The 121,057-nt window shown below is 42.3% G+C and overlaps 2 protein-coding genes across 9 annotated transcripts; both read right to left on the bottom strand.

Moving 5' to 3' along the window:
- Positions 1-24,757: 24,757 nt before the first annotated feature.
- On the bottom strand, positions 24,758-108,932 carry SPIN1 (spindlin 1). Of its 8 annotated transcripts, none has more exons than XM_077966701.1 (8): positions 108,326-108,449; positions 94,882-95,015; positions 82,938-94,473; positions 75,428-75,637; positions 54,949-54,997; positions 41,180-41,433; positions 35,017-35,250; positions 24,758-28,399 (listed from the first exon to the last, which is right to left on the bottom strand). In XM_077966701.1, the coding sequence occupies exons 4-8, from the start codon at positions 75,477-75,479 to the stop codon at positions 28,200-28,202; spliced, it is 789 nt and encodes a 262-aa protein (XP_077822827.1). In that variant the 5' UTR covers positions 75,480-75,637; positions 82,938-94,473; positions 94,882-95,015; positions 108,326-108,449; the 3' UTR covers positions 24,758-28,199. The 8 variants fall into 8 exon arrangements, with proteins under 8 accessions (XP_077822827.1, XP_077822829.1, XP_077822828.1 ...); XM_077966703.1 differs by lacking the exon at positions 82,938-94,473 and adding an exon at positions 68,762-68,823; XM_077966702.1 differs by lacking the exons at positions 82,938-94,473; positions 94,882-95,015; positions 108,326-108,449 and adding exons at positions 68,762-68,823; positions 108,598-108,932.
- Positions 97,555-114,604, bottom strand: LOC144334790 (uncharacterized). The gene is made up of 4 exons (XM_077966427.1): positions 114,536-114,604; positions 109,337-109,469; positions 107,443-108,589; positions 97,555-106,231 (listed from the first exon to the last, which is right to left on the bottom strand). Exons 1-3 carry the CDS (start codon positions 114,602-114,604, stop codon positions 107,661-107,663), a joined length of 1,131 nt encoding a protein of 376 aa, XP_077822553.1. The 3' UTR covers positions 97,555-106,231; positions 107,443-107,660.
- Between the last annotated feature and the right edge of the window lie 6,453 nt (positions 114,605-121,057).

Raw genomic sequence — 121,057 nt, 5'->3', positions numbered from 1 at the left:
TGCCACACACACCACACATACACCACACACAATATATACACAACACACCCACCACACACACACCACACACACACCACACATACCACACACCACGTATACACTACACGCACAACACACCAGACACACCACACACACACACACCACGCACACTGCACACATACACTGGACTCACACCACATACACTGTACGTAACACAAACACACAGCACACATCACACAGGCACACCACACACCACCCAAACACACACACACCACACATCAGGAGCAGGGCCCAGGGCCTGTCCTGGCGTCCCAGTGGCCGCACTCTCGCGCTAGTGCTTTGCCTGGACAGAGTGTGGATTCTTCAGCTGCCCTGCGGCTCACAGGGTCCAGCTTTCGAGTGTCCCACTGCGATGACTTTGTCAGCTGGGGTGGTGACTTTCCGAACAAGAGAATGGGTGGCCCAGTCCCCCGCATTTGTGATGGCAAGTTCACATCCCTGTGAGGCCCTTGAATGAGGTGGCAGAGCGCATAAAGGGTCCTCTCTGGCAGACACAACTGCACGGTGTGACATAGCGGGGACACCTACATGAGAAGACCTCACAGAGAAGTCTGTTGGTGACAGAATGAAGACAAACAGCAACCAGTGCGTGTGCATGCATGCTGCGTGCATGTGCCTGTGTTTGACAAAGAGGAGAGGACACAAGGACACGAGCACATATACATGACACACACAGCCACGCATGACTCTCGCCTCCAGCGCTGGGCGAGGCCAGGCTCCCTGGGCTGGCCCTGCCCTTCTCCTGGCCCTCTGTCCCTCTAACCGAAGCAGCTGCAGCTACCTGGCCCAGGGCCTCTGCCCCTTCCCTAACCCACTCCTCCCACTCCCTGGGCCTCGCTGCAGTGTCCTCTCCACAGGTGGATCTTTCTCCCCAGCGTCTGTCAGGCCAGTTTAGCTCAAACGGTGCCCTATACTATTGGCACTCAGCATGTTTTGCACGTGGAGCAAAGCAGCCAAATCTGTTACATGTATTTGTCTAAGGGTTCCCACGTGCGCAGCATAATGAGGAGTGTGACATTCATCTCCCCATGGCTCTGAGCATCACAAAGGGGCTGGTGGCTGTCACTCAGTGCTGGCCAGGTGGGCTGCTGTAGAGCCTGCGGTGAAAGTGGACGGGCCCCGCCCCTCCTTCCTCTGCCTGAGGACATCCAGGTAAGACCAGCTACAGAGCTCAAATGTTTGAAATGACCGCAGTGGGGATGAAGCAGCCCACTGTCACCCAGGGCCTGACTCAGGAAGAGGTAAGAGCCTCAGACAGTGGCTTGGACATTCGTGTCTCTCTCAACTTTGCTGTTTCCAGAGAAACCGGCCTCAGTCACTCTGCAGTCCAGTCCTGCTGTGGCCCCATCCACACAGGCCTGCTTTGCTTCAAGCCTATCAACACATTGCTGCACTTAACTTTACCCCAGCTCCATCCTTCTCCCCAATCCTGGAAGGGCTGTCTCTTCCTGTTTCCTAAAGATGCCAGAGGTTCTCTTAGTGAGCAGTCTCCCTCAGTCTCACTGTAATGGGTCAATCAATCAGAGGATAGCCTTGTCCCAGAGCAAGCCTCTGGGGCTCCCAGTAAGAGTCTCAGCTCAGATGTCACCTCCCCAGGATGTTTGAGAACGCACATCCCAAAGTACTGTCCCCACCCTGGGCCCACTGCCCTCCTGTCCATCTTGCTTGTGACTTGCTGACTTACTGTCTTCTTGCCAGACCATGAGCCTCAAGGGCCAGCCCACATCCCACTCACCGTGTAGGCAGGACTAGAGCAGAGCCCAGCACACTGGAAGGCCCCAGTAAACTCGGAACTGTTGGGCACATATGAGGGTAAATGGAGCTGCAGAGTGAGGAACAAGGGGAGGAGGCGCGGCCTGGGGGACACAAGGAGTATGGCAGCCACCTGTGTGCTGACTCGGCTATCCAGGCCACAGTGTGAATCTGTTCAGGTCCCCAGGACACAGGCAGCACCAGGTCAGGATGCTGGCATGACAAAGGGGCTGCAGCCTTTGTCCTCCAGGCTAGATCATGGAGATCTTAAAAACGGAGAGATAATTGACACACTGTAAAATTCACCCCCTGAGAGCATTATTCAGTGAGTTTCAGTAGATTCACAAAGTCAGACTGCCATCACCACCAATGATCTCCAGAATATTTTCATAGTCCCCAGGAGAAACCCCAGACCCATTGAACAGTTACTCTCCCTTCTCACCTGCCCCTCCCAGGCCCCGGAAACCACTAATCTACTTTCTGCCTCTACAGATTTGCCAATTCGGGACATTTAACATCAGTGAAGTTATATGAAATGTGGCCTTTTGTTACTTCTTTCACTCAGTACTTTTTTTTTTTTTTTTGAGACAAGGCCTTGCTCTGTTGCCCAGGCTGGAGTATAGTGTCATGATCTCGGTTCACTGCAACCTCCACCTCCCGGGTTCAAGAGATTCTCCCGCCTCAGCCTCCTGAGTAGCTGGGGATTACAGGTGCACACCACCACGCCTGGCTAATTTTTGTATTTTTAGTAGAGACAGGGTTTCGCCATGTTGGCCAGGCTGGTCTCCAACTACTGTCCTTAGGTGATCTGCCTGCCTCGGCCTCCCAAAGTGCTGGGATTATAGGCGTGAATCACAATGCCTGGCTACACTTAGTCCATTTTTAAAATGCATTTATTTTGTAGGATGTATCAGAATGTCATTCCTTTTTATGGCCCAAATAAAATTCCATGCTACAGATAAACCATATATCCATTCGTCAGCCAATGGACAGTTAGCTTGTTTCTGCTTTTTGGCTATTGTGGATAATGCTGCTGTGAACATTTGTGTGGATATGTCTTTTCATTTCCACTGAGAAGAATTGCTGGGTCACATGGTAATCCTGTGCTTCACTTTTTGAAGAACCTCCTGTTTTCCATGGCAGCTGCACCACTTTATTTTTATTTTTTGAATCTTTATTTTATTTTTATTTTTTGAGACAGAGTCTCTCTCTTTCACCCAGGCTGGAGTGCAATGGAGCGATCATGGCTCTCTTGCAGCCTCGACCTCCAAGGCTCAAATGATTCTCCCACCTCAGCCTCCCTGGGACTACACGCACGCGCCACCACACCCAGCTAAGTTTTGTATTTTTTATAGAGATGAGGTTTTGCCATGTGGCCTAGGCTGGTTTCCAATCCCTGGGCTCAAGTCATCCACCCACCTTGGTCTCCCAAATTGTTGAGACTACAGGCATGAGCCACTGCACCTGGCACAGCTGCGCCCCTTTGCGTTGCTTCCCACCAGCAGGGCAGAAGGGTGTCAGTTTCTCTACCTCCTTGCCAGTGCCTGTTATTGTCTTTTTTACTAGAGTCATTCTAGAGGGTATGAAGCAAGTATGAATACATATCTTTTGAGAGCAAATATCTCTCTCCTATCATCTCCAAATTTTAAAACTCTTTCAGTGACACATAATAATAAACAGATTCCAGCCGGGCGCAGTGGTTCACACCTGTAATCCCAGCACTCTGGGAGGCCGAGGCGGGCAGATCACCTAAGGTCGGGAGTTCGAGACCAGCCTGACCAACATGGAGAAACTCCGTCTCTACCAAAAATGCAAAATTAGCTGGATGTGGTGGCACATGCCTGTAATCCCAGCTACTTGGGAGGCTGAGGTGGAAGAATCCCTTGAACCTGGGAGGCAGAGGTTGCAATGAGCCGATATCGCGCCATTGCACTCCAGCCTGGGTGACAAGAGCGAAACTCCATCTCTAAATAAATAAATTAAATTAAATTAAATTAACAGATTCGAATGCCCCACAAGTGCTGTGGCTCAAGAGGTGTGGACACATGGATGAGGCAGACCAATTCCTACTAAAGTGACTGTGCTAGTTATTTACCATCCCTCTGCCTCAATTTCTACATCTATAAAAAGGAGACAGTAATATCGTTAAATGAGGAATTAATGAGATGACATACGTAAATCATCCTGAAAAGTGCCTGAAAACAGTAAACTGTCGTTTCTTCTTATTACTTTGAAATGAGCTCCTATTAGCGACAGAGATACTTTTTTTTTCTTTTTTTTTGAGAAAGAGTCTCACTCTTATCATCCACAATGCATTCAGTGGTGCAGTCATAGCTCACTGCAGCCTCAACTTCCTAGGCTCAAGTGATTCTCCCACTTCAGCCTCCCAAGTAGCTGGGATGACAGGCACACAGCATCATGCCTGGCTAATTTTGCTCTGTTTTGTTTTTTGTAGAGACAGAGTCTTGCTGTGTTGTCCAGGCTGGTCTTGAACTCCTGGCCTCAAGTGATCCCCCTGCCTTAGCCTCCCGAGTAGTTGGGATTACGGGCATGAGCCACTGTACCCGGCAGAGCAACTTCATTTGTTGCAGCAAATTAGAAACAGCGATCCACTGGCTATCGTGTGATCTTATCAAGGGATAAATACAACAGTGACAATCTCAAAGACAGCTGGTGGGGTACAGGGCCCCAGTCAGAGACCCTCTTATATATGTGACTGACTTCAAATTGTCGCATTGCTGAGCAAGAAGAGCAAGATGGCCTGGAGTGATCTGAACAGAAGCCACCGGAAAAGTCATACTCAGAGACTAAAGGGAGAGGCTGGAGGAGGCAGACCACAACCTTTCAAAGTGTGGGATTTACCATGCATACTAACGAGTATTAACACTTAGCTAAACAGCTTAAAGAACAGCAATAAACAGACGACCCCTAGGTTAAGACGCAGAGTACTGCTGGCACCTCGCCTGCACTGACACAAGAGCTACTGGCCACACATGGCTATTTAAATTAAATGAAATAAATCTTGTGTTTTTTTTTTTTTTTTTTTTTTTTGAGACAAAGTCCCGCTGTTTCACCCAGCCTGGAGTGCAATAGCGCGATCTCGGCTCACTGCAACCTCCGCCTCTCTGGTTCAAGCGATTCTCCAGCCTCAGCCAACTGAGTAGCTGGGACTATAGGCACATGCCACCACACCCGGCTAATTTTTCTATTTTTAGTAGAGATGGGGTTTCACCGTGTTAGCCAGGATGGTCTCAATTTCCTGACTTCGTGATCTACCTGCCTCAGCCTCCCAAAGTGCTGGGATTACAGGCATGAACCACCACAGGGGAAATATAGAGGGGATCCCCAGTCACACCACTAAAGCAAGAATATCCCTTGAATGACAGCAGTGGAACCTGACACGGAGAAACCTTGTGACCAAAAGCACACACGGAAGGCATTAGAACAGCAAAAATAAGGTGCTCCCTCCAGCGAGGGATTCCAGTAGGAGAGAGTCTTGAAACCCATACAAATTGTTATCCCAAACAGCCTCCACAACATCTCGCCTGCAGACTATCCCCGCCAGCATCTGCTCCTGGATGGCATTCTGCTTCTCAAATGACTTTCCCTTTCCCCGCCCCAAAGGCCTCTGACATGTTTGATCTGTTTCTCCCTCAAAGTCCAGGGACTTTGGCAGGAAAAGATTAAACATACGTTTTGCTCCCTCCTCTCATCCATGTCCATTTTGCACACAGGAAGGAGGCAGCACAAGGGAACGTGAAGAGCCAGGCCTGACTCTCAGGCGAGCCCCATGCGTGATCTGGTGTCGGTGGATGTGCTAGGGAGTGCACCCAGTCCGGTGCAGGACCTTGATGGGATATTTTTCCATATACATTGACCCTGGTGCTGGGCTGACTTGTAAGATGGCCTCCATAGCTAATTTTTCTCAAAAAAACTTTCAAAAAACCCCACAGAACCACAGATGTCAGACGACCACCACTGTTTCTGGCCCTCCACACTGTCATCTATGTGCTCTCACATTTGCTCCAGCCAGCACATTTCAAATCCACACAAACATGGTGCGGGGCATATATGCACGGAGCAAGGACAGACGAGTTTCTTTCCATCCCCAAAGTGGACTCTGGAAGGTTCTTTGGCAGAGCTGGTTCCTCACAGCAGTAGCCTGAATTTTTTTTTTTTTTTTTTTTTTTTAGACGGAGTCTTGCTCTGTTGCCCAGGCTGGAGTGCAATGGCATGATCTCAGTTCACTGCAACCTCTGCCTCCTGGGTTCAGGTGATTCTCCTGCCTCAGCCTCCTGAGTAGCTGGGATTACAGGTACCCACCACCACACCCAGCTTATTTTTGTATTTTCACCATGTCGGCCAGGCTAATCTCGAACTTCTTTTTCTTTCGAGAGAGAATTTCACTCTTGTTGCCCAGGCTGGAGTGCAATGGCATGAGCTCAGCTCACTGCAACCTCTGCCTCCCAGGTTCAACCAATTCTCCTGCCTCAGCATCCCAAATTGCTGGGATTACAGGCATGCACCACCACGCCTGGCTAATTTTGTATTTTTTAGTAGAGAGGGGGTTTCACCATGTTGGTCAGTCTGGTCCCGAACTCCTGACCTCTAGTGATCCTCCTGCCTCAGCCTCCCAATTACAAAGTTGGGATCACTTTGTAGTCCCAAAGTGCTGGGATCACAGGCGGGAGCCGCCACGTCTGGCCCAAATTTTGATGGAGGGAAATCCTGGTGAGACTTCTCAATAGTAGCAAAAAGGGCGCTCTTGGCCACAGCCCGATGAGCCTAGTCCACCTCCTCAGAGTTCCCACCCTGAGGGCCGTGCCCTCCCTGGCACAACCAACTTAATTCCCAGCCAAACTCACCTAAAGTAGATTTCAGATAAAGAACTACAGGGAGTGAAAATAAACCACACGAGGGTCTCATACTCGGTCAGCCTAGCTATTTTGCTTGTTATTCTTGGGTTTTGGTTTCGGCCTTTTGCACTCTCTGGTCTGTGGGCCGCCTCCTGGGGATCTGCCTTTCTCACAGGCTGACCTTCCTTGAGACTGAGCCCTTCCTAGTCTCTGGGCAGGATCAGACTTCCAGCATCAAGAGGGCCTGCCCGGGACCGAGGTACTTCGTTGAGCGCTTGGTCACTTGTGGGCCTTGCCGCACGGTCTCGCTCACTCAGCCCTGTCCCCTGCAGTGCCCACAGGCCGAGTGACAAGCTGCCTCCTGGAGCGCATCTCTGTGGTTGTGCCCGGACGCCCAGCTCAGTTAGCACTTGTAGCTTCCTTTCTTGTGTTCCTGCTCTTGATCTCAGCCACTCCTCCTGCGCTTTTCAACAAGAGCTTCGTAGCTCATGACAACCTCCTCCTCAGGATCTTTTGGTTTTCACCATTTTCTTTCCTAAAAGGGAAACCTTTAGCTTTTCAGGACTTCAGCCCTGTCACTGGTCACCAGATTTTACCCAGCGCACCATGGAGATCAGGGCCCCCCAACCGCCGCCGCCTCAGGCATTCACCTCATTCAGACACCAGTGGATATCCTACCACACAGGCGCCGGGTCTAGCCCCAGGGCTTTGAATGGAAGCAACACGCCACCTGGGAGCTTGTTAGCAATACAAGTGCTAAGGCCTGGCGCGGTGGCTCACATCTGTAACCCCAGCACTTTGGGAGACTGAGACGGGCGGATCACCTGAGGTTGACCAGCCTGGCCAACATGGTGAAACGCCATCTCTACTAAAAATACAAAACTCAGCCAGGCACGGTGGTATGCGCCTGTAATCCCAGCTACTTGGGAGGCTGAGGTAGGAGAATCACTTTAACCCGGGAGGCAGAGGCTGTAGTGAGCTGAGACTGAGCCACTGCACTCTAGCCTGGATGACAGAGCAAGACCCTGTCTCAAACAAACAAAAACAAAAAACAAATTCTAAGGCACCAGCCCACAACCACAATCATAATCTTCTTCCCACACTTTCCTTTTAGAATTCATGTCTCATCTCAGGAGCCTTGAACAGCTTTATTGAGGTGGAATTTACATAAAGGTCATAAAATCACCTATTTTCGTAAATTTTAACCAATCTTAAACATTCCCCTCATCCCAAAAGCGCTCCTTGTGCCCATTCGCAGCTACTGTCCACAGTCAGCCCAAGTCCCAGCCCCCTGCTAATCCACTTCCTGTCCCTACAGTTTTCCCTCTTCAGGACATTTCACACAAATGGAACCATACAATACATGGTATTTTCCCCTTGGCTTCTTTCATTTTATCAGTTTTTGAGGTTCATCCATGTTGTAGCATGTACTTTGTCCCTTTTCATATCTGAGTAAGATTTCTTTTTTTTTTTTTTTTTTTTTGAGACGGAGTCTCACGCTGTTGCCCAGGCTGGAGTGCAGTGGCGCGATCTCGGCTCACTGCAAGCTCCGCCTCCTGGGTTCACGCCATTCTCCTGCCTCAGCCTCCTGAGTAGCTAGGACTACAGGCGCCCGCCACCGCGCCCGGCTAATTTTTTGTATTTTTAGTAGAGACGGGATTTCACTGTGGTCTCGATCTCCTGACCTTGTGATCCGCCCGCCTCGGCCTCCCAAAGTGCTGGGATTACAGGCTTGAGCCACCGCGCCCGGCCGTGAGTAAGATTTCATGTGTGGATATAACCTACTGTGTTTATCAATTCACTAGCTTATGGAAATTTGGGTTATGTCCAGTTTGGCACCAAGAATAGAGATACAAAGATCTACATGAACTACATGATGCAGCTACAAGTATTAGTTTACAAGTTTCCTATAGACATATTTTTTTAAATTCACATGGCTCTATTCCTAGGAATATGGTAAATTTGTATTTACCATAGGAAATTGCCAAACTGCTATCCGAAGGGGCTGCAACTAGTTTCTCCACACCCTGACCAACACTTCTTACTGCGTATCTCTTTTATTATAGCCATCCTAGTGTGAGAGAAGTGGTATTTCATAGTTTTAATTAGCATTTCTCTAATGGCCAAAGATGCTGAGCATCTTTTCAGTATTTATTGGCCATCTTATATCTTCTTTTAGAGAAATGTCTGTCTATTCAAATCCTTTGCCCATCTTTTACATGCATTACTTCTTATTGAAGATTTCTTTATATATTCTAGATATAAATCCTTTATCAATATGATTTGCAAACATTTTCTCCATCTGTGATTTTTTTCATGTCCATAATGGTGGCTTACGATACACAAGTTTTTAACTTTTAATGAAGTCCAATTCATCTTTTTTTTTTTTTTTGAGATGAAGTCTCGCTCGATCACCCAGGTTGGAGTGCAGTGGTGCAATCTTGGCTCACCTCAACCTCTGCCTCTTGGGTTCAAGTGATTCTCCTGCCTCAGCCTCCTGAGTAGCTGGGATTATGGGTACCCACCACCACATCTGGCTAATTTTCTAGTATTTTTAGTAGAGACAGGGTTTTTCCATGTTTGCCAGGCTAGTCTTGAACTCCTGACCTTATGATCCACCTGCCTCAGCCTCCCAAAGTGCTGGGATTACAGGCATGAGCCACCGCGCCCGGCCCAATTCATCCATTTTACCTTTGAAAGATTGTGCTTTTGGTGTCACACGAGGTATTTTTGCCCAACCCAGAGTCATGAAGATGCTTGCCTATGTTTTCTTCTAAGTTTTAGAGTTTTAGCTCTTACATTTGGGTGTGTGGTCCATTTTGAGTTAACTTTTGTGGAAAATATAAGGATCTAAATCCATCATTTTACATGCGAATATCCAATTCTTCAAGCCTCATTTGTCGAAAGGGCAAATCTTCTCCACATTGAAATGCCTTGGCACCGTGAGCAAAATTGATTAAGAATGAATCTAAGGGCTAATTTCAGGACCCTCAAACCTTCAGTTTATATATATATATATATGTCTATCCTTATACCACATGGTCTTAATTACTATACCTTCATAGTAAATTTTACTTGGAAATGCTCCAAATTTATTCTTATTTTTCAAGATTTTTTTGACTATTCTGAGTCCTTTGCATTCCCATAAAAATTTTAGGATCAGCTTGTTAATTACTGAAAAAAAGTCAGGTGGGATTTTGATAGGGACTGCCATCTTCAGTCTTCCAACCTATGAACATGGAATGTCTCTCCATTTATTTAGTCATTAATTCCTCTTAGCAATATTTTGCAGTTTTCAGTGTACAAAGCTTGCACTTTAGTCAAATTTATTCTGAAGTATTTTGACTTTTTTTTTTTTTTTTTTTGAGATGGAGTCTTGCTCTGGGGCCCAGGCAGGAGTGCAGTGTCACGATCTCTGCTCACTGCAACCTCCACCTCCCAGGTTCAAGCGATTTTCCTGCCTCAGCTCTCCAAGTAGCTGGGACTACAGGTATACACCACCACACCCAGCTCATTTTTGTAGTTTTATTAGAGATGGGGTTTCACCATGTTGGCCAGGCTGGTCTCGAACTCCTGACTTCGTGATCAGCCCACCTCGGCCTCCCAAAATGCGGGGATTACAGGCTTGAGCCAACATGCCCAGCCCTATTTTGACCTTCTTGATGCTACTGTGGATGGTATTGTTTAGTTTTGTTTTCACAATTTATTCCTATATTGCATATAGACATATACAACTGATTTTTGCATATCTTGTATCTTGCAACCTTGCTGAACTCATTAGCTCCGTTGCGTGCACAAGAGTGTGAGTATATGTACCCTTTAGGATTTTCTACATACAGAATTATGTCATCTTCAAACAAAGACAATTTTATTTCTTCCTTGCCAATCTGGATGTTTTCCCTTGCTTTATTGCACTGGTTAGAAACTGCAGTACGATGTCAATGAGTGGTGTGTATAGACACCCTTGACTTACTACTGACCTTAGGGGTATATTCTCTCATCCTAAGTAGAATTTTATTTGTAACATTTTTTTATGGATGTCTTTTTTCTGAGACGGAATCTTGTTCTGTCGCCCAGGCTGGAGTGCAATGGCACCATCTCAGCTTGTTGCAACCTTTGCCTCCTGGGTTCAAACAATTCTCCTGTCTCAGCCTCCCAAGTAGCTGGGACTACAGGCGCCCACCACCACGCCTGGCTAATTTTTGTATTTTTAGTAGAGACGGTGTTTCACCATATTGGCCAGGCTGGTCTCAAAGTCCTGACCTCAAGTGATCCGCCCACCTCGGTCTCCCAAAGTGCTGGGATTAAAGGCATGAGCCACTGCGCCCAGCCTATGGATGTCTTTTATCAGGCTGAAAAAAATTCTCTTCTATTCCAAATTTTTCCGTTTTTATCATGAATATGTGTTAGATTTTGTCGAATGCTCTTTCCCCATCATTTGAGATGACTCCTGCCTTCTGCCCTTTAATCTATTAATATGGTAAAATGCATTAATTGCTTTTCTGATATTAAACATGTCTCACTTGGTCATGTATCTAAATCTATATGTTATTTAACTTGTTCATGGGTTTTTACAACTATTAATATTTTCATGAGGGATTTTCTATCAGGGTAATACTGGTTTCACAGAATAAGTTAAGTATTCCTTACTCTTCTGCTTCCTGAGTCTGTGAAAAATGGTATTTCTTCTTTAAATGTCTGGCAGCATTCTTCTTGTTTTGAATGCTTTCAGGAATAAACAGGAGGTCATCTGAAAGTGACTGAGCTTCATTGCTGATGAAACTACCAACATCACTGGTACTGAAGCCTGAAGGTTCTTCCCCATCTAGAATAGTCCCTTCTTAATAGCCAAAGGCAGATAAGGGTCACCTGGCTGGGGCTATAGGTAAAACTAAGCCTGGCTCATGAATGGGCAAGTCACAGTACAGCTGGTCTTCCACATCTGTGGATTCAACCAATCATGGATCAGAAATACTTGGGGAAAAAAAACAAAAATAATATTCATTAAGAAGTACAGAACAGGCCGGGTGCGGTGGCTCAAGCCTGTAATCCCAGCACTTTGGGAGGCCGAGACGGGTGGATCACAAGGTCAGGAGATCGAGACCATCCTGGCTAACATGGTGAAACCCCGTCTCTACTAAAAAAATACAAAAAACTAGCCGGACGAGGTGGCGGGCGCCTGTAGTCCCAGCTACTCGGGAGGCTGAGGCAGGAGAATGGCATAAACCCGGGAGGCAGAGCTTGCAGTGAGCTGAGATCCGGCCACTGCACTCCAGCCTGGGCGACAGAGCGAGACTCCGTCTCAAAAAAAAAAAAAAAAAAAAAAAAAAAGAAGAAGTACAGAACAGCTATTTATATAGCATTTACATTGTATTAGGCATTATAAGTAATCTAGAGATGATTTAAAGTATACGGGAAGATGTGGGCAGGTTATATGCAAATACTACACCATGTTACATAAGGAACTTAAGTCTATGTGGTTTTCGGCATCTGTAGGGGTCCTGGAAACTGAGGGACTATAACACTATGTGCTGATAATCTCAGCAATCTGGAAGGCACATGCACAACTCCAAACTCAACAATTTTAATCGATCCCACAGTTTCAAAATCTTTTAAGATTCATATATTGATATAAAACTTAATCAGCAGGTTTAAAACAGGAAGATTCAGGTCATTAGGAACATAAAACCATTTTCTCCTCATCCCTAAGATATAGCCTTGCAAGTATTCGAAAATAAAAAACTCCATGACTTTTAACTATCTCTAAAATCTAAAATGGTAGTTCTCAAACCTGAGTGATGGTAGGTCTGTGCCTCTAACATTACTTAAGGGTAATGGGGAACTTAAGGGTAAAGGGGAACGTGCTTCTTAAACTGCAGTTTCCTGGGCCGTAATTTCAGTCTGGGTGAAACCCAGGAATCTGCACTTTCAATACCCCTCAAACAGCTGCTGTAGCCGGCACTCACACTGCACTCAGCACAGTCCTGAGGCGGGTTAAAAGTATTTGGCCTGAGGACGCCTCAGTACCTAAGTCCTTAGGGTAATGAACTGCAACCTAACTTAGTATGTAACTAACTAAAAGACCAATTCAGGAGTACAGTCATGCATGGCATAATGACATTTTCATCAATAGCAGACAGCACATAGACAGTGGTCCCATAAGATTATAATACTAGGCCAGGCACAGTGGCTCACGCCTGTAATCCAAGCACTTTGGGAGGCTGAGGCGGGCAAATCACGAGGTCAGGAGTTCGAGACCAGCATTGACCAACATGGTAAAACCCCGTCTCTACTAAAAATACAAAAATCAGCTGGGCATGGTGGTGCATGCTTGTAATCCCAGGAGGCTGAAGCAGGAGAATCGCTTGAACCCGGGAGATGGAGATTGCAGTGGGCTGAGATTGCATCACAGTGACTCCAATCTGAGCGACAGAGCGAGACTCCGTCTTTAAAAAAAAAAAAAAAAAATTACACCACTGTATTTTTACTGCACCTTTTCTGTTTGGTATGTTTACATACAAATACCATTGTATTCCAACTGCCTACAGCATACAGTACAGTGACATGCTATACAGGTTGGTAGCCTAGGAACAACAGGCTATCCCAGGCAGCCTAGGTGTATAGTAGGCTGTATCTTCTAGGATTGTGTAAGTACACTCTAAGATGTTCCCACAACAATGAAATACAAAATTTTGCAAAAAGTATCCCCACCAAAAGCGATGAATAACAGTACAATGCATAACGGTATATGTTTTCATGCTTTTGTGTCAAACAGTCTCAGACAATCATAGCAGCCAAGCTTCAGTCAACACGGGCACTAAACTGTTTAAATTATATAAAAAGGTAAACATCACGTTGTACTCAATCAAGCTGTCTCCATATATCAGTTGTTTTTCTCTACCTCATTTCTATTTTCTGTTCAAAAACGCTGTCTGGCCATGTGACAGACAGTTCTTTGAACCTATCCTGGTTTGGAGGGCTATCCAATTCTAGAATCTTGAATAAATGCCAGTTAAGATCTAAGCTAAGTTTGTAATTTTGTCTTTAATGGCAATAACAATCTCTCATTCTTACTGATCACTCTTAAAGACCATCCATCTCCGATGAGTAACAAACTTAATGTGCAATAAACTCCTGTCTCTTGGACCTTTAATTCCTTTCTGCCCCAGAGGAGTAACTTAATGGTGACTTAGAAGCACTTTGGCAGATACTGATGAACAAAAAGCACACAAAACACCACTTTTTAAGGATCTAAGGTAGCAACTGAATTTTCTGGAAGGGGTGATTTGGGCTCAAGACCTTTTAAAAAGTGTTAACTGTTGATAAGGCAAGGGAAATAAAGGCATGAAAAGACTGGGAGGCCGGGCGCGGTGGCTCACAACTGTAATCCCAGCACTTTGGGAGGCCGTGGGTAGATGACAAGGTCAGGAGTTCGAGACTAGCCTGGCCAATATGGTGAAACCCTGTCTCTACTAAAAATATAAAAATTAGCCAGGCTTGGTGGCACATGCCTGTAGTCCCAGCTACTTGGGAGGCCGAGGCAGAAGAATTGCTTGAACCCGGGAGGCAGAGCTTGCAGTGAGCCGAGATCATGCCACTGCACTCCAGCCTGGGTGACAGAGCGAGACTCCATCTCAAAAAAAAAAAAAAAAAAAGACTGGGGAATAATTTGTAATAATTTGTATAAGAGAAAATGGTCATACCAGCCAGCAGCTAATTAAGTTACATGATACCTAGCTAGTTGCTGACTCCCAACAAGCAACCTGAGGCTGGCTGACAGCTCTTTGCCCTGCAATCCTGTCTCCAACAGGTGGTTGAAGTAGAAGCAACCAATTAGACTCTGACTGGCCTTCCCTTCTACCACTCATTCTGCTACAACATTAAACTGGAACACCACCACCGAGGCTATAAATCCAGCCTGGTCCTGTAGGATTCAGATTAGGCTTTTCTGTCTGTAAACCTGTGAGGACCTTTTCCACAGTCCTCCTGACCATCTACAACAGGAGCATAACCATGGAAAGGTCCAGCCTTCCGTTTATGACTCAATGAGCACCATTTCTCCCACGAGACAGTAGCTCATTGAGGGGTGGCCGGGCAGCACGGGCTCCAGGACAAGCAGATACCTTGACTTTCTGAGGTTTAAGAGTCATCCTTGCATCCAGCTGATGGGATGATTATCAATTAAGAACTGCATTTCCTCACCAGGGACTACAACCCTCGCCGGGCACCAGGTCTGGACTACTTCTTGGATCTTACAGAGGCCTCTGTAGGTGACACCAGCAACACTTAAGCGGCCTATAACACCAATCATCACATCATAGGAAATGCTATACTTAACCAACTCCACGCTCAGCCAGAGAACCATGATGGAGGGGACCTGGGGTGCCTTGATAGCACAGCTGGAGGTGCCCCTTAACCACAACCTGGGTCTCAGCACCTGAAAGCCTGACATGGAGACCGATCTAAAGACTGACTGTTGAACTTGAGAGGAACTTGCTCGGAGCATTTCTTCCATTGCTTAAAGGCACCTCAGGCACTGTATCAATTAACTTGCTCGTTTTTTCCATTATGTGCTGTCATACGTTTCTTTTGGGGGGATTTTCTTCTCAAACTCACTCAAACCCAGAATGTTTTCACTAGATAGTACTTCCCAAACACTGATGACCTAGAACATAATCTGAAAAAAATTCTTCATGACATGAGAGTCTTAAAATTGTTCCTTTAAAAACTAAAAAAAAAAAATACAGCACAAAATTATATCCTCCCAAGAATCCTCAATAAAAGTACGACAAATTTACTTTAAGACATTCCGGTTTTTACAAAGTGCAAAGGCAGTTGATATTATGGTTAGTTATAAAAGGAACTTTAAAGTCCCATTTTAATAGTTTCCCAAAATTCTATGAACCTTTTTTGAAATCCATTAAATCCCACAATATGCCCATCGGAAAGATAAAGCTGGTATTTTTTCCATGGAAGTAGAGCTCAGAACACGAGACTTTAAGTCGGTGATTCACCCAGTTCCTTCAAGACTGTGTCCAACCAGAATCACATCAGCACCTTGTTCCCCTGTTCTAATTTGACACTGTTAACTACAGCTATTTTTAAACGGTAGGGGGAAAAAAAAAACATAAAAATGATCTTAGGAAATTTTTTAGTATAAAGACATAGAAACTAGGAAAGTTTTTGGATATTTTTCTGTGGAATGCGGAAAGAACCTGAAACTTCATCTTTCAATTCATGATAAAACTACAGAATAGTGTGCGCATAAAACATAAGTAGTAGTAGATACAGTGCCTGACAAGCCAAAGGTCTTGACCGTAGCTAAAGGAATCCTGCTGGAACACAAATCCTGTGCATTTGTGTGGTTCTGGGGCACATGCAGAAACGGCGATTCCAAAGTGTTAACATTCTGTCCGCTAATGCTCAGCTAGGAGAATTATGACTGTAAACTGAGAATATGCTTCAATTGGTATTTTACTTTTTATTTTCTCTTCCTGAAAACTACACCAAAATGGCCATCTTTAGACCTAAGCTCCTCAATGTATCATCACAGACCACCACAAGAACTAATGCCTTCATCAGCTTGACGTTTCTAGTCCAAAGTCCAGACGTCATTACTAGTTTTAAGACACCAACAGTGGAAAGTGCTTAAACTAAGTGAGCAGCTGGGTGCAATGGCTCACGCCTGTAATCCCAGTTTTCGGGGGCTGAGGCAGGTGTATCACTTGAGGTCAGTAGTTCGAGGCCAGCCTGACCAAAACAGTGAAACCCTGTCTCTACTAAAAATACAAAATTCGCCAGGCATGGGGACGCATGCCTGTAATCCCAGCTACTCAGGGGGCTGAGAGTGAGGAGAATTACTTGAACCTGGGAGGCGGAGAGCTGAGATTGCGCTACTGCACTCCAGCCTGGGCAACAAGAGCGAAACTCTGTCTCAAAAAAAAAAACACCTCATAAAAACTGAACAATGGAAAGCTTATCACTAGTCATACTTAGAATAGACACAAATGATTTACAGATAACATGTTAGTGGCTGGGTGCAGTGGCTCACACCTATAATCCCAGCACTTTGGGAGGCTGAGGCAGGCGGATCACCTGAGGTCGGGAGTTCAAGACCAGCCTGACCAGCATGGAGAAACCCTGTCTCTACTAAAAATATAAAATTAGCTGGGCATAGTGGTGCATGTCTGTAATCCCAGCTACTCGGGAGGCTGAGGCAGGAGAATCGCTTTAACCTGGGAGGCAGAGGTTGCGGTGAGCTGAGATCATGCTATTGCACTCCAGCCTGGGCAACTAGAGTGAAACTCTGTCTCAACAAACAAACAAACAAATGTGATTCGAATTATGTTGCTAGTTTTATGGGCAACGTACTGTCACTGAATGTGACAAACTTTGCAAAACCAAATTAATCTTTCCAAAGTGTTTTTAAAAAAATAGGAAATCATACTATTATTCTAGATAAAGAAATCAGAAGGTCAAACATGTTACGAAAATCATGCAAGGAAAGAAACTAAGGCACAGAGACATTTTAAAATAGAGAACAGAACGGACTCCAAAATCCCTGCCTAAGGCTAATTCTGATCGGAATCTCAGTCCAACTGCCACCTGGGACGGTACTCCCTAAATACCCCCAAATCATAACCATCATATAACTTCAGGCGTTTTTTGTTTTGAGACAGTGTCTCACTCCGTTGCTCACTCCGTTGCAATGGCACCATCACGGCTCACTGCAACTTCAGCCTCCTGGGTTCAAGCGATTCTCCTGCCTCAGCCTCCTGAGTAGCTGGGATTACAGGCACCAGCCACCATGCCTGGCTAATGACTTTTTGTATTTGTAGTAGAGACAGGGTTTCACCATGTTACTCAGGTTGGTCTCCAACTCCTGACTTCAATTGATCCACCCACCTTGGCCTCCCAAAGTTCTGGGATTAAAGGCGTGAGCCGCCATGCCCAGCCTGGCACATTTTTATAATGTAACAGTGACCACAAATTTTAGGAGCCATCTCTGCTAACTGCATCTCTGAAGATAGGTGGTGGAACACCACATCAATTTACATTTATCTAGGAAGAAAGAATTATTCAACCTGACAGTTTAAAAATTTGTAATTATTCCTTTTGGCCCCAACCACCATCTTCCAGTAATTTGCCAAAATTATGAACACAAAAGGGAAGAGGAGAGGCACCTGATATACTTCCTCTAAACCTTTTAGAAAACATGGAGTTGTTCCTTTGCCCACATATACGCATACCTGTAAAGAAAGGTGATACAGTAGACATTAAGGGAATGGGTACTGTTCAAGGAGGAATGCCCACGTTACCATGGCAAAACTGGAGCAGTCTACAGCGTTACCCAGCATGCTGTTGGTATTGTTTGTAAACAAGGTAAGCACAAGATTCTTAAGACAATTAATGTGTGTATGTATAGAGTATACTGAGCACTCTTAAGAGCCAGGATAGCTTCCTGAAACTCGTGAAGGAAAATGATTGGAAAAAAGGAGGAAGCCAGAGAAAGGTGCCTGGGTTCCACTAAACACCAACCTGCTCTACCCAGAGGAGCGCACTTTGCGAGAACCAATGGAAAGGAGCCTGGGCTGCTGGAACCCAGTCCCTATGAATTTATGGCGTAATAGATGTTAAAAAATCATAATTACATGGCAAAGAACTTTCTAAGGACAAAATTATTTATATCCACTTTGTTCCATAAAATATTTTAGGTGGGTTATGAAGTTATTTATATATATCCACATTTTAAAAATATACTAGAAGAAAACATACACTTTTGCTACTATGTAAGTAGCACTGAAGCCAATTTAAGTTGGAACTGATTTGCTTATAAGTTACAATAAAAACTTGAATACCGAGTGTGGGTGCCTCACGCCTCAAATCCCAGCACTTTGGGAGGCCGAGGTGGGAGGATCTCTTGAGGCCAGGAGTTGAAGACCAGCATGGGCAACATAGAGAGATCCTGTCTCTGAAAAATCAGCTGGCTGTGGTGGCACCTGTCTGTAGTTTAGCTACTTGGGAGGATCACTTGAGTCCAGGAGTTCAAGGTTACAGTAAGGTATAACTGTACCACTGCACCCCAGCCTGGGACAAAAAGCAAGATCCTCCCTCCAAACAAAACAAAACAATGCTTGGAAGATAAAACGTGAAATTCCAGTTTAAAGAAGTTTAATTAAACCTTCACCTGCAGTTACACTTTCTTGTTTTTTGTATTTTTGAGACAGGGTCTCCCTCTGTTGCCCAGGCTGGAGTGCAGTGGCGTGATCTCGGCTCACTGCAACCTCTGCCTCCCGGGTTCAAGCAATTCTTGTGCCTCAGCCTCCTGAGTAGCTGGGATTACAGGTATGTGCCACCACACCCAGATAATTTTTGTATTTTTAGTAGAGACAGGGTTTCACCATGTTGGCCAGGCTGGTTTTGAACTCTTGACCTCAGGTGATCTGCCCACCTTGGCCTCGCAAAGTGTGGGATTACAGGCATCAGCCATGGTACCCAGCCAACAGTTACATTTTCTAGACTAGAGGTCTAGAATGTCCCTTAAATTGCTAACCCTTTAGGAAGGCAGCCTACTACCTTCACTTTCTCGGGACCAAAATACGCAAGTGTTCTTGCCATACTATTGACACCATTCACACCCTCTGCCACGTCACAAAGCTCCACATGGTAGAACATACAATGACCCACTTGCCTTTAGAAATCACTCCCGCAATCTTGGTAGTTATTTTTTTGAGCACACATTAAGAGAATGGGATTCTGTTGGAAGTGATAAAGCAGCTAGCTTTACTTAGAATGTGAGGACCAATGTTATAACTCCATACCAGAAACTGAATTAGTGATGCAATGTAAAAAAAAAAATTTTTTTTTTTTTTTTTTGGAGACCGAGTCTTGCTCTGTTGGCCAGGCTGGAGTGCGATGGTGCAATCTCACCTCACTGCAACCTCCATCTCTCGGGCTCAAGCAATTCTCCTGCATCAGCCTCCCGAGTAGCTGGGATTACAGGTGTGTGCCACCACGTCCGGCTAATTTTTTTTGTATATTTAGTAGAGATGGGGTTTCACCATGTTGGCCAGGCTGGTCTCAAACTCCTGACCTCAGTAATCTGCCCACCTTAGACTCCCAAGTGCTGGGAGTACAGGCGTGAGCCACCACGCCCGGCTGGGATGTCCAAAAATTCAAGGTGAATTTTAACATCTGCAAACTTCTCCCCCTAGAAATATAACCAACTTTTAACACTTTTCCAAAGATCAACTATTTCAGGTTATATTTGAAAGAAAAAGACTAATTAAATACATCCTGCATCTAAGGCTTAAAGGTAGAAACAAAGATAATGATGGTTACTTTTCTGTAGTATTCAACAGATAAACTTTATTGGGCACAACTGTCTGTTTTAAAAGAATGTAGCTTCCCTCTCTGTAGGAATACATTCTGAAAGCAGACCTGCTATTTAAGTCACTACTTATCTAGTCATGAGCTTAGACTGCAACCTCCAGCCCCATGTTTTACAAATGAACTAAGAAGACAATTTAGTGTTCATGAACGCTAAGACAATGCAAAAGCAAACGTAAAACACAGATATATCTCTTTGGACTGGGCGCAGTGGCTCATGCCCACTGCACTTTGGGAAGCCAAGGCGGGTGGATCAGCTGAGGTCAGGAATTTGAGACCAGCCAGGCCAACATGGTGAAACCGTTTTTATTAAAAATAAAAAAATTAGCCGGGTGTGGTGGCAGGCACCTGTAATCCCAGCTACTCGAGAGGCTGAAGCAGGAGAATAGCTTGAACCCAGGAGGTGGAGGTTGCAGTGAGCTGAGATCATGAAACTGCACTCCAGCATGGGCGACAGAGTGAGACTCCGTCTCAAGAAAAAAACAAACATAGATGTGTCACTTTATTCATAAAAATTAGATGTACAGTCTTCTCAATCACAATGAAGTAGAAAACGTGAAACATCCTACTAAACTTTTAACACTGCTTATTACAATTTTTATGTATGCTAGAAGATGCTAGTGTTCTAAAAAAGATGTAACAACTAAAATATTCCTAAAACCAAACATTATATGACAAGCAAAATCGACTGCATGGAACTGAAAGTGTAATCTCAAACATCAAAAATAAAGCCAGCCGGGCGTGATGACTCGCACCTGTAATCCCAGCACTTTGGGAGGCTGAGGTGGGAGGAACACTTGAGTCCAGAAGTTTAGGACCAGCCTGAGCAACACAGTGGAGAACCCATCTATGAAAGAAAGAAAGAAAGAAAAAACAAAGCAAAACATGGTAAGGCCTTAAGTGATGCCCGATGATGACAGGCCAGCTGAACGGCGGCATGCCCTGTGCCAGGCATAGGCCTGCACTGTGCTCACTTGTCTTTGACACGCTGCTCTCTCCTAAAGGACTGCTCTGAAAATGACCACAGTTTTGTCCTTAGTAGCATCCATCAGATTTAGATTAAATTAAGAATCTAGTAGCTACTTTAATCTAGTGCTTAAAGCTACTTTACCACAGTATTACAGAAAAACTAGAAGTAACATTTTGTTAAAACCAGGTCCCCAGTACATAAAACAGAGAGTAAACACAGTGCAGGATAAAGACTGACTTTAGGAAAAAGAGTTACTGCTGATGTCATTTCTCTAACAGTCGTCAGACTTTTCTATGAGAAGGCCAGAGGCTCACACTTGTATACACAACGTGCAGGTGCAGGGAAGACCAAGGAAAGCAGCTATCCAATTTTTTACAAAGCCATACAGAGACAAGTTCAAGGAAAAAGCTTTAAGAGTTATTTTCACAATCTGTACGTGAAGACAATTCACAATGCTGCCACTCAACCCTGGGTTGTTAACAACTGTTAACCTATGTTAACATCAAGGTTGGTTTTGTTTTCTATTTTTTTAAACAGAGTCTTGCACAGACTCTGTCGCCCAGGCTGGAGTGCAGTGGCACGATCTCAGCTCAATGCAACCTCCGCCTCCAGGGTTCAAGCTATTCTTCTGCCTCAGCCTCCCGAGTAGCTGGGATTACAGGCGTGCACCACAAAACCCGGCTAGCTTTTTTGTATTTTTAGTAGAGACGGGGTTTCACCATACTGGCCAGGCTGGTCTTGAACTCCTGACATTGTGATCCATCCACCTTGGCCTCCCAAAGTCCTGGGATTACAATAGGCATGAGTCACTGCGCCCAGCCCAACATAAAGTTTTTAAAAGACTTTCTGTCCTTTCACATTATAATGTGCTTCAGTAATTCCAACATAGAAACAGATAATTTTAAATGTATATATAATCTTCTTACCCTATTAAGGATTTTAGGTAGTTTGTGTGGTACATAAAGCTCTTAACTTTCCCCCCAGAAAGCATAAATTGAAAATGAGAAAGAGGATGGTAAAAGCAGAGCCAGGAGTAAGCCTACTCACTCACTGAACAGTCAATGTAAAAAAAACAAATGCACAGCAAGGCCCCGTACTTCTGTGTCACCTCAGAGCTGGGGAGGGGCCGACGCACCACTTGGACCAGTGCCCTCACTAAAAAATTAAGTAGCAGCCGGGCGTGGTGGCTCACGCCTGTTAATCTCAGCACTTTGGGAGGCAGAAGCAGGTGGATCACCTGAGGTCAGGAGTTTGAGACCAGCCTCAACATGGAGAAACCCCGTCTCTACTGAAAATACAAAATTGGCTGGGTGTGGTGGTGCATGCCTGTAAACCCAGCTACTCGGGAGGCTGAGGCAGGAGAATTGCTTGAACCTGTGATGCGGAGGTTGCGGTGAGCCGAGATCGCGCCATTGCACTCCAGACTGGGCAACAAGAGTGAAACGCTGTCTCAAAAAAAAAAAAAAATAATAATAATAATAAATAAATAAATACATACATAAGCAGAAAGAATGCCAATGTCATGTTTAGGCAAACTTATGTGCCATGACATTTTTCAAAAACCGTCTGCTACTTGGTTTACCAATATCAATCATAAGGGAAGACAGAGACTCTAGGAATGGCTAGAGAAGTAACTTAGACTCAATGAAGTCTCTCAACTCCACATGCTGCCTAAAAACTTAGTACATGACACAGAACAAACCAATTACTATAAAAATTAAGTATAAGATTGCAGATTATGAGCAAAAGAAATCTAGGCTTTTTAAGTCTCCTGTATGGTTAAAAAAAACAGGTTTATGAAGATATTACTTTCATGATATATTGAAGTGTCTTTAAAATATAAAGTTATCTGGCTAGGTGCCATGACTCACGCCTATAATCTCAGCACTTTGGGAGGCTGAGGAGGGTGGAATGCTTGAGCCCAGCAGTTCGAGACCAGCCTTGGCAACATGGCTGAAACCCTGTCTCTACCAAAAATACAAAGATTAGCCAGTCCCATAACCCAGTCTCAAAATAAATAAGCAAATGAATATATTTAAAAATTAAAGTATCTATATTCTTGTGATGAAAAATTTTTTAAATTTCTTCAGCATACTTTCTCTCCAAAAAGACATCGTTTATTTACTTTTTTTAGTTATGGAAAATTTTTTTTTTTTAAGTTCCGGGATACATGCACAGAACGTGCAGGTTACATAGGTATATGTGTGCTATAGTGGAGGCATTTATTTTTTAAGCACAAAAACAATTTTGGGTTATAATTCCTAGTATACAGAGACACAGATGCCTACATTCTAATGACTAATATAAAACCTTTTATTTGGCAATTTGGAAATAAACACTTTTTAGATATTAACTTATGAAATATGGTTACAGAAAATTATTCACAGAAAATATAACACTATAGATGGATTACTCAAATCACTCCAATGAAGTAATTTACTTGAGGTGTTCATAAAGCAGCTCAGAGTCTGGGCACAAAATAGAGATCTGAGTCTTCATTCCTCTGTAATCCTGCGTGAGATACTCAATCTCTGCCCCTTCCTCAAAAGACTGTTAAGAACAAAATAAAATAGCGTGGAAAGTGCTTGGCAAGGTACTTATTAAGCATTTATGAATGCTTTATTAGTATCAAATGCTTTTGTCATCACAGAGTTTAATTGTACCAGAAACAAAAATTCTCCAACAGAGTGATGACTGCTTTAAATAGGGGAGTTGATTCATTCGTTTACAAATACTAGTCATCAACTTTCAAACTTCAGACTAAACTCTGTTATATTTTTGGAGCGATATTTACAGAGCTGTACCCGCGATAGATACCACAGACAGACAATGAATAATCTACCTTCAGCAAGGAAGGTCAGAAAATCCAGACTCAAGACGGGCACCTGTGCTTCCCAATGGCTCATTTCCTCCCTAAACTACAGACTTCTTCCACCAAAGCCGGAGTAGACCCTGTCTTCAGTTCACCTCAGTAACCTCCACGGTCTTGGGGCATAGACACTGCACTGACACAAACCTAGAAGCCCGGTGTCCCGAAGCCCCAGTTTGCACTCATCCCTCACCAAGTATCAACCATTCTCCCAAAAGCAGGTCAATATCCTGGACTTAAGCACGAGATCCTTTGGCCAAAATGAATTGGGAAACATTTTTTTAAAAAAACACTAATTAAAACATGCCATAAATTCCACTTTTTACCTCGTTGATTAAAATAATCAAGAAAGATAAAACATACATAGGTGTTAATATTAGGATGGTGCAAAAGTAACTGCATTTTTTGCCATACAAGCAATGGTAAAACTGCTATTACTTTGGCACGAGCTTGTATTACTTTCATTTTTTTATATCTTAGCATTGAGAAAGTGATTTTTCACTATAGAATCCCATTGTTTATTATTTAAATATGAGTAAAAGCATTATAAGAAATATTCAAAGCAAGAATAGATATGAAAGTATAAAATACACATTATTTAACTCTATTTAAAAGAATTTTTTTTAAGATCTTGTAAAGTTGAATTTTATCAATGTCAAACTGCAAACTTCAATATTTAATATATGTGTGGTATCGATGATTGCCTCCTCTTCTTTCAGGTATTATTGAATATTATCAATCAAATAAAAATTCTATTTCTTTCCGTTTCTATGCATATCTGACATTTACATGTGGTGAAAAGGTTACTTGGCCCAAAAACTTCTCAGGATCAAGTTTAACACATCACAATTTGCTCATGAGCACAAACTTTACAGTCAGGAGTTGCACATAAAGGGTTTATTTTAAATGTTTTAAGGATAAGATAGAGTTACATCATAATTATAAAAATTACTTACAGAATTAACAGATTTATATTGTGTATACTTCTAAATGCAGAGAACAGGGAACTGTCTACACATTGTATAAAATAAAATTAAAATTAAAAATGAATTCAAGCTTGAAAGATGAGGTCATTTACCTAATTTTAAAATGTGAACACGAAGACCTCTGACCTGTACACATTCATTCCAACTGCACTAATGATGGAAAACACAAAGAGCGCAGCATTTCCAAGGAACCACAGACATTTCAACCATAATTATTTTGTTATAATAATTGTTCCTGTTTTGTCTTTGGAGAACTTTCATTTTTTTAAGACAATCAGCTTAAGAGTGTTTTCAGGCACTACAATTTGTGACAATCGGAACAGTCTTCTAATGGGTCTACAGTGTTCAGAGATTCAAGCCCAATGCACTTCGTGGTTTGGCACATAAAACGATAAAAGAAACGAAATCTGATTTAGAAGTAACTGTGATTTTTTTTAAAGAAAACACAGTCCCTTCAAATGCTGCATGACATTTACAACTGGAAAATCACCTTCTGTTGGCACTACATTTGCTTCACCAGTGCATTTTTATCCTAAAACCACTAAAACGGCACAGTAAGCAAATATACAGGAAACTGAAAACAAATAAAAATAAAGAAAACAAAAAAACCTAAATATCTTTAACATGCAATTTTAGTCAGTTACATTGAACATTCTACTTAGAATAGAGCATGCAAAAAAGGATGGTCTGCTTTTAAGATTTTTCTCTGAAGTTTTACGTGGCAGCCTGACATCACACACGCACGCACACACAATACAATAATACTAGAGCAGGTAAATGAGAAAGGCCGATAAATTTTATACATAGATTCATGTCTTGTGTTGTCACAAGTCCCATGATACTTTTGGAAATTAATGTTGAATTCCTGGAACAAGGAACCAACATTCAGATACCAGAAAAATGCAAGCAATGCATGCAGATCTGACACGTGAGCCTAAAACGAAGCCCAAGATACAAGGGCTTGGGAGCAGAATTAGTCATAGCGTCATTAAGTGTGGTGTAAGCCACCAAAAGAAAGACAGAACGGGGGAAAATGGGGAGAGAAAAAAAAAATCTTCCCTTTCCCTCAGCCCTAAAGGCAATAAATGGAACAATGATTAAACTCATCGTCATCATCACCATCATCATGTTGCATTCACCTAGAAACTGGGAGACCATGTGGTATAAAAAAAGTCATTAAAGTTGCTTGCAGAAAAACCACAATGCAAGTCATTAAGTAATGCTAGAAATGTCTCAATTGACCCAACCCTCAAGATACTTCAAAATGAACTTTATTTTTCCACCCAAAGTGACCGAGCCAAGTTCTGCACAGTCCGTGCATGCTGGACACACTTGCAAACTCCTGCACTGTAATGTCAGTCTGGCCTCCAGGAGCCAGGCTCAGCTTCGAGATTTACATGCAGGGACTCTTAAAGAGTCAACAGGAAAACACATAGCAGATCTGCAGAATAACACCTGTTCACACACGAGAAGCACCTATGACTTGGGTATCACACTGCTTTCAGAAGCTTGTCCCTGGCTGCCCACAGTGAAGCACCAGGGACAGAGCGACTGCAGCTGTGGACAGAAAACTGAGGTACTGTGTTTACATGGTGAGTGGTCGTTACCATCCAACAGCACAAGGCACAAAAAATGGGCATCAAGCAAACCATGCATAACGAGGCCTGGAAACCATCAAGAACAGCCACAAAAGAGGTCACTCGGACCTCTGATTCAAACTTTTGGTGTTTGAGTGATAAGCATGCACGTTTAGGCTCTGCCCAAATATCAGGGAGGATTTCCAATCTCCACAAGAGACTGGTTTCACATATGGCCTTTCTCCTGGTTATCAAACCACCAGGGTTCCTCCAAAACAAAGTGAGAGCAGCTGTTTTGCTGATCAACCAATCACACTAGCAGTTCTATTTCAGTTTAAAACAACCTTGCAGGAATTAACCACATAAAGACTCCGTGGCTAAGGGCTGCTATTACTTACACCCACCAAGCGAACACAAACGGCTGGCTTTCTTCTATGGTAACGCATCACTGACATGCAAACCCCAAGGGGCCACTGAATGGAATGAATCCACATTAACAGCACACCTGGAGCAGGAACATGCACCCCACAAGGTGTCAGGAGACTAAGCTGCTATTTGTCTAGACATTCTTTGTGAGGAAAAGCCAGGGGGTAGGGGAAAGGGGTGGGTTGAAAGTTTCTGACCATAATTATACATTAGCAATAATAGTAATAAAAATTTAAAAGTCCCAGAGAGCTTGTTAGAAGGCAACAATGCCACTCAAAACTTACACTTCCAATATAAAAGCACAGTATTCTTCCAGAAACTTACCAAAAACACGCAAACCAGTCATGTATTGTTGCCTTTTAAATTCATGTACTGAAATCCAGATTACCGATTTGTACACAATGTACCACATGTGCTGTCCAAAATACACCTACATTACACTGTGTGGAACAAGGACCTGGGCTTTGCTAAAAAGAATTTATGATTAAAATGTAACAACAACAACAAAAAAAATTCAAAGCTTAGAATTAAAGGTAGCCTTTTACCCAGATTCTTCACCAGATTGTAAAATTCTAATGAGTCATTAACTGTTCACAAGTAATTCATATTTGGACTTATGGTTTAAGGGCTCCAGATTGAAAAGGTGCTCTGAACTTCTGATTTTTTGAAACAAGCTGAAATGTTCCCATATGCTTCCTGTGCCCAAAGTTTAATTTGAAATAAAGAGCAGTAATATCATAACCATGACTGACTTGGGTAAAGCACTCCTGTTAAACTCAAGAAAATTATGTCACCCCCATACTAATAATCCACAAAGAAAAGACTGCCAGTGGGGTGTGTGGGGAGTATGGGGTGTGTGTGGGGTGTGTGTGTGTGTGTGTGTGTACACATGTATCTGTGTGTATATATTATATATGTATACACACATATAGATATAGGTAGATACAGATACATATATCTCAAAAAAGGCAATAACGAAAACATCAAACTATGCTTGCATTGTGGCGGCAGAATAAGAGGGTTAAGGTGAGGGGGAAAATGGTTAAGATCTATTACAATTTTAAATGACTATGATACTAGCTTAACTTTTACCAAACTTGCCTGTAACTCCCCTCCAAATAGACAGACTTCTTTTAAAAGAAAGGGGTTCTCCTTACACAAAATGCTTTGTGTTCACATCAATCTGTACTATTCAGAACAAAACCAGTTCTGCTGGCAGAGATTGTGGGTTCGCAGGGACATTTAAGCTTTCATTAAACTGGAAAGCAATCAAGTCTTTATGTCTACAAATAATACATTTCATAGTTCCACAAATTTGGCAGTTTGTGATGACATCTAGGATGTTTTCACCAAATCGTAGACATAAATATGGAAATCATCATCAAACTTGATGAAATAGACGGAGGGCTTGGCTTCTACTTGATGAATGACCATGCCAGTCCTTTTGGAGCCATCTTCTTTGGCATATTCCACTTGTTTGCCTACCAGGCTGTCCACAACTTCTCCTGGTTCCCTTTCTGCTGGAGGTGAATCATCTATATTTAAAAAAAAAAAAGAGAGAGAGAGAGAGAAAATTTCTAAAACAATTTTTAGATATAAATCAACTCATATTTATTTTCATAACTTAAAAAAAATTTTTTTTTAATACCCTGAATTCATGATTATCTAGACCAGGAGTCAGCAAACATTTTCGTAAAAGACAAGGCAGTAAATATTTCAGGCTTACGGGCATATGGTCTCTGTCCCAACTGCTGAACTCTGCCACTGCAGCACGAAAGCAGCCACTGATGATATGCATATAAACAGATGTGGCTGTGTTCCAATAAAACCTTTTATCATAGTTTGCCGACCCCCATCTAGATATATGAACAATTTTAAAAATCATAACCAAAAATTCATTTGGTCCATATTTAATCTGTAGCTGTAATTAAATGAAAATAAGTTTGAGTGGCTTTGAAATATAATTTGAAAGCAGACAATTCCTACAGGGATTACTGAGAATATGGCACATATTTAAAATGCCTAAGTACCATTGGTTTACTCTGAATCCTTAAAGCCTCTTCTCCCTCAACTTCACTGCATTTCACATCATCTTCCTAACTCAGTTCCAAAATTTAAGTTTTCTATGCTTTAAAAATTGGTACTGAATGAACTTCACCCCAGGACAAGTACAGGGGAATCTCTGAGGATGGCCCAGGCATCTGTACTGCCTAAAAGGTCCCCAAGATTAATGTACTGCTTCTGGCCTCTAAGAAAACCCACAGCAACAGCAAACCATCACCACCAACCAAAAAAAACAAAGTAAAAGAAAAAAAGAAAGGGGGCTTGCTAAGCAGTTACAATTCTATTTTAAGAAACTGCATGGGTTCTGAAAAACTCAAAGCTCTTTTCCTCACAGTGGCAGGTGGCCTTCAGGTAGGTTTGGAAACCAGAGGTTCCAGCTACATAAGACAGTCCACGTTATCCTGGCACAACTGGTAGCAATGCCATTTTACTCTCACAGGTATCCTGGTGTGGACCATATAACGTACATCTATTAACAGTAGTCTGCCTCTTTGGTTACAATAAATTCTCTCACTGAATGACAATCCAAAAACTGCTACTGTGATCTCTGGTACTAAGAGTCACAAGCAATAAAAATAAAACATCTGAGCATAATCAGTTCTTTTAAAAGAATAAAGAAATATAAGCTGAACTCTTTTCTTTAAAAATGATCTTCCCTTAAGCAGTATCATCATACTGTCATATTTTTATGGCACTTTCATGTTTACAAAGGAATTACAAATACACGATCGCACATAAATTTTATAGTAACTGAGCTAATCAAGGGAGTCATGTAGAGGCCTGTTTTAGCATCAGAGCTAGTATTCGAACAGGACCCTTTCAGAACTCATTAGATCAGAGCACCACCACTGTTTCTAAAGGTAAATACGCTTCCACAGCGTGTACATGCACGCACACACACGTGCACACACACACAAATGTAAGTTTGGAGAATTAACGGAGAGGGAAGATCAAAAAATGGTTAGGAAAAGTGATGGAGAATTGCAGACACCCTTGCATTTCCTATGATTAGGTTAACAGTACTTACTCTATCCATAAAAAATGTTCAAGTTACCTCATAAAGGATGGAGAAATGCTTTTTAAAGAAATGATCTCATGACAAATTCCCGAGTACATAATTTGAATTACCCCTTTATAACAAATGTACACAATTTTTTTTTCTTTTTGAGACAGAGTCTTGCTCTTGTTGCCCAGGCTGGAGTGAAGCAGTATGATCTTGACTCACTGCAACCTCCACCTCCCAGGTTCAAGTGATTCTTCTGCCTCAACCTCCCGAGTAGCTGGGACTACAAGCGCCCGCTACCACACTCGGCTAATTTTTTTTATTTTTAGTAGAGACCAGGTTTCACCATATTGACCAGGCTGGCCTCGAACTCCTGACCTCAGGTGATCTGCCCGCCTCGGCCTCCCAAAGTGCCGGGATTACAGGCATGAGCCACAATGCCCAGACCCAAAATTTTAAAAATATATATCAAAGTAGTAGAAATTCAAAGCCAGATGAGCAAATTAGTACATTAACTTCTTCATAGGAAGAATTAAAAAAAAAAAAAGAAATAGAAATGACTGACACATGGCTAATGTATGGAGAGGGCCTATCAGTTACATCTGTCCAAGGTCAGAGATTCATGTGTTTGAAGAAAGGCCACTGAGTAGTTTTTAAAGGAACAAACTTAACCAAAAGCAAAATTAAGAAAACAATTCAATTCATATGTATAATAGCATCAAAAAGGATAAAATCCTTCGAAGTAAATTTAATAAAAGAAATGCGGGGCCGGGCGCAGTGGCTCACACCTGTAATCCCAGCATTTTGCGAGGCCGAGGCAGGAGGATCACGAGGTCAGGAGATTGAGACCATGCTGGCCAATATGGTGAAACCCCATCTCTACTAAAACTACAAAAATTAGATGGGTATGGTGGCGCATGCCTGTAATCCCAGCTACTTGGGAGGCTAAGGCAGGAGAACTGCTTCAACCTGGGAGTCAGAGGTTGCAGTAAGCCAAGATTGTGCCACTGCTCACCAGCCTGGCGACAGAACAAGACTCCATCTCAAAATAAATAAATAAATAAAAAGTGGCCAGGCACGGTGGCTCAACCTGTAATCCCAGCACTTTGGGAGGCCGAGGGTGGGTGGATCACCTGAGGTCCTCAGGAGTTCAAGACCAGCCTGGTCAACATGGTGAAACCTCGTCTCTACTAAAAACACAAAAATGAGCTAGGCGAGGTGGCGTATGCCTGTAATCCCATCTACCCGGGAGGCGGAGGGAGGAGAATCGCTAGAACCTGAGAGGCAGAGGCGGCAGTGAGATCAAGCCACTGCACTCCAGCCTGGCCGACAAGACGACTCTGTCTCAGATAAAAGGAAAAAAGGGGAAAGCGAAAGTGAAAGGAAAGGAAAAAGAAATGCAATATTTTCAAAATATTGTTGAAATCAATCCACCAATCAATGAAAAAACACCCCATGCTCATGGATTAGAAGACTTGTAAAGTCTTGTTAACACTGTTAAGAGGGCAATACTCTTCAAACTGATCCACAGATTCAACACAGTCCCTATCAGAATCCCAGGGGACTTCTTTGTTCTGACAAGTTGATTCTAAAATTCGTATGAAATTGCAAGGGACCCAGAATAGCCAAAACAATCCTGAAAAAGAAAGCAGGGGCCGGGTGCAGTGGCTTACACCTGTAATCCCAGCACTTTGGGAGACTGAGGCAGGCAGATCACTTCACTCCAGGAGTTCGAGACCAGCCTGGCCAACATGGCAAAACCCCATCTCTACAGAAAATATTAAAGTTCGCCAAATGTGGTGGCACGTCTGTAATTCCAGTTCCTTGGGAGGCGGTGGTTGCAACGAGCCAAGATCGTGCCACTGTACTCCAGCCTGAGCAACAGAGTGCAACTGTCTCAAAAAAAAAAAAGGAAGAAAAAAAAAAGCAGGACTCAAACTTTGTCAACTGATTTATTTATTTATTTATTTTTTTGAGACGGAGTCTCGCTCTGTCGCCCAGGCTGTAGTGCAATGGTGCGGTCTTGGCTCACTGCAACCTCCACTTCCCAGGTTCAAGTGATTCTCCTGCTTCAGCCTCCCAAGTAGCTGGGATTACAGGTGCCTGCCACCATGCCTGGCTGATTTTTAGTAGAGATGGGGTTTCCCTGTGTTGCCCAGGCTGGTCTCGAACTCCTGACCTCGTGATCCACCCGCCTGGCCTCCCAAAGTGCTGGGATTACAGGCGTGAGCCACTGCGCAACAAGGATGCCAAAACCATTCAATGGGGGAAAGAATAGTCTTCGCAAAAAATCGTGCTTGGACAACTAGATAGGCAGTCACAAGCAAAAAGAAAAAAAAAAAAAAAAAAGAGGTTGGACCCCTACCTTGAAGCACAAACAAAAATTAACTTGAAAATGCATCAAAGACCTGTAAGTAAGAGCTAAAACTATAAAAACTCTTACAAGAAAACAAGGGTAAATCTTTATGACCTCAGATTTGGCAAAAGATTCTTAGGACACAAAAAGCATACTCAGCAAGAGAAAATGTAACTTGGACTTCAAAGTTTAAAACTTCTGTGCAAAGATCATCATCAAGAAAGTAAAAACAGCCCATGGAATGGTTTCTATTTGCAACATGTATCTGATAAAGGTCTTATATTTTAAAAATCGTCACAATGCAATAATGAAAGACAGATAATTCAATTTAAAAATGGGCAGGAGATATGAATAGACATTTCACCACAGATGATATAAAAAGGGCCAATAGGCCGGGCATGGTGGCTCACATCTGTAATTCCGGCCCTTTGGGAAGCCAGGTGGGTGGATCCTTTGAGGTCAGGAGTTCAAGAGGAGCCTGGCCAATATGGTGAAACCCCCTCTACTAAAAATACAAAAATTATCTGGGCATCGTGGCACGCACCTATAGTCCCAGCTACTCGGGAGGCTGAGGCAGGAGAATGGCTTGAACCCAGGAGGCGGAGGCTGCCAGTAAGCTGAGATCATGCCAATGCACTCCAGCTTGGGCAACAAAGCAAGACTCCATCTCAAAAAAAAAAAAAAAAATTTTTTTTTTTGTTTAAAGGGCCAATAAGCATATGAAAGATGCTTACATCATTACTCATCAAAGAAATGCAAATCAAAGCCACAATGAGATACCACTTCACATCCACTAGCATGGCAAGAATCAAAGTCAGGTAACAGTAAGAGTTGGTGAGAATGTGGAGAAATCAGAACTCTCATAACACTACTGTTGGAAATGTAAAATGGTCTTTTTGTTTTCAAAATTAGCCTTGCAGTTCCCCCAAACGATTAAACATAAAGTTACCATTATGACCCAGCGATTCCATTCCTAGGTATATACCCAAAGGAAATAAAACATGTCCATAGAGAAACTTGCACACAAATGTTTACAACAGCATTATTCATAAAAACCAAGAGGTGGGGAAACAACTCAGATGTCCTTTACTGGATGAATGGCTAATCAAAATGTAGTATATATCCATGCAATGCAATTGTATTTGGCCATTAAAAGGAATGAAGTACTGATATATGCTACAGTGTGAATGAAATCTCAAAACATGCTAAGGGAAAGAAGCTAGTACAAAGGACCTCACACCATATAGTCCATTCACAGAAAAGTCCACAACAGGGAAATTGACACATCAAGCACTACTGGTTGCTTAAGGCTAGGGGGTTGGAGGAATAAAGGACTGACAGCTAATAGATACAAGGCTTTCTTTTGAGGTGATGAAAATGTTCTAAAATCGACTGTGGTGAGGACTGTACCTATCTGTGCATATATTAAAAAGTACAGAATTGCACATTTTAAATGGACTAACTATATGGACTAACACAGCCGTAATGGCTCACACCTGTAATCCTAACACTTTAGGAGACCAAGACTGGCAGACTGCCTGAGCTCAGGCGTTTCAGACCACCCTGGCCAACATGGTGAAATCCATCTCTACTAAAATACAAAACAAAACAAACAAAAATTAGCCAGGCGTGGTGGTGGGTGCCTGTAGTCCCAGCCACTTAGGAGGCTGGGGCAGGAGACTTGCTTGAGCCCAGATGGCAGAGGCTGCAGTGAGACAAGACCACACCATTGCACTCCAGCCTGAGCAACAGGGCAAGACTCTGTCTCCAAAAAAATAAGTAAATAAATAAATAAATAAATAAATAAATAACACATTAAAGCTTTTCTAGGCCTAACGAAATTAGCCCAGGTCACACCCTCTTCTACCTTATCTGTGCGAACAGACTAGTTGTGGAAATAGCTAATCATCTGTCTAAACACTGACTCTGTACTCCAGTTGCTACTGAAAAGTTCTCCCAATTAACTGTTTTCTGAAATCGATGTTCTCTAAATCAGGAGTCCCGGACACCTGGGCCACGCTGCAGAGCAGATGGTGAGCAGTGGCAAAGAGAGCACTGCCACCTGAGCTCTGCCTCCTGGCCGATCAGCAGGGGCATCAGATTCTCCTAGGAGCACAAACCTTACTGTGAACTATGCATGTCAAGAATCTAGGTTGCATGTTCCTTATGGGAAATCTAACACCTCCAAAACCACCATCTCCACACCCAACACTCCCAACCCATGGAAAACTGTCTTCCACGAAACTGGTTCCTGGTGACAAAAAGGCTGAAGACTGCTGTTCTGAAGTTCAAGTATTTACAGATGAAATAATCAACGTCTTGGGGTTAGCTTCAAAATAATTGCATTGGGGGAATTAATAGATAAAACTAGACAAGCAATGAGACAATAACCGTTAAAGCTGAGCAGGGGTACACAGTGACGTATTTTACTGGTCCCTATTCCATCATGCTTTTAAATAAAAGCAATAAGTAATATGTAGTAGTGTTAATTATAAAAAAACTTGTATCTTATTATAGAAGTCAAGCAGAACTGATTATCAAATATTTTCTTATCTAAAATTCATGACAACCGGATGAAAAATTTCAAAGGCTGTGTTTGTGCATGACTAAAATAATCATCATATATCCAGAAATAAAAATGTATCTGCAAAAAAGCCAATCAAATATCTTGCACTAAAGTCCAAATCCCTTCTAATTACCAAAAATAAAAGTTGCCAATATATACTTACTGGAATCAGGCATAATGCGAAGGTCGCCTTCTTTGTAATCATCTAAGAGTTGGTACATGTACAAGACAGGGTCTTTCTCATAGGTAATGTAAAACCATGTGTTCATGACAGGTGCACGTGCTAAGACCATTCCCCTCCACTCATCTTTAGAACCATCCTCTGTCTCAAACATATGTTCCACTGCTTTGCCAATCATTGTGTCTGCCAAGTGTGCATCGCTGATTCGAGATGTTGCTGGGGATTTAAAAAAAAAAAAAAAAAAGTTGACAAAGCGTTTCACTGATTACCGACTATGAAGACTGAATCTACAAAAGAAGGCTACCTGAAATTTTGTCCATGCAATGTATTAGCAAGCATCAGAATCTGGGAAAGCTTTAAAAAGTACAAAAACCAAAGACAAACTACTGGGCCCCAGCTCAGAGATGGATTCAACAGGAATAGAAGTATTTTGTCCCAAGTTGGTTAACTGAAAAAAACATGATTTTTTAAAAAATTTTTCTGGACTTATCTGCTCTTGGTTCTGTACCCAAATCAAAAGTTTTAACTGTTCATTCAAGGTATAAAATAATTTTTGTTACTGTTTACTTAACAGTTAAATTTTGAGATAATTTCAGACTTACAGAAGAATTGCAAAAACAGTAGAGTTCACTTTGCTTCTCCTGTATTAGCATCTTACATAACCACAGAACGTTTATTTAAAACTTAGAAATTAACCTATTCAAGGCACAGAGTTTTTTTTTTTTTTTTTTTTTTTTTTTTAAAGAAATTGGTGTTTGTTTTCCTTCAGTCTTATTTCCATTTTTTATTAAGGCATAGGTTTTTACTCTCTTGCTCCTACAATCTTATTCTTCGCTGCAACCAAAGTAATCACTGTGTCATTGATACCACATTGTGTGATTTAAAATGTTCCCATGCCTTTCCTTCGTAATTTGAAAAACAACCAAACTGCTCACCACGGCCCCCAAGCCCTAAGCCATCACGCCTCTGCCCTCAAGTTTTCCCATCTTCCTCCTCACTGCTCATGCCTTCTCTACTTGGCTCTTCTTCCTCTCCCATTAGGACACACTCTCCTCTGCCTGATAAGCTCTTCCCCACATCTTCAGACGGCCGGTTCCTGTTGGGGTTCTCCTCACCAACAAGGTAGCCCCACAAATTCCAGTCACATTACCCAATTTTACCTCTTAGTAACATTCACCATGATCTAAAGTTATCCCATTTTATGCATTTGTGTACTTGTTAGTTGCCTGTATATCCCAATGAAAGCAGAGACCTTCCCTTTCTTGTTTCATAACTAGATCATAGCAGGTCAGTATTTTGTATGATTTAATCAGATGCCCCATGTGGTTAGGAGCTCAGGTCTCTGAAATGATAGATTAATAGTCCTAGCCCTTAATACTTTTCTAATGAGGTGAAAATTATCACCTTCATCTTTTTAACACTGGAAAAACTATGAAGGATCCTATTGGTTTTAAGATTTCTCCAGTCCACAATTTTAGGTAACTGTCTTTATACAAAATTAAAACAATTTTCTTAAAAAAAAAAAAAAAAAAAACAATTAGCGACAGGTATGGTGGCTCACGCCTGTAATCCTAGCACTTTGGGAGTCCAAGGCGGGCGAATCACTCGAGCCCAGAAGTTTGAGGCAAGCCTGGCCAACATGACAAAACCCCGTCTCTACCAAAAATACAAAAAGTTAGCCAGGTGTGGTGGTGCAGGCCCGTAGTCCCAGCTACTCAGGAGGCCCAGGTGGTGAATCACCTAAACCTGGAAGTCGAGGCTGCAGTGAGACAAGGTGGCGCCACTGCACTCCAGCCTGGGCTACGAAGTGAGGCCCTGTCTTAACAACAACAAAAACAACCAGTTAGCACTCCTATTTTCCTCATTCAACAGAGTTCTATTTCTGTTAAATCAAAATAAACAAAAAAGTTAGATTTTCTTGATAAATGTATCGCTATTCAATTTTATCAGCATACCCTAAACTAATACATGGTTGGTTTTCTTTAAGTATGCAGTAATAATAAAAAATTACATAGAATTCCCCCCGTTTACGATACTAAAAAACCCCCACTAGTTTCTTAGGGCCAGTAGATCTCAGACTACTAGATCTCAGAACTCCATTGCATTCTTAAAAATTACTGGCTGGGCACAGTGGCTCACACCTATAATCCCAGCACTTTGAGTCCCAGGTAGGAGGACTGCTTGAGGCCAGGAGTTTGAGACCAGCCTGGGCAACATAATGAGATTTCATCTCTACAAAAAGTTAAAAATTAGCAGGCTACTGTGGTGCGCGCCTGTAGTCCCAGCAACTTGGGAGACTGAGGCAGGAGGACTGCTTGAGCCCAAGGTGTTGAGACAGCAGTGAGCCCTGATCACACCACTATACTCCAGCCTGGGTGACAAAGTGAGATCTTGTCTCTAAAAAAATAATTAAAACATAAATAGAAATTACTACACACCTAAAAAAGCATCTGTTTACATAGATAATGCCTACCAATATTTACTACTTCGGAAAATAAAAAATATAGAAACATTTAAAAATACCTATATATCAATGTATTTTAAATTAAAAATAACTATTTCCTATCAAAATATAGTAAGAAAAGTGGCTTAATTTTTATATTTTTGCAAATCTCCTAATGTCTAGGTTTTAAAAAGAACAAGCAGATTCTCACATCTGCTTTAGCACTCAATCTGTTATGATCCGCTCTTTCAGTTCATATATAAAATCCAGCCTCTCAAAGATATGATACTGAAAAGAGTATTCTAATTGTCTTTCAGATAATTCTAGATATTCTTATATGAAACTACAAAAGTCAACAGTTAGCTCCTTAAAGGTTACAATGCAGAATCTGAAACCATTAATAAATTTGTCATACTGTTACATTAAAACTCATGTCTCCAGAACATATAAAGAACTCCCACAACTCAACAAAAATCAAATAACCTAATTAAAAAATGGTCAAAGGACGTGACTAGGTATTTCCCCAAAGATGATTTACAAGTGGCCAACAAGCACATAAAAAGATGTTAAACATCACTAATCATCAGAGAAAAAGAAATCAAAACAAAATGAGGTATCATATCACACCCATCAGGATGACCACTATGACAAAAACAGTAAATAGCAACTGCTGACTAAGGGATGGAGAACTGAAACCCTTGTGTACTGTAGGCAGGACTGGAAAATAGTACAACTGCTGTGGAAAACAGTATGGTAGTTCTACCTAAGAAATTAGAATTACGACATTAAAATTAAAATTATAATTACCCTATGATCCAGCAATCCCACTCCTGTGCCTATATCCAAAAAAACTGAAAGCAGGATCTCAAAGAAATATCTGCATATCCATGTTTACAGCAGCGCTAGTCACAATTTTACATGGTACAATTTTACATTCTACCAAGAGGCAGAAACAATCCAAATGTCCATTAATGGGTGAACAGATAAACTGTGGTATATAGATACAATGCAATGTTCTTTTCAGCCTTAAAAAGAAAGGAAATCCTGTCACACATTACAACATGAACGAACTTTGAGGACATTATGCTAAGTGAATTAAGTTATTCACAAAACAAATATTGTGTGATTCTACTTCTCTGAGATATCTAGAGTAGTCAAATTCATAGAGACAGAGTGTAGAACAGTGGTTGCCAGGGGCTGGGAATGGGAGAAACGGCATGCTGTTTTGTTTAATAGGTAGAGAGCTTCAGATTTGTAAGATGAAGAAGTTCTGGAGATCTGTTTCAACAGTGTGAATGTACTTAACACACTACTGAACTGTACACTTAAAAATGGTTAGGACAGGGCCGGGCGCGGTGGCTCAAGCCTGTAATCCCAGCACTTTGGGAGGCCGAGATGGGCGGATCACGAGGTCAGGAGATCGAGACCATCCTGGCTAACACGTTGAAACCCCGTCTCTACTAAAAAAAAATACAAAAAACTAGCCGGGCGACGTGGCGGGCGCCTGTAGTCCCAGCTACTCGGGAGGCTGAGGCAGGAGAATGACGTAAAAAAACCGGGAGGTGGAGCTTGCAGTGAGCTGAGATCCGGCCACTGCACTCCAGCCTGGGCGACAGAGCCAGACTCCGTCTCAAAAAAAAAAAAAAAAAAAAAAAAAAAAAAAAAAGGAAAAATGGTTAGGACAGTACATTTTATGCTATGTGGGTTTTTTTACAATTAAAAAAAGTAGTTAGTCTTGCACTTAGAATAGCTCTTTCACCAGTGCATGATCTGGTACCATGCACTGTTCATAAAGAAAATACTGTATTCACTAAGTTATGCAAATATTCCAAATAGATAGTGGGAAACTCTACTGTGTAACTGAGAAACAAAAGAGAGTGAAAAGCACGAATTACAGCTTAACAATATGAAATATTTCTGACCTTGCAAATCTCCTGAATGGGCTTCAGAGAACCCAAGGGTCCCCAGACCTTGCTTTGGGAACCACTGCTCTGTGACATCACATGCATTCTGGCTGACTGACTTTTTTCTCCAACTTTAGCTTAAGAAAAACATAATTTTAATTATACTCTAATGTACTGCCTGAAGCAATTGCTTCCTATGTAAAACGAAAGTGAAGAGCAAGTAATTTTTTAGACTAAAGTAGGTTGATGCCAAAGTAACTGCTGTTTTGGCCATTACTTTCAATGTCAAAAACCGCAATTACTTTTGCACCAATTTAATACGATAAATACTAAAATTAATAGCAACTATTAGCTGAATGAGGCACATACATCGCTGATTTACATAAAAGCTCTTGGATTTCTTTTTATATTGCTTTACTGTTTACAAAATCACTATTGTTGGAAACTGAGATAATCCCAAACTATGAACAACATGTAACCCTTAGTCCCATCACCAGATACTTGTATAGTTTCTATCCTTCGATGACAAAAGGACCAACAACCACAGGTCACGCAGCAATACGCAGGAACCTTCAAGTGAGCTACTTGTCGTTTCAGAAGGGGCAAAGACTAAAATTCTGCTGTTAAGATTCTTAATATATTAAAGTTTCTTATGTGGGAAATGGATTAATGCCATGATCAAGGAAGAAACGTAGGATGTGCATCAAGAGGAAGAGCAGGTGTTCAGTCACACTTAAGAAGAGATGAGAATGTTGAAAATAACAAAGATTTAATATCACTTATAGGAGTAGTAAGAAATATTTACACTTAACGAAAGATTTCTTTGAAAACTGAACCATATTTATACAGATGAGTAAAGATTTAGCAGTTGATATCTAAAGAGAAGATTAACAAAATAACTTGCTACTAAGGCAGAATTAAATTCCTAAGGAAACTCATCATATCCCAGGGACACAATGGCACAGTCTGAAGAAAAACAAAGCGAGGAGACTGAACTAATTTCTTCCCGTGACAATTTGATCCCAAAATTCCTACCTAGATATGCTGAAGCTTTATTATTTAATGGTATTGACTTTTAAAGACAATTCTAAAACTACAAACCAATATTTTAAACAAGAGCAGCATCACTGTAATAATATTTCAAAATAAATGCTTCAAAAAAAGTAGTATTAGTTTGGGTGTATCCCACCCTACTAATAAAATCAGTAATTTATTATTTACCTTAGACCTTACGCCTTAAGGAACACTTGCAAGGCAAAACTGACATTGTATGACATTTAAAAAGAGCCATTCATTTCCACAAACATTCTTCAGTCAAGCTCTGTGTATAATAAAGATCACGTTTTGGTTGCCTAAATTTTGGCTCAAAGTCCAATTATCATTTACATTGTACACAATCAAAGATACACTTTCACAGAAAGATTCTAAAATAAATGCACAGCATTCTCTTATCTTTTGTATCTGATGAGATTAACACACAGGATATTTGAGCTACTGATAACCTTACCCATCAGAGTCCAGAAAACAGTGAGCAAAAATGTTAAAAATAACCATATTATAAATGATTAAGTGGCAAACTTCTTGGGGAGAAAATACACATCTCTATATCCCTCACGCAGTTCCTTGAACTGCTTTGGATCAATTTTTGTGGTTTTCGGTGATTTAATACAATGTTTATCAAGAGGGGTGCTTGTGTTCCAATAAAAGTGAAGTATTAATAATGTAAAATAATTAAAAAAGCATCCATTTCAATATCATTTTTATAGCATATAATGCACAAATTATAAAAAGAACTTACCAACTCTATCAGGGAGGACTTCAAGCGCAGAAACTCTTTCATCTTTATTAAGTTCTAGTCCATAAACACAGTCAAATCCATCGTATTTTATAAGATACAAAGAAGGATTTACAGGCACCTGGTCCAGAACGGTTCCTTTCCACTGGGTAACAGGGCCATTCCCCTCTTTCCACCCATGCTGAATCCTGCAGCCTACGATGTTCCGCCGGGGCTGGGAAACAGGTTTGCTCGGACCCACACTGCTCCGATGTTTTCTGTATTCACACATATACACACATAAGGTATTATCTCAAAAGTATGCATGCCTAGAGCTAACATAACCACTGGCTAGCATGATCTCATTACAGATGGTCCCAACATATGTACAAACTCATGTTTGCCACATTCCTGCTTCAGGTGACTCAAGGTGGTTATCTTCCACCCCTGTACCAGTGGTGGTGACTGTGTAACATGGTACGTTAGTAATACGAGCTTGTTGTGCACTTCAACTGTGTATAGGCAGAAAAAACTACTAGTCAATAGCAACTTAAGCCCTACCATTAAGCATCAGGTTATCGGCTTTCTGAGTTTATTTTAATCCAATCAACTCAAAATTATCCAAGTTAATTAAAGAAGAAGGACTGATCCATGAAATACATGTTATCAATAATCACACAGGTATATAGCTTTATATAATATCCACTTCAAATTAAAAAGAAATGTATAACTATTCAATCTCACCCATTCCCGTGCCCAAATAATTCTGCCTGTACAGGCTTAACTAATAAAAATAAACTAGACAATCTTCTCTTAAACTGAAGTCCAGATTAGCTTGTATCAATGCACTATAGAAACATTACTTGTCTAGGAAACACATAATCTTAAAACTGAAGTTTATAACAAACAATGTAATATTACAAATTATTGAAACATCAAACTACTTTTTTTTCTGGTTTATTATTAGCAACTGAAAACTCTACATAGAAAGTTTATAAATAATACACCTGGCTCTTGATATCAGGAAAAAATCTTCATTTCACCTTGAAACCTTGGCTTCTTGGATGCAAGCTGAAGGCCAAAACCAAGATAACAGATGCTGATATATGCCAAGAATGAAAAGAGCTGAAAGGAATCCCCTTCCCACAGTTTTATGGGTATAAAGCTCTCATTTTGTACACCATGAATAAAAGTGACTAACATCTGATATATAACACAAACAAGTTTTAAAGAAACAATTTATTGTAGGTTGTAATAAAACTAAAATTACATATTTTCTAAATAATTTACTTTAGACTGGTAACATAAATTTAGCTAAGTCAGAGGGGAACAGGCTATGAGAGACAATAAGGAGTACTCACCGCAGAAGGGAAGCTTCTCCCCTGGGGTGAAAAACTAAGCAAGGGGATCTGAACCTAACCAAGGAGACTGGGAAGGAGATTCACAAGGCTAAGTGCAAGACTGTAAGGCCAGAAAACTCAGGTCTGCCTAAGCCCCTCGGGACTGTGCAAAAACCCAGGAAACCTTCCTTCCAGAAAGACAAAGCCCCTCTGAGTACACGATCCTCACTGACCAGGACAGCACCACAGGGTAAGGAAAGCAGGATTCAGGCAGAAATGAGGGCGGCAGGTCTCAGAAAGTATGACAGAGGTGGCTACATAGAGAGGTCTTAAGCTAGGAAAGCTTTCCTGGAATCCTCTCGTTTACACGGGTCTGGAAGCATCACAGTTGGACAACATACGAAAGTATTTTGAGGAGGAAAGAGACTAACAATGTGACAGATGTTCTGACAGGTGGGAGCAGGCCTCAAAAACAGGCTTGTGAAGTAGATGAAAACTACCATCAAACACTGAACAAATGACAGAAGCCACAAAAGAGAAACTGTGATGATTAATTTTATGTGTCAACTTAACTGTGCCACAGAGTGCCCAGATTAAACACTGTTCACGGGTGTGTCTGTGCATTTATATAGGCAGACTGAACAAAGAAGATGCCCTCACCAATGTGGGTGGCCATAATCCATTCCGTCAAGGGCTTCAATAGAACAAAAGGTAGAGAAGGGAGGAATTTACCCCTTTTTCTTCCTGCTGGCCTGCCTGAGCTGGGACATCAGTCTTCTCCTGCCCTTGGACTGGAACTGACACCACTGGGTCCCCTGGTTCTAGGCCTGCAGACTGAATTCCCCTTCCAGCTTTCCTGAGGCTTGGCTTACAGACAGCACTCTATGGGACTTCTCAGCTTTCAAAATAGCATAAGCCAATTTCCTCATAATAAATCTCCTTCATATTTTATCTATTTCCCAACGGTCCTACTTCCCTGAAGAACTCTAACATAAAAACATATATCAGAAACAGAAAAGATGAGAAATGAGATCGCTAGACAAGATGTGAGAATTACCAGACAAAGTAAAGAATAATTTGAAATTTTTTTTTTCAGAAATTAAGACTAGAAGAACATGAGAAGAAACAGACACCATGGGAGCATGTGAGGAAAGTGGATGATGAAAAGGGGACAGATGGGGACAAAAGCAAAAAGAATTAAGAGATGGTAACAAATATTCCAACTTCTGTGTAACAGAAGAACCTAAAAACTAAAATCAAAGTTCAAAGAGAGTACTAAAAACCGTAATTCAAGAAAACTTTCCTGAAACAAAACACTTGAACATACAAATGCACCCCATGGGAAAACCCAAAATGACTGGCCCTAAGACATATCCAAGTCAAATAAACGAATTTTAAAGAAAATAACACCCTTTGGGCACTTACACAAAAGGACCAAATCATGTGTAAGGGACAGACTCAGAATTTGACAGCAACACTCTATGCCAGAAGGCAACAGAGTAACAAACTTAAGGTTCTCAAGGAAAAGAAAATGTGAGCCAAGGATTTGTTCATCAGCCAAGAATGCACACGGACCTTCAGACCTTCGAGTATGAAGGCCTCCAACAAAACTGTAATGAACATGTCAGAAGGCAGGGGTACTGTTTTTATAAAGTTACATGACAGTGAGCTTCAGATAATCAAGGAACTCACAGAGAAGGTTCAGCACTGAGAGGAAGCAATGAATACATTTAACTGTAGAACAAATGGTGACAAGGAGAGACAATAGTGTGTAACCGTTATCTGTTCTGATATTTCAAATTTAACACAGCTCTCCAAAACAGGAGGAAAGAATATGTAAAGTAGAGTAAGTATAGTGAGTGCCTTATAAAACTTAGATCAAAAAAAGAATTTAAATTAGGATTGTAGAGAGAAAGGAGATGACAAAGAGCTAAATTCAGTATTGTTCACAGTAAGGAATCTATATATATATTATATATATATATAAACATAAAAATAAATAAAAAGTCTGTAACTTTACTACTCAGAGATAGAAGAAAGTTGATTTCTAGACAACTGCATAATCTCTAGGAATATACAATAACATCCAATTGGCCTCTTCAGGAAAACAGCTGGTGAAGGAGATTACATTTCCACTTTAGAATACAAGAATCCTTTGTAGTAATACTTTTTTTCTTAAACTGACAACCAGTTACATATCTTCTTTTGATTTCTAAGCAGAAGATCCAATGAGTTACTCCCTGTACAGGATCGGGCTTTCTTCATATTTAGCGCAAAGGCTAAGGTTAGTTCCCAAACCTCACTAAGGATAGAATTCAGTCATGTGTCCCATTTTGTAATTTACACAGACATTCCATGATTACTACCAAAATTATAAGCCAATACAGCATCTTCACCCATATGGTAGTTAACTTTGTGTGTCAAACTTGGTTACACCACAGTACTCAGATATGTGGTCAAACACTACTCTAGATGTCTCTGTGAAAGCATTTTTCAGCTGGAATGAACATTTGGATCGCAGACTATGAGCACCAGCAGACTGCCCTCATAATGTAGGTGGACCTCATCCAAGAAAAAAACTGGCCTCCCCAGAGAAGGGAGGAATTCTGCCTCCAGACTGGCTGTTCGTGCTGCAGCTTCAACTCTTCCCTGGGTCTCTAGATGGCTGGCTACCCTGCAGATTTTGAACTTGTTCAGTCTCCCCAATTGCATTAACCAATTCCTTAACATAAATCTTCCCCACTTCCCTCCCCATGTGTTTCTCTCTCTCTCTCTCTCTCTCTCTCTCTCTCTCTCTCTCTCTCTCTCTCTCTCTCGAGGCATGAAATTTTCTACCCTTGATTTTCAAGAAAACCAACATAAACGTGACCTATGACAGCAGAATTTTTCGTTGTCGCTGCTCCCTCCTACACTTGTTAGTAGCATTCCTCTGCAAATGGGAATTATCTGCAGTCGCTCCTGATAATGGCTGGAATCACATGTCAGAATAAGCAGTTTTTGTACTAAACACTTCCAAGGAGCAAACAAGGTCTCCTCCCTCTTGAGCATTACACAAAGGGCTTGCATCTTGCCAGGAGTCCTCCTCAAACCGGACTGGGGTCCTTTAATTCTGAGGATGCATATTCCTCCCTTTTGAACTGATTTTATTTCCTCATCTTCTTATTAAGAGTTAGCTTTTGCTGTAGTAAATGATACCATGAGTCTCATACTTAACATTTTGTTCTGTGTTGTCTACCTGTCTTCTGTTTTCCTCAGTTTCCTCTCTTCCTATATCTGTGCCGCTAGAATGATTGAAGTTTCTTTTCACTAAAGCCTCTAATGCAAATGATGTATCTTATTTCTAGTCTTCCAGCAATTATCTTTAATGTTCCACATATTATACCTAAACTTTCATTTTTCTATTACAATCTGTGATTAATCAAAACCTATACTTTTCATCCCCCAACCAAAGCAACACTAAAACCAAACAAGAAAAAATCCTTAGTAAAAGAAGAAAAACTTAAAACCTTACCTGGCTAATTCTACTGCATTGCTGAACTGTAGACTTTTGTTCCAAACTGATATTTTTCATTTTGCTACTATCTTAATAACTTTTTAATTTAGAAACAAGAAAGGTTTTTTGCTGGCTTTTGGTGTAGTATTTTCACATTTTTTTTCTCATGTATATTCTGTCTTTCTAGGTACATCCTCTGGTAATTCTTTCAGGTAAAGTTCAGAAATACAAACTTGCTAGATTTTTGCAAGCCTCAAATTATTATTTTGCCCTCATCCCTGAATTGCCTATGTATACAAATCAGGTTCAAAATCTTTTTCCCCTCAGTACTTTGAGAGACAAAAAAACTTTCACTGTCTTTTATAATCTAGAATTACAGACGATAGAAACCAATCTGATCCTTGTGTTCCTTTGAGGGGCAATTTTCTCTTCAAGGTATTTTATTTTATTATTATTTTTGGAGGGAGTCTCACTCAGTCACCCAGGCTGGAGTAGAGCGGCGCGATCTCAGCTCACTGCAACCCCCACCTCCCAGGTTCACATGATTCTCATGCCTCAGCCTCGCTAGTAGCTAGGATTACAGGTGTGCACCACCACACCCAGCTAATTTTTGCATTTTTAGTAGAGACAGGGTTTCACCATGTTGGTCAGGCTGGCTCAAACTCCTGGCCTCAAGTAATCCGCCCCACCTCAGTCTCCCAAACTGCTGGGTCTTCAAGGAGTTTTAGAATTTTCTTTGTTCCTAGATTCTAAAATGTCACAAAGACTTGAGGCATGTGTTTTTAATTATCCCTCACAAGAAGTTGGTCAATCTAAAGAGAGCAGAGCAAAATTTTCACCCATATGTAGTCTGGATTATTCTCCTCCTCCAACCCCTTTTGGAATGTCATCAAATGCTAGCACTTTTAGATCAATCCTCCATGATTCAACTGCCCTCTCATATTTTTCATCTTGAAGAAATCTTTAGCTCAATTGTTAGTGAATTAAGTAAACTCTACTTTCAGCCTATTGAATATCTTGCATAATATTTTTAATGTCTAAAAACTAGTTCTTTGTCATCATATCTCGAATGGTTTTTCTTCTCAATGAACATGCTTTCTGATATCTAAGTTTCATTTTTTCCTGATTCTTCTAGGAACTCTTTAGGATCAGGTCTCCTCTGTTTTCTACACATACATGGTGATTCCTGGCTTGTACTTCTGTTTTGACTCGTGACGGTCTTTTATGTGGTTAGTGCTCTAAGATGCCTCATGATTCTTGGTGTTCGTATTTGTAGATGCAAGTCAAGATGAAGTGGCATTTGTAGATACAATGTATGTCTGCAGTTCAAGTCAGACTCTCTGGCCTCTGAGCAGTAAATGCAGGTTCTGATGACAGAAGCCACGACCCTCGTAGCTACACAGAGGCTAAGAAGTGACAGGTATCTTTAAGTCAGGAGGAGGTAAGCTGAGCATCTTCTGTTCCAATGTCAATTCTGTACAATCAATTTTCTTACCCTTTTAATATCTGGTGACTGTACCCAACCCATTCTCTCTCTGATCCTGGCAGTAATCTAAATCTAGTTTATTTACTTTTTGGCACCAGAGTTCCTCAGTGGAGTCTTGACAAAAATTTGTTCCTATCTGCTTGAGATCTAGAAACTTCTTAGTGCTCTGGTCTGCCAGCAGGATGACCTTTTTATATTAACAGTAACAAAAACTTAGAATTTTGATAATTTCATCATAATTTTACTACAAATTATGATGACGTACTATTTTCTATCTGCGTATAAAATGAATAAAACCTTTCTAGTGATCAGTTTGGCAATATCTGTCCAAAGTCTTACCATTTGGAGTTTCCATTGTTCCAGTGAGTCCACATCTACAAATTTATCAAAAGAAAATAATAACAGATGTGCACAAAGATATTACTAACAGGGGAAACTAAACATATAAAATGTTTAACAATAGGCCCCATTAATTTAAAAGTTCAGAGCGTATCTCTATGATGAACTATATACATATTAAAAATCATGAAAAAGAATTTAATTTTAAAGAAATGGGGTCTTGCTATGCTGCCCAAATTGTCCTCAAACTCCTGGGCTCAAGCAATCCTCTTGCTTCGGCCTCCCAACTAGCTGGAACTACGTAGGAGTGCCCGCCACCATGCCCAGCTAATTTTTAATTTTTTTGTACAGACAAGGTCTCACTATGTTGCCCAGCCCGGTCTCAAACTCCGGGGCTCAAGCAATCCTCCCACATTGGCCTCCCAAAGTACTGGGATTATAAGTGTGAACCACTGTACCCAGCCTTAAAAACTTTTTATTTTAAAAACCCACAGGTGTAAAACATATGGCCACATGAAAAATTTTTATACACAATCCTTACAGGTATGTAGGAAGAAGTTTTTAAAAATATACATTAAATCATTAAAATCTCTGGGTGATGGCATTATAAATAACTTTTCTTCCTCTCTGTTTACCTGTTTTCAAAATTTTCTACAACTTAAGTATTTCACTTTTGCAGCCACATAAAACACAATTGTTTTTTCCGAGACGGAGTTTCACTCTTGTTGCCCAGGCTGAAGTGCAATGGCGCGATCTCGGCTCACCACAACCTCCATCTCCCGGGTTCAAGCAATTCTCCTGCCTCAGCCTCCTGAGCAGCTGGGATTACAGGCATGTGCCACCACGCCCGGCTAATTGTGTATTTTTAGTAGAGATGTCACATTGATCAGGCTGGTCTCAAACTCCTGACCTCAGGTCATCCGCCAGCCCTGGCCTCCTGAAGTGCTGGGATTACAGGTGTGAGCCACCGCGCCCGGCAAACCACAATTTTTAATTACTGCTACATTCATGCAATGTGTATACTAATTCGGCAATAAATTTATATAAAAACAGATTTGCATATTTTAAGGATGGCAATTCCTACATTTATTTCTATTGCCTTTTTGTGATTCAAGAGCAATTCTTGTTTCAGAATGTAACCCTGTTGTTTCCAAGAGAAGGATTAAAGAATATCTGTTATAGATACTATTTCTGTCCAATTTTTTTAATGAATAACTACATTTGACTGAAAAGGCAAAGGAAACAAAGGTAATTTTCCCCTCAAGGCTGAAGGCAAAAAACGAGTAATTTAATAATATACTAATTGTTAAATCTGGAGTCCAGATTTCCAATTACGGGGCCTTGAACGCACAGGCTGCTGAGCAGCCAAAGTTCACAAGGCAGAGTGTTTAAACAAACCGAGACTGTGCTCACCGCTAAGAGCACTGAAATATGGAAGCCGTTAACAAATTTATTTCAGTTCTTCCAACTAGTACCTACTTGAAGACAGGTTTAGATACACTAACAATATCTGATATTTGATGTAGATTACTAAAGCTAGGTGAGGAATGCCAAGATTTATTATATACTACTATACATTTTTCTGTATATTTAAAATCTCCCACAGTAAAAAAAGTTATTTATATACTGAACAATTCCTAAAAGATATTTTAATTTCTTATCATTTATTAGGAGTTCTAAAAAAAATTTTTAAAAACTATTAATAACAAAAGTTAAAGCTCACTTACATGAGCTGAAATAGTGTATATAAAAGCAAACTACTAGGGATTACTAGAAAGGAAATAAAATGACCAAACACCCTTTGGTCATATCTGGATCATTCAGTCTAAGAATATCCCAAATAGAGTAAACTGATTAGCAACTTAAATGTGATTTAAAATGAAGGTTCTTTGAATATAATGATTTTAATTTAAATACTCTCTGGATATATATATTGTTAAAAGCCCTTCAGTCTCTTATATTTTCTTGGAAAAGGTGTAAAATATTCTTACTCTCATTTATCAGTTAGTAACATCCCCTCACAGGGCAATACTGTACAACAAATATCAAGATACTTCATTCAACCTGGGACATCTTGAAATGCAGCCAGAATTAAACATCTATAACCTCTTTTCTCGTTTCATAACTCCAGAAGCTATTTCTTGAAATAATTCAAGAAAAAAATAAAGTGATTGAAAGGTATTTAGCATCATTAGGGATAAGCTGGTATCAGTGTAACGGCTAAAAACACTTTTCTTGTAGTTTTGAGTAAATGGTGAACAATTACACAGCACTGCAACCATCTTTCACTGCTATAATTCTGTGTACTAATCTCCAACCACAATTTAACTTAGTTCTTCAATGTGCTTAAGATACCGTTCCAGGGCGGGCACGGTGGCTCACGCCTGTAATCCCAGCACTTTGGAAGGCCGGGCGGGTGGATCACCTGAGGTTGTGGGTTCGAGACCAGCCTGACCAACATGGAAAAACCCTGTCTCTACTAAAAATATAAAATTAGCCGGGCGTGGTGACACATGCCTATAATCCCAGCTACTCAGGAGGCTGAGGCAGAAGAATCCCTTGAACCAGGAGGCAGAGGCTGCAGTGAGCCGAGATCGTGCCATTGCACTCCAGTCTCGGCAACAAGAGCAAAACCAAAAAAACCATTCCAACAACGATTTAGGCCAGTGCTTCTCAAATTTCAGCATGCATGTGAATCATCTGGAGATCCTCTAATGAGACTCTCCAAACCAGCCCCCAAAGCCTCTTGGATTCAGCAGCCTGAAGAGGAACCAAAGAATTCCTATAAGCTCCCAAGTGCCGAACTGGTGTTGTAGTCAATCCACGAACCACACCTTGGGTAGCACTGATTTAGAACATATGTGTTCATGTTCCCAAAAAAGTAAACTGAGATTGTAGGAAACATTATGTACTCTTCTCAATACTTCAAAGTACCATCACTTTGTGCTGAAGTCTTGTGTTGAAAAACCTGTTTAGGAGTGCAAAAGGCTTATTGGGGAAAAAACAGACAAATAAAGAAATGGAAAGGAAAGGAAAGAAAAAAGACCTTTCATCTTTTTACCTAGACTCCCTTAATGGCTTAAATTAATTCCTATTCCTAATCAGCATTTCAATATCTAATCTTGGTAGCCAATATTTACAGACATCATACATGTTAAATTTTCAACAATCACAATTCTACCACATACCTGTAAATGCCTGTCATACACTGTATACTAGGTTATAAGAATTAATTACTGATACTCTTGGTCTATTTGGTATTGTTATAAAGCAATTCTCCTACTCTGGGCTACGGTAGATTTTAGAAGAAAAGGCCAGTTAAATCAAGATAACTGTCTTTTTGCAAGATGCAAACCAGAAAGAGAGGGAAAAACCTGCTTTGCTGGTAATTGTTATTCAATAAAAGTTCTATGCCAAGTACTGCCATTTCCCAGATTAAAATGTCAACAATAAAACAAGATAGATCCTAAAAAAGTCAGTTCTCCGTCCACATTAGCATGGTTCCTTTCACTACTTTGTCTACACACTGTGTACTTTGGGAATACCAGAGATGTCCACGGCAAACATTCCAACAGCTTTAGGGCCTCCAAGTGCTACTCTCATTGCTGGCATGAATGACTTACTGCAAGGTGATTAAAAAGCATTCAATGTTCTGACCAACTTAAGACTGTAAACACCGTGGTGCACATAGATGCCCACACCAAGAGTTACCCAGTCTTCATGTCCACGACTGAAATAACCAATTTCTGAGAAGAGAAAACAAAACGTGCAGTTCAGTAAATATGGCGTGGTACTTAATAACACGGGCTCTGGAATCAGACTGTCCTATTTGAGTCCTAGCTCAATCACCTACTAGCTGCATGACCTCGGACAGGTTACTTAATGCCTTCATGCATCAGTCTCCTCATCTGCAATAAGGGGTCATAGTTCCTACTTGACAGGGCTATCATGAAAACTACATGAGAACACACCAGGGACAAGGTGGAGTACGACGACATTTTTGCCAGTGACTAGTATTTGTGTCTTATAAAATGGGAGGAAAAAAAAATCCCTGGAAATACCTCTATTTAGTGTTTAGCAGATTCTAGTCCACTTTCTAAGTTAGTGAAAAATACACCAAAATCCAATCACCCCTTTCAACAGTAGCATGGAATGGAAATCTATTCCCTATTCAAATTGCAGGATGGGGGAGGGAATTTACATTTGAAAACTGAAAAGAAGTAATAAATTTGTCTTAGACACCCCCCAACTATATTTTCCCTCCAAGATGTACTTTTAGGCTGGGCACGGTGGCTCACGCCTATAATCCCAGCCCTTTGGGAAGCTGAGGTAGGTGGATCACTTGAGGTCAAGAGTTCGAGACCGACCTGGCCAACACGGTGAAACCCCGTCTATACTAAAAATACAAAAATTAGCTGGGCGTGCTGTGGCTCGCCTGTGGTCTCAACTACTTAGGAAGCTAAGGCAGGAGAACCAGTTGAACCTAGGAGGTGGAGGTTGCAGTGAACCAAGATTGCAACACTGCACTCCAGCTTGAGCAACAGAGCAAGACTCCGTTTCAAAAAAAAAAAAAAGAAAAAAAAACAGATGTACTTTTACTGCAAATGTTTGTCTCAAATCATGGACAGCCCAGAAAGGTGTATCCACCAGTTCCACCCAAAACACTGCAAGGTGCTCGGCCTATAGGAAAAAAACAAGCTTGCTTCTATTTTCTTAAAAAACAAAAACCCAGCTATATGTTTCCTGTGTGGTCTCAGTACTTCACACCAGACTCCCTGAACCTTCCTAACACCTTCAGGGACAGGTGCTACTGCTCATTCAGTGCAGTTCTGTGACTTTTCCCTCAAACAACCAGAGGTTCTTTCTCGGCCCCCCAACACTGACTTGAGAAAAGACAGAAGGGGTGGCCACCGTCACTGAGCCCCAGTGTCAAGCCAGGTGGCCCTTATTCCTTGCAACTCCCGTGAGTCAAAAGTGGAGAAAGTGAAGGGGAGAAGGATGCTATAGTTCTGCGTTTTTCTATATTTGATTTTCATAAAAATTGCATTTTAGAAAGGAATCTATGCTAAAAAGCTGCAAACCTCTCATTGTTCCAGTTCAATACCTTGATTTTAGACAGGATTAAGCCAACCTTAGATACATTAAGGAACTTCCACAGGCCTAACAGCCAAACTCCATCAGGCTTCCTAACTCGCCTGGGAGAGCCTGCCTCCCCACCAGGCAGCCTCTTCAAAGCTCCATGCAGCCATCCCTGCTCACTCCATGTGAAAAACAGTGGAAACTTCTGTTTCAGCCTTTCCTTCTACCCATCATCAGATTCACACTGAGAACAGGAAAACGGGACTCACAACTTTTCCTTTCAGTTTCTCCCTTTTGCTAGAGAGTAATATGCTCAAGGCTTCCAGTCTTCAAGACAAGTATGTGTGTCTGTGAAAGCACTAAATCAAGGTCCCCAAATGTGGAACATACAGGATGAGAGACTTTTTCAGTTACTATGCATATGAACTTCAGGTGTTTCGTTTCTTATGCTTTAGGGAATCAAACCTATGAATTAATGAACAGTACTGCTTATTAGGATGAGGCAGATGGAATCTTATTGCACAAATAACACGCCCAAGAGCTCAAACCTATTAATATCTGAAATCCTAAGTAAATGAACTTTTAATCATAGATGATTAGAAAATACGGAAAAATGATTAGAACGCACATTAATATTCTAAAAGCCTTTAACTTAATTTGCAAAATCTATTTTGAATGAACTGTTCTGGTCTTGCAAAGTTAAGGTTTAATTTGCCTTTGTCCCCATTGTATTTAAGTTTTTCATCATTACCTAATATTTATGGCTTACATTTGTTTTTATTGCTATGCTTTATTTGTGGCAAGACACAGCTTAGTATTTATAGTAACGACATGATAATGAGCAAAAACATATCACTGGATATGGCAAAACCATGAAGATGATGAGCACATGGATAAAATTCCAGAAACTTAACCTCAGAGATACAAAAACTTATGTAGCTTACCTCCACATTTTTACTTTCCAGGTAGTTTCTTATGCTAAATATTACAAATATTTGTATTATGTATCACGTACACATTTTGGAGACTTTTGTTTGGTCCACTCACTAACAATTACTGAAGGGCATTCATCCAGCCCTTCCCTGATAGCCAAGAGGTCTCACATCCTCTTCAGCTATTACATTGTCGTGTCTGAGGGGCATACACTTTCAATACCAATATTTTGGGGAAAAAATGTTTTAAAGAGTGCCTCACATGGTGGTAGGGTCAAGGAGTGTCTTCTCCATATTTAATCATCTATGACTAAGAGTCTTACAATCAGAACAGATTGTTCGAGTGACATTTCCAGTTTGTAATGGCATAGTCATCAGTATAGGATAGACAGCTGTGAAATCAATTATACATAACAAAGTAAAAGTGAATATTATAATTGAAGACATTAATAGAATCTTAATTTTCTTTTTTGGATGTAACTATGTCACACACAAAAAAAATTTAGGGAAAAAAGTGGCTTCTGTAAGCTGGTATTTATAGAATTTAGGATGGAGAACACATTGTCGGTTTAAATACATGGCTATTGCATTATCTTTTAACATGGATATGCTTTCTCTAAATTCATAAGCTTTTCCTTCATATAAAAATGCTATAAAACAGTGAGCATGTGACCACATGTTAGGCAGGCCCTCCCAGCATAAGACATGGTCTCTGCCCAAAAGGAGCTCCTTGTCAAACAGTGGACCAAGACCAGGAGAGAAAGCCTGCACACAAGGCCCACACAGGCATTACAAGGAGAGAAGAGGGAGAGGCTCACCATGCACCTGCCACATTGACTACAACAGTTTTCCTTCCATTGGCCCAGTTCCCATTAAACTGGAGACAAATCACGTCCCAAAGGCTTTTAAAGGCTGAAGGGTAGAACTGGCACACTTCAGCCAGGCCAAGGCGAAGGGAACAGACAGAGAAGATGACTACATACTATTCCTCATCGCACACTACATCTCCTGTGAGCTAGGAAGCCCTCGATCACAGGGGAGGGGGCCTTACCTAGGTGATCTTGTATGCTGCGTAACAAAAGGTCAAAAAACACTATTCTAGAACCAGTTTCAGAACTGCTTACTTGTGGGATGTCCTCTTCTTCATCATGTTGGCAGATACTCCAGCATGGCCTGTAAGAGAGATGCATATACAGTCGATGAAAACCAGATTTAAGAATACCTCAGAACGCAGGAAATCTTAACTTCTGAAAAACTGCTATACAGAACATGAAAATACACCATTATCAGCAAACATGTAAGAAAGCCACTTGTTTACTGAACTTTTAAAAAGGAGATACACACAAGAGATTCTTGAAAGACAAAATAGCAGAAGCAACAGTTCTCTACCCCCTCAAATCAGCCATAAAAGCACAAAACCAGAATTGTATGGACAAGAACTACAAGAAAAACTAAGTGTCAGTCTGGTGTGGAGGCTCATCCCTGTAATCCCAGCACTCTGAGAGGCCAAGGCAAGAGGGTGGCTGAGGCCAGGAGTTCGAGACAGGCCTGGGTAACATAGCAAGACCTTGTCTCTACAAAAAAAAAAAAAGAATGAGTCAGGTGTAGTGGTACGCACCTGTGGTCTTAGACACTCAGGAGGCTGAGGTGGGGGGAACACTTGAGCCCAGAAGTCGAGGTTGCAGTGAGCTGTGTTTTTGCCACTGCAGTCCAGTCTGGGTGACAGAGAAGACCTTGTCTCAAAAAAACAAAAACAAACAAAAAAACCTAACCAGGCACAGTGGCTCAGGCCTGTAATCCCAACACTTTGGGAGGCCAAGTTGGGTCGGTTACCTGAAGTCAGGAGTTTGAGACCAATCTGGCCAAGATGGTGAAACCCTGTCTCTCCTAAAAATACAAAAATTAGCCAGGCGTGGTGGTGTATAACTGTAATCCAGCTACTTGGGAGGCTGAGGTGGGAGGATTGCTTAAACCCAGGAGGCAGAGAGGCTGCAGTGAGCCAAGATTGCACTACCGCACTCCAGCCTGGGCAACAGAGTGAGACCCTGTCTCAAAAAAACAAAACAAAACAAGACTACGTGACAATCCTAGCCATAAAGTCCTAAATGGTACAAAACTGTCTTACTGTCATAAACAACTGAAAAACAGGATGAAATATATGAAACACCTGGTTTCAGATGCTGGGCGATAGGCAGCACAGGTGTGTGGGATCTGGGAGCAGAAAACACACATAGGGAACCCTGCACAGGCCCTGACCTCATTCCTGGAAGCAATTTTTGGGCATGGTATATGAAGGGGGAACCAAGAACACTATCCTTTTACCATGTCGTGAGTCAGTCTGGAGTTGGGAAGGGTGGGCTGGCTGGAATTTGTGGAACTACATGTGGGCAAGAAGGGATCTACTCAGAAGGGAAGCTCAAAAAGTCTGCAGTTGGGGGTGGATGTCTTAAGTCTTTGGCTAACACAAGTCTGCACATAATTCTGAGAAGTCACAAAGGGACAGTTGTCCAGATTCCATCGCCACCTCTTAACACTTGGGGCAATCAATAAAAATGGCAACAGATGGCCCTAACTAGGAAATATGAGGCAGCCTGGAACAAAAGCTCAGCACCTGCTTACCAAAATAGACTCCAATACTCTCTAAAGGGCATCCACAAAGTCCCAACACTCAACAACACAAGGTTTCAAACGTTCCACACCAACAAAAATTATTAGACACAAAAAAATTAGCAGATTGTAATTCCATAGTTGAGTTGGCTATGAGTGAAACACAGTATTTAGCAGGCAAGGACATTGAGAACACTAATAAATATGTTAAAATATTTAAAGGAAAATAAAAATACTTAAAATACAAAGTGGAAAATATAAAGAAAACAAATGAAATTAGTGAAAAATACACAATCTGAAATTTAAAATTCACTGAATGTGAGATACAAAGATGGGTGACTTTGACACACAGCAATACAAACTACTCAAAATAGCACACAAAGAAAAACCTGGAAGAAAATGAGCACAACCTCAGTGACCTTTAGGACAATATTAACTGGCCTCACACATAGGAAAGCAGAATCCAAGACAAAAAGGAGAGAGAGGAGTGAGAGGAAAATATAATGGTAGAAAGTTGTCCAGATGTGATAAAATGCATGTAACCACAGGGCTAACAAGCTCAGCAAAGCCCAAGAAAGACCAAAAATAAAGGAAACCACACCAAGGCACTTCTTCATCAAATTTCTAAAAACCACTGATACAAATAAGTTTTTTTAAATAGCTAAAGAACAGAAGATACATTAAATATAGGAAAACAGAAATAAAACTGACTCCAAAATTGATGTCAGAAACAACGTAAGCCTGAAGACAGTGGAATACATCTTTAAGGTGCTAAAACATAAGCAAACCAGGCTGGTGCAGTGGCTCACGCCTGTAATCCCAGCACTTTGGGAGACTGAGGGGGGCGAATCACATGAGGTCAGGAGTTCAAGACTAGCCTGGCTAACACAGTGAAACCCTGTTTCTACTAAAAATACAAAAAATTAGCTGGGTGTGGTGGCGCACGCCTGTAATCCCACCTACTCGGGAGGCTGAGGCAGGGGAATCGCTTGAACCCAGGAGGCGGAGGTTGCAGTAAGCCAAGATTGTGTCACTGCACTCCAGCTGGGGCAAGAAGAGCAAAACTCCGTCCAAAAAAAAAAAAGCAAACCAACTTACCTATGGACTTAAAATGCTATATTCAGCAAAAAATACCTTCCACTTGCAACACATTGATAATTAAACTAAATAGAAACAGTCTAATTGTACCAATTAAGACTATAAAGGGAAAAGCCAAACAAATTAGCCTCAAGACAAACAATGTTACCACAAATCAAAGGACAATTCCAAATTCTAAAAGAGTGAATTAATTAAAAAGCCATAATAATCTTAAATGCATATGAACTCAATTACAGAGTACCGAAACACATGAAGTAAATCTGACAGAAAGACAAAGACATATCCATAATTATACTTAATTATACAACTCTTCTCTCAGCAGTTGATATAACAAGTGGATAGGAAAATCAGAAAGATTATCATGAATACGCCAATTAAAAAAATAGAAAAATTTAAAAAAGAAAATCAAAAGGAATATAGAAGACCTGAACAACCTGAACAACCAACCTTACTTAGCTGACATTTAAAGAATACTAAACCATTAACGCCAAAATAGTTTTTCAAGTTCACATGGAAACATTCACTCAGATACATATTTCTGAATCATAGAGGTCTCAGGCGGAGCATGGTGGCTCACATCTGTAATCCCAGCACTTTAGGAGAGGCCAAGGTGGGCGGATCACTTGAGGTCAGGATTTTAAGACCAGCCTGGCCAACATGGTGAAACGCTGTCTCTACCAAAAATACAAGGGGTGGGGGGGTGGAGAAAGAAAAAAAAAAAGCCCAGGCATGGTGGTGGGCAACTGTAATTGCGGCTAAGGCAGGAGAATCGCTTGAAACTGAGACGTGGAGGTTGCAGTGAGCCAAGATCACACCAATTCACTCCAGCCCAGAGCCAAGACTCCATCTCAAAACAACAATAACAGTAATAATAATAAAAGTCTCAACATGTTTAAGACAATACAATCTGAAAGCAAAGTTTACAGTTCTTCCATGGAGACTAAAACTGGGAGATGGGCTGACTGCCAAGAACCGCTCTGCCCACTTCACCCAGCATGTTCATACGCACTGAGATGTGGACAGAAGCTCAATAATAGCTAATGGGTGAAGAATTAAGCATGTGATGGCCTCAAACAGTGAAGACAAGATACAGACTGGAAGCAGGAGCAAGTCTACCTGAAGCATCCCTGGAACATGTCTGGTCTTAGAGTAGACAAGGATGGAAGGAGGTAAGAAATGAAAAAAAGAGAAGTAAAAGTAAAAAGTCTTTCAAGAGCTATTAGAATTGCACCAAGTGTCAAGAACCCTTTTCAATCCCCAACATACACACAACCCCACACTGGATGTACTGAGTGCTGGGTTCTAGGAAAAGGTGCCTCAAATGCTAAACATCCCCCTATGTCCCCAGAGTCAACACTTCCATTTAGAAGAAACAGAATTTTGCTATTTATCACTCAAGAAAAGGTAAGCCATTCATAATCAAAGAATTGAGAAAAATGAAAGTGAGCCGCACCACTATCCCTGAAATGATATGAGATCTAAAATGATTATAAAGAATTGGCATCTCCAAGGAAACTGAAGATATTGTAATAACAGAATGGGAACAAGAGACTGAAAAGGGAAAGCAGCTCCTGAAAATTAAAAAATAAATAAAGAGAATCTGGCATTTAAAAAGCTTGCAAGTTAACTAATTTGTCCATAAAAAGCTAAACAAACTGAAAAAATCAACAACTTCTTAGACTAGTCAGAGAACTGAGGTCACAAGACAAACAACTGTCCGCAAAACTGGAGAGACAGGCAGAGACAGACAATCACAACTTACTAGATCAGAAACCTCCACACAGGAACCAGGGCCATGGTCAGAAAAACCTAAACTGCAACCGACATTGCTGGAGAATCAGCATGGGCAAGTCTGACAAAAACTCCAGGGGTTGGGGGCTGTCTTAAGAGGACCCCCACACTTTCCTGAATTTTTCCTCTACAAGCTGAAGAAGTTGGTCAAGCCATCCTGTCCCACAAGGGGTGGGGGTGGGGAGACTGAGAAGCACAAGCAAAGGTCACAACCCAGGGGTACAAGCCTCATGAAGAGATTGACAGGCAATCACAGGACTACAGACTGCTTCCCCTCCCCAGTACACCTTACCACCACCTTGCTAAAGACCTGTTATTACCACAGCTCCTCTTACCCAGACATCATGTGCGCCTTTCAACAAGAAATCACAGGCTTATTGAAATGCAAATACTAGTATTAAGAGACAAAACAAGCATCAGAACCAGACTCAACTAGGCAGGGAATTACCAACTAGGTCTGTTAATTCCACCCAGACCAGGAATTTAAATGAACTATGATTAATATGCTAAAGTCACTAATGAGTAATATAGACAACATGAAAGAATAGATGGACAATATATACAGAGATGGAACTTCTAATAATCAAAGAAAGCTATGAATAAACACTTTAACAAAAGCAAAGAATGCCTTTCAGATATAGGCTTATTAGTAGACTGGACGGGAAGAACCAAACAACGTCTGAGTTTAAGGGCATGTTAATAGGAACTTCCAAAACTGAAAAGCAGAGAAAATCCCCTGAATATCCAAGAAGTATGGGACAGGTACAAAAGGCATAACTTACACATTATGGAAATGCAAGTAGGTAAAGGAAGAAAGGAACAGAAGCAATGTGAAGCAAAGACTGAGTTTTTTTTTTTTTTTTTTGAGTCTTGCTCTGTCGCCCAGGCTGGAGGGCAGTGGTACCATCTCAGCTCACTGCAACCTCTGCCTCCCAGGTTCAAGCGATTCTCCCGCCTCAGCCTCCCAAGTAGCTGGGACTACAGGCATGTGCCACCCCAGCTAATTTTTGTATTTTTAGAAGAGATGGGGTTTCACCATGGTGGTCAGGCTGGTCTCAAACTCCTGACCTCGTGATTCGTCCGTCTCGGCCTCCCAAAGTGCTGGGATTACAGGCATGAGCCACCGCGCCCGGCCAAGACTGAGATTTCCCAGAAATTAATGCCAGACACCAAACCACAAATCCAGGAAGCTCAGAGAATGCCAAGCCGAATAAATGCCAGAAAAAAACCTACACCGAAGAGTATCATATTCAAACTGCAGAAAAATCAAAGGTAAAGAAAAAAAAATCTTCACTGGGCATGGTGGCTCACACCTGTAATCCCACTGCTTTGGGAGGCCGAGGTGGGTGGATCACTTGAGGTCAGGAGTTTGAGACCAACCTGGCCAACAAGGTGAAAACCCATCTCTATAAAAATACAAAAATTACCAGTAATCCCAGTTACTCGGGAGGCTACGGCAGGTGAACTGCTTGAACCAGGGAGGCAGAGGTTGCAGTGAGCTGAAATCAGGCCACTGCATTCCAGCCCAGGTGACAGGAGCAAGACTGTCTCAAAAAAAAAAAAAGAAAAGAAAGAAAAAGAAAAACATCTTGAAAGAAACCACCTTACCACAGAGGAATAAAGAATTATACGAGACTTCTCCTCAGAAGCCATGCAAAGTAAGAAGACAGTAGAGGGAACTATTTAAAGTGTTGAGAGGAAAAAAAACTACTAACCTACAGTTTTATATCCTGCAGAATTACTTCAAGGGAAGGAGAAATAAAATACTTTCTCAGACAAACAAAAAGTGATGAAATTTGTCACCAGCAGACCTGCCTCGTAAGAAACGTTAAAAAGAAGGTCTTTAGAAAGAAGGAGGCCGGGCGTGGGGGCTCACATCTGTAATCCCAGCACTTTGGGAGGCCGAGACAGGCGGATCACGAGGTCAGGAGATCAAGACGATCCTGGCTAACATGGCGAAACTCCGTCTCTACTAAAAATACAAAAAATTTAGTCGGGCGTGGTGACAGGCGCCTGTAGTCCCAGCTACTCGGGAGGCTGAGGCAGGAGAATGGTATGAACCTGGGAGGCAGAGCTTACAGTAAGCCCAGATGGCGCCACCACACTCCAGCCTGGGCGAGGGAGCGAGACTGCCTCAAAGAAAAAGAAAAGAAGGAAAATTTAGCTGGGTGTGGTGGCAAGTGCCTATAATCCTAGCTACTTGGGAGGCTGACGCAGGAGAATTGCTTGAACCTGGGAGGCAGAGGTTGCAGTGAGCTGAGATCGCACCACTGCACTCCAGGCTGGGCAACAGAGCAAGACTCCATCACTCCATCTTTTCAAAAAATAAAAATAAAAAAAGAAGGAAAATATAGGTCAGAAGCTCAGATCTATATAAAGGAAGAAAGAACATTAATGAAGAAATAAGTGAAAATAATGTAACAACATACAATATACAATTACAATAAAAACATATTTATAATAAAAATAGAATATAAAAACTTTTTTTCAGACAGGGTCTCACTCTGTCACCCAGGCTGGAGTGCACTGATGTGATTATGGCTCATTGCAACCTCAACCTCCCAAGACTCAAGTAGTCCTCCCGCCTCAACCTCCCAAGTAGCTGGTACTACAGGAATGCACCATCATGCCTAGCCAAATTTTTTTTATTTTTCATAGAAATGGGGTCTCACTACATTGCCCAGACTGGTCTGGAACTCCTGGGCTCAAGTGATCCTCCCACTTAGGCCTTCCAAAATGCTGGGATTATAGGCATGAGCCACAGCATACTGGCCTGGCCTATTTTTCTTAATCGAGTAACAATGTACGTACACACACACACACACACACACACACACACACACACAATGAATGGCAGCGATGATGATACAACCAGACTGGAGAGAGAATTAGGAATACAGCCATCCCTCCGTATCTATGGGGGACTGGTACTAGGACCCCCTTCGACACCAAACTCCATGGATGCCCAAGTCCCTTACATAAAATGGTGTTGTATTTGCATCTAACATAGGCACATCCCCTCCCATATACTCTAAATCATCTCCAGATTACTAATAATGCCAAATACAAAAGCTATGTAAATCGTTGTTACAATACATCATTTAGAAAAAAATGACAATAATGTACTTGTTTATATTATAGGCACAATGATATTTTTCTGGATATTTTCAATGTGTGTTTGGTTAAATCCACAGATGTAAAACCCACGGATGCAGAGGGCCAACTAAATTTTATCATTATAAGGTACATGGCACTACCCCTAAACAATATAATGTTATTTTAAAGTAGGCTTGGGGAGGGGGAGTTTTGTTTTTGTTTTTTAAGAAAAAAAAACGGGGAGAGGAGGGGAGGGAAAAGGGAAGAAAGGGAAGGAGAAAGAAAGGGAGAGGCCGGGCGCGGTGTCATGCCTGTAATCTCAGCACTTTGGGAGGTCGAAGCAGGTGGATTACCTGAGGTTGGGAGTTCGAGACCAGTCTGGCCAACATGGTGAAACCCTATCTCTACAAAAATACAAAAAGTAGCTGGGCATGGTGGTGTGCACCCTGTAGTCCCAGCTACTGAGGAGGCTGAGGCAGGAGAATTGCTTGAACCCGGGTGGTGGACCAGGTTGCAGTGAGCTGAGACCACGCCACTGTACTCCAGCCTGGGCGACAGAGCGAGACTCCATCTCAGGAAAAAAAAAAAAGTTCAAAAACTTAACTGGCTGGGCACGGTGGCTCACGTCCGTAATCCCAGCGCTTTGGGAGAGCAAGGTGCATGGATCGCTTGAGCTCAGGAGTCCGAGACCAGCCTTTGTAACATGGTGAAATTCTGTCTCTATTTTTTAAAAATTTTTAAAATTAACAAAAAAATCCTTGATATGCTAAGAAATGGAAAAAAAGTGGAATAATATAAAACGCTCAATTAAAACCACAGAAAGCAGAAAAGAGTGGAAGGCAAAAAAAAAGAAAAAAGGACAAGGGCAAAGAATAGACAACAGTAACATAAATATGACACGGTATTACTCCACCTACATAAATAATCATTTTCTATGTTACTGATCTAAATATACCAATTAAGACAGACTCAGAGTGGATCAAAAACAAGATGCGCCGGGCGCGGTGGCTCACGCCTGTAATCCCAGCACTTTGGGAGGCCGAGGCGGGCGGATCACAAGGTCAGGAGATCGAGACCACGGTGAAACCCCGTCTCTACTAAAAATACAAAAAATTAGCCAGGCGCGGTGGTGGGCGCCTGTAGTCCCAGCTACTCGGGAGGCTGAGGCAGGAGAATGGCGTGAACCCGGGAGGCGGAGCTTGCAGTGAGCCGAGACTGCGCCACTGCACTCCAGCCTGGGCGACAGAGCGAGACTCCGTCTCAAAAAAAAAACAAAAAACAAGATGCAACTTCATGCTAGATATAAGACATCCACTTTAACTATAAATACACACACATTTAAAGTAAATGGATGAAGAAAAGATACAGCTTGCTACCAATAATCAAAAGAAAGTGGGAAGCTATATTAATTTTAGAGAAAGCAGAGTTTGGAGGAAGAAAAGTTATCAAAGATAAAGAGGGGCAATACATAAAACAAAGGTGTCAACTCTCCAAGAAAACAGAACAATCCTTAATGTGCATGTGCCTAAAAATGGAGCATCAAAATATGTGAGGAAAAAAACTGACGGAACCATAGGAAGAGACAGATTAACTCCACTAAAGGTTGAGTATCTCTTATTCAAAATGCTTGGGACCAGAAGTGTTTCACATTTCAGAATATCTGCATATGAAATGAGGTATCTTGGGAATGGGACCCAAGTTTAAACACAAAATTTGTTTCATATAAACCTTCTATATACCCCCTGAAAATAATTCTGTGTAATATTTTAAATAATTTTGTGCATGAAACAAAGTTTATACTCATTGAAGTATCAAAAACCAAAGGTGTCATACAAAAAATTAGCCGGGCGAGGTGGCGGGCGCCTGTAGTCCCAGCCACTTGGGAGGCTGAGGCAGGAGAATGGCGTAAACCCGGGAGGCAGAGCTTGAAGTGAGCTGAGATCCGGCCACTGCACTCCAGCCTGGGTGACAGAGTGAGTCTCAAAAAAAAAAAAAAAAACCAAAGGTGTCACTAGCTCAACTCATGTGGACAATCTTGTTTGTTATCTTCATCATTCCTGACACTGAATTTATATGCTACCAACAGCAACCATTCTCTTACACTAATTCACACACAAGTTCTTAACAGGAAAAATGATAGCATACCATTAACACAGTGAAAAAATAATATGTTCAGGATACCTAAGCAGCACAGTAGCAGCGCCAAAATACCTATGTCAGCTATTAACAGCAACAACAAACAACAGCTTGCCTTTACTCTCCACCTACAATGCTGTGTTTTGTGTGTTTTATTTTTTTAGGTGAGAAAAAATATCAGAAGCAGTTGAGGGACCAGAAAGTGGGTCCTTAGGAATGAGCAAGCATTCTACTGGATGGTTTTTCAAAGTGTTTCCTCTAGTCAACTGCCTCATGAACAAGTTTTTATCTTAAGTCTCTCTTTGATAGTATAAATTGACATGGTTTCTTGCTGTGTTACAAATGCACCCTGCTCTAGTCCTCCAATAAGCCCATCACACATTTTCCCCATGTCATCAACAGGCACTTTTTCTTTAGTATTAATGTCATCTTCATCACCCAATTGTGGAATCACGTGAGTTACTCAAAAAGTTTCAGATTTTTAAGTATTTTGGATATCAGGTTTTTGGATTAGGGATGCCCAATCTATATTATGGTTACGGATTTCAACATCCTTCCATCAGTAATGGACAGATCCAGAAGACAAAATCAGTAAGGATATGGATGAACTCAACAAGCACCATCAAATCTATCTGACTACAGATCAAATCTAATCTATATATTTGATCTATAGTCAAATCTAAAGACTACTTCACCCAACAGCAGCAGAATACAAACTCTCTCAAGTTCACATGGAAAAAATACACCAAAACGGACCACATTATGAACTGTAAAACACAGCTTCACAAATTTAAAAAAAAACAAATCATATAGTATATGCTGTCATACAACGATGGAATTAATCTAGAAATCAGTAACAGAGAGATGCCTGAAAAATCTCAAAATACATGGAGATTAAACAACACATTCCTAAGCACATGGGTCAAAGAAGAAACTGCAAGAGAAATTTAAATATATTTTGAAGTAAATGAAAATGAAAACATAACTCACCAACATTCAGCAAAAGCAGTGCTTACCAGAGAAATTTATAGCAATTAATGCATTAATTTATAGCAATTAATAATCTTTTTTTTTTTTTTGAGACAGTGTCTCGCTCTGTGGCCCAGGCTGGAGTGCAGTGGCATGATGTTGATGCGCTGCAACTTCTGCCTCCCAGATTCAAGTGACTCAGCCTCCCGAGTAGCTGGGATTACAGGCGCACGTCACCACGCCCAGCTAATTTTTCTATTTTTAGTAGAGACAAGGTTTCACCATGTTGGCCAGGCTGGTCTTGAACTCCTCACCTCTGTCCCCCTTAGCCTCCCAAAGTGCTGGGATTACAGGCTTGAGTCACCACGCCCAGCCAAAGAAAGATCTAAAGTTAATAATCTAAGCTTCTTAGGAAGCTAGAAAAAGAATCCACGGTGAGGAGAGGAAAATAAAATTATAAAATTATAAAATAAATTTTATTTTTTTATAAATAAAATTATAAAAATTAGAGCAGAAATCACTACAATTGAAAATCAAAATCAATAGAGAAGAATCAATGAAACCAAAAGTTAGTTGCTTGTGGAAATGCAAAATGGTACAGCTGCTCTGGAAGACAGTTTGGCAATTTCTTGCAAAGTAAACATACTTTTAACCGTAAACCAGGAGTTGTGCTCCTTGATATTTATCCAAGCGTTGAAAATATCCCTACACAAAAATCTGCACAAAGATATATATAGCAGCTTCATTCATTTTGTTGTGTTGTTTCTTTTTTTTTTTTTTCTTGAGACAGGGTCTCACTCTGTTGCCCAGGCTGGATGAAGTGTGGTAGCAAGATCAGTGCTCACTGCAGTTTCTCCCTCCTTGGCTCAAGCCATCCTCCCACCTCAGCCTCCCAACTGGCTGGGACCACAGGTGTGAGCCACGGTGCCCTGCTACTTTTTGTATTTTTTTGTAGAGATAGGGTTTTGCCATGTTGCCCAGGCTGATCTAGAATTCCCAGGCTCAACAGATCAGCCTACCTCGACCTCCCAAGATACTAGGATTACAGGTGTGAGCTACCACCCCCAGCCTATAGCAGCTTTATTCAAAACTGCCACAATTTGGAAGCAACCAAGATGTTTCTTCAGTAGGTAAATGGATAAACTGGTGCATCCAAACAGTAAAATATTATTTGGTGCTAAAAAGAAATGAACTATCAAGTCATAAAAAGACACAGAGGAAATTTATGTGCATATTAATTACTAAGTGAACAAATCCAATCTAAAAAGACTCCATACTATATGATTCCAACTGTATGCTGTTATTCTGGAAAAGACAAAACTAGGGAAACAATAAAAAATCAGCACTTGCCAGGGGTTAAAGGTGAGAGAGAGAAGAACAATGGGAAAACAAGGGATTTTCAGGGTAGTGAAACACCAAGAATGAACCTTAATGTAAACTATGGACTTTGGGTGATAATGACACGTCAATGTAGGTTCATCAACTTTAACAAATATACCACTCTATGAGATGGTGGGGCGGGGATGGGGCAGGGTATGCTGCAAGTTTGTGAGGGAAAGGAATATATGGGAACTCTGTTATTTTCCTGAGTACCTAAAACTGCTCTAAAAAAATAAAGTCCATTATCTCTTTGCAACTCTAAAACTGTATCAAGCAAGATCATAAGTTTAAAAACTGTTAGTCTAGACTTATTCTTCTGTCATCAACGTTGAGCTAGAAAGTCAGGCACTGTGGGGCACACCTTTAGCCCCAGCTACTCAGGTGGCTGAGGCAGGAGGATCACTTGAACCTAGGAGCTTAAGTCCAGCCTGGGCAATACAGTTAGACTCCTCTTTAAAACAAACAAAACTGGGCCAGAAAACAATAAGACAAGAGAGTAGTATTGTCAATATTGTAGCAAAATGATTTTGAACTCTGAACTTCATACCTGGTTAAATTATTAACTGACAGTATACACATTTCTATACACATATGGGCTAAAAATTATATTTCATATACATCTTTTTTGGAAGTTACTGAAGGATACATTTCAGGAAATAAGAAAAGTAACATAAACACATAGGATCTGAGAAACCATAGACATAACCTAGAAGAGCAGCAGGTTCCAGCAAGACTTATGTGATATAGGCTGACAGACCCATACAGGTGGGAGTGAGACACCAGGGACTCGAGAAAGGCTGTTTCCAAGAAACTGACTCCACGCAATGGAAGTGTAAGAAGGTAAATGATCCCTATCACAGATTAAAGGTTAATAACTGATGTAAAAAAAGTCTATGAAAGTAATGAAGAAAAATAGATGTAATATCAGAGAAAGGAAGGCCAAATAGGCCCTTACAAGCCAAGATCACAAATAACACTGCACAGAGACACCGTTTCTCACCCACAAGACAGACAAAACCACTTATTTGACAACATATGTCACTGGCAAGACTGTGAGAAGACAGAAACTCTTTACACATTTTATTGACTGGTAAGAATGCAAAATGGGCCTGGCACCGTGGCCCACAAAGCTCAGGAGCTCACGAACAGCCTGGTCAACATGGTAAAACCCCATCTCTACAAAAAATACAAAAATTAGCCGGGCGTCGTGGCACATGCCTGTAGTCCCAGCTACTTGGAGGCTGACGTGGAAGAATCACTTGAGCCCAAGAGGTTGAGGCTGCAGTGAACCCTGATCATGCCACTGCTCTCCAGCCTGGGTGACAGAATGAGATCTCCAAAAAAGAAAAAAGAAAAAAGAAAAAAAGAATGCAAAATAATACAGAATTGATGGAGGGGAATCTGGTGAGCTCTCACAAAATTATACATGAATTGAAGATTTGACTCAATTCTATTTCCAGAAATTTATCCAGTGACACAACACCAAGACACACTGACAAATCAAAGGTAAGCCTTTTTTTTTTTTTTTTTTTTGAGCCGGAGTCTCACACTTTCACCCAGGCTGCAGTGCAGTGGTGCGATCTTGGCTCACTGCAACCTCCGCCTCCCAGGTTCAGGTGATTCTCCTGCCTAGCCTCCCAGGTAGCTGGGATTACAGGCACCCACCACCATGCCCAGCTAATTTTTACATTTTCAGTAGACATGGGGTTTCGTCATGTTGGCCAGGCTAATCTCAAACTCCTGACCTCAAGTGATCCACCCGCCTCGGCCTTCCAGAGTGTTGGGATTACAGGTGTGAGCCACTCCGCCCAGCCCATTGTAGCTATTATCTGTAAGAGCGGAAGAGTAGAAACAACTCACATGTCCAGTAATAACGGATACCAAATGAATATGGTACAGCCACACAATGAAGTACTATTCATCTGTAAAAAACAATGAGGAAGAGCTAGCTCTACATACTGCTAGAGTGGTCACGAACACACACTGTTAAGCAGAAAAAGTAAAGAACAGTAAGTTAATGGGTACTTATTAACTGGACCCTGTTATCAGTTTGTCACTAAAAGGGGAGTTATATCACCCATCACTGACTTCCCAGTGGGAAACAGAAGATCCTTTAATATATAGCTTTATTATATCTATTTGTTAAAGAAAATAGAACCGTAATTTATAAAATAAACTATTCTATGACTCTAAAACAGTTAAACTATACTAAACCATAATATGCAAGAAACAAAATACAATCAAAACTGTTTTAACAGAGACTTACTCAGGCATATGTTCCAAAATAAGACCAACTGTTTTAAATGAACTTTGTGTACACTCAGATGCTCCAATGATAAAGACCAATGTCTGATCCAGCAGCTCATCTGGACTAGAAATTCTAAACCAATCCCCATCTATATCATACTTCCTGACTTCCAACCCTATGACTCACTCCTCCCCTTGAGTTCTCACTTAACTATTGATAAGTTCTTGGAAACTGAGACTTTACACAAAACAATATAAAGCAGGTCCTCGAACACTGTCAGTTCAATGTTCAAAGTTGTTTCCTTGTAACACTGGAAAAACTGGTTTTGTTTTCCTTGAAGTCACAGTTTGCAAGAACTTACGGACAACATTAAGTGAGGACTTACCATATCTTTCTTTCTTTGAAAATTTCACTGAGAGTCCACCAAGGTGATACTCTCCTTGTTGCTCACTCAGCTTTGTATGACAGACAGTCGTCTCTGGGGATGCAGCAGGTAAAGAAATATGACTACATAAACTTAAAAGAGAAATAAGAAAATATAAGAGATGAGTGATCATCATCTATGGAGGACACGTGATAATCCATCTCCAAAGAAAACACTTCACAGACTCCCCAGTAAGGCAGGAGAAGTCCAGGCAACAAGAGGCATTTCCTCGCAGACAGCTTGCCATCATCTTGGTGCCTTCCTAGAGGAACATCCTAGGATCAATAGACTCAAGGAAAGCCTCCAAATGAAACAGAAACTAATAGCAGAGACACAAAGAAACTCATAAGCAACAAGGCTAATACTAGAAAGGCTGTTTAAAAAGCAATTTATCAGCAGGCACAGTGGTTCATGCCCGTAGTCCCAGCACTTAGGGAGACCAAGGCCAGTGGATCACTCCAGCTCATGAGTTCAAGACCAGCCTGGACAACACGGCGAAACCCCATCTGTACAAAAAATACAAAAATTAGCAGGGTGTGAGGGCACTCATGCCTGTAGTCCCAGCTACTCAGGAGACTGAGGTGGGAGGATCTCTTGAGCCTCAGAGGTTGAGGCTGCAGTGAGCCAAGATCATGCTACTGTGCTCCAGACTGGGACACACAGCGAGACCCTCTCTCAAAACAAACAAAAAGTAATTTATATCCCCAGAAACATAAGCTGCTTGCATCTATGAAATAAACAAGTATGAGAATAAAAAAGCTGGGTGTAGTGGTACATGTGCCTATATTCCCAGCTACTTGAAAAGCTGAGATGGGATGATCTCTTGAGCCCAACAGTTTGAAACCAGCCTGGGTAAAAGCAAAAGGAGGAGGAAGAGGGAAGGCACTTAGAAATTAAGTTGCTGACTGAAATAAAAACACAAAACAAAACAGAAAAGGTGGGAAAATATAGTCAATAAGCTCCCCCAGAGAATGGGAAAATGTGCCGGGTGCAGTGGTTCATGCCTGTAATCCCAACACTTTGGGAGGCTGAGGCAGACGGATCACAAGGTCAGGAGTTCGAGACCAGCCTGGCCAACATAGTGAAACCCCAACTCTACTGAAAGAAAAAAAAAATAACGAAAAAACAAAATTAGCCGGGCATGGTGGCGTGCGCCTGTAATCCCAGTTACTCTGGAGGCTGAGGTAGGAGAACAGCTTAACAGGGGAGGCAGAGGTTACAGTGAGCCGAGATCGTACCACTGCACTCCAGCCTGGGTGACAGAACAAGACTCTGTCTCAAAGAAAAAAGGGGGGGGGGAAGGGGGCCGGGGTGGCTCAAGCCTGTAATCCCAGTACTTTGGGAGGCAGAGGCGGATGGATCACCTGAGGACAGGAGTTCAAGACCAGCCTGGGCAATATGGTGAAACCCTGTACTCTACTAAAAATACAAAAAAGTTAGCCGGGTGTGGTGGTGCATGCCTATAATCCCAGCTACTCGGGAGACTGAGGCAGCAGAATCGCTTGAACCTGGGTTTCGGTGAGCCAAGGTCATGCCATTGCACTCCAGCCTGGGCAACAAAAGCAAAACTCCATCTCAAAAAAAAAAAAAAAGAAAGAAAAAATGTATCAGAAAAGGAAAATACTGCAACCTTTGCTAAAATACTAAAAATGGAGGTTAACACCAGTGGAAAACATGTGAAAAAAAATTTTACCATATACCTGAATAGTACTTGTTACCCAATGTCATTAGGCATAAACTGCGACTTAGTAACTAATTAAATTTCAACATAATTATAGATAAACATACGTTATTTTCAAAATAGAAATTCCTGATACGGTGAATGAGATAAAGAAAATATAAAATTATTACTTTCAAATTTTTCCTCTATCATTCACCCTCTATGTTAAAGACAGGTACTGGGGGTCATGGCAAATGTTGGAAGTTGCCTACCCAATCTATTTACCACTGTAGTAGTTTTAAAACATAGCCACAAATTCTTTGCTACTTCTCCCACCAAGTATAGTGTCTATGCTCCCTCCCTGGAAACTTGGTGAGCCTTTGTGACTGCCTCAATGAATAGAATGCAGTAGAAGTGAACCTGTGTAAGTTCCAAGACCAGATAAAGGCCACAGAGCTGTAACAGTTTCTCTTAGGGATACTATCTGGAAGCCTCCTTTAAAGGTCCCCATAAGAAAAGAGATGCCCCAGGCGGCCAGGTGGCTAAAGCTCCAGGCTATTTAAGTTCTATCAGCCTATGTGAGTGAAGAAGCCTTTGAGATGACACCTGCCTGAAGGCATAGCTGAGCCACCTAACCAACTCTAAAATGCCTACCTGGGCTTCTTGCTGCCTGAGACAAAACCCTTTTTTGGTGATTTTTCTTTCATTTGCAGACAGACACATTGGTGACTGATACAGGGACTTAAAAGCAGCAGAGCATTTGTCTATGCTAACAGGAAGAATGATTAAGACTCTATTTTACAAACAATACGGATCCCAGGGTCAGCAATCTTTCCAAAATAGGGTATACTTCTGTAATACTGTGAAATATATATATTTGGCCTTCCTCCTCCTCTCGACTTACAGCTTCCAACACCCTTGGAAACTCCAGAGTGGTAAGTGTCTTCCGTTTGCTAATGGGATAACCAGAGACAGCTTCAGGATGGCAACTGGTCTCTAGTAGGACCAAGGAATGACTAGAGGATCAGAACTTTCAACCACCCACTGTTACAGGACAGGGGCTGAAGGCTGAGTTGATCATCAATGGCCACTGATGTAATCAATCATGCCTACACAATGAAGCTTCCATAAAAACCCCAAAAGACAGGGTTTAGAAGAGCTTCCAGATGGCGCGACACTACCTGGAGGTTCCTGGAGGGTGGTGGATGCGCCAATGCCCCTTTCTGCATGCCTTGCCCTGTGCATCTCTCCTTCTTCCATCTGGCTGTTCATCTGTATCCTTTGTAATATCCTTTATAATAAACTGGTAAAAGTTAAGTATTTCATTGAGTTCTGTGACTTGCTCTAGCAAATTAATTGAGCCCAGGAACAGGGCTGTGGAAACTCCAATTTACAGCTGTTCAGTCCAGAAGTTCCAGAGGCCCAGATATGCACCTGAACTGGCATCAGAAGTAAGGAGCGGTCTTGTGGAACTGAGCCCTCAACCTGTGAGATTTGACGCTGTCTCCAGGTGGACAGTATCAGAACTGGATTGACGTGAAACGGTATGCTGCAGAACTGCTTAGTTGCTGATGGGAAGCAACTCTTCCTCTTCGCACATTTGGGTGACCAGAGGTACTGTGTTGTATTGAATTACAAGAGAATAGGTGGAGGCCGGGCACAGTGGCTCATAAGTGTAATCCCAACACTACGGGAGGCTGAGGCAGGAGGACCGCTTGAGCCCAGGAGTTCAAGACCAGCCTGTGCAACACTGCGAAACCCTGTCTCTACAAAAAAATCAGCCAGGCTTGATGGCACACACCTGTGGTCCCAGCTAGTCAGGAGGCTGATGCAGAAGGACCGCCTGAGCTCAGGAGTTCAAGGCCACAGTGAGCTCCAATTGTACCACCATACTCCAGCCCATGTGAGAGAGAGGGACCCTGTCTCTTAAAAAAAGAGAGAGAGAGAAGAGGTAGGAAAAAGCACTTTGGTTTGTTTTTCTTGTATCTTCTTACACAACATTAAAAAATAAACTCACGGTCTCTTATGCTAAAATATCTAACACGCCAACTAGGATTTACACAGAACCTATTTATCTTTACACCTATGCCATATGCTATTTAAAAAAAATTAAACAATAAGAAAATTTCAGATCAAAGTACTTGTTAGGATTAACAATCTCCCCCTTAAGAAAAATAAAATCTCTTGGTTTAGTTCCTTCAGTTACTTTTACCATATTACACTTCACTTTACTCAGCCTGCTAGGTTTCTCACAAGATGACTTCAATATCGATAAAGAAAATAACAATGTTCACAGCCATGAAAAATGATGAAATCATGTCCTTTGCAGCAGCAAGGATGCAGCTAGAGGCCATTATCCTAAGTGAACTAATGCAGAAAGAGAAAACCAAACACTGCATATTCTCACTCATAAGTTGGAGTTAATCTTGGGTTCATGTGGACATAAATATGGAAACTATCAATACTGGGGACTCCAAAGGGAAGGAGGGATGTAGCAAGGGCTGAAAAACTTCCTGCTGGAACTAGTATGTTCACTATCTGGGTGACAGGATCAATAGAAGCCCAAACCCCAGCACTATACAATATACCCTTCTAACAAACCTGAACATGGACCTCTGAATCTAAAATAAAAATGGAAATTTAAAAAAAGAAAGAATGTTGAATCTGGAATGCTGTATGCTTACATAATATGAACTTTGGAAAAGGAATTACTATTTCAAATGACAGAAACCTAGGAGGTTTCACAAGTCAATAAACACCTGACAGCAATTTTTTCAATTAATGAGAAGAAATAAAAGTATCTTATTCTAAACATTATGATCAATAATAATACTATTAAAAGTGCCAGGCAACTACCTAAACATTTGACTCACATCTCATTTAGTCCTTAACCCCAATAGGTACATTAATAGTCCTATTTTTTGGCCAGGCGCGGTGGCTCACGCCTGTAATCCCAGCACTTTGGGAGGCCGAGGCAGGAGAATTACTTGAGGTCAGGAGTTCAAGACCGGCCTGGCCAACATGGTGAAACCCCATCTCTACTAAAAATACAAAAAACTGGCCAGGCATGGAGGCGCATGCCTGTAATCCCAGCTACTGGGAAGACCGAGGCAGCAGAATCGCTTGAACCCAGGAGGCAGAGGTTGCAGATCGCCTGGAGCCAACATTGCCTGAGCGAGAGAGCGAGACTCCGTCTCAAAAAAAGAAAAAGAAAAAAAAAAGTCCCATATTTTTAGATGAGAAAAACTAAGGCTCAAGAAGACTAAGAAATGTATCCATCTTTATACAGCTAATAAGGGCTAGGATTCTGAATAAGCTCTCATATGCCTTAAACTTCAGTCATCACCAACCCAAATTAATCTTACTGACAAATATTAAATACTTAGATGAATATTACCTTTGTAAAACAGAATCTAAAATAAAGACAAGGGGTACTTAGAGATCTTAATTCTTGTGGTTTTTCTACAATGGAACTCCCAATACTATAGTAAATAAATAGAAGAAATTGTTCTAAATCACTTAAGTTTGTACTATTAATAATAATTTTTATAGAATAATTCTGATTCATTTGTCAAAGAACCCTAAAACATTATGACAGACTTTTTTCAACATTCAAATGTATGTCTGAAATGGAGAAGAATGCTTTTCAAGTCCCAAAGAAAGTATGACTTAGCTATTTTATAGGGTATCCTATAAGATTTTATCTATCTTTATTGGGAGGGTACACTAAAAATCAGGCAAAGACTAACTTCTATTCGAGTTATACTAGCTATGTGCCACAAAAATAAGATTGATGTAATTTTTATTAAAATTTCCACACCAGTAGACTTCTTTCAAATAAACACAAGAAATTCCAAGTTTATCTTTCTTACTTAAAGCTGCTCCAACTCATGTCACCTCACTTTAACTCTTTCGAAAAGAACTCCTTTTACTATAATCCTATTAACAGATATTTACAACTCACTTGCTAAATTTATTAGAGTTTTACAACCTGCTAGAAGATTATACAGAAATTTCATGTGACTACTTCCCTTTCAAGAAACTTACATCTGCTTAATATATGCAGATGTGTGTAACATACTAGAAACGACAGTTTTTCACTAGCTATTATGTGAAAGTACCCAATTTTACACTTGTCTGAAATGTATTATACTAAAATACGTATTTAAGTATGTGTAGAACCGCAATGCCTACCTGCATCAGCTCTGGACCGCTGGCCAGGTGTCTTTCCGAATGGGGTCTTCATTCATCTGTATTTAAGTGAGCAGCAGAGCTGCTGGACTAGGGTGAAAATTCAATATTCTCCAATTTGAAACTTTTCACAGAATGTTAGTGTTCTCGTTAATCCACCATCCAAGTGTCTCTTTTACAAGTCCAGCAAAAATACGTGAAATCACAAGCACTCTGTAAAATAGTGAAACAGTTCATTACTAGAGTATCAAGAGAGCAAAATTATGCCTAGTGAGCCATTAAACATAAAATTTTAAGCAAAAGTATTAGCTGAAGTGCATTTTGTCCCAAAGCAATTAACTTTATTTCCTAAGACCTGGGTTCTCAGGACATGACAAAGTAGAAAGGAGAAAAAGAGGTGATAGACTCTTAAAAAAAAAAAAGCCTGGGACATGTGCAAGACCCAAAAGTGAAGTTCTTTCAAGATCATCTGGAATATAATACAGCTGCTGTCTGGCATCCCCATTATTATCCTAAAGCATCCTGCTGCTAGAAACCAGAAAAGGGTGGATGCTGGGATTTCACAGAAGATTTAGACAGCACGGCCCACCTCTCTAACGGAACACCAAGAACCAGAGTATGGGGGTGGGAGACAGGGGTGTGAGGTCACTGGGGAGGCAGAGTGGAAGGACAGCATGGGGGCAGCACAGGAAATCATGTTCAAGACAGAGTAACACCAAGGCTGAAGATCAGTAGGCCAGGGTCTTGGGCAAGAGAAAGAATTCTAGCCAAACACGTCTCTGTTTCCCTTTCTGCTCACAAGCTTCCAGAAAAACTAAAGAAGGTCCAGGAATTTCAGAGGAGTCTCAAAGAAAGTTTCTCACCCATGCAAATGCCAAAGTCATTTTATGGAAGCAGTGTTATCTTTTATTTATTTTTATTATTATTTTTTTGAGACTGAATCTCGCTCTGTTGCCAGACTGGGATGCAGTGGCGCAATCCTGGCTCACTGCAACCTCCGCCTCCTGGGTTCAAGCAATTCTCCTGCCTCAGCCTCCGGAGTAGCTGGGACTACAGGCGTGCACCACCACAACCAACTAATTTTTGTATTTTTAGTAGAGATGGGATTTCACCATGTTGGTCAGGATGGTCTCGATCTCCAGACCTTGTGATCCACCCGCCTCGGCCTCCCAAAGTGCTGGGATTACAGACATGAGCCACTGCACCCGGCCAGAAGCAGTGTATCTTTTAAACCAAATTTGGTTCCTAGAGATATAGCAGGTCTGTCTCACCACTCAATGATCTAGAGAGACTAGGCCTAAGATGAAGGCTATCAGGACAACTGGTTGCTTACTTGCCTTTCCCTGAGAGCCTATCCAGCTGCCACATCAAATCTCATATCCCTCTTTTACCTCATTCAACTCTCTTCCCACTCAGACCTGTCGAATGGGCCCCTATCACTCTCTTCCCCCAGCCTATCCAAACCTCTCCAGAGGGTAAAGTCGTTCTTCAGTAAAGTGCAGTCTACTTTGACCACATGACCCTACCACCAGTAGCTCCCCCAAAAGACGGTTGTTTGTATTTCTCACCGCATACCCTGGCACCATCTCTCCTACCCCAATCCTCACCCTAGAAGCACATGTCGTAACACTAGTCATAATAGTTATCCCTTTTTGTTACTTTTCTACCTGTTAATCTTCCACCAGTCATCTGCACACATTTGTTGAAGATTATATTATCGGCTTTACTTCTTTTCCTCCATGATTCTCATCAACATTCTTGGCAACCTCAACGTCCACACACGATTCATTCAACCTGCCCTCTGGCTCTTAGACACCCTCCCTTCAAACCACTTACCCTACACTTCATCTATGCTCACAGTCCCAACATAGACCTTTTTATCAACAATAACTGCAATAACCCCAAAACCTTTTATTTCAAGTATCTCATACTCAAAACCATCTCTGATCATTCCAGTTTTCTTACACTGACACTCCCACTCCAACAATTCTTTGATGCAACCAGTACCAATCTACAGCTTTACTGTTTTTCCAGGATCGCATTACCTCCCTCAGGGACTAACTTCCCTCATTACTCTGCTTAGATTTTCATGGATGGTCAACCACATTATGATGATTATTATTCCACTGCTTTTCTCAATTCTCTTACCCTTCTCTTCTTGTCACTGTTGTATGGCAAAACCCTAACCCAAATCCCCTTCCTAGAGTGCTTACAACGTAAAGTGGTTAAATGTGGATGAAAAACATACACAAATTTCACTGCGAGCATTCAACAATACGAACCACAGCCTCAATCTCACATCTCAAGTGAGCATTCAACAATACCAACCACAGCCTCAGCAGATAGGCTTGCTACTGGCTAAGAAAACAGAAGCAAAGAGAACTACTCAACTACTCATCACTTCACCACCAAATTGACTGATCAGTACCCTTTGTCTCCCTAATAAAAGATGTACTATCTCTGGGCCACGTTCAACCATGTTACTTGCCTAATCAATCCCATCCTTTTTCTCTGTATACATTTACCACTAGCATAGTTCCATCAGCATACAACACATGATGTAAAGGCCAGGCGCAGTGACTCACACCTGTAAACCCAACACACACCTTGGGAGGCCAAAGTAGGCAGATCACTTGAGCTCAAGAGTTCGAGACCAGCCTAGTCAACATGGCGAAATCCTGTCTCTACAAAAAACGAACAAAAAAAGTAGCCAAACATGGTGGTGTATGCCCTTAGTCCCAGCTACTCGAGACGTTGAGGCAGGAGAATCACTTGAACCAGGGAGGCAGAGGTTGTAGTGAGCCAAGATGACACCACTGCACTCCAGCCTGGGTGACACAGTGAGACCCCATCTCAAAAAAATACAATAAATAAGATCAAGAGCTTTTTATATTAAAAAAAAAAAAAAAATCATGATGTAGGCCGGGCACAGTGGCTCACGCCTATAATCCCAGCACTTTGGGAGACCAAGGCAGGCAGATCCGGATCACCTGAGGCCAGGAGTTCGAGACCCAGTCTCTACTAAAAATACAAAAATGAGCCAGGTGTGGCGGTGCACACTTTTAATCCCAGCTACTTAGGAGGCTGAGGGAGGAGAACCGCTTGAACTCGGGAGGCAGAGGTTAGAGTGAGCCAAGAATGCACCACTGCACTACAGCCTGGATGACAGAGCAAGGCTCTGTCACAAAAAAAAAAAAAAAAACCATAATGTAGTATTTCCCAATTTTAAAACACAAACCATGACTCTACTCCCTTTCTGTGCTCTTTAGAGAACGACTTCAAAGATTAAGAAAAAAAAATTTTTTTGAGATTACAGGCATGAGCCACTGCGCCCGGCCAAATTAAATAAATTTTTAAACTACATAAAATCAATTTATCCTAACAAATTCATTCGATCAAATGAGAATTTTAACTTACTGATATTCTGAAGTGTGCACCCTTCTATCAGATTTAAGCTTATCTTAGCAATATTTTCTGCTGCTTTCCACTTCATTAACATTTCAAGTTGAACTTAATAGACTAAAAATTTAAGACAGGAGATGAAGGAAGAGTTGCAGTAGGGGAAGGATACAAGGTGGCTATTTAAATAATATTAGAATGCAAAACTCCAGATAAGAGCCCTTCCACTGGCTGGGTGTGGTGGCTCACGCATGCAATCCTAGCATTTTGGGAAAAGCTGAGGTGGATGATCACCTGAGGTCAGGAGTTCAAGACCAGCCAGGCCAACATAGTGAAACTCGGTCTCCTCTAAAAATACAAAAACTAGCCGGGTATGGTAGTGGGCACCTGTAATCCCAGCTACTCGGGAGGCTGAGGCAAGAGAATCGCCTGAACCCGGGAGGCGGAGGTTGCAGTGAGCTGAGATGGTGCCACTGCACTCCAGCCTGGGCGACAGAGCGAGACCTCATTTCAAAAAAAAAAAAAAGAGTCCTTCCCTCATGATGAGATGTAGTCTAAAAAATAATAATAAAATAAAATAATGACCCTGGTTTTAACAGCTGCCACGTAAGGCTTTCAAAATTCAGATGAACTAGAGCTTTCCTAAAACAAATCCCACTCTCCTTTGACTGGAAAAGGCTAAACTTAATTTGCTCAGGTTTGTTTAAAGATATACCATCTTCACCTTAAGTTATTCTACTAAGTGATTAACTTTGTAGATGAAAACTGAAGGAAACAAAAAAAATTTAGGTTCAGAGTTAGCATTATTTCTAGGTTAGCAGAACCTTCAAGTGTTATGGAAAATATTGTCAAATGGAGCTTAATTACAAGACCATTAAGAAGAAGGTCCTGCATTCAGAGAGACCCATCAATAGTTGCTAAAACCATCAGGAGAAAGGCTGCTGGAGAACAATAACTGTATGGTATCAAAGGATCGCTCCATAAGTTACCTGTTAATTATAAGGGGAAAATGTTGTTGCTTTACAATAGAGCAATCTTGACCCTTCACTACAATAGAACGGAAAGATAAAACAATTTGGCATCATTAAAAGGGAATCAACCTCTCTTTATCCACTTCTTAATGTGATATGACAACTTGTTTTAGCTCCAGGTGAAGTGTGGCAATATATTAAAAAACAAAAAAATCTAGTCAGGCTTTTAGATCGAATTTCTAGTTTATATGAAATACAGGTGATGCAGAAGCAACTCAGATCAACACCACGAGGAAACAGACAAATTAGTAAGGTGGACTTTGCACTTGAAAAGTGGGCCATACTCTTCAAAAAGTCAGTGTCAAAAAAGAAAAATGGTAGACATACTGCTCTAGACTAAAAGAGACTAAAGACTCAACAATAAGACACAATGAATAAACCACATGGTTTGGTTGGGGGTTGGGGGGATGGCAAAAGTTACAAAAGACACTTAAGGCCAGGCACAATGGCTTCCACCTGTAATCCTAATCCTTTGGAAGGCTGAGTGATGTATCACTTGAACCCAGGAGTTCAAGTGATCAACACAGTAAAGATAGCTGGGTATGGTGATGCACATCTGTAGTACCAGCTACCAGCTACTCAGGAGGCTGAGGCAGGAGGATCACATGAGACCAGGAGGTCAAGGCTGCAGTGAGCCATGATCGAGCCACTGCACTTCATGATCAAGCCTGGGCAACTGAGGCCCTGTATCCAAAAAAAAAAAACAACACACACACACACACACACACACACACACACACACACACACACACACATTTAAGACAACTGGGGAGATTTAAATGCAGACTAAATATTAGATATTGTAAGATTATCGTTGAATTTTAAAAGCACAAGGACATTGTGGTTATGCCTGAGAACGTATTCTTTGGAAACACATGCTGAAATGCCTAAAGAGATAGACTCACAATTTCTGTAAGTTAACTTCAAATAATTCAGGGAAAGAAAAGAGTACATACATGAGGGTTAACATAAGTATCAAAAGACAAAATTACAATAATGTGGTTTAAGGATCTTAAATAGCTTTATTTACGATTCTAGAATCAAGCAACGCTTTGTTCCATAAAATAGAATGAGCATTCCAGTGAGCAGAGCAGAGGCTACATGTACAGAAACAACAGGCCTGAAGAAAGCAGAAACAAAGAACTGTGAAAATAATTCAAAATCAAATCTGCTGGAAGTTTTTAAATTATTTTCAGCCTTAAAGAAATGTGATAATGGGACCTGAGTCACATGACAGGCAGCTTTAGTCCTCCGATTATAGATCAGCCTTTTACCTACACTGTTTTGTAAAATGTTGGAAAAGCCTAATGGGCTCCAGAGAAGACCCCCATCCCTCTAAACTTAATCTTCATTGTAGATTAACTTCCTTCTCTTACACAAAAACACTAAGATGGAATGTTAAATAAACTCTTTTAAATTGGAAAAGGAAAAGAACTGTAACTAATCAAATTGCTATAACTCATAAACCAACCTTGTATGGAAAATGTGGCAATCCTGTTAAATTTGTTTTCTGCCTAAATAAGCAAGACCTTAAACTCTTCGGTTTCAGAGGACTGGCTGGCTCTATTCCTCTGGATTCTGTGTTACCCAGTTGGCTGCTCTCAGTTTTGCATTTAAGTAAAACTCTTGTTTGTTTTTTTGTTTTGTATTGTTTTGTTTTTTTGAGATGGAGTCTTGCTCTGTTGCTCAGGCTGGAGTGCAATGGCACGATCTCGGCTCACTGCAACCTCCGCGTCCCGGATTCAAGCTCTTTTCCTGCCTCAGCCTTCCGAGTAGCTGGGATTACAGGCATGCGCTACCACATCTGGATAATTGTGTAATTTTAGTACAGACGAGGTTTCTCCATGTTAGTTAGGCTGGTCTCAAACTCCCGACCTCAGGTGATCCGCCCGCCTCAGCCTCCCAAAATGCTGGGATTACAGGCATGAGCCATCGTGCCCAGCCTGAATAAGATTCTTTTAAACTTGACTGTGATCCTTTTGATTATTTCAGGATGGCAGAACAAAAAGTGCATTGGTCATTTCAAAGTTACTTTCCTTGTAAGGAAGGAATGAAAAAACAGGACCATAGAGAAATAACTGATTGGGAACTGCATTATCATGCCAACTGGAACTGTCTGGTTTGAGAAATTAAGGCTATTCCTCTCTCCTGATTTCTGGGAAGGTCCAATAACACCTCAGTTTGGTGGTCTGGAACCATGAGTGGCTCCATTTAGATTTTAGTCTGGTCTATTGTGGCCTAGTGCAGGAGATTAGCTCAAAACAATGGCACCACCTACAATTTTTAATCAACATGAACATGGCAAAATCTTTTTTAACGTAGGTGAAGAGCATATTAGTGTTCACTAATGTTATTCTTTGAACTTTTATTTTAGTTCAAATTTTTTAGAAATTAAGAGAAAAAAGATGCTGGATTTTCCTTTGCTAAGTCCATTTTCATTAAATATAGTTAAGTACTGTTATAAAGTTTCAGTGCTGCAAAATAAATAGTACTCAAATATAAAATTTTATTTTTCTTCTTCTCAGCAAGGCAATTTACTTCTATAGAATGTTGCACCCTCACAGATGGAGCAATGGTGAGCATACTACCTGGACAAGGGAGGGGAAGGGGTTCTTATTCCTGATGTATGTGGCCCCTGCTGCTGTGTCGTTCCCCTATTGGCTAGGGTTAGACCACACAGGCTAAACTATTTCCAATTGGTTAATTTAAAGAGAGTGACGGGGTGAGTGGTTTGTCGGGAAAAATGGTTATGGCAGAGCAGGAAATCAGAATGAGTCAGGGCGGAGAATGAGTCAGGGTGGAGAATGAGTCAGGGCAGAGAATGAGTCAGGGTGGAGCAGGTAACCGGAATGAGGATGGGAAAGGTTGCTTTAAGAGGAAGTTAATTTTAAAAGCAGAAGGCAAAGAATTGAACATACTGACATATTGATTCTTGGAGGAGAAATTCAGAACTCATATCTAACAGTATCCAGGCCTGCAATTTTTCTAATCTTAAAAATGTGTCATGAACTTAAATTCTGAAACTCAAAATTCTCATTCTATAATAATCTCAAAAGAGATCAAAAAATTCTCCAACTACTTACCAGAAAAATGATCGTTCACTGAGCACTCTCTATGTGTCATGCACTCCTCACAACCGTGAGGAGGATACGTACTATAACAATTCCATCTTGGAAACTGAAAAACTACAGCACAGACATTAAAGTAACTTGGTCAAGGTCACACAGACTGAAACTAGCATTGTCGAGATACACTTCCTATTTAAAAATAAACACATAGATTGCTTCAATAAAGGAATATGGTATCACGAAATCAATGACCATGTATTCTCTCCAAAAAGGCTAAAACATGAGTATTTCAACATTTCAGATATAAAAGCAGTAATCTCAGGAAGTAGAGTCATATCAAAGTATTTGTTGCCTGCTGCTATCACTGAACAGTGTTATTTATAAAGAAAATAGATTCCTAAAACTATGCAAAAATACTAAGTTCCCAAATGTTAACACCAGGACCACTAATGAAAAAGTATACAGGAGCACTAATAGTGAAACATGTCAAGCCCAAACTGAAGCTTGGGCTGTCAACAAGTTGTCTTAAAACTGCTGTCTGGGTATGCAACAAGACCTAAACAAAAAAGAAAAAAATGGTTGTCACACAAGGTTAAACGTGAAGAAATACACACTTTGTTCTTCCATTTCCTGGCACCCAAATTCCTAAAACTCTAGGAATACCAGTGTCTTTTTTATGCTAATGAGATGAATGATGTCTGATGGCTTCTGGATAGCCTCAGGAAGTGGTTTGATTGCCAGGGGAACCCGCCAGTGGTGAGAGGGCTGGAACTTTCAGCCCTACCTTGGGAAGGGAGGCGGGTAGAGCAGAGCGCTAAAAGCTAAGATGATCATTAGTGGGCAATGACATAATCAATCATGCCGGCTTACTGAAGATTACAGAACAACCCTAAAGGACAGGTGCAGAGAAACTTAAGGTTAGTGAACACATGGAAGTACTGGGAGGGTGATGAGCCCAGAGTAGGCAGGGAGTTCCACACTCCTCCTCTGCCTTATGCATCTCTCTTCCATCTGGCTGTTTCTGAGTTGTATTCTTTATTATAAAATGATAATCTAGCAAATACACTGTTTCCCTGAGTTCTCTGAGTGATACTAGCAAACCTGAAGGAGGAATGATAGGAGCCTCCAATTCATAGCTAGTGTGTCAGAAGCACATAATATAACCTGGACTTGGCTGGGGCATGGTGGCTCATGCCTGTAATTCCAGCATTTTGCAGGCCAAGGCCAGGAGAACACTTGAGGTCGGAGTTCAAGACCAGCCTGGCCAACACAACCCTGTCTCTACTAAAAATACAAAAATTAGCTGGGTGTGGTGGCACGCACCTGTAGTCTCAGCTACTGGGGAGGCTGAGAGACGAAAACTGTTTGAACCCGGGAGGTGGAGATTGCAGTGGGCCGAGATGAGATCACACCACTGCACTCCAGCCTGGGCAACAGAGTGAGAACTCCATCTCGCAAAAAATAAATAAGTAAATAAATAAAATGAATAACCTGGACTTGTGATTGGCATGAGAAGCGGGAGCAGTCTGGTGGGATGTTATGCTATTTCCCGGTGGATACTCTCAGAATTAAGTTAAACTGTAGGACAACCCACTGGAGTCATCAGAGAAAATGAGACACAGATAATGTAGAGAAAACCCACACACATCTGATCACAGAAGTGTTGTGCTGAATACGAGTATAGAGAATACGAATTTGCTTTTCCTTTAAAACATAGTGGGGATTACATGTATTATCACAAACATTTATACGAAAAAAATATAGCTAAAATCTGAATACAGGACATAGATATTAGATATGAATGGCTAATCAGCTTTCTTAAATATGGTATGTAGTTACAAAGAATAACAACCTTACTCTAAGAAGTGTCATGATGTTTGCAATTTAATGAGACTTTCAAATGGTTCAATAGCAAAAAACAGAGCAAAATGTAAGCAAATTAAAATATTGATATCGGGTATACAGGCTGGGTCACTCTGCTATAGTTCCAACTTTTCTATGTGTAGAAAATTTCATTTACAGCCAGGCGCAGTGGCTCACACCTGTAATCCCAGCACTTTGGGAGGCCGAGGCAGGCAGATCGCCTGAAGATGGGAGTTCGAGACTAGCCTGACCAACATGGAAAAACCCCGTCTCTATTAAAATACAAAATTAGACAGGTGTGGTGACGCACGTGTAATCCCAGATACTCAGGAGGCTGAGGCAGAAGAATCTCTTGAACTCAGGAGGTGGAGGTTGCAGTGAGCCGAGATCATGCCACTGCACTCCAGCCTGGGCAACAAGAGCGAAACGCCATCTCAAAAAATAAAAAAAGAAAAAGAAAGAAAATTTCATTTAAAAAGTTTGGGGAAAAAACAGCAGGGGAAAGAAGTAACTAAGTTTAGAACTAGCAGCAGCATCACAAGAGTTTACCAGTTAAGTTTTTAACTAAGACATCATTATTAATAGTAGACAAATGCCAGATGTGGTGGTATGCATCTGTAGTTCCAGTTCGGGAGGCTGAGGTGGGAAGATCCCATGAACCAAAGAATTTGATGCTGCAGAGAGCTATGATCAAGCCACACTGCACTCCAGCCTAGGTGACAGAATGAGAACCCATCTCTAAAAATAAACAAATAAAACAGGCCGGGCGCGGTGGCTCACGCCTGTAATCCCAGCACTTTGGAAGGCCGAGGCGGGCAGATCACAAGGTCAGGAGATCGAGACCATGGTGAAACCCCGTCTCTACTAAAAATAGAAAAAATTAGCCAAGCGCAGTGGCGGGCGCCTGTAGTCCCAGCTACTCGGGAGGCTGAGGCCGGAGAATGGCGTGAACCCGGGAGGCGGAGCTTGTAGTGAGCCGAGATTGCGCCACTGCACTCCAGCCTGGGCAACAGAGCGAGACTCCGTCTCCAAAAAAAAAAAAAAAAAAAAAAATAGGGTAAGAAAGGACAGTTTAGCAGAAAAGAAATTTAAAAACATAAAGAGGAAAAGACAGCAAAATATCTGCAATTCCTGAATGTAGATGTTGAGTACAGATATTAACTGCCTGTTTCTACTTTTCTATGTTTGAAATGTTTCACAACAAAAATTTAAGGGTCAATGGTTTTAGGTTTTACAGTTCTGGAAAGAAAAAACACTCAGAGCACAACTCAAAACCTTCCTAGGTAACTACAAGAATTTATTAGATATTCTTGGGCCGGGCGCAGTGGCTCATGCCTGTAATCGCAGCACTTTGGAAGGCCAAGGCGGGCGGATCACAAGGTCAGGAGATCAAGACCATCTGGCTAACATGGTGAAATCCCATCTCTACTAAAAAAAAAAAAAAAAAAAAAAAAAATTAGCCAGGCATGGTGGCGGGCGCCTGTAATCCCAGCCACTCAGGAGACTGAGGCAGGAGAACGGGGTGAACCCGGAAGGCAGAGCTTTCAGTGAGCCGAGGATGCGCCACTGCACTGCAGCCTGGGTGACAGAGCGAGACTCCATCTCAAAAAAAAAAAAAAATTTTTTTTATTAGATAAACATTTAAAATTTTATTAGATATTTAAAACATTTAAAATGTTACAATGGGCAGGGTGGGGCTCACATCTGTAATCCCAACTTTGTAAGACCAAAGTGGGAAGATCACTTGAGTCCAGGCATTCCAGACCTTTCTGGGCTACACAGTGAGACCTCATCTCTATAAACATTTTTTTTAAAAAATTAGCCAAGTGAGGTGGTGCATGCCTGTAGTCCCAGCTAACTGGGAGGCTGGGGTGGGAGGATCACTTAAGCCTGGGAAACAGAGGTTGCAGTGAGCCAAGATGGCACCACTGCACTGGGTGACAGAGCAAGACCTTTCTCAAAAAATAAATGTTACAATCGATGGAACCTAAGGACGATGTTCTAGGGGCCCATGGTGTAGGTTCTGCCTTTAGCTGAAACTTCAAAGATTAAAATAAAGGGCTCAATCCTTATAAAGTATTGCTAATTACACAATGTTCAGCTACTTAAGGATCCTGGCAAAGCAGCTATCATATATACCAAGTAGATATCTGAAGGTCTTCAGAGCCCAAATTCTCCTATCAATATAAAAATTATTAGGCCAGATGCGGTGGCTCACGCCTGTAATCCCAGCACTTTGGGAGGCTGAGGCAGGCGGATCACAAGGTCAGGAGATCGAGACCATCCTGGCTAACACGGTGAAACCCTGTCTCTACTAAAAATACAAAAAATTAGCCAGGTGTGGTGGCATGCACCTATAGTCCCAGCTACTCAGGAGGCTAAGGCAGGAAAACTGCCTGAACCCAGGAGGTGGAGGTTGCAGTGAGCCGAGATCATGCCACTGCACTTCAGCCTGGGTGACAGAGCGAGAATCCATCTCAAAAAAAAAAAAAAATTATTAAACACCCTAAACCTCTAAACATCTAAACACCAAGTTTTAATACAAGTATAATACATGATCAACATTTATAAGGACCATGGATTTGGACAGGAGAAAAATTTTATCTTCATCTTTCCTAACCTCTACCTGAAGTACAGCAGTTCCTTCTATCATGAATGTAAACAAACCACAGTATCAGTAATACTTCCAATTTCTCAACAATAGAAATCACATATATTTCCATCCCATTGAATTTGTTGTAGCTCAAAATACCATTTAAACTCATCAACTGACACTTGACTAGACTTGCCACCAGAACAGACAGAGCACACAGTCTTCTCGTGCAGGCGCTCAGGCACAGCTCAGGTCAGCTATGTGGTATCACTAGGCCTGGTCCTTACGCATCAAACTGAAAGCAGAATTGCTGACTGTGGTATAACAAAGAGCTTGGATGGCCTTTGTCCCAGCTCCAGTTGGTGCCCTTTAAATCCCTGAAATGTCCTGAGAGGGACAGGGCATCTCTGTGATTCACGGTGAGCACCTAGTTTATACTAACAAGATGTCTCAGGATGTGGGGCTGGGGAGCTGGCCAAACCAGAAAGACCAATCATGGCATTAGAAGGCTGGGGCTCTAAGCCCCAGGACAGCAGCCCAAAGTTCTGAGAGGGGAGCTAGAAATTGAGTTCAAGTTCAAGGCCAATGATTCAATGGATCATGCTGACGTAATTAAGCACCAATAACTCTGGACACAGAGGCTCACATGAGCTTTCCTGGTTAATACTCTGTGCATATAGTCACACATGGAGACACCAAGATGATCCACTCTGTCTCCATAGGAGGGCATGAACACTTCACATCTGGGACCTTCCCAGACACTGTCCTATATGTCACTTCTGATGGCTGGTCCTAAGTTGTATTTTTTTTTTGCTACAATAAACTGTAAGTACTGGACTTTCTTGAGTTTTGTGAGTCATCCTAAGTGAATTATCAAACTTGAGTGTGACAGAAACCTCCACATTTGTACTCGGTCAGAAATAAAAGTAACACAGGAGCCCCTCAAGTTTGCAGCTGGCATACAAAGTGAGAGGGCAGTCTTGCGGAAACCTATTAACTTTGATCTAAGTCGAAATGTATCACAATGATACATTCCCCATCAACAATTATGTGTTGATGAATATATAAACGGAGATAAGCCAAAGACCACCACACAACTGATTTTTATTAAACATCAAAACCTTAATTTTGGCCCAGTGCAGTGGCTCATACCTGTAGAGTGTGAGGCCTTGGGAGGCCAACGCTTTAGGAGGCCAAGGCAGGCGGACTGCTTGAGGTCAGGAGTTTGAGACCAGCCTGGCCAAAATGGTGAAACCCCCTCTCTACTAAAAAATTAGCCAGGTGTGGTGGTGCGCACCTATAGTCCCAGCTACTGAGGAAGCTGAGGTACAAGAATCACTTGAACCTGGGAGGCTGAGGTTGCAGTATGCCAAAATCGCACCACTGCACTCCAGCCTGGGCAATACAGGGAGACTGCCTTTAAAAAAAAAAAAAAAAAAAAAAAAAATACGGCCGGGCGCAGTGGCTCACGCCTGTAATCTCAGCACTTTGCAAGGCCAAGGCGGGCGAATCATGAGATCAAGAGATTGAGACCATCCTGGCTAACACAGTGAAACCTGGTCTCTACTAAAAACACAAAAAATTAGCTGGGCATGGTGGCGGGCGCCTGTAGTCCCAGCTACTCGGGAGGCTGAGGCAGGAGAACGGAGTAAGTAAACCCAGGAGGCGGAGCTTGCAGTGAGCCGAGGCTGCACCACTGCACTCCAGCCTGGGTGACAGAGTGATACTCCGTCTTCAAAAAAAAAAAAAAACAACCTTGGCCAGACAAGTGGCTCACGCCTGTAATCGCAAGACTTTAGGAGGCCAAGGCAGATCACCTGATGTCAGGAGTTTGAGACCAGCCTGGCCAACATGGTAAAACCCCATCTCTACAAAAATCAGCCAGATGTGGTGGTGTGCACCTATAGAGCCAGCTACTTAGAAGGTAGAGGCAGGATGCTTGAACCTGGGAGGCTGAGGCTGCAGTGAGCCAAGATCACACAACTGCACTCTAGCCTGAGAGACAGAGCAAAACTCCATCTCAAAAAAACAAAACAAAAAAACCCTTAATTTTAATTTTTTAAAACAAAATCTGAATTACCTATGTATCAACAATATTGTCTTGTCACTTCAATTACTGACAAAGAGGCCTGGCGCGGTGGCTCACACCTGTAATCCCAGCACTTTGGGAGGCTGACGCAGGCAGATCACGAGGTCAGGAGTTTGAGACCAGCCTGGCCAACATAGTGAAACTTCGTCTCTACTAAAAATACAAAAATTACCCGGGTGTGGTGGCATGCGCCTGTAGTCCAGCCACCAGGGAGGCCGAAGCGGGATAATCGCTTGAACCCGGGAGGTGGAGGTTGCAGTGAGCTGAGACTGTGCCATCTGAACTCCAGCCTGGGTCACAGAGCGAGACTGTCTTAAAAAAAAAAATTACTGACAAAGACTTCAGTCTTCTGTTTAACAGGGTAGTAATATTTGTATAACTGTTTAAACATAATTGGTTTCTGTTGTGATCCTGTGTATTTCATTCACGGTGTTCAGAAAGATTCTGAAGAGGCATCCATAGGTTTCATAAAACTGGCAAATAGTCCATGGCACAACCCTAAGTGCCCAAAACTATGGACAACAAGCAGTCTCTCTGGGTCTCTGATGGGTTTCTGAAGGTCACCCGCAAGGATCAATGTAAATGGCCAACTCTTGGTAATAATGGACTGGTAATTTAAACAATCCTCCCAACAGCTACAAAGTTAAAGTAAAATTTACACAGACATCCCTCGTAAAAACTATCAGAAACCAAAGTTTCTTAGAGAAATAGCCGATTGCAGATGAGAAGGATATTAGAGGAGCTTGAAATATCCTGTCATACCAGAAGCAAGGAAGCTCTATCAACGACTGCTGGAATTGTGTTAAGGAAACAAACAGGGTTGTTTTGAACTATTTTCTTGACTGCTGCATATAACTGAAAACTACCATGAGAAAAAGTTGAAAATAGGCCAGGCACAGTGGTTCACACCTGTAATCCCAACACTTTGGAAGGCAAGGGAGGGAAGATTGCTTGAGCCCAGGCGTTCAACATCAGCCTCAGCAACATAGGGTGATCTCATCTCTACTAAAATTTTAAAAAATCAGGCATGGCAATGCATGCCTGTAGTCCCGGCTACTAGGGAGGCTGACACAGAAGGACAGCTTGAGCCCAGGAGGCCAAGGCTGCAGTAAGCCGAGATCATGCAACTGCACTCTAGCCTGGGTGACAAAACGCGATCTTGTCTCAAAAAAAACTCTACAAAAAAGATTTTAAATAAGCTCTGTATTACCTCTTTGCTCAAAAGCAACATGGCCTGTGAAAATCACATATCTGAGCTGTGGATTAATTGGTCCTGCCTTCCAATTCTGTCTTCGTCCTTTGTGTGACCTGGCCACGTGTACCAGTTAGGGCTGTCTAACTCTGGTAAAAGGCAGTTTTTGGAATATGTTGGGTGGCTCATAGACTTTAAGAGAAGGCTGGAGAACTAGGCTTAGGAGATTAACAGGACCCAAGTGGGAAAATGGGAACCACACCAGGCATTTCAAACATAAAGAATTTAATAGACAGATGCTGTAATCATAAGAAATACACAAGATTTTTAAAAATTCTAGTATATACTGGCTGGGCACGGTGGCTCACAAGGTCAGGAGATGGAGACCATCCTGGCTAACACAGTGAAACCCCGTCTCTACTAAAAATACCAAAAAAATTAGCCGGGCGTGTGGCGGGCACCTGTAGTCCCAGTTACTCGGGAGGCTGAGGCGGGAGAATGGCGATGACACGGGAGGTGGAGCTTGCAGTGAGCTGAGATTGCGCCACTGAACTCCAGCCTGGGCAACAGAGAGAGACTCCAACTCAAGAAAAAAAAAAAAAATTAATTCTAGTATGTATTGTTAGCAAGAGAATCTTTCAAAACGTAAGTACAGTCATGCCCCATACAGTGATGTTTCAGTCAACATGCCCCATACAGTGACGTTTCAGTCAACAATGGATCACATATACAACGGCAGTCCCATAAGATTATAACAGAGCCAGGCACAATGGCTCACACCTGTAACCCCAGCACTTTGGGAGGCCAAGGTGGGCAAATCACTTCAGTCCAAGGGATGGAGACCAGACTAGGCAACGTGGCAAAACCCCACCTCTAAACACACACACACACACACACACACACACACACACACACACACACACAAGTCAGGCATAGTGGCACGCGCGTGTAGTCACAATTACTAGGGAGACTGCGTGAGGATCACTTGAACCCAGGAGGCAGAGGCTGCAGTTAGCCAAGATCGCACCACTGCACTGCAGCCTTGGCCACAGAGCGAGACCCTGTTTAAAAAAAAAAAAAAATTATAACGGAGCTAGAAAATTCCTATTGTCTAGTATTTCATAGCCATTTGTGGTGATGCTGGTGTAAACAAACCCACTGTGCTGCAAACAAAACTACTGTGTTCAAAGTCATATTATAGTACAGGCCGGACACGGTGGCTCACGCTTGTAATCCCAGTACTTTGGGAGGCTGAGGTGGATGGATCGCCTGAGGTAAGGAGTACAAGACCAGCCTGGCCAACATGGCGAAACCCTGTCTCTACTTAAAAAAAAATGAGCCAGGCATGGTGGCAGGCGCCTATAATCCCAGCTACTCAGGAGGCTGAGGCAGGAGAATCGCTTGAACCCGGGAGGTGGAGGTTGCAGTGAGACGAGGTCACGCCATTGCACTCCAGCCTGGGTAACCAGGGCTAAACTCCATCTTGGTGGGGGGAGGGAGGAGTACAGTACAGGGCCGGCACGGTGGCTCACGCCTGTAATCTCAGCACTTTGGGAGGCCAAGGTGGGTGGATCACAAGGTCAGGAATTCAAGACCAGCCTGACCAACATGGTGAAACCCCATCTCTACTAAAAATACAAAATAGCCGGGGATGGTGGCACATGCCTGTAATCCCAGCTACTTGGGAGGCTGAGGCAGGAGAATTGCTTGAACCCAGGAGGTGCAGGTTGCTGTGAGCCTAGATCGTGCCACTGCACTCCAGCCTGGGAGACAGAGTGAGACCCCTCTCAAAAAAAAAAAAGTATAGTACAATTATGTACAGTACATAGTACTTGACAATAAACAACTATGTTACTGGTTTATGTATTAACTATATGTTTAATCATTAGTTTAGACTGTACTCATACTTATTTAAAAAAAAAAAAGTTCAGTGTAAAACAGCCTCTGGCAGGTCCTTCAGGAGGTACTCCAGAAGAAAGCACTGTTATCACAGATGACAACTCCAAATGTGTTAATGCACCTGAAGACCTTTCACTGTGACAAGGAGCCGAGCTGGAAGACAGTGATACAGATGATCTTGAGTATTAGTTTTCTTTCACCACTCACTCACCCAGAGCAACTTCCAATCCTGCAAGCTCCATTCATGGTAAGTGGTCTATACAGTTGTACCATTTCTGTATCTTTTATACCATGTTTTCACTGTACTTTCTTTGTGTTTATATACATAATTACTTACCATTGTGTTCCAACTGTCTACACTATTCAGTTCAGTCACATACTATACTACACAGGTTTGTAACCTAGGAGCAAATAGGTTTTACCATTTAGCCTAAGTGTGTCAAAGGCTATACCATCTAAGTTTTGTGCAAGTACATGCTATAATGCTCACCTAACAATGCATTTCTCAGAACATACTCTCATCATTAAGCAACACATGCTTGAAAAATAAGTAAGACTGAAATTAAAGAGTAAAAAAGGATATACCCTGCACATACTAACCAAAGGAAAACTCTGCAGCAACATTAGTATCAAGCTAAATAACTTTACCTCTACTAATACTTCTCCCTTAAAAAGAACACTTAATAGTGGTTTTCTACTTTTTCGCCGCTTTGGAGACAGGGTCTTACTCTGTCACCCAGGCTAAGTGCAGTAGTAAGATCAGGGTTCCTGAGTGCATCCTTCATCTCCCAGGCTCAAGTGATCCACCTACATCACCTTCTCGAGCGGCTGGGACTACAGGTGTGTGCCACCACACACAGCTAATTTTTTTTTAATTTTCTGTAGAAATGGGGTCTTGCTATGTTGCCCAGGCTGGTCTCAAACTCAAGACTCAAGTGATCTTCCCGCCTCAAGTCTCCCAAACTGCTGGGATTACAGGCATTAGCCATCACACCCAGCCAATAGCGATTTTAAAAGACCTGGTTGATATACAGCTCTAAATACCAATGCATCTAAGAACATACCCTCATATGACAATGTATAAAGCACAAAGTGTCGGAGCTAAGGAGAAACTGACAAATGCAAAATCAAAGTATTAATATATCTCTTTCAATAACCAATAGAACAAGCTGAAAAGCTTCTGCACAGCAAAGGAAACAAATGACAGAGTGAAGAAACAACCTGTTGAATGGGAAATGATGTGTGCAAACTATTCATGACAAAGGAATAAAATCCATAATATGCAATGAGCTCAAATAATCAACAATTAAAAAAAAACAATCCCACTAAAAAGTGGGCAAAAGCCATCAAAAAACATACACATGGCCAAATGATATACGAAAAAATGCTCACATCAGTAATCATCAGGTAAATGCAAATCAAAACTACAATGAGATAGCACCTTATCAATTAGGATAACTATTATTAAAAACACAAACAACAGACGCTGGCAAGGATGTGGAGAAAAGGGAATTCTTACACACTGGGAATGGAAATTAGTAAACCTATCACGAAAAACAGTACAGAGATTTCTCAAAACACTAAAAATAGAACTACTACATCATCCAGCAATCCCACTATTGGCTATTTATCCAAAAGAAAATAAATCAGTATATCAAAGGGATACGTACACTCACCTGTTTATCACAGCACTATTTACAAAAGCAAAGATATGGAATCAACCTAAGTATCCATCGATGAGCAGAGAGATAAAGAAAACGTGGCATATAAACACAACGGAATGCTATTCAGCCAGAAAGAAGAATGAAATCATGTTTGCAGCAACATGGATGAAGCTGGAGGTCATTATGTTAAGTGAAATAAGCCAGGCCAGGCACAGAAAGACAAATATCACATTCTCACAAATACATGGGAGCTAAAAAAAAAAAAAAAAAAAAAAGGTTAACCTCATGGAAATAGAGAAAACAATGACAGGTATCAGAGGCTGGGAAGGGATGGGGGGTGAGGAAGAGAGGTTGGTTAATGGGTACAAACATGCAGTTAGAAAGTTCTAATGTTCTATAGCAGAGTAGGGTCACCATAGTTAGCAAATATATACCATATATTTCAAAGTAGCTAAAAGAGAAGGCTTGAAATGTTACCAGCACACAGAAATGATGTATACTCAGCCAGGCATGGTAGTTCACACCTGCAATCCCAGCACTTTGGGAGGCTGAGGAAGGTGGATCACCTGAGGTCAGGGGATCCAGACCAGCCTGGCCAACATAGTGAAACCCTGTTTCCATTAAAAATACAAAAATTAGCCCAGCATGGTGGCACACACCTGTAATCCCAGCTTACTCAGGGGGCTGAGGCGGGAGAATTGCTTGAACCCAGGAGGCAGGAGGTTCCAGCAAGCCGAGATCGCACCACAGCACTCCAACCACAGCACTCCAACCTGGGCAACAGAGTGAGACTCTGTCTCAAAAACAAAAAAAGATAAATACTCAAGGTGATGGATGCTCCAGGTACCCTGACTTGATTATTATACATTCTATGCATGTAACAAGTATTCATATGTATCCCATAAAGATGTAAAATATTATGCAATAAAAGGAAAAGATAGGAATTTAGCAATGTATTTCTATGCAAAGGCTTAAAACATATAACATCTCAACATAAGCGAGAACATACAGTTCCACAACTTGTGTCTCTCATTAAATGGTACATTTTTCGTGTAATAAAGTAGGCCCTTGGCCCTCCTATCCCTTGAATTCCACATCTGTGGAATCAACTAACCTCAGATTTTAAAAATCTGGGGCAAAAATGGTTTCATCTCTACCAAACACATAAACTTTTTTCCTTATAGTTATTCCCTAAACAATACAGTATAATGATTTGTGTAGCATTTACACTGTGTTACATACTATGAGTAATTCAGAGATTAAAGTATACAGAAAGATGTGCATAGATTATATGCAAATACTACACCATTTTATATAAGAAACTTGAGCATCCATGGATTTTGGTATCCACGGGGGCCAAGGGGGGGGGGGAGTGGGTCCTGGAACCAATTCCCTAATATGGAGGGATGGTTGTATGAATTTTTTTTCCTATCAAACTCTTCTTAACAGTGGCAGAATATTCCAGTGTACGCATATAATGGTCGTTTACTCTATCTTAACTCCATTATTAGACAGTTGTTTCTAATTTTTCTCAATTACAAACACTGATATAATGAAAACCCTTACACATACATATTTGTATACTGTCCAAATTTATCTATACAATAAAATCCTAGCAGTGAAACTGCTGGATCAACAGAGTACATACATTTTAAATTCGGTTTTAGTGTAGCTATCCTCCAAAGAGTCCTAGCAAAGTACAGTTTCACCAACGATGTAAATTATTTATTTAAGGGCTATGCATTTAGGTGAACCTTTCCTTATGAACTAATATTTTATTAGTCTCGCTTTGTTGCCCAGGCTGGCTCACTGCAGCCTCAACTTCCCCAGCTCAACTGATCCTCCCACCTCAGCCTCCCAAGTAACTGAAACTACAGACACAAGCCACCACACCCGGCTTTTTTTTTTTTTTTTTTTTTTTGAGCAGAAGTCTCGCTCTGTCACCCCAGCTGGAGTGCAGTGGCGCGATCTTTGCTCACTTCAACCTCCACCTCCTGGGCTCAAGCAATTCTCCTGCCTCAGCCTGCCAAGTAGCTGGGATTAAGGCATGGGCCATGATGTCCAGTTAAATTTCTGTATTTTTAGTAGAAATGAGGTATCGCCATGTTGGCCAGGCTGGTCTCAAATTCCTGACCTCAGGTGATCCGCCTGCCTTGGCCTCCCAAAGTGCTGGGAATACAGGTATTAGCCACCATGCCAGGCCAAATATAGACTCTCATACAAGGTGAGTGAGTGTTCAGTGGAGTTCCTCGTTAGGCGGGAAAAAATCTAATTGAGGCATCAGGCCTTGTGGGATGGGCCTTAGCCAATCGACCCAACTGTTAAGAGCCCTTTCTAACCCCATGAACTATAACACTGAATCCAGAACCTCTATTTAGTGAGCCCATATCAATAAATTCTGCCTGACCCAACTTTATGTTCCTTCTTCTATTATACTACACTCCTAAGCTCCAATGCCACAAATACTCCTCCAGGCTCCTGACTATATAGTGGCAAAGCTACACAATCTTTTGCAGTGTAGCGTACCTTTCTCACAGGTCACCTCACTCTCTGGGGCCTGCTGCAACTCCAGTCCAGTCACAGATCCACAAGAAAGGAGGATTACAGGGCAGATTATCAGGAAGACAGTACCATGCACAACAACTACCCAAAGGGAGGCCAATTACAGGTTTTTCAGGCAAACAGAGATTAAGTTCCTCTGGGAAGGGCTGGAAACGCTGTTTCTCTGGCAAACGTAGCAGAGCAGCATTTAAGGATTGAAGGTTTCCAGCTTAAACAGAATCTGACCATATGCCTCCAATCCAATTTTCAGGATTCCATTCCTATCAATCAATGATCTCACCCACAAATTGGGAATTACATTTGCATTTTTACAGCAGTCACAGAAACCTTCAGGTCCCTTACATGCAACCTGAGCTAAAAATGTAAAAGCCTGAGCTCATCATTCTGCTTTGTCTGGTTTGAACTTGGCTGAGCTGAATTATATTCCCCCGAATTTCCTTTCCTTTATGTCTCCTTACATGGCTCACAGAGATTCTTGTGCAGCAGGTGAAGGGTGCAGGAGATGAAGCAACCACCTTGCAGCCTGCACACACTGTTGCTGCTCATCTTCTGACTCACCCCATTCATGTGAGGCACTGGTTGGCCGAGAATCGCAGCTGCATCCACTCCACCTTCCTCTGAGTTCTCCTTAAGCTTCTCTGCTCCTGGGCTACATGTGCCAAGGATCCAACTCTTACAGGCCACCCACACAACCAGGAACAAAGGCAACTAGAACTAGCATGGTTTCCATGTACCTTGCCTCTGGCCTCCTGTGTCATCTTCTTCCCCACTTTATATCCATCTTTCTTTCTCAAACGACTGCCCTGTGGACTTCAAACTCCAGCATCTAGCACAAAGACAACAGCCTAATAGAAACTGCTTAGCCAGCTTCTACACTGTGTGAACTCAAGTCACTGTAGCATATGCCTTAATACATACACAGACATATTCCATATGTTTTTCTTTATCCATCCTAGTGGTTTCATTTTTCTAAACCTTATGAGGTCCTGAAAAAAAATTACAATTGCAAATCAACAAGGCCAGGTGCAGTAGCTCACGCCTGTAATCCTAGCACTTTGGGAGGCTGAGGCAGGTGGATCACCTGAGGTCAGGAGTTTGAGACCAGCCTGACCAACATGGAGACACCCCGTCTCTACTAAAAATACTAAATTAGCCGGGTGTGGTGGTACATGCCTGTAGTCCCAGCTACTCAAGAGGCTGAGGCAGGAGAATCACTTGATCCCAGGAGGCGGAGGTTGCAGTGAGCCAACAATGCGCTACTGCACTCCAGCCTGGGCAACAAGAGCGAAACTCCCTCTCAAAATAAATAAATAAAAGTCAACAAACTGTTACTTAATAATCCCTGTATGACAAATACCTGTGCAGCAGACAAGACATTTAACCAACTGGACAGCCTCAATTTCCTTATGATTTAATTCTAGCTACTGCACAGGGTAGCTTGAGCCCTCACAATTCAGACATTGAGCTAGATACCAGAAAAGTAATTACGGGCAAAAACAGGAACGGTTCTGCTTTCATGAAACTCAGCCTTTGTGGGAAACCTAAAATTAATTAAATCACATAAACTAATATAACACTGCAATTCTGATAAGCACCAAGAGAACTTGACTGCAGAAGGGTCAAGAAAAAACTTCAAGAACTTCAGACAGCCGGGCACGGTGGCTCATGCCTGTAATCCCAGCACTTTGGGAGGCTGAGGCAGGTAGACTGCTTGAGTCCAGGAGCTCGAGACCAGCCTGGGCAACAAGGCAAAATCCTGTCTCTACTAAAAATACCAAAATAAACTAGCCAAGCATGGTGGCACATGCCGTAGTCTCAGCTATTCAGGAGGCTGAGATGGGAAGATCACCTGAGCCCAGGGAGGTCCAGGCTGCAATGAGCCAAAACTGTGCCACTACACTACAGCCTAGGCAATAGAAGTGAGACTTTGTCTCAAAAAAACAACTTCAGGCCGGGCACAGTGGCTCACACTTGTAATCTCAGCACTTTGGGAGGCAGAGGAGGGCAGATCACTTGAGGTCAGGAGATGGAAACCAGCCTGGCCAACACGGTGAAACCCTGTCTCTACTAAAAATACAAAAAATTAGCCGGGCGTGGTGGCAGGCGCCTGCAGTCCCAGCTACTCAGGAAGCTGAGGCAGGAGAATCGCTTTAACCGGGAGATGGAGGGTGCAGTGAGCTGAGATCTCACCACTGTACTCCAGCCTGGGCGATAGACTCCATCTCAAAAAAAAAAAAAAAAAAAAATTAGCCAGGTGTGGTGGCACACACCTGTAGTCCCAGCTACTTAGGAGACTGAGGAGGGAGAATCGCTAGAACCTGGGAAGCGGAGGCTGCAGTGAGCTGAGATCGACCACTGCACTCCAGCCTGGGCAACAGAGCAAGACTCTGTCTGGAAATAAAAAAAAACTTCAGGCAACTGATGCTTGTTGGAGTGGGTGATGAATATGAGTACACTCCAATCTCTTTATCTTATGAAAATCTGCAAGCACGCACACAGAAAATTTCATTAAAAAGTGATGCTTGAGCCAAACTCTAAAGACCAGGAATAACTGTTAACAAAGAAAGGCATTCCAGGCAGAAGAAAAGAACGAGTGCCAAGATTCCTGGTGGAGAAGATGGAGGAGATTCCAGGAGAATGAAGGAGGCCCCATACAGCTGGAGCAAAGAAAGCAAGGGGGAAAATAGTACAAGATGAGGCTGAGGCCCAAAAGTAATTAGTCATGCACCACCTAATGATGTTTCTGTCAACAACAGACCACATAAACCAGTGGATCCATATCATGAGGCTGTTTTAAGCTAAGTGCTATTTAAAAAGACAAAAAGTTAAAAAAAAAAAGTTAAAAAGCTTATTAAGTTAAAAACTTACAGTAAGCTAGGGTTAATTACTGAGGAAACTGTTTTTATAAATTTAGTGTAGACTAACTGTAGTGTTTACATACAGTCTACGGTAGTGTACAGTAATATCCTAGGCCTTCACGTTCACTCACCACTCACTCACAGACTCAACCCAGTGCAACTTCCAGTCCTGCCACTCCATTCATGCTAAGTGCCCTACCCAGGCATGCCATTTATCTTTTATACCATGTCTGTACTGTACTTTCTCCGTGCTTAGATATGTTTAGATATATAAATACTTACCACTGTGTTCCAACAGTCTACACTATTCAGTTCAGTCACATAACGTACAGGTTTGTAGCCTAGGAGCATTAAGCCATACTACATAGCCTAGGTGCCAGTAGGTTGTCCCATATAGGTCTCTGTAAGTACGCTCTATGAGGTACACAATGAGGTTCTCTGAATCCCATTGTTAAGGGATGTAAAACTATATGTACACCAAATATATGTGTACCCTTGAGGCTACTTTATAAACTTTTGTCCTTAAGGCACTGGAAAGCCATTCGGAGTTTGTTTTGTTTTGTTTTGTTTTCTGAGACGGAGTCTCACTCTGTTGCCCAGTCTGGAGTGCAGGTGCGTGATCTCAGCTCACTGCAGCCTCCACCTCCCAGGTTCAAGCAATTCTCCTGCCTCAGCCTCCTGAGTAGCTGGGATTATAGGCATGCACTACCAAGCCTGGCTAATTTTTGTATTTTTAGTAGAGATGGGGTTTCACCATGTTGGCCAGGCTGGTCTCAAACTTCTGGCTTCAGGTAATCCGCCCACCTCAGCCTTCCAAAGTGCTGGCTTTACAGGTGTGAACCACCATGCCTGCCCGGCCACCATTTAGAGTTTTAAGTAAAAGGCTGACATGGTAAGATCTGCCTTTTAAAATGTAATTTTTTTTTTTTGAGATGGAGTCTCACTCTGTCACCCAGGCTGGAGTATAACAGCGTGATCTTGGCTCACTGCAAGCTCCGCCTCCCTAGGTTCAAGTGATTCTCATTAGGAGTAGCTGGGATTACAGGCGCGTGCCACCATGCCTGGCTAATTTTTGTATTCTTAGTAGAGACGGGTTTTTGTTGTTGTTGTTGTTTTTGAGATGGAGTCTCCCTCTGTTGCCCAGGCTGGAGTGCAGTGGTGCAATCTCAGCTCACTGCAGTCTCTGCTTCCCGGGTTCAAGCGATTCTCTTGCCTCAGCCTCCCGAGTAGCTGGGATTACAGGCACGCGCCATCACGCCCGGCTAATTTCTGTATTTTTAGTAGAGATGGGGTATCACCATGTTGGTCAGGCTGTTTTTGAACCCCTGACCTCATGATCCACCCACTTCAGCCTCTCAAAGTGCTGGGATTACAGGCATGAGCCACCACGCCCAGCCTGAAAATGTTATTTTTTAAGCCTGTATTGGTGCCTGACGCCTGTAATCCCAAGATTTTGGGAAGCCCAGGTGAAAGGACTGCTTGGGGTCAGGAGTTCAAGATCATCCTGGGCAACACTGTGAGACCTCATCTCTACAAAAAAAAACTTTTAAAAAGAAAATGTAACTGTTTTGCCACTAACAAAATTACAAATGTGTTTACCTTTCACCCCACAATCTATCTTAAAGCTGTATTTGCACAAATACAAAACATTATACCCACAAGGTTATTCATTGCTGCAATATTTATAACAGCCAAGAGAACATAAACAATCCAAATGTTCAATAGGAGATGAGTTGCAAGCACAAAACAATGCACTTCTATGAAGCGATCTCCGGAATATATTAAGAGAAAGCAAAGCAGTGTGCATAGAACGCTGCCTATTGTGTAAGAAAGGGAAATAAAAATATACACATATGCTTACATTTGCAAAAATGAAGTATCAGAAGAATAAAGCAGAAACGACTGGGGCAGGAGAGAAATTCGTGGAGGGACAGAATTAAAATGAAGCTGTGAACATAACTTTTTAGCACAGATCGGATTTTTTAACTACATAAATGTTCACATAAATGTTCTACATGTTAAAAAATACATTAAATGAAAAACTAAAGCAACTCTTGAAGAATTTCAGGCAAACAAACCAAATTAATTATCAAACACAAAATCAGAGAAAAGCTTTTCAAATGGCCTTACAAATCAGAATGTCAACTGTACATGCTTATGCGGATACATTTTAAGAATAAAAAGAACCATAACCAAACATAAACCTAGAGTTGCTTGTTATTAGTGTTATTTTCAAACTACTACATTCTTACTATAAGATAATGCAACTATATTAATGCTGCTAAGAACGTAAATTTTCAACATTAGAAAAAAAGGATAAGCTCATAGTAAAAACTCTGTGATGTTAAATTCGAACTGGAAATACCAATATAAAAATCAAAATCTGTATGTTTCCCATGTCTGTCCTATAAAAGCATGGGCATCCTAACAGTCAGAACATATAACAATTTAGATTTTTAGATACAAAAATTCTACTCCTCAATAAAAAACGCTGCAAGAAACGGCTGATAGGTATTTGGCAGGAAAAGCACAAAGTGAACCTCAGACATCTCGTGTCAGAAAGCAAGAAAAGCTTCAGAGATTACGTGTCACGTCAAAGCCAAGAGAACTAGGTTGAAAGGACCTCAAAACGTCCAAGTTGTGACAAGTTACGGAAAAACAGTGAGTATTTGATTAAAACACATTGGATAAAGCCAGATGTGGTGGCTCACGCCTATAATCCCAGCACTTTGGGAGGCTGAGGTGGGAGGATTACTTGAGATCAGGAGTTTGAGACCAGGTGTACCAACAAGGTAAAACTCCGTCTTACTAAAAATACAAAAAATTAGCCAGGTATGGTGGTGCATACCTGTAATCCCAGCTGCTTGGGAGGCTGAGCCAGGAGAATAGCTTGAACCCAGGAGGCGGAGGTTGTAGCAAGCCAAGGTCCCACCACTGCACTCCAGCCTGGGTGACAGAGCAAGACTCTTTCTCAAAACTAAAAACACAAAAACACACACTGTGTGCTAAAAACCCATGGGTCTACAATGATGCTCAAGAGAGAAAGAAAAAAGAAAGTAATTCAAACCCCTACCTCCAAAAAAAAAAAAAAAAAAAAAAAAAATCAGGCCAGGCGAGGTGACTGACACCTGTAATCCCAGCACTTTGGGAGGCCAAGGTGGGCGGATCACGATGTCAAGACATTGAGGCCATCCTGGCCAACATGGTGAAACCCCCATCTCTACTAAAAATACAAAAATTAGCTGGGTGTCGTGGCGCATGCCTGTAGACCCAGCTATTAAGAGGCTGAGGCAGCAGAATCGCTTGAATCCAGGAGGCAGAGGTTGCAGTGAGCCGAGATTGTGCCACTGCACTCCAGCCTGGCGACAGAGCGAGATTTCGCCTCAAAAAAAAAAAACCCCCAAAGTACGAAAAAGGACATTCTTTTCTCTCCTTATGGCCTGTGTCAGGTTAAGTAATAGTAATTCAAACATATGATTTGTTAAATAATTTAAAGACAGGCCCAAGCATAAACAACTACAAAGAAATATAATCTAGTTTTTAAAAAAAATCTGCCTATTTTGTTAACATGCTACTATAATCTAACATCTCAAATGGTATAAAGATGCCTTACTAGTCTTTTCATCTATTCTCTCAACATTTGGGTAAAATAATATTCACATTGAATAAATCCTTCCTCCTCCCCACCCTTCAGAAAAAAAAAAAAAAAAGCACATTTAACATAACATTAAATATTCCGAGTTCAGACCAATACCCCCCCCCCATGCCTCAAATGACTTCACCAGCTTCTCTAACAGACTAGACTCTGGGGATTAAAGAGCCTACGCAGGCAAATTCCTCTAACCCACCTTTCAAACTGTTCTAAAACACAGGTCCAATCCTGTCCCTGCCTTTCAATGGCTTCCCCCACCTACAAATTCAACATCAAAGACCTTAATGTTACATGCAGAATTTAAAATGTGGCCCCCAAATTCACCCCTAGACAGATCAGCCACAGGAAAGAAACTACAGGTGGTGTAGGCAGTGGTGACATCATCATCAATATCAACTGGGCATTCACTGTATACCAGGAGCCTATGAATCATTTTACTTCATTTAAGCTCACCCCATGAGGTGGCCCCTGCTATACGTAAACACACTCACAAAAGAGGATAGAAGATAAATAGTAGGTAGGTAGGAAGGAGATAGTAAAAGAAAGATAAGGGAAGGAGGGAGGGAGGGAGGGAAGGAGGGAGAGAGGGAGGGAGGGAGGGAAGGAAGGGAGGAAGGGAGGAAGGGAGGAAGGAAGGAAAATAAAAAAAAAAAAAGATTAGAGAAGAGAAAAAAAGAGAAGAGATGAGAAAAAAAGAGAAGAGAAAAGAAGGAGCTAACTTTTGGCTGGGATTGAAATCCCCGATGGCCTCTTTAACTTCTAGCCTCTGCTCCTGCTTTCCTGTCCATCCAGATGTCTTTCCTCTCCCATTCTGGTATTCTGTAGAATCACCTTGGGCCGGGCGCGGTGGCTCAAGCCTGTAATCCCAGCACTTTGGGAGGCCGAGACGGGCGGATCACGAGGTCAGGAGATCGAGACCATCCTGGCTAACACAGTGAAACCCCGTCTCTACCAAAAACACAAAAACTTAGCCGGGCTAGGTGGCAGGCGCCTGTAGTCCCAGCTACTCGGGAGGCTGAGGCAGGAGAATGGCGTGAACCCGGGAGGCGGAGCTTGCAGTGAGCTGAGATCCGGCCACTGCACTCCAGCCTGGGTGACAGAGTGAGACTCCGTCTCAAAAAAAAAAAAAAAAAAAAAAAAAATCACCTTCTCTTCCCAGATACCCTTCAGCACAGAATTCCCTCATTATATGCATGTGTATCTCCTCTATCAGACTATAAAGTCTGTAAGGATACATCTGTGTTTATATATTTAGCCAAACATGACTTGTTCTATAAAGGGTTTATGGCAATTTTAAGGTCATGAATAGGTTCCCAGTAAAGGTGTAATTTAAAATTAAATTGGACTGAATATTGATGCACAACTAAGCCAACTGTTTACTTCACATTAAAAAAAATGCTAACAACTACAGCAAAGTTCAAAAGCAGAAAGGAGAAGGAAATCAACATCTACTGGCGTCAGCTGCTGTATTTCAGGAACTGTACTGAAAACTCTATAAATCCATTTCACGTAATTCTCAGAACAGACTTACACCATAGGTTTTATCCCAGTTTACAGTTAAGGAATTGAAGGTTTTAAAAGGCTTTGCGGGTTGGCTCTTTCACCATTATTTGCTGGAATTTGGGTTTTCAGGCTTTCTGGGTCATAGATTTCTTTCCAGGTTACCTTGTAGCAATTTGAGAACTGGCATCACTTTCCGCTGGGTCCCAAAGATCCAGGAAGAGCTTAGTGCTGTTGACTAGACCTCGGATGGACCCACCACAAAAGTTTAACCCAACCTTGACCCCAGAATCTTCACAAATGCTCACTGAAGAAAATTCCCAGGATGACTCAGGGGCCTTTCTTCTGCTCAGAGATGTCAATAAAGAACTTTAGTAACATGACTTCCAACCCTAGTACCTAATTCCCTTCCCTTCTACCAGAGATTCATTCCAAAAACTGGATAGGAGAGAAACGACCTTCCAGGACATCAGAGATGGCTTGCTTTAGGAGTAGAAGTAAGAACACTGCTATCTATGCAGAAAGTAAGTATTGTAAAATTGAGATACCTGTTCCTCAACAGATGTTCTTGGCTTGAAAAACAACTAGTAGACACTGGGCCAAAGGGAGAATTCAGAATGAATCAAGAAGAGAACCATTCAAATGAGCTGCAGTTTCTGTATCATAGATAGCCTGAGAATGCTAGAACAGGGAATCATGACACCAAGCCAATTCAACCATAAACTGTCATTCTTGTACTTTTTTTCTTGCTGATAATTTTATGTATTAGGTTGAGAAACCTACTCTATGCTAGAACAGCTTGTATTCCAATAATTTTGATGAAGAGTTCTGTGATTTTTTTTTGGTGTATTTTCATTTCTGCCACGATACCAGTAATTTATAAGAGATCCATGTAGCTTGCATGTATTTGAGTAACTTCAACATACTTTAGCTCTCCTCTCTGATGTGACCCAAAGAGCCAGTAGGTCCTAAATGTCCTTTGTGTGTCAGAAGCCTGAAGTCAGTGAGATGAAGTCCAACATCAAGAATTTAAGTAAAGCAACTTGTGGAGCAAGAATGTAAAGAAAACACTGGGTAGTTTGGCAAGAGCGTAATTATTGAATTTTCTGGTTTCCAAAAATGTGAACTCCAATAAAAGGATCTTTAATGTGCTATTTTTGCAATTTTCAGTAACAAATAAATGTGTGTATAGAGAAAATAAAACTGACATATTCGAGTAGCTTTAAAAAAAAACTTTTTTAAAAAAAAGGCTGCATGATGAATCAGTTATGTGGCTTTGGACCAGTAAGGAGTCAATTTCAACCCAGATTGTACTGACTTGGAAGGCCATTGTGACTCCATGTCAAACTCCAGACTACACTGTTTTCACAATACCATAGTATCTTCTAAACTGAACAAAATACTTGCACGAAATAGTTGATTCTCTTCTTCCAGTTTCTTTTCATTCATGGAAAGGGAAAGAAGACACATTGAATTAAACGTCCAGCAAATGTAAATACAGTATTAACATTTAAATGCTTTCTCAGCACATATTTTAAAGGATAAACCAAAAGAATGTATATCAAACATACTAGAAAAAAGATGCTAGCAATTAAGGAGTGCAACCAGTAACGTTATAACTAAGTGCAATCAGGTAAGTCACTCGGAAGTGAAAACCATCTAAATAAAAACCAAATTAATAACTCTCATCAATATGATAGCCAAATTTGAGACACTACCCACAAAATGCAGAGGGGCACACATCAGCCACATCAATATTGTGATCCCTCAGTTCACAAGAGAGACACACAATTATCTGAGATACACTGTAAGGACACCAATGATCAACATATGGCATCGCAATGGCTGTTCCAGGGAACATCCATTTTCACTGTTCCCTGGATTTCAGGCATAAAAAGATGACTGAAGACATATACTGGCCCTTTTACCTTAACCCAATTCATAACCATTGTAAAAGTAACCATTTCGCTACTCAAAAGATTATAAAGAAATTCTATTTTTCGTAAGAATCTACGATCTACTAGCACACACATACTGTACCTTAATATATAATTATCAAATCTGAAAACAAACGTTCTGCAAATTACCAGCTACTACAATATTTTGGTGTTTGCCTTTTAACTAAAGCTGATGGGGGGAGTAGGGAGGTTGGAAGAATACTCATTTTACCTGCCCTTCCCAAATTTCACTTCAAAAGAGTGTTTAAAAACTCAGTATGTCCAGATATAAATCTCCAAGCTTAATTTTCACTGTTTAACAAAAGCGATGTAGAAAGCAATTACTGTACCCTCCATCAATCCTTTCGGATTGCACAGAATTCCTTCCAGAAAATTCCAATAGAAAAAAAGTTAGACAGGTATTCGCGTTTTGGTGCGTAAGTAGTCTTTGGCACACGTCATGTAGCGTGAAATCCTTTAAGACATTTAAATGTTCCTGGTATTGTTTTGCGATGAACGTGATAAAATAGTCAAACAATCCATATTTACCAAGAGTAAAAACACTTCCACCACGCACGGAAAATCTCTCCAAAACACAAAATCTGATTCAAAAATTATAAATAAAAAGAGAATAAATGTAAAAACAAATGCATAAACAAACTTCGAAATGCGTATGCGATGACATTACTGAAGCCATTACTCAAAACGAACCTCTGTAAAATCGAGAACGCACAATCAATGCAATAAGATGCTCGAGAAAGCCAAACCCGAGGCGCTGCGCAGTTCCCGCATCGCACAATTCATTTCAACACATTCCTTGACGAATACATCCAAGGTCACTCACGATGGAGAGGAAAGTGCCTGTCTCTCTCCAGAGCACGCAACCCGTTCGCCGCGCCCCCACGGAGGGCGGCGAGGAGACGGGCGCATCAGGAAAGGGGCTGCGCGGGCGCGAGGACTGGCCGGTGGGCGTTCCGGCGCCGCGGAAACCCGCGCATCCGCGGAGCCCGCAACTTGCAAGGTCCGCGGCCATCCCCCGGGCCTGGGAGGGGTGGCCCGAGGGCAGGCCCGCGTCCCCGGGGTGACCCGACCCGCCGCGCCGGGGTCCCGCCCCTCCCCCCGCCCCGCCCCCGTCGCCGGCCCGGGATTATGCAACGCTCCCCCTCCCCGCCCGCATTCTGGCGCAGCGCCCCCTCCCCGCGCCCGACTGCGCAGCGCCGCCGCCCCCTGCCCGCGGGCCTCCCCGCCCGGCTCCAAACAAAGCGCGCGCTAAGGGGCCGGCGGCGGCCGGGGAACTGGGGACGGGAGGGTGGCGGCCATGTTGGCGGGGGGCGGCGGAGATGGGGGGACTGAGGAGTGGGGGCCGGCGAACAAAGGAGCGCGCGCCCGCCCGGAGGCCCAGGCCCGCCCCGCCCGGGTCCCCGCCGTGGCCCGGCCGGCAGGGGGCGCTGTGCGGGCGCCGCCCGCTGGACAATGCTCCGCCGGGCCCCGCGCGGGCCGCGCTCACCTGCGCCCCCGGGCAGGCCGCCGCACCCCTGGCCTGCCGGCGGCCCGCACCCTCTCACGACCCACGCCCGCCCTGCGCGAGCCTCACCTGCTGGCCGCCGCGGCTGCAGTCCACAGGCCCACGGGTTCCGCCGTCGCTCGTTCGCGCTCCCGCCGGCCCCAGCCCGAGCCAGACGGCGCCTCCCCGCCCCCGCTCCCTCGCCGCGGACGCCGCCCGCCCCCCAGCAGCCAGGGCGCACGCGCACTGCGCCCGCCGAACTGCGACGGCCGCGCCGCCCCGGCGCCTGGCGCCGACGGCCGACTGCGCAGGCGCAGTGGGGCGGGGCGGGGCCGGCGGGGGCGGGGCCCGGTCCTTCTCACCTGGCGGGCGGCAGGGCGGGGCCGGAGACCCGGAATGCCAGGTGCGCGAGGTGAATGGGCGGTGGCAGGCGCGCGGAGCCCAGGCGCCTGAGGGGGCGCAGCTTCTCCCGGAAGGCAGGCAGCCTCCGAAGGACTTCGTTTTTGCGCAGGAGGACGTTGAAGAAAGGACAAGCCCCCTTTGTCCTGGGACGTAAGCCGCAAGTGGTCCTGAGTAGTGCACACCGCGAAGACTGAGGAAGCTGGATCACAGGGCTGGGCCGTGAGCCCTGAACCTTGGAGAACGCCGCATTACTGCTCCAGCGCGCCGGTTCAGGACCGCGGGACGCGAGCCCTTTAAAAGGATGGATTTGCTTCCTGTGACTCCCTGGAAGAGACGTCTTCACCACCGCACTGCGTAGAGGCCGGCGTCGTCGCCCGCTCACCTCGCTTGCTGCCTCCCCGCACAAAGCCCAGCCCAGGTAGCTCAGGTTAGCTGGAGCCCCGGAGCCTCACCTACAAATAGCTGGCCTGGCCTAGGTTGTGTGGGGACGGGATGTGGCTTCTGCAAGCCCAGAAACCTGTTTCCACTCCCCCACCAGAAATGGAAGTCACCCAGCTCTACTCGCAAGGTTAGGAGCCAAAAATTCCCATGATCGCACGCGAATTCATTTGACTTCCGTTTCAGTTAAGATGCCTTTTCAGCATTTTGTTGCTTGTTTGCAGGAGAAGGGAGAGAGGTAGCGTCAAGAATAGTTTTTACTCCTGCAGAGTCGAGTGCAGGACTTGGAGGCTGAGTTCAGGCGCTCTCCCTTCCCCGCCAGCCCCGTGTCCTGCAGCAGGTCACTGACCCGGTTCCTCGAGTGCGACAGCGCAGCCTCATCGTAATAAACCGCCTCCCAAAGCGTTGTCAGATCAAATTTCAGAACATGGTATTGGAAAGCACCTTAAACACTCTAAACTGCAGCACAATTATTAGTTAGCAATACTCTTTGGGGTTTGACTGGCACCTTTTCTTCCAAATAAGAGTGATAGATTCCTACTCAAACAAATGGAAATGCTTGTCTCAGATGACACACTTGGCAGGCATGGGACGTTCACAGGCCAACTAGAGGGCTGATTTCAGTACTGAGATATAAAAGTGTAATGCTGTACTTACAAGTTCCCAAGTGTTGAGAAATTACTCACTCATTTGTGTATTTAATGTCTTTTTTGTGTGTTTGTTTAGACGGAGTTTCGCTCTGTTCCCAAGGCTGTAGTGCGGTGGCATGATCTCGGCCCACTGCAACCTCTGCTTCCTGGGTTCAAGCAGTCCTCATATCTCAGCCTCCCGAGTAGCTGGGATTACAGGCGCGCACCACCATATCCAGCTAATTTTTAAAAATATTTTTAGTAGAGGCGGTATTTCGCCATATTGGCCAGGCTGGTCTCAAACTCCTGGCCTCAAGCAATCCGCTGGCCTCAGCCTCCTAAAGTGCTAGGATTACAGGCGTGAGCCACCGTGCCCGGCCTGTTTAATGTCTTATAGTGGGATTATCTCAGAAACAGAGGAATGGGAAGAAGGTAGGTGCCAAGAAATCTGCTGGTTGGAAGATTTCATCTCGTTGGTGAGACCCCTGGGTTTCTCCACCTCAGCACTGTTGGCTTTTGGGATGGGATAATCCTTTCGTGTGGGGTCGGTCCCATGCTTTGTAGGATGTTTGACGGCATCCCTGGCCTCCACCCACTAGATGCTAGTAGCACACACGCTCCTCCAAAATTCACAGAAAACGTCTTCAAAGTCAAATATGTTGCCCCACCTCCATCTCCATCCGCCAACCCCTGATTTAAAATGTGCCACTAGTAATGATCACATTGGGAGCTGTTGAGAATACGCAGGACTGTGGCTTACACCTGTAATCCGAACACTTTGGGAGACTGAGGCTGGAGGATGGCTTGAGCCCAGGAGTTCGAGACCAGCCTGGGCAACACAGCAAGACCCCAACTCTAAAATAAATACAATTTTAAAAAATTTTACAAAGGCCAGGAACAGTGGCTCACACCTGTAATCCCAGCACTTTGGGAGGCTGAGGCAAGTGGATCACTTGAGGTCAGGAGTTTGAGACCAGCCTGGCCAACACAGTGAAACCCCATCTCTGCTAAAAATATAAAAATTAGCCAGGCGTGGTGGTGCATGCCTGTAATCCTAGCTGCTCCAGAGGCTAAGGCAGGAGAATCGCTTGAACCCAGGAGGCAGGGGTTGCAGTGAGCCGAGACTGTGCCACTGCACTCCAGCCTGGGTGACAGAGTCAGACTCCATCTCAAAAAAAAAAAAAAAGAGAGAGAGAATACACAGCGTTGTGGCTCATGCCTGTAATCCTAGCACTTTGGGAGGCCAAGGTTGGGAGTCTGGCTTGAGCCCAGGAGTTCAAGACCAGCCTGGGCAATATAGCAAGACCCCAACTCTACAATAAATAAATAAAATGTTTTAAAATTTAAAAAAGGCCAGCCGGGTGCGATGGCTCACGCTTGTAATCCCAACACTTTGGGGGGGCTGAAGCAGGCAGATCACTTGAGGTCAGGAGTTCGAGACCAGCCTGGCCAACGTGGTGAAACCCCATTTCTACTAAAAATATAAAAATTAGCCAGCCGTGGTGGCGGGCACCAGTAATCCCAGCTACTTGGGAGGCTGAGGCAGGAGAATCGCTTGAACCCAGGATGCAGGGGTTGCAGTGAGCCGAGATTGTACCCCTGCACTCCAGCCTGGGAAACAGAGTAAGACTCTGTCTCAAAAAAATTTTTAAATTTAAAAAAAAAAAAATGTACAGTCCAGTAATGTCACCCAGACCTATATCAGCAAAGGTCATACTCCAGAAGAGTACATATCTCAACTGCATCTAAGGCCTTGCTAATTAGCTCATTAGAATGTCACAAATGGGTTTTTATATTACCCATGTATAACTGCCAAAAATGTTTAAGTGACTCAAGTTGGGAAAAAAAAAATAAGAAAAATCCAGGTTGGAAGACCTTCAGCAAAACAATTTCCCTGCACTGTAGTCTTCAAAAATTCAAGCTAGGGAATTGGTCTAGACAAATAACAACTGGGTCAGTCCATCAAGTGACCCCTGATGCAGCACTGCATTGAAGGCAAAAAAGTTGTGAGAGAGATTTGAGGGACAACTGAGAAACTTTGTTGTTATATATGGACTATATATTAGGCAGTATTATTGTGTCATCATTAGATTTTTCGATGTGACAATGGCTGTTTACAAGAATGCCCTAGTTCTTCGGATGTTAGTGCTGAATCATTAGATAAGAGTCCTAATGGCTACAACTGACATATAAATGCCTCAGAGACTGATGTATTTTATATGGAGGTAAAGCAAATGTAACAAACTGTTAATAGTTGGTGGATCTAAGTGGTGAGTCTAGGTGGGTTCATTGTGCAGTTTTTTTTTTTCAACTTTTCTGGAAAACAAACTTTTCAAAATAAAAAATTGGAAAAATAGAATTCAAGTTAATTTATGAATTTCTAGGATACACACATTGATTCAACTTGCCAGGCAGCTCCTGCTGTCCTCCAACTTGCTAATGAAATATTTTGAGAAACTTACATATATAGCAAATTTCTTTTATTTTGCTTTTGTTATATTTTGGAGAAGGGGTCTTGCTATTTCGCCCAGGTCTGCTTGAACTCTCCATCGTTCACCTTGGCTTCCTGAATAGCTGGAGCTACAAGCATGGACCACCAGCCCTGGCATATAGGTAATCTCTTTACAGTTTCTCAACCATACTCAACTTCTAAATTGGATCAGAGGTTCTACATATGTTTTTCCTCCTGTAGCAAGCTTATTAAATACAAATTGGCATGTTAAAAACCTTGGCCGGCTGGGCACGGTGGCTGATGCCTGTAATCCCAACACTTTGGGAGGCAGAGGTGGGTGGATCACCTGAGGTCGGGAGTTAGATACCAGCCTGGCCAACATGGTGAAACCCCTTCTCTACTAAAAATACAAAAAAATTAGCTAGGTGTGGTGGCGGGTGCCTGTAATCCCAGCTAGTCAGGAGACAGACAGAAGAATCGCTTGAACCTGGGAGGCAGAGGTTGCAGTGAGCCGAGATTGCGCCATTACACTCCAGCCTGGCTAACAAGAGCGAAACTCCGTCTCAAAAATAAATAAATAAATAAAAGCCTTGGCCTATACTAAATGTATGTCTCCTTTACCTCTGGGTTCCTGGGCTCCTACTTGGGAGGATTTCTGCCCTAAGGATGAGTATACTTGTGATTTGGAGTGGAAGAAGGAAGAGATACCAAAGTCATGAGGGGTCGTTAATATCTACAGTGAACCTTGATATGTTCACCCCACTGGCATTGATGTAATAATTGGGAACTGACCCTAGGGATCCTTTTCAAATTAGTATATTTATTATAGAATTATTCAACACAGCAAAAAGTATTCAGTATCCAGTATATACCCCAAGCCCATGGATAATTATTTGATTGGCTTAACCTCTAGGTGGGTGAGCTTGAAGATCCACCTTTAGGAAAGGATGCTGTCTCCCCAGTGCTTGCCTGTGTCATACGCAGATTGGTCAGGCAGCAGTCATCCAGCTAGGACTGCTCAGGTTCTCCCACTGAGTGAATAGTAACATGTTGGCCCTCAATATGAGGGCTTGAGATTCATGCTGGCTCTCCCACTCACACTCGTAGCTATAGATTTATGGATGTGCTGATGAGGCAACTCTAAATGCTGTGGTTTGAATGTTTGCCTCCTCCAAACTCATGGTGAAATTCAGTCCCCAATGTGGCAATATTGAGAGGTGGGGCTTTTCAGAGGAATAGTCCATACATGGATTAGTGGATTAATGGGTTATTGTGAAAGTGGAACTGATGGTTTTATAAGAGGAAGAGAGACCTGAGCTAGCAAGTGAGCTCACACAGCCCCTTCTCCATGTGATGCCCTGCACAGCCTCAGGACTCTGCAGAGAGTCCCCACTAGCAAGAAGGCCCTCTTGAGCTTGGACTTCCCAGCCTCCATAACTGTAAAAAATAAATTTCCCTTGTGGCTGGGCATGGTGGCTCATGCCTATAATACCAGCACTTTGGGAGGCAAAGGAGGACGGATCACCTGAAGTCAGGGGTTAGAGACTAACCTGGCCAACATGGTGAAACCCCGTCACTACTGAAAATACAAAAATTATCTGGGCATGGTGGCACGTGCCCGTAGTCCCAGCTATTTGGGAGTCTGAGGCACAAGAATTGCTTGAACGTGGGAGGTGGAGGTTGCAGTGAGTCAAGATCATGCCACTGCACTCCAGCCTAGGCAGCAAAGTGAAACTGCATCTCAAAAAAAAAGAAATTCCCTTTCTTTATAAATTACCCAGTTTCAAGCAACAGATAGTACACTAAGATACCTAACATGTGAATCCTGATAAGATGGTGGCCTCACTGAGACAGAGGCAGCTCTTCTGTGTTGGATGTGATGAGGCACTGGGGCCGAATCTCTGACTGAGAGCCACAACTGATACAGGCTCTATGTGAGGAAATGTGGAGTCCATCCAGGCTGTCGGTCAGAACCGAAGTGACCAGCACCTGCCTGGATGGTCAGCATTAGGACCAGAGGAGGGGAACAAATAAGGAAAGCACAAACAGAGACGGGGCAGAAACAAACTGAGCACACACAGCCCTGCTGGGAGCCTCTCCGGGTGTTGCCTGCTCACCTGGATTCCAGGGGGCTGGCAAGGATGGGAGCATGCTCCATGCCTCCTCTAGCCCTCTACCACATTATCATAGTCTTGTAAGCTCCCAGAGCATACATCCTTTCCTCTATTCTGTGCTGTATCTCCACTGCCTGGACAAAAGTCTGGTGAGAGTAGGGGGTCAATAAAGACACTAAAGGTTGGGCACTGTGGCTCACCCCTGTAATCCCACCACTTTGGGAGGCCTAGGCAGGAGGATTGCTTGAACCCAGGAGTTCCATACCAGCTTGGGCAAGTTCCAGAACGGCTCAGGGCTTATTGACAGTTCAGAGCCTGCGGATGGCTTCCCCATGTTCACGCTACAACTTCAATACAGAAGTTATTCTTCCATGGGAAGTAATTGGTTTTAAAAAAACAAAACTGGGTGTTCTCTGGAGGAGCCACACCCAATCCTAGGCCCAGCCCCCATCCTCTGACCCTTTCTCCCACCATCCCATCACCTTGCTAGAGTGTGAGTCTTGAATGGTGGGAACCTGTTTAGTTCTCAGGAAGCCTCAGACTACTGGACTCCACACCAAAGCTTCTTCCTGATAAAGAAAAATACCAGACAAGATAAGTTTAACAGAGTTTCTTTGACCAAAGAACAATTCACCATCATGCAACCCTCAGAACAAGAAGAGATTTCAAGCGCTCATCTCCGCAATGTGGGCAGTGAGTATTTTGGATGGATATGTTGAGAGTAAACCTTTAAGAGATTTATTCTTAGCCAAATATGAGTGACTATGGCCTGTGACACCGCCCTCAGGTGGTTCTGATATTAGATATGAGTTCTAAATTTATTTTCAAACAATCAATATGTCAGTATGTTCAATTCTTTGCCTTCTACTTTTAAAATTAACTTTCTCATAAATCAACCTTTTTGGATTACCTGCTCCACCCTGACTCATTCCGATTACCTGCTCCACCTTGAGTCATTCTGATTACCTGCTCTGTCATAACCATGGTTTTTTTTCCCACCAAACCACTCACCCCATCATTCTCTTTAAATTAGCCAATCAGAATTAGTTTATCCTGTGCCCTCTAACCCTAGCCAATAAGGGAATGACACAGCAGCAGGGGCCATGTGCGTTAGGGATAAGAACCCCTTCCCCTCCCTTGTCCAAGTGTGCGATCACCATTGCTCCATCTGTGAGGGTGCACCCTTCTATAGAAATACCTTGCCTTGCTGAGAATTAAAAGAAAATTTTATATTCGAGTGCTATTTCTTTTGTGGCACCAAAACTTTATAACACTAAGAACATGAGCCCAAGGTGGTCGGGGCACAGCTTGATTTTATGTATTTTAGGGAGGCCTGAGATATCAATCAAATACATTTAAGAAATACATTGGTTTGGTTCTGAAAGACGGGACAACTCAAAGAGGAGGCTACCAGGTTATAGGTAAATTTAAACATTTTCTGATTGACAATTGGTTGAGTTTATCTGAAGACCTGAGATCAGTAGAAAGGAAATGGTCAGGTTAAGATAAAGGATTGTGGAAACCAAGTTTTATTGTGCAGAGGAAGCTCTCAGATAGTAGACTTCAGAGAGAGCAGGTTGTGAAATGTTTCTTATTGGACCTAAAAGGGTGCCTAGTACTTAGTTGATTATCTCCTGGATCTGGAAAGGAAGAAAGGTAATGAATGAATAAATAAATAAATAAATAAATAAATAAATAAATAAATGGGGGAAAGGGGATTCTCTGTAGAATATGGCTGTTTCCCATAAGACATGGCTTTGCCGGGCCATTTCAAGATAATGGCAGAGAAACATGATTTGGGGTAAAGTATTTTGATTTTCTTCCTTGTTATGCCAGATTGGAAAGTAAGTCACAATATACAAGGTTAAATAAAACCCATCTGATATGATTTGTAGGGCATGATTCCCCAGATCCTTAGATAGGAATTTTGGCAAGATAAAAAAAAAAAAAATCAGAGCTTAGTCCTTAGGTAAAAGGATGAAGAAAGCAGAAACAAAGAACAAAAAGCAAATTGGTAGGTTCAAAGTTGCTTTCCTTATAAGGGTTAAAGCAGAGGAGACTCCCTTATCAAGCCAGCTAAAGCTGGCCTGTTTGGGAATTTGACTTCTCTCTCTCTCTCTCTCTTTATTTAGTTTCAGTTTGGTGACATCAAACTTTAGCAGGAGGGACTCCATCTTGGATTGGTCTGTTGGCGCTGGTGCAGGAGCTCAGTGGAGATCAATGGCCTCCTAGGAATGTTATTTACATTCCTATTAAAGGGAGAGGGAGCCAATGGTGGAGTTCAGCACACGCCACCCCAAAACATGTCTGTAGGAGACCAGTATATGCCATTCCAAATATGCCTCTTTGACATAAGATTACTTTAAACTGATTATTTTGGGAAACAGCAGACACAGGAGAAACTGAAAACAGTCAACAGTTATCCTTTTGTAAGAGAAACTTATTCTGTAAAGAAAATCTGCATTTGTAATAGTGTTTTCCTCTCTGTACCAGGAAGGCAAGGATGACTAAATCATTGCAAATTCTTATTTTATTTTATTTTATTTTATTTTTTTGAGACAAAGTTTCGCTCTTGTTGCCCAGGCTGGAGTGCAGTGGCGCTATCTCAGCTCACTGCAACCTCCCCTTCCTGGGTTCAAGTGATTCTCCTGCCTCAGCCTCCCGAGTAGCTGGGATTACAGGCATGCGCCACCACCCCCACCTAATTTTGTGTTTTGTTTTGTTTTGTTTTAAGTAGAGACAGGGTTTCTCCATATTGGTCAGGCTGATCTCAAACTCCCAACCTCAGGTGGGCCGCCCGCTTCGGCCTTCCAAAGCGCTGGGATTACATGTGTAAGCCACCATGCCCAGCCCTGGAAACTCTTATTAATGCAAAAAACACAAGCTCAATCTGCATCACAAACCTGGCTTTTGTTTACCCTGCACCTCTTGGCCAGGCAGTCCTAGCAGAGGATGAGGGTGGTCTGGCCCACGCCTTTCATTATTTGTGTCAGGGAATGATGGTAGGGAAGTCTGAAGCTACCTCTTTGAGATCTACTCTTGAGATTGTCTCATTTCTCTGAGTTATCTCCCATGTATTTATAAGATAGTCATGTTAAAAAACGTGTTTGCTTTTCTCTTGTTAATCTGTCTTTTGTTCTAGCCGTCCATCTCAACAAAGAACTCAGAGAGGGTTGAGGGAAAAATATTTTGTTCTCCCCCAAACTAGCCTGCCACTGTCTGCTGGAAGCCAGGCAGCGGTGGGACTACAAGGGGCAAAGAGAACCCAGGAACTGTGTCTCTTGGAAGGCACCCCCTCTCCATACTCATTTATACTGTGGCTTAATGCCATGCTCCTGGAGCCTCAGCAAAATCACAAATTGTAGTGCCATGCCCTTCCAGGCCTCTCTCAAACAACTGTCCCTGTCTGTATAAAGAAAACCAGAGGCCAGGCACGGTGGCTCATGCCTGTAATCCCAGCACTTTGGGAGGCTGAGGCGGGCGGATCACCTGAGGTCAGGATTTCGAGACCAGCCTAACCAACATGGAGAAACCTCGTCTCTACTAAAAATACAAAATTAGCCGGGTGTGGTGGCGCATGCCTGTAATCCCAGCTACTCGGGAGGCTGAGGCAGGAGAATTGCTTGAACCCAGGAGGCGAAGGTTGCAGTGAGCCGAGATCGCGCCATTGCACTCCAACTTGGGTGACAAGAGCAAAACTCCGTGTCAAAAAAAAAAAAAAAGAAAGAAAAGAAAACCAAAACAGCCGTTCCATTCCCTGGTTCAGCAGATACCATTATTCATTAGCCTCTGGAGGGGGCACAAAGTCTGTATCCACAAGAACATTTACACATCACAGGGTCGGGGAGTGGGGAGACATCACATGGTACTCAGGAAATGTTCACTCGATGAAGGACTTGAGGACAGAAACAGCAGGAGCAAAGTTCAGCCATCTGGTCAACTTACCAGGCTTCTTTCCATTTCCCTTGGCTGACTCCCCACCTCCCTACAGGTCATTTTCTGCACAGCAGGCAAATAAATGCTTTTGAATATCACCTCCTCAGAGAAGCCTCCCCTGACCACCCGCACAAATAGATTGCCCACTATTATTCTCTTTTACTTACACCCTTGTTGTTTCCACTGGTAGCATAGATCCCTTTTTGTAATTGCATAGGTATCAATTTGTTTACTTGTGTATCCTCTGTTCTCCCAGCCCATTATAAAGTCCAGGGGGAACAACAAACTCTGTTTTCATTGTCAGTATACTCCTAGAGCACAGTAAGGGTTCAACAACTGTTCATTATAAATAAATGCATGACATGGTCTGGGAATACTTGGTCATGTGGATTTATTAGGACACAGGGGTTGTGAAGCGCCAGGATATTGGGGGAATTTAAACTCTCATTGCCCATTCTTACAGAGTTATGTCAAGGATCAAAATAAGTTATATACAGAACTACACTTTTATAAAGGAGTTTCACCATACAGTTGGAAACCATTTAAGTTGTTCGGTCAGGTTTGCGGGGTAAACTTTGCTGAGTCAATCTGGTGCTATCTAGAGGAAAATGGAGAGGAGGAATTTTGAGATATAAGAGACGATGCAGAAGACTCTAATAAACTTTTGGGGACAGGATTTGACCTGATGGAGTGCTCATGAAAAGGATAGTATAGTAATTGTCAGGCTGGGTGCAATGGCTCACACCTGTAATCCTGGCAATTTGGGAAGCCTAGGCGGGCGGATCACCTGAGGTCAGGGGTTCAAGATCAACCTGGCTAAGATGGTGAAACCCTGTCTCTACTACAAATACAAAAATTAGCCAGGTGTGGTGGCGGGTGCCTGCAATTCCAGCCACTCAGGAGTCTGAGGCAGGAGAATCCCTTGAACAGAGGTTGCATTAAGCCGAGGTAGCGCCACTGCACTCCAACCTGGGTGACAACAGTGAAACTCCGTCCCAATAATAATAATAATTGTCAAACAGCAAGTATACCGGGTACTCGAAGATCACGGATAATTATTTTATTGGGGAGTGGGATGATGGTGACATTATGGTTATGTTGAGAAGCAGGATATTTTATAAATGTATAACCACCTTGCCTGCTGGCTAGACAGAGCCGATTTATCAAGACAGGCAAATTGCAACAGAGAAAGAGTAATTCGCACAGAGCCATAAGGAGATGGGAATTTTATTATTACTCAAATCGGTCTCCCCAGGCATTCGGGGATCAGAGTGGGGTTTTTTTGTTCGTTTGTTTTTAAGACGGAGTTTCGCTCTTGTCGCCCAGGTTGGAGTGCAATGGTGCGATCTCGGCTCACCACAACCTCCACCTCCCAGGTTCAAGCTATTCTCCTGCCTCAGCCTCCCAAGTTGCTGGGACTACACGTGTGCACCACCACACCCGGCTAATTTTTGTATTTTTAGTAGAGATGGGGTTTCACCATCTTGGCCAGGCTGATCTCGAACTCCTGACCTCGTTATCCACCCGCCTTGGCCTCCCAAAGTGCTAGGATTACAGGTGTGAGCTATCGTACCTGGCCGGGGATCAGAGTTTTTAAGGATAATTTGATGAGTGAGGGGTGGCGCCAGTGATTCGGGAGTGCTGATTGGGTCGGAGATGACATCATACGCTGTCCTCTTGTGCTGAGTCAGTTCCTGAATGGAGGCCACAAAATCAGATGAGCCAGTTGATCAATCTGGGTGGTGCCAGCTGGTCCATCAAGTGCAGAGTATACAAAATGTCTCAAGCAGTGATCTTAGGTTTTACAATAGTGTTGTTATCCCCAGGAGCAATTTGCGGAGGGTCACAATCTTGTAGACTCCAGCTGCATGACTCCTAAACCATAATTTCTAATCTTTTGACTAATTTGTTAGTTCTACGAAGACAGTCTAGTTCCCAGGCAAGAAGGGAGTTTGTTTTGGGAAAGAGCTGTTAACATCTTTGCTTCAAACTATAAACTAAGTTATTCCCAAAGTTAGTTCAGCCTACCGCCAGGGATGAACAAGGACAGCTTGGAAGTTAGAAGCAAGATGGAGCTGGTTAGGTTAGATCTCTTTTACTGCCTCAGTTATACTTTTGCAATGGTGGTTTCAGAATTCTGAAGAAAAAGTATGAGTATTTGTCTTAATAGATACCATACCTACACAATGATATCATCTATGCAATGATATCAAAATTTTAGATCTTTGCCAATTTAGTAGGCGAATTTCTCATATCCTGTGGTAATCTGGATTTGCATTTATCTTATTATTATAGGAGAAGTTGATCTCTTTTCATATATTTAAAAGTAATTTGTTCCTAAGGAATCCACTAAAAAAACTCTTAGAACTAACCATCCGGGCGCAGTGGCTCATGCCTGTAATCCCAGCACTTTCGGAGGCCAAGGCAGGTGGATCACCTGAGGTCAGGAGTTCGAAACCAGCCTGACCGACATGGAGAAACCCTGTCTCTACTAAAAATACAAAATTAGCTATGTGTGGTGGCACATGCCTGTAATCCCAGCTACTCAGGAGGCTGAAGCAGGAGAATCGCTTGAACCCGGGAGGTGGAGGCTGTGGTGAGCCAAGATAGTGCCATTGCACTCCAGCTTGGGCAACAAGAGCAAAACTCTGTCTCAAAAACAAAACAAAACAAAAAAAAACCTCTTAGAACTAATAAATGAGTTCAGCAAGATTTTAGGATATATGATCAATATACAAAAATCAGTTGTATTTCTATACAGTAGCAAATGAACAAACTGAAAATGAAATTAAGAAAAGAATTCTACTTATAACAGATTCCAAAAGAATAAAATAATGTTGAAGGTAATTAA

Source organism: Macaca mulatta, chromosome 15 (assembly GCF_049350105.2).
Source record: "Macaca mulatta isolate MMU2019108-1 chromosome 15, T2T-MMU8v2.0, whole genome shotgun sequence".
Classification (NCBI taxonomy): domain Eukaryota; kingdom Metazoa; phylum Chordata; class Mammalia; order Primates; family Cercopithecidae; genus Macaca; species Macaca mulatta.
Note: the sequence above shows the minus strand (reverse complement) of the source record. Positions and strands in the feature narration are given on the sequence as shown.

Coding starts and splice junctions, on each gene's coding strand:
- LOC144334790 (XM_077966427.1), bottom strand. CDS start 114,604: ATGGGGAAGCCATCCGCAGGCTCTGAACTGTCAATAAGCCCTGAGCCG. Junction 109,470..114,535: donor TCTGGAACTTGCCCAAGCTG/GTATGGAACTCC, acceptor ACGCTTTGGGAG/GCGGTTTATTACGATGAGGC. Junction 108,590..109,336: donor CTGCACTCGACTCTGCAGGA/GTAAAAACTATT, acceptor CCAGGTGAGAAG/GACCGGGCCCCGCCCCCGCC.
- SPIN1 (XM_015118043.3), bottom strand. CDS start 75,479: ATGAAGACCCCATTCGGAAAGACACCTGGCCAGCGGTCCAGAGCTGAT. Junction 54,998..75,427: donor GCGGTCCAGAGCTGATGCAG/GTAGGCATTGCG, acceptor TCTCTCTTACAG/GCCATGCTGGAGTATCTGCC. Junction 35,251..41,179: donor AGTCCTCCCTGATAGAGTTG/GTAAGTTCTTTT, acceptor TTAAATCCCCAG/CAACATCTCGAATCAGCGAT.